Consider the following 138754-nt stretch of genomic DNA (forward strand, 5'->3'; position numbering starts at 1 on the left):
AGGGGGAGGAGGGGGTTGGTCTTTGGATAAGAATGACATCATCAAGCATATTTTAAAAGAAAATCAACAATCTAATTAACTCCCTTTCTAGAAACTGCTCAGGCAAAGAGATGAAGAAAACAGAGAAAGAGCAAGGAGAGCTCTGAGCAGAATGGGGGTGGTTGTTGTAATGATTTTTTTTCCTCTAGAGAAGAAAGGGAAATGTGATTAATTTGGGAGCAAGCCTTGCTAATCAAAGTACCTGAGGGTTTATTCTTAAGAATCTCCTTACAGTATCATGTCTTGTCTTCAAGCAGTTTTGAATGTACAATAAATCTCTGAATTCTTCCCATTTTATTAGGTCTGGAAGCCATCATTGCTTCACATTAGGCTTGTCAAACATTTGCACACAAGCCCCTCTAACTTTGAATAGAGAGTTGTAACACATTGGCAGACTGCAAAAGAGAGCAGGGCTTTATCTTTCCAAGACCACCAGGTGACAAGGTAATAATTTCCCTCAAGGACAAGAGCAGTCGCTGGTGCTGAATAGCAAATCAGACAGTGTTCAGCTCATTATCTTGCTCGGGCACAGTTCTGGTGCAAGGCTGGTGTCTGAATCCAATGCTGTCCTCTTGTAGATCATACAACTTGCACAGGCACTCCCTCTTCAATACAGGTCTGTGAGCAAGTTCAGTAGGCACTCCGTCCATGCATCTTCAGCATCCGATGCCAGGGGAACCCTTAGGGACTTGCACTGGCACATTTTCATACTAGAAGTCAGTGATGTCCCTACACACCCGGGCAGAGAACACTTGCATGCGATACAGGATCTGGTGCCTGGTGTGTGAATCTCAGTTCCTGAAGAAGACAGATGTCCTTTATGCCCCTTTCTCGGCTGTGGAAATTGAGATGCAGAGAGGATGCGAGAGCTGTAGAAATACGTCGATAGCCCCACGGGTACACCACCTTCATTCCAGTTCACACTGGTGAGTTTTCTATCACAGATGTGCCAGGCTAAGGCCATCTGCATACACAAACGTCATGATTCAGCCAACGGAGATCACTTGCCAGTCTGCTGTGGCTCAAACACCTGCTGTGCCTCACATGCTATATCCACAGGCTCACTCAAAGGCATGAGTACTGGCCTTCCTTCATGTTGCTGAGCCCAAGGAGGGACACAGAGTGCCAGGCCCAGGGTGACAGCCCAGGTCTCCATGAGTGTCTCTAGGGAGGGACTTTGGGTCTGAGCAGCCCTTGTGGAACCCAAGCACCCATCAGGGAGGCAGACACCCACACCTAGGAGCTCTCTTAAGCCTTGAGTCTGCTGCATGGGCTCCAGTCCTTCAGATCAAAGTCCTGACACTGTCTAGTTCAACCCAAACATCATGATGAGCCGGGGCTCAGGTCCTGACTGATGGCATCTCCTGACTGTCCTGTGTTCGTGCTCACAAGCTCATAGCTGTATGTTCACAGCCAGGCAGGCTGAGAGTGAAACTGATCAAAAGTAGTATGCTTTCCCTCCCACCCTTGTTTCCCCACTTCTCTGGGCCTGTGACCATCACCATCAGGGAGTGAAAGTGAACATCTCCTCCATCGCCTCCCACCTGTGGCCCCAGACATACCACAGGCAAGAGGGCCTGGAAATGCCTCAGCTTTCTAGCACTTTTATCCATGTTCTTCCTTAGTCTGCAGGGGTAGGGAATCCCTGAATTTGAACATTTTGTGTTTTCATGTGTATACTTGAAGTCTCCTGCTTTTATCAGGCAGATCTATCAGGACACTCTCTGTGGGACAGAAGTTGGAAGGGAAGAAACAGGAATATCACCTGCTGTGTAGGTGGGCTTAATGCTGCACAGCGTGGCTACTCCATTGTGGTTCCTGATCCCAGAACTTAAACTCCATTGCTTAAAAGGCTCTCCACTTAAACACGGTGATGGAGATTAGCCTGAGGGCAGTGTTTAGCCTACAGCAGCAATATCCCTAGGGATGCTGGAGAAGGGGGAAAAAACCCACCTCTTTAACATCTGCCCGAGGTTGCCATTTTGATACAAAGCAAAACCTCTTTTAGACTGGTAATGTGAACAAATTCAATAAAGAGATCACTAATAGACTAAACAGTGTTCCTCGTGGGGCCGTTTTTGCAGACTTTTTTCGGAGTAGAACCACAATTTAAGAGGAAAATAATGGCAGATGTAGAACAACATTGTAGTTTTGAGAAGTGCACTTATATGAATGGCAGGAAGTTCAATGTAAAGGTTATAGTTAAAACAACATTATTTGGAAAGTACCAAATATAACCTACAGAGCATCTAGAGATCTTCACAGCGTATCCTGTCAGAAAGCAAACTTTGGTGGCCATCAGGGCATCTCTGCTCTCATCCCCTCATGTCCTGCTGTCTCTGCACCCTTATCGTTGCTCTACTCCAGAGCACCATGGGGACAGGACACGGGGATGGATCTACGGACCCCTCCACTAAACTCGCCCCTGGTGAGCTGGGTGGTTTGTAAACCACAGGCAAAGCATCCCAGTAAGCCTGGGACTCCAGTCCCAGTTGAGAGCCAGCAGAGGGAAGAGATGTGCCTAGCCTAACCACAGCTGATGAATTGATGAATTGTGGGATAATCTGACACCATGCAATACTTTTGCACTTTACGCTTCTTCACTCTCTTTGTTCCCATGTTCACCTCCACCATTCTGTGGAGACTCTCTCTGCGGAGTGGACACGCAACTGAAAAAGGAAAGTTTCAGCAGCATTGCTCTTCTTTAATGAAAGCCGAGCAAGGAGGAAAAGATGAGCCTGTGCATAAGCACCTGCCACAGCCTTGACGATTTTTAAAACTTACATTACTCCTGAAACACCAGCCTGGCCCAAACAGGGCCTTTAACCAAACCTCCAACACCACACTTACCTGCTGCTTTAACACTGAACTACAACACTGACTAGTGAGTTCACTCATCTCAGTCACCATTATGGGGACAGGAAGGTAATCGCAAGAACACCTCGCATGTGTTGCTGATAATGTGGTTTTGTTTGGCTTGTCACATTACAAATGGCACCATTCCTAACTACGTCAGAGTACAAAAGTTAAAAAGTGCCACATTCTCAGTAGCACAACAACCTGGGCAATCAAGTCTGAAAACCATGCTGAAAGTGTATTTATCTGTAGCAGATGGGATCTGGACACCATCATGGTGTCACACCTGCGCAGAAAACCCTTTCTTACTTATGCCATGCAGTTGTTGCTTAGTACATTTTTAAACTGTTTCCAATGGAAATTAAACATGCTGAGGAGTCTGTGTCTCTACACATCAGTGTTTGGTTGTCTGTTAGCTGATCCATCAGATCATTCCCCCTCCCTCCATGATTTTAGGAAAGTCAATCTAAGCCAGTCACACTTGACAAAGTACTACTGGTAAGCAAAGGTGGCTGGACAGAGGGGAGCTGGGTCTCCGTTAGGACCCTCATTGGGAAAGTCTTTGATGTAACATCAGTCCTTACTAGATATCAAAAACTCTGCACGAGAATCTGTCACAGAGACCCAACTATAGAAAAAACAGTCTCCAATGAACTGGTTAATGAGATAAATCCTTGTTTTCAATGGCAGCGGCTACTTACCTTCTCTAGGGTCTAATCTACATGTTAAGTTTTCTTCTTACACTATTTCAGATACCACAGTGTACAGCCAACCTCATCTGATTCTTACACATTAAAAACAATAAGAAAAAAAAAAGAATCAGTGGGGTTTCTTTTTTCCTTTGATAAGCTGAACCATTTAAAAATGGGTGCTTTGTGCTCTTGCTTTCCCAAAGTGATCTCTGGTCTGAAGGAGGGCACAGATTTCTCAGTCTGAAGGACAAACAGGAAAAATGATGGTTAACATGAGTACTCCATTGCAGCTGCAGAGTTGGTACTAGTTACCAAGTTAGTTAGACCAAGAAGTTACTCACAGAGAACTTCACTGCTTCAGTCAAGGACTTCTGTGCCAGAATAAGCTGCATTCATTTTAAGAGTTCCTGGGAAAGGCGGGCTGTGGCCTGAGGATAATGCTATTACAGCTCCACCCTGGTGGGAGCCCCTAAGGTGCAACTACCACAGCCAATGATTACCAGAGCAGAAGAACATGCAAGCCCATCCCCTCTGCTGCTTCTCTTTCAGTGAGACTGGCTGGTCAGATTCCCCTGTTGCCCTCACAAAGGGTGGCCATAACAAGAGTCTTCAGATGACTAGCAAGAGCATCCAAGTGACAACTCTCAGACTCCTGGTCCATGTCATGCATGTTGAGGAAAGAGGTGTTGCACCCCAGACCGCTGGCTGAGTGCTTGATGCTGGATTAACTGCAATGGTCTCCCAGAAATGGCTGTGTGGATCCACTATTGCAACTTCCTTCAAAATGGTTCAGCCCATGCCTTCAAATCACTCTTTTGCTCTAACACTATTTCTTTTTGTGATCTAATATCTTCTGAGATCCAGACTGTGGGGTGGTCTGCCTGTGACTAAAAACTGATCCTCCTCCCACACCCTTTTTCCATTACCTGAAACCAAGATCCCTTTGTTGCTAAAGGAGGCCCTATCCTCCAGGTTTAATAAAGTTCTCATAAAGGAATTGCCTGCAGACTTGAGATTAGCTTCTGACAATATTTGGTCAGCAAAACCTGCTTGCTGGACCTGAGCTTGGGCCTTGAGTTGCTCTAGGGAAGAAAAGCAAGGAGCACAGGGCATGATGACCACCGTGTGTATAAAAGGAGATTCTCATCATCTGGCCCCACACCACTGGCCATCTTTGCGCCGTCCACACCAAACAGGAAACGTAATGTGCTGCACTTCAGAGAATTGTATTTGTGCATGGGAAAAGAGAGGTGAGCAGGGACCACATGCATATGTATGGCTATCTGTGAACAAGGCAGCCACTGGGCCGTGGATTTGCATTTGTGTGTCTGTCTTGTCTTGGGATGTGAAGACAAAGTGTTCTGGGGGAGACCTTTGTGGTGAAAGGATCTTCTAAAACTGAACATGCCCTGCAGGGCCTGTGAGGGGCTATCCATCTGTGGAGGTGATGGCACATGAAGCTTTGGAAGAAAGTGGACACCCCTGTATGGCCTGTTGAATGGACAAGTCATGCCAAAGAGGCACTGCAGCTACCGCAGGGCAGTGTTGCTTATCCAGACTAGCTGCAAGGCTCTGGTTGAAGCAGGTGATTCTTCCTCTGTGAAGCCAGTGGGGTGCTCAGCCGGGTAGGGAGGCCGTGGGACACGTGTTCTTGTGGTGTCACACCATCTGCAAGTGTGAAGGCTGTGCCTCAAGCTTGCTCACACTCAGCACTGCCCTCGTTCCGCTCCTGCTCTGACCCAGGATGGATCCTCTGAAACTGGGGCAGTGATGTGGAGGCTGGTTTCATTCTGGTGTTGCTTAGGTCAATGACTCAAGTTATTTTCCACAAAGTGGTCCACGGTATTTCTACTGCAGTTTGACTCCTACCCCTGGTTTCAAAGTGATCTGTGCACGTGTGCAGACCCTGAGAGTGATATGAGTTTTCTGTTTGGGTTATTGAAAGAGGAAGCGATGGGTCTCTTGCCAGTGCCCCAAGAGGACAGGTCCTTCTCTCTCTCTCTTTTGCTTCCCAGCAATAGTTACAAACTGGTCCCCGTATATCTGAGCACTGTAAGCTAACACCTGATCCCTCCACCCTTGTTTCTGCACCTATTGCTTTACCAGCAGGAAGTAGGACGTGGTTTGGGGCTTTTTATTCTCGGCCTCACTAGCCCTTTCGATACTTCAGGGCCTCGTCTCAGTCTGACAAGGCAAGCAAGCAGCAGCTTCCTGTGCAAAGGTGAGAGGGAGAAGACAGAGACCACGCACGTACGAGAGGAACGGCTCTGCAGCAGAACTGCTGGGCTGGAAGCACCTCTCCTCTCATGCCAGCAGCGCTGGCTGACACCTGGACATGCATTGAACTAGGATATCCACCTCCCTCCCTGTTGCTTTTCCCCCTCCCTGTTCCCCTCTCTGTTTGGCGTCCAGCACCTGCTTCCATCCAACCCCACAACCTGGTCCTTGGGGACTCCCTTCATCTGGATCGCCGGGTGCCTGGAGCTGGAAGGTAAAGGGGGCGATGCCAGCTCTCTCCTACATGGGGGTGGCTGATCTGAAAAGCGTCTTGGAAGGAGTTTCAGTCTGACAAACTGAATCTCACCATTGGGGAGGGCTGAGCACGTATTTATCTGTCTCTCCACAGTCCTCTCAAATCATACCCCACATCTCACAACCATGCCGCCTGCTTTCTTTCTCTCTCTTTCTCTCCCCTTTGTCTGTTAATGTGTTGTCATCATGTTTTTTTTTCCTCTGAACCTAATCTTTTATCACAAGGGGAATCAGTAATATGCCTCATGCCAGATCTTTATAAACCCTCTTTTCCCACTCCCCTGGCAGTCCCAGCAGAGTCCAGCAGGACTCTGTCTTGTTTGCTCAGCTCTGCAGGGGCTGTGGGCTTGCTGAGAGGTGAGGATGATCCCTTCTCCTCTGGGAAGAGGCAGACCTTGAGGTATGGATGTCCAGGTGGGTGGGGAGAGGGGGAGGCTTGGATGAGAAGCCCATAAGCTCAGTCTGTCTGATATGGAGCATGGTTGTACAGGCTTTGTTAGACAAGGAGTCTCCCTGGGTACCACAGATGGATGAGAGATGCTGCAGAGTTTCCTAATTGCAAAGCTCAACTTTTCTGCTACACCTAAAAGCACAGCTCCTTCCAAGGCAGTGCAAGGTCTACTTGGCAAGGATGGTGCACGGTTTGTGTATGACTATGTAATACTTTGTGATACGGTAAAGCCTTGACTTTCCAGAACCTGGTAAACTCCTTCTTCTCCCTATTTCCCCTCCTCTCCCAAACAAGCCATTCAAAATGTACCTCCTAAGCCATGAGCTCTGCACCTAACTTTTGTCAGTTACAGCTAGAGACTTCTCTTACTCAGCAAGCACCTAGTTATTTCAGACCTAGGGCTTACCAAAAAAAGAAGCTCTTCGAAGCACAAGCTGTATTCAACCGAGGCAGCACTCTCTACCTGAGTCAGCAAGCAGCCTGAAACAACACATGTGGACTGCTGTGCACTCACACACACATTTCCAGAAGGCATTACTCCTGTGCTGCACTGCAAATGGCTTCAGTGTTGAGCAAAGCAACCAAGGCAGGAAAACAATGAGGTGCTGAGGAAAAAGCACAGACTCCAGAGTGGCAGAAGTGTAAGCTTCTGGCTCTGGAAGATTGGCCCTGGCATTGAGCCCTGCCCTAGGACAGTGGATGCCTCCTACGAGATGACTTCTTCCTAATTTGCATTGCTGAGCTATGCTGGGGGGCGTCTTCTCTCTTTCAGCGTGTCACCAGTACAGATGAAGCCCTCTCTGCTGCTTCTGTGTTACCTCTGGCTGTTCAGCTTCATGCCTCCCTCATGGACATCAGACTCAGCACAAGGTGAGAAGTGATTCCTTTCACCCAAGCCAGCTGGGCAAGCAGGGAGAGGGGTGACCCAGAGGGGGGGTGCGCCACAACGTGTTGCTGCACAATGCTAGTGTTGTAACACACAGCCAGAGGAGGCTGCAATAGTTACAGGTCTCCTATGAGTACATCAACCTCCAATGACATAGAGAAGCAAGTGGCTCTGCTTTTCTTTCTTGGAGACAGCTATCCAGCAGAGGAGTCTGTAGTTTGGGATGGGACAGAATTGTCTGGGGTGATGGTTAATGCCAAACATCATTACTAATCCAGCCACATTGCTGTCCATCTCTTCTCTGCTGACAGGCACCTCCAGCCTAACTTGCTGGTATGACTCACGAGCAGCTCTCTTTTGTGACTGGAACCCAGGCAGGGACCTGGTTGAAGCACCATGCCAGCTGGAGATTTTATCAAAGTTAGCTTTTTGTGACAGGTGGGTGACTGGAGTGGCTGAGGAAAGCCAATGTTTTGAATGAAAAGTCTCCCGGGAAGTTTATCACTTAACAAAATCGTAGGGTCCCCATCCCCAGGCCAAGTATAGTGGAGTCACAGAACCAAGGGGCTTTGTCTTGAACTTAGCCTCCAACCCCATGTGGGCTTCTCACAGGTGCTGGCCACCATGCAGTGTTTGTCATCTGGTGGTCACCAACTGTCTAGCACAGCCCACCTTCCATCTCCATAGCTCTGCCTGTGCTTCGTTTTCCAAAAAGTCCCTTTTCCTTGGTAGCCAGCCTCTGGACTGAAAGGCATCTTCAATGGAAAAGGAGGATGTATAGAGATGGGGGAAGAGGAGGGTGGAATTAAAGTTATACAGAGGCCATTTGCTCATTGCCAGGATGAACTGGGATGTTGCACCCTGAGTAGCAAGAAACGGAGGAAAATATTGTTCCACTTTTCTCCCCTGGCCCTTTCATCTCTCCCAGTTCATGATGTTTTCCTCTCCACATGTCTCCCAGCAGAGGGGTAGGTGTGTGGCCAGTACTGCAGTGGAGGCTGGCTGAGTCTCTGTGGTCTCCCAGGATGACATCTCCAGCCTACCCCAGGGCCTTACTGGGTTCCTGTCATAAGGAGAGGCTCGGTGTGATTCTGGCAGCGGGTGGGTTGCTCCTGACTGTCACAGAGACACCTTCAATGCGGTGAGATGGGTAAATATATTCTGGGGCCTGGTGCATGGATCTAGAAACCCAAAAGGTTTGTGTTGCTCCATGCATGTGAATCACAGAGACTGGGGCTGGAATCTGGGCTGGGTTTGGATCTGTGCTATTTCTTGGCCAGGGCTCTAGGACACCACCTCTCCCCAGCATCAGCAAGTCCCAGGCTTGATCTGACCTTACAGCTGGAGCAGGCAGCTCAGTCTGATACCCCTTAAGCTGCAACCCCATGGATGTTCTCCCACCCTGTCACCCCCTGTGCCATAGCTCAGCTTAGACTGTCTAGCCATACTTGTCAGAGGAGAAAAGAAGTCATGGCGTAGCGCTGCCAAATGTGACATATGGTCCTGGCTGACTGGGATGTGATCTGGCTCAGAGGATACATCTCACTCAGTACTTGAGATCCTACAGGACTGACAGTGGCTAGAAGGAGACCTGTAAACCCTAATGGGGCTGAAACAGGCACCTGTCTTCTAGGGCTACATTGGCACAGTTGCAGGCAGCAGGTGTGTTTGGGCTTTGCATGCCCTCTGATATCAACAGGAAGCAGAGGAGGTAGTTTTGTGAAGACTTGGAAACTGGAAACCTGCTGTTATCTTTGGCTTGAAATAACTGGGATGCATTGAGACATTGATGCATTATGTGCCAGTACGTAAAAATTGTCTGAGTGATGCAGTGGGGAGAGAAAGTGGGATTACATCATTGCTGTAACCTGTGCAGCAAATATGGTAGGATGCAAAATGTTTTGAAAGGCCTTTAGTGTTACATATAGTTTGACTAAATACAAAACAGGATCCCCATCTCACGGAAGTTCTCCTGCTTAAAACCCAGGTTATTTCCCTTTCCTGAAAAATTCAAGGAGCACTGTGAATTGCCCAAGGCAGAACACATGACAGGACTGAGGAGATGCATCAAGACCTTCGGCAAAAACAGTAATGTGAGTAATTAATCTGCAACGTCCGCACTAATGACCAGGAGGAAAGAATTTGTATGTGAATTTGGGGTGTATGAATGTGTGACATCGAGAAGCAATGTAAAAAGCCCAAACCTAGTCCCTGACTCCAGTTCTGGAGTTGGACTTGATGTGTGCTGTCAATAGGCATTGCCCCTGTGGGTTCCTCTGTGGGAGGGTTTGGCTTCATTGGAACTAGGGAAATAATGGTCCCCCTGGTTTGGGCCCCTACAAAGGAAGACATTGAGATGCTGGAGCATGTCCAAAAAAGGGCAACAAAGCTGATGAAGGGTCTGGAGCACAAGTCTTATGAGGAGTGGCTGAGGGAACTGGCATTGTTTAGTCTGGAGAAAAGGAGACTCAGGGTACCTTATTGCTCTTAACACCTATCTGAAAGGAGGTTTTAGACAGGTGGCAGTAGGTCTCTTCTCCCATGTAACAAGCGATAGGACAAAAGGAAACAGCCTGAAGTTGCACCAGGGGAGGTTTAGATGGGATATTAGGAAAAAATTCTTCACTGGAAGGGTGGTCAAGCATTGGAACATGCTGCCCAGGAAAGTGGTAGAATCACTATCCCTGGAAGCTTTCAAAAAACATATGGATATGGTGCTTAGAGGCATGGTTTACTGGTGAACTTGTCAGTCCTGGGTTGATGATCTTAAAGGTCTTTTCCAACCTAAATGATTCTATGCTTCTATGATTCTATGCTTCTATGATTCTATGATTCTGTGACTGTGAGCTGGCCCAGGCTGTTCTGACATGTGCAGAAGAGGTGCAGGACACACAGATCACATGCACTGTCCCATGTCTCAGTTACCTGGGTTTGGCCCTAATCCCTTCCTCTGAGGAGGGATGGACACCATCAGCTCTGAGGTCACCTCTTGACCTCATTTTCCTTTAAGAGGTCAGTACTGTTTTCCTGATCATTAACTACTGTGAAGTCTGGTTAGATGTGTCAAATGCAAGGTGCAACAGCAACACATCACTGGAGAAAATGGTGATGCAAACCCTCTAGCTATTATTCTTTATTTAAATCATTCCTTTCTTAGATTCATTATGTACTTCTTTCAGTCATACCCAGAGTTACTGTAGTCCTTGTGTTTTCAAAAAAAGCCCCACCCAAATATGAGCTAATTCTCCTTACTGATAAAGTCACAACCAGTTCTAACAGTTCTAACAACAGACAAGCCTTCTTACATTTTGCTTATCATGTGCAAAGACAAATTGAAGGGTTCGTAAACTTCTCCAAAATCTTTTCTTTCTAATCAAGCTAATTTCCCTATTGCTTATTTAATACTATATGATGTATGTGGCCCTCTGGTATCATTGCATTTCAAGAGTAATATTTAATACTGATGTCATCTCAGTCTCACCAATGAACACAAAATGTTTTAGTATAAATATATTTTCTTAATAAATAACACTCATAGAAAGTAATTTTTCCTGCTTAGTCAGCATATATAGCAATACTAGCAAACTAGCATATCATCGTATTTTGTGCCCTTCTCCCCAATGAACAAAAAACCATCCAACCACATGAAGTATAAATCTTTGGTTCCTCAGTCACCACTGAGGATTATGCCTTTCAGCCACAAATATTGTCCATGTTTATTGTCAGTATTCCTAAACCTCTTATACATAGGCAATGCTTAGAAATATGAATGCTTAGTGATGAACTTCGGTGTCACTAATGGTAAATTTTCCTTGCAGTCTCAGTGCTTCACCACTGCAGATCGTCTTACCATGTCTGTCCATTGCCAGATTGGAGAGAATAGGTCTATGCCTGCGCAAATAGAAGATTTCAATCCGCTTGCAAATAGTGAGTACTCCTCTGTCTTGCAGCCTCTGAAGCTTCCCCACAAAATAATAGCTAATTTCTCTTCCTCATCCACCCCTGTGCAACACCCACAGCTGATTTTAGACTTGTGTCTTTTCCTTGTCCCCTCTACAACTAAGACTGATGAACCATATTGACTCCTGACACTTGCACCTCTAAAATGCAGTGTCATGCCAACCAATTCCCATCCTGTCCTGTACCTGGGACACTGTTAAATAAGAGTACTTTGCTAGGAGTCTTCAAACAGGCAATGACAGTTCATCTGACCTCCTGAAAAATGCATGCTGCAAGGAGGGAAAGTCTTGCTGCTTTTCCCCTGCCCCTCCTACCAGGTATGTGCTTCCACCCTCCTTTAAGCCAGCTTTGGTATGCATCAGTCTTTGCTGAAAGGGTTCAATCACTAATCCAGCAGAAAAACATCTGCTTGAGTAATTTTTTTGCTGGATGTGTGAGTTTACCTGGCTCAAGAAGACATCTGATAGAGCTGCTGCAAGGCATAACAAGGCATAGCTGGAGTCAGGGATTGGGAAGGATCAGCCTAGACAGTCTGTGTTAACTCCATCCCCTGTGGCTGCAGCTCTCTGAAAGAGCAGGCGGGAAGCAGCTGTCTGCCCAGCCGTGCTCCATTCCTGCCCACACAGTTGCCTTGTGGGTCACCCCTACAAGGTAGGATGCATGGCCATGTGGGATTGATTGCCCTGACCGCAGGGGCCACTCTCACAGGCTCACAGGAGGAGCTGACTGTAACATAGCCCAGAGACAACAGACCTTTTGTCATCTGACAGTGGGGAAGAAGGGGGAACAGAGCTCACTACACATTTCACGTGGCTGTGACTGGCTGGAATCTGTAAGCCCAGCCAAGACGCCAACCCTGCTGCAGTGGGGTTTGTCATAGAGTCCTGTTACGGACAGATAGTGTGGAGGTATCAGCCCTGCTCCTTCTTTCTTTCCAGTAAAGCTGAGGCCTCCAGGAAATCTTCAGCTGGTTAACAAAACTGAAAACATGTACAACTTAACGTGGAGCCTGGATATTTCCTCTCACTATTTGGATGGGGAGCGGGAATACCAAGTGCGGTATCGAACCACGAGTCAGTCCTGGGAGGTGAGTTCAGAGGGGGTACTGGGAGCTGTCACTGTGCAAATCCTGGTCTTCTTTATGTCACCCAGGATTTGCTCCTGAGCCTCCCCTCAGGATGAAACCAGCTTTGGTGAAGCTGGAGAGCAGATGACACCCCCGAACCCTTTTATCTGTGTCACCTGATGCCAGTGTTTGGTGATGACATGGAGGCAGATGGGAATCCTATTTTACTTAGTGATGTCAAAAAGAAATCCAGACAGTTCCAGGACAGACCTGAAAGGGAAAAAAAAAGCAAAGCAGAGAAGAATTTTCCTCCAGGCTGAACAAGCAGCACACAAGGTGTAGGGACCTGAGACAGGTCCTCTCTGAGGAAGAGATGGGGATGTAAGGCTGTAAGACAGGATGTTGATGATGTTCTAATTTTGCCCTACTCCCAGGAGGCCAGGAACTTCACCATTGTGCAGGACCAGATGTGGGTGGTGTTTGAGAGCCTCTCACCCAACTTGAAATATGAGGCAGCTGTGCGTGCAAGGCCAAGTGCTTCAAGTACCTACAAAGGCGTGTGGAGCGACTGGAGCAAGACAATACTGTGGAGGACACATGCTGACCGTAAGGATCAGAGTCAGGCAGTCTGACTTGGAGGGGAAAATAGGGACTCAGGGGAAACAAAGAGAAGGGCCAAAGCAGGCTGAGAAACTGGAAGAAGATGAGTAGGGAGGATTGTGTTGACTGAAGAGCAATAGAAAGGTTGGAAACAATCTGTCCCTCCTAATCTGTTAGGTCACACTGGCTCAACAGGGCTTAAAAGCAAAGACTCCCTCACCCCAGCAGAACCCCTCTGACTTCCAGAAGCCAGGCAAAATCCACAAGATTTAAATCAGGGACTGCTTCCCCAGAGCAGTAAGGCCAGATGTCTGACCTGCAGAAGCAGTGCCCATGTTTCCCTTCTGCTGGGACTGGCATTTCCCAGGTGCTAATGTGGCCTGAGAACATAAATCAGGCTTTATAAAATGGCCCAGTTCATTGGAGCCATTGATCAGTGAAACACAGTGAAGGAGAGCGCTGAGCTCCTGAACACCTGAGCCTAGGAAGCAAAGTCGTGGGGAGAATGGAAGAGACATACACACATGTGAAGTCTCTTCCAAAAATGCCCACTGAGACTCACATCAGTCATTGCCATGAACCACAGCATGGAGGACACCTCCAGCACTGACAGACAGTGCCCTGAGCCAGTCTCTTCGGTGAGTCATTGGCTGCGGTCTCTGTCATTTCTTTTCCAAAAAATAAGCAGTTAGAGGTTATTCCTTCTCATGTCGCCCCCACTCTGGCTCCGCTCAGCCCCTCCCTGTTGTGCCTGGTGCTGGTATAAACACAAGAGCTATGTTTAGAAAGGGCAGTGTGTTGCCGTGGCGATCAAATTTTGACAGTGTGTGATGTCAGTGAATAGGATACAGCCGCAACCAGTTGTCATAGCAACCAAGACCCAAAGATAACCAGTGTACCAGAGGCAGAGGAGACAAAGTGATCTGAGTAGCATCTCAAGGACAGGCAAAGAAAGTATGTCCTAAAAATGTCTCCTCCTCCTTTTATTTTTTCTCTGCTCCCTCACGACTACTCCAGAGATGCTGTGCAGGCCCAGACTAAGGGACATTAGGGGTGGAGGGAGATGAGGCAGCAGGCAGAGGAGACAGGCACCAGAATAGTAAGACCAAGCTAAGGTGCACTGGGAGATGTGTGTGAAAGAGACAGATTAAGAAAAGTTTGAGATGATGCCAGACAAGACTGATGAATGCTGGCAGCGCTGGCAATATGGGAACTCAGTCTCTTTCTCTTAATCCTACAAACCAAATAGTAAAATACGGTGGAAAGCTGTAACCTTCTTAGCTTCCTAAATCTTTCCTACACCTCTCCAGAGAAAGAAGCCCGCCCCTTGACCCCTAACCTTCTCCATCCTTGGTCCTCCTGCCTTCTCAAAGACCCATGAACCCCATGACTCTGTCTCCCCCTCTGACTCATAATGCTGTTTCAAGTCTCCAAACCCACTTAATCTGCTTTTAGGACTCCCTGATTTCCTTTGCAATGAGACAGACAGATTGATGGACACTTCAAACAGCAGGCTGTGGCACCTCATCTGTGGCAACCCCCAGCTGTGGTGCCATTATGCACAGGGATTTCAAGCTGTTCAGCACAAGCTATCTATTAAGCAATGCCAAGCGGACTCTGAAACTCCTATCAGCTCAAAGGCATCCTACATGAGACAGCAGAACTCATTTTCCTGACCTGTATATTATAATTTTCTATAATATTATAATATTTAGAAAATTATAATAAAGGCTTTGTGTATTATAATTGTATATAATTGTATAATATTGTTTAAAATTATAATAAATGCCCACTTTTATCATCTTGAACAGCCATGGAAGGGCTGCAACTCCTGCCTCCAGAATCCTGGTTAAATTTTCACTGCAACTCCCTTGCTCTCTCTCATCTTGCAGAAACATCCCAGCCTTTCCTGCCAGCAATTATAGTGAGCACTTGCATCTTCGTGATCATTGGGACTGCCTGCCTTATTAACTTACGGACCCTGAAATGGTAAACGAGAATCAAGTTTTCCTCTCTGTTCCTCTCCTGTATCTTGTGTGCCTTCTCAAAACCTGAGTTATTTTTCACTTGGCATTAGTAGGATAGAGACTGACTTAAAAATATGGTTTATAGCCCAACCTTTTGAGGCTGACATCTGTCTGGGTATATGTATCACCACCCAAGATGATGTGGTTTCACCACTATCATAGTATTGTGCTGTGCTTCTGTGACCTGGTGCCATGCCCTGGCTGAATTAAAAGCAGCCACCTCAGCGCTTCTGTTGCTCAGGGTTACAGTGGTGTTCCCTGGAAGAGATGCACCAAAATTGCCTCTTAAAAAGCAGGCCACTGGGTTGAGCACTCCATCAGCAGAGAGGACCAAGCAAGCCCAGGTACTGCTGCCTTCTCATTTAAACATTCCAGTGAGAGCTCAGGCAGGACGTGGTGACATTTGGTCTGTGAGCAAAATTCCTGAGTAAGGAGTATAATTCTTCTTTTCCCTGGTCTGTGCAGTCCCGAAGTGTCTTATCACATGCTGGTAAACATCTACATGATGCTTTAAAGATCTCTTTGCTAGCATTCCTACCCAGACACTGCGTTTATTCAGGACTGAAAGCATCTCACAAGGTGACCCCATGCAATAATACAGAGTGACTTGTCAGCACAGTGAGGTTAGAAATGGCCACAGGTTCTCTCATCTCAGGACAGGAGTAAAGAAGCAGGGTTCATGGCAGGGAGCAAGGAGATGTTCATTCTTAGGGATGAGGCAGCAGAGACTGGATCAGCTCTGTAAGGAAAGAAGGAGAAGCATGTTGAAGCAAGATGGATACTGAGAAAGTCACTGGTCACTGTGTTTCACCTTGAGTCATAACACAAAGGTGAGAAAGTGCTAGCTATATAGCACAGAGAGAGATAAAAAGGCCTGCTTTCTCCACAGAGTATAATTAACCCGGGGGAACTGGATGGAGGATAATGCTGAGGTAAGATCCAAGGAAGGATTAGACATGCATGAATAAAAATAGCATCTGCAGTGATGTAAGGTAGTTTATATGCAAGAACTAGCAAATTCTGGTGCTTTAGAGAGTACATTGATTGCCTCCAGAACTCAGGAGGGTCTTTCCTCAGAGCACTCTACAGCAAAGCTTCAGCAAAGAGCCGACAAGGTCAGCCAACCTCTCTGAGGGACTGAGAAGATTAGATCACTTCAGGGTGCCTCAGGATGACAACACACTGATTCCAGTGAAGTAGAGGCCTCCAGGCTGATGCAAGGTGTACTCAGATGGCTTGCACAGCCAGTGTATCATAGCTATACCATGCAGCATCCTGCTAAGAGGGCAGAGCTGTGGCACAGCTTTGCCAGTGATGGTCCCGCTCAGGCCATGTGGTCCTCTGAGTCACTGTGTTGGCAGCAAAGCAAAGAGGGGGCAGCTCACAGCAGCTGAAGCCCAAGAGGGAACAGCGGAGACCTGCCCAGCTTGTCAGCATAACAGGGGCTAAGGGGCAGGTGGAGAAGTTAAGGTGACTGGCCGAGGCAGGGAAGAAACCATTGAACTCTTGGTTGGGCTTCCCCAGGGAAAAGGCTGAGGGCAGTGTGTTTTCCAATGCCAGGTTTAACTACCTCATCTCTGTATGTCTCATTCCTCACCTACTGTATTTCAGGCCACTCAAGTGCAAGGAGACCCCTCAGGCTTGTTTTTATTCTACCTGTCCTCCACACCAGTGTTGTACCCATGAGCTACAATGCTCTCTCCTACCCCCACCACAGTGCCAGATGGGTCAGGATCAGTCCCTGCTTCATTCCTTCTTCTCATTCTCTTTTGTCAAGGTTTAAGAAAGTCCTGAAGATTCACATCCCAGACCCTGAGAAGTTCTTTCCCCCACTTGTTTCAGTTCACGGAGGTGACATTCAGGTATGGGACTGGGGATGAAGCCATGTGGTTATGAGGGAGAAATGAGGGAAAGGAGGGTGCAGCAGCACATGCCCAGGACAGATAGCCAGTTGTCAGACCTACATGTGCACACATGACACGTGCCTGTAGCACCAGCTGCTGGGTTCTGCGCTTGAGTTTTATTTTCTGACCTAAAACCTGACATTCGACTGAGGCATGTCTAATTACAGAACCGAGAAACAGCAAACCACACAAACCTCAGCACCCTGCTCCCCTAACGGGGAGCCTGAAAGAAAACAAGGGACCTATGGGAGGGATCTTGGCCTCTCAGATCCCCTTCCACCCCACTTTGGTCCCATCCTACCTGCCCTAGTCTGCCCAGCTCTTCCCCTGATTTCTTGCTGTGTTCCCCTCCTCCTGGCTGCGAGCCTTTCCTCTGCTCCTAATGTGAATTGCCATCACGCTGGATGGCACTTAGCTGTTTTCTCTGTTCTTGTTGTCTCTTTTCCTTCTTTCTCCACCTCCACTTTCTCCCTTCCCCTAATCTCTCTGTGAGCATGGGCAGCTGCAAGAAGACAATTACCATTCAATGCAGTATTAAAGGGAGCATCAGATGCAAGACGTGGGAGGTGATCTCAAGGGGCATCCGGCTTCAAGAAGGATGGAAACAAACTGCAGAGGGTCCAGAGGACAGCAGAGCTTGCGAAAAAGCCTAAATGTAAAAAACCTTAGAAAGCTTAAACTACAGGAGGAGAGGGGTGTGCAGCAGGCACTGAAGACACTTTCTCAGTGCAGAAGGAACTAGAAAAACTGGTTTACTGGCCATAAAGGCAATGAAGTTAGATGTTATTAAAATAAGTTAATTTTTAAGGATAATGATGCACTGAAGGATGTCACTCATGGTGAGTGTGGAAATCTAGGCACAAAGGACCTGGAAGAGCACTTTAGACAGGAAATCTGCATAGGGCCATGTAGATATCACAAACTGGGTAGCACCTAGGAATAGATTGCATGAGACACATCTCAGTATTGCTTTTCATATTTCCACCTTCATATCATCTTATGGTCTTGTATTTTATTTTTCTTCCTTTCTCTTTAATCCTCCATCTTCCATTCCCCACTCCAGAAATCTCAAAGCATAGGCTTCCAAGATCCACTCTTGATTTCAAATGACAGAAATGTATACTCTTCCTGAAAATCCTGCAGATGAGACATCATGAATGTGAATTTCCCTACCCACCATCTCCAGCTGCTCTTGCTTGGACAGTGAAAAGGTCACTTGATTGCTGCAGGCACTCAGGAGAAGAAAGCTTTGGTTCCTCACTGAGTGTATACTATGGGCATAACAGTCTCTCTCCTGTGTTTTTTTCCTCACCAGAAATGGCTCTCCTCCCCATTCTCCACATCTTCCTACTGTGTGAACAGCATAACCCCAGACATCTCCATGCTTGAGGTGATGCAGAAGAATGACCAGGATTCCCAGTCTCTACTTTCCAAGGGCACCCTGACTCCTGACCCTCCCTTAGAAACCAGTGGGCACTCTGTATCCAGCTGCTTCACCAACCAAGGCTACTTCTTCTTCCACCTTCCCAACTCCTTTGAGATTGAACCCTGTCAGGTCTACTTCACCTATGAGCCTTTCACCCAAGAGGGCAGTGGCACTGAGGACAGTGAGTCTTACCATGGTCTCCCCTCCCCAGACCTCTGCACACTGGCAGAGAACATGCCTATGTTGTCACACAACTTCTTTCACTGCATCAAGGAAGCTTGGGGCTTCCAAAACAGCTCCTTTGTGGGAGAGGCAGAAGGTGAAGCTCAGCATGCCATGGCTATTTCTGGGGCACTCCAGTCAAGTGAAGGCACCTCACCACCAACGGTTCTGAAAAAGGATGAGAAGATGATGGACAAGGTAGCTTTACAACCTGCTGAGGCTCTGTGCCAGCTGGAGACTGAATTTCCTGACCCACTGGACCTGCTTGACAGCAATACTACCGATGTAACAGAGGGGAGTGGGAAGGCAGGCCCTCCAACTGATCCCTGTACGCCAGCAGCACACGCTACCTCTTCTTTCTCTCAGCCTCCACCTCTAAGGCAAAGCCAGGATGAGGATCCATGCAGAACAGCTTTCTCCAACCAAGTCCCAAACACTGGTGCCTACCTTTCTCTGAGGGACCTCCAAAGCCAGTACAGCCATTGCTCTGTCTAGGATCTGCCTGGAGGAAACCCACAGGTGGGAAAGGTCTTCTCTGCAGGGAAGGCTAGACGGACCGTTTTTCTGTTCAGGACACGAATGTGACTTCAGCATCAAACCCATTGGGACTGTTCTTTAATGAGGCTGGAGACCACAGTTACCCTAGAGAGCTGCAAAACCAGAAAAGGGATAGGATAGACAAGGTGGAAATTCATGGATGGCTACACAGATAGCACTAGTTCCCAAGGTAAGGCATTAGTGAAACAGATCACTGGAAATGAGAGGGCATTTTGCATGGAGAATTGGGCTAGTGGACAGTAAAGCAACACAGATAGACACATTAAAGCTGTTCAGTGGCCACACAGCTAATGGAGATGTAGAAGCCTGATTCTTTGCTGTACAGGCCAACAGGGACTCACCTTCATAACTGAACCTGTTTCTCTGCTATTACTGGATCCTATGGCACAGAAACCCCTTCCCACAGTGCTCAAGTGCCATCCCAAACCTCACCAGCTTGTTTTTTCCTTCCCAGTTCCTAGTGGATGCTGTGCCAGCACTTTCATGCTCTGCATCTTGGTGTAAAGTAGCACTCAGCTTTAAGGCCGAGCAGGGAGATGGTCTGTTTGCCTCATCCCAGCTTAAAAACCTCTAATGGGAGAGAGTCCTGAAGAGGTAGACATGAGATTTTGTGCAGGGGACAGTAGCACTGCCAGTCAGTGCTGCGGCTGGTGATGAAATAGATGAAGACATCTCCTCCTGATTGACCAAGGGTGTTTTTTCCTGTGATGTCCCCACTTCAGGTTTTAATCAGAGATTACATTCTGAGCTACTCAGTCCAGCTTCAGACTCGAGTCTGTAAGGTCAGCTCAGAGCTACAACTGTCAGCTGTCTAAGCAGTGCAGTGTAAAAAGAAATCCCCATTACTGGGTTAAAAATAGTGGGGAAATCCCCTCCCTCCCCCTTCTTTCCCCCAGGTCTGATGATGGCAGTAAAAAGAACGCACACAATTTCCCATTCTTGCTGCAATATTTTTCATGAAATTGAAAACCTGTCTGCCCTACTGGCAAAATAGTTATTTGACTATGGTAACCTATTGCAGAATAGTTCATCCCACATCCTGTATTAGTGGAAAACATCGCAACGGTGCTGCCTATTCCTTCCATTGCTCAAGGGAAACCATTGCCTAATTAGCAGCAAAGATGTGGTGAATGAGCCCAGAAAACTAACCCACGAATCAGCACTCTTGATGAAAAGAAAATCTCAATCCCCTCACAAAGAATGGGGATAGTAAAGACTACTTCCCCTCCCCCCCCCCCCCCCTCCATTTGCCAATCTGGGTTGAGAAAAAGCAGCACATCTCAGAAGAAAAGTGGCAAGGCAAAGGAAGACAAGCTGTTCTGGTTACATCCATCCCTGCATTTGACATTTGTACTGTCTGTCTGCTTTCCTGCCATATTTCGGGACTATTCAGATGTGGGAAAATACCAGCCCTGTGCTAAAGATTTTTCTTCTAAGGGTTTTTATATCAAAAAGGTCAAGGATGTTGACCTTGTTGGTACTTCTGTCATCCCTGTGAGTATCACCCAGAACTAATTCTTCCCTGCCGCTGTCTGTACAAGTGTCAGACTTCCCCTTTGTCCTGGTCCCACACTGTTACCTGACCTTGCATTGCGCAGCCTGAATGCCATTATGAATCCCAGCTATGGGGTCACCCTCTGGCTTGTATTTCACCTCAAAAAAGCTGCTGAAAGTAGTTGAGCCTGCCTGAAGCTGAGAGGGCTGGGGGAGCTATACCTCTCCTCTCATCAGCTTCTTCACCACCTGCATCAAGATGTGGACTGCTCCATTGTCTCCAGGAGTCCACAGGTGAAGACCCTACAGCTTCCCAGATAAGGAAGCACAAGGCTTGCCCAGCTGTTTATTATATTTTGAGAATCTTCCCAGATGGACTTAAAAAAGAGACACTGAATCCCTGATGGGCAATTTGCTATCTTACACAGGCCAAGGATCCTTGTTGTACTGATGGTTATCCTGTCCCAGTGTAGATCTTCATGAGCTTTTCAATTATCCTTGCTGCTAACATGAATACAAAAGAAAAACTTTGCCTCTTTGTAAATAAAAGACATATTAAGGAATGTACGGTGGTTTTATGTCCTTTGGAGTGGGGGAAAGGGATTAACAGCGTTTCTAAATAGGGTCCTAGGGAAAGTTTTGCTTGGACCAATGTACCTTTGGCCCTTGTTCCTACTCCCTTCCCCAAACGACTCAGGTACCTAAAACAGAAAGCCGAGTTGGAGGTGATCCTGCTGCAGGACCCTGAGGACCATCCTGGTGGGTCAGTATTTTTCCACTCCCTTGTGAAAATGATGACAGCTTTCAAGCTGTCAAGCTGCTAGCACTCAGCCATGCTGGGCGTGAATGTGTGACACACTGCGGCAGGAAGTGCTCAACATCAGATCTGTCGATAACCGGACCTTTCTTCCAGGAAGACAAGGTCATGTGGCCTTGTATGTGAGTAACTCAGGTTGTGACTACCAAAGGCATAACACTCTCAGAGATATGGGGCCCTTTCTCCACTAGGTCCCCCAAGAGCTCTTTGGAAATGTCACATGTGGAGCGGTCCCCTCTCAAGCTAACATGAACGCACAGTGTGTAGTTCGCAAAACGACAAAAAGATGCTATGATGGTGTCCATCGGTACCAGAGGCAAACCAAAGCTGAATGCCAGCACTGTGTGGAAAATATTAACAGCCACAGCCACAGGTCCTCTCTTTATCTTAAGCCCCGAGACAGCAAAGATAGCTGTCATTTCTCATCTCCCTCTTTCCAAAATACCTTCTTCTTAAATAGACAGCATCACTCTCAGCCCCCTCCCACATCCCTTCGTTTCTTTTCTGTGGAGAAGCAGAAAGTAAAGGGTACTTGCAGTAAAGGAATTCCTCTGAAGTCAGATCTGATCAAGGTTTTTGGTCCTTGTTTGATTCAAAAGTCTGCACTGATAGATGTGGTATGCTTGCCTAGATCAATCAGATTGAGATTCTATATTTTTTGTTCTGCTGAAAACACCAGAGAATGAAGATGCTTCTTTCCAGGAAATTTGGATACAAAAAAGTAAGGTCTCTGATACTGGGAAATACCCTCAGCTGGTTTCTGACCCACTGTGGCAAGCCTTCATATGTAACCTTGGGAATGCTATGTATGAATACAGATATGCCTAAAGATGCAGCTAGTCCTCAGTTATCTGGGGAAATTTTGGCTCAACGTAACTTCTAAAATCAAAATCTGCTGTCTTAAATCTCTTGAGCCTTTCTGGAAGCATTTCTTACATTGCATGCCTCAGTTTCCCATACATACAGCAATGAATTAAGATAAGCACACTGCCACATTCCCAGTCAAACACTGCAGCTTTTCATCCACATTTAATGTTTATCTACTAAAATCCATCATGAGGCAACTACATCAATGGCTTTTGCTCTTTATGCAGTCCCAGACTAAACCTGAACCAGTGGCAAAGCTGGAAACAGCTATCCCTGCCCAGCTGCCAAAATGAGCCCAAATGAGCTCAGCCCCAGGTCAATGCCACTGGCTGGAGCTCAGCCCCAGGTCAAGAGTCGTCCATGTTCCCATCTCCTCCACCCATTTGTTGACAGAATAACTCTATTTACTCTTCTCTAGTTGGAGTGCGGTTGTTTTTCATGAAAAACAAAGGGGCACGTACAGAGCTGCAGGGCTGTAAGCAGAAGGTAGTGCAGGCAAGGTAGGTGAGGAGGACCTGGGGCTAGAAGAAAAGCAGATGTTGCAGGGAGGAGGGAGCAGCAGTGCAACAGCGTGCAGGGAGCCCAGCGTCAGGAGACTGGGCAGCAAGAAGTGCAAGAAGACCAGAGGCAGTCTTGTTGGTGGGGATTGAGAGACATCGTGCTGTGCTTTCATCTGCAAGACCACTGTGATAACTGGACCCGCTGGCTACTCCTGTCTTCCCTCCTTCAAGTGTTCTACACCTGCCAGCCAGCATCTGCTTCATCTTTGTGCTAGGAAGCACACACCCTGCATTTTGCCTCTCCCTCCAATGGGACCAAGGAGGATAGCTAAGAAATACAGCAGTTGCTCAGCAACTCCCTGTCCCCCAAGGAGGACAACATAAGCTATCCGCACCAGCCTTCTGGGTTGCTTGTCTCTGCACAGCTGGAGGTGCTCCTGCTCTACCCTGACATTCTTCAGGCTTGACCTGCTCAGACTGCAGATCTTCTTGCCCTGCAAGCCTCCAAAAACTCCATTTTGGAAAAGAAAAAAACATTGTACAGGGTGCACTGACCCATCGTGGCAGGACGGTGCAGGACAAAGGCCGAGCTGAAGGGACATGGCATCAGGTTATTGATCGCTGAGGAGACCTTGAGCTTGGGTAAATAGATGTCCTCCTTTCTCCCCCATTCCATGTGTGTGTAAGCTGTCTTGCATAGGGGTATGGGCCAGGCCTCACAGGCAGTAGCAGGCTTCAAAGGTAGGTCTGCAGCTCTGGGGAAACCCCGGTGCCTATCACCAAATCTAACAAAGTGGTTCTGCTGCTGTTGCTTCCTGCCCTCCTCCCCCCCACCCCTCCATCTGTGGTTCTTTGCTTGTGCCCGCTGTTTCTGAAGGGATACTGTGATAGCAGAGAATTGCCCTTGCTCTCCTGCTCCACCCAGCTTGGTTCGCTGAGGAGGAGATCCTCACCAGGGCTTGCCCAGAAAGGTGACCCATGAGAAGCAAGGGAGGGCAGCCTTTGCTGGGCCTGTTTGTACCATGTACCTCTCTGGAAGGGTGTATTAGAGGAAGCAGATGTGCAGCTGATTGTCCGAGTGCTGATGTTCACCAAGCTGGGTTTAAAGTGAGTTATTTGGTGCTTACGTTCCACAAGTGTGTTCCCATGTTGGAAGGCAGCCTAGAGGGCTTGGCACTCAGTAACTAGGGGAAAGCAAGGAGACGAAGAAGCCCACTCATCCTTATCGTGGGAACATTCCATGGCATCCGTGCAGGCTAAAATGTGCGTGAGGCCAACCATCTCTTCTCACATCTGCAGCAAGTCCCTCCCATGCACTCATGCCCCCACGCTCATACGCACCACGGGGCACAAAGACAACTCACAGACACGTAGACAGGGCACTGGCATTCCCCAAGACCTCTGTGCCCTCCCACACGAATGCATTCACATCCCTTGCCAGCCGCAGAAACACAGGAAGCCTTTGGGGGCGATAGCAGAGGAAAGGAGAAGGAAGGCAGGTGAGATAATGAAGATTAACATGGTTCTCTTGGGCGATGGCATTTCTTACCCTCAGAGTCTGGGGCTGACGGAAGGGGAGAAAGAAAAAGAAGCAGCCTGAGGGAGATGAGGGGCAAAGGAAGACAGAAGGTGTCTCCTGGCACAAGCAGAATGTGGTGGAGGGCTGGGTGTTACTCAGGTGCTCTTTCCTCGCTAGCTCAGCTGGTGAGTCAGTGTCAGCATGGGCTTAGCCCTGAGACAGCCTGGTGAGAATGGCAAGGTTGGCTCACTTTTAGGGACTGAGAGCAAAATGGCACAGCAAGCAAAGTGCAGCTTCAGGCTTCCAGGCTGTGACTGGTTTGTGCAACTTCTGTGTGCATTTGAGGGCACGAATTTCCTTTTGCATTGATTTCTAGGTCAATAAAATACCAGGTTTTAAATAATTCTCAGCGGGGGAGGACCACACATTTGTCTCCAGAGAAATTCGTTATTGTACTCATTGGTGGTTTTGGCAGAAGCAAAACCCAGCAAATACCTTTGAAAATTAAGGGATTACCAGGAGGCACGGACAGGACACTGTCCTGGAGGCCTGCCTCCCACCGAATTAGGAGTTTTACTCACATTCACACTGAGCAAAGTCTTTGATAGTCAGCACACAGATCTGTTGAGACTATAGATCTCATGGCATAGCACCCCCGGAGAAGATGTAAAGGGAAGCAGAAAACCCAGCCTGACCATGGTGTGCTGTGTCACTAGATATACCTGATGGAGACTGAGGAACAGGAGGAAGATGCCAGCTCCCTCTCAAAGGACAAATCAGAGATTAACTCACGTGACTGCCTTCGCTATGTGCCCCTTGGGATAGCCTTTCTTTTGCTGGCTGGAGCTGCTGCAGCAACCTGGTATTTCCTAGGTAAAAATTCAACACGTTTTGTCCCCATGCAGGAGGTGGGTGGGGTGTAGTCAAGGCAATGCTGAGCGTAAAGCATAGTAGTGACTCTGGGTGATCTTTACAGACTCATATATACGGGTAAACCCCTCTCTCCTACCCCTATCTCTACCTTATCAGCAAGATAATCCAGTAGTGTCTTCTGTTGGCAGACTACAGACCATGGCACCTGGAACCGGCCATCCTGCAGTTCTACTGTGGCAGCCTCCAGGTTCTCAACCGCCAATACTCCCCGGACCTTGGGCAGGTGGAGTCCAGAGCCTTTTGGTTGGAGTCAGCTAAGCTCCAGAAGATGGTGAGGGCAATTTCATGACCAGAGCTGGCCTTGAGGGAGTTCAGTGAGTAGAAAGAGGAAGGGGTCCGGTACCCTCCTCCAAGAGACAGTCTTGGTGGGTCTGTACAGCTAGAAGGGTGAAACACAGAGTTGGCCTTAGTTCCTTTGCCACTGTAACATTGCACAATAGTTATCAGACAACATTCTCATTGCAGCTGAAGGAACTGATTCGTGCCACAGAGCTGGGTCGATATTACAACTCGAGCACAGTGTATGCCTTTGGGTGAGTAGCACCCACAGCACATTTGCTTGTTTGTGTGTGAAAGCTTCCAGTCGATTGTACTCTGGTTTCACTGAATTCTGGCCATGACAAACTGCTGCAGTCCCCACCATGAGTTCTAGGCTGGGCTGGGCAGTCCAGATCCAGAATGGTTCCAGCATGACAGGGCTGGGGCTATTTTGATGTTCATGTTCATCTGAAGTCATAATAAATAACCAAAACGGAGAAATTTTCAGAGGCAAAAGTTCAAGAGAAAAAAAATCACTAGGAAGATCTGAAAAAAACCCACCCCTGGGCTTGGCATTCCCAGCAGAAACTAAGCATCTGGAAATTAATTTGTCTAATTCAATAAAGTGATTTTATGGCCTGATCCTAGGCACCAAAAGGGAGAGGCCAGAAAAGGTATTCCAGCCAAGAAGTATGGTCCACCTGGGAATAGGGTAACAGTGAAATGGGAAGATGTGGGACTACAGCTTTTCAGGTCATCACAGTAGATCAGGAAAGCAGGAATAACTTCCAAACTGATATATAAATTTGCTTCTGATTTTTTTTCCATGGAAAACTACACCTCTAAATTTTTCCTTCAACTAAGCAAAATTCCAATTGTGATGTAACTCGATTTTCAACTGGGAAAAGAAAAGTTTCACTTGCAATTCTTCCTCTAGCCTTTTACTGAACAAAGGTTTGTTTCAACATCTCTTCCCCCTCCCCCAGCCAATTTTCTCTGCCAGCTGGTTGAACAGAGCTTTCCCAGTCACAGCCTCCTGCAGCTTGAGCCTGCCCAGCATTAATGGCTTGTGGTAAGGTACTGAGTCATAAATCATCCACTTGTCACCACTGGGAGGTGAGACAATGAAGTCTTGAGTGTTTCTTTTTAACCCCTGGTCAGTAGTAACCAAAGGTCATTTCTACCTGAAATGAGACTACTCATTAGACCAGCCTTGATTAATTATCACAGTAATTTGACCACCTATGGTCATTACTAAAGACAGATGGCGTAAAATGTCTTCCTCTCCCAAAGGACAGAACGTTAAGCAGCACCATGGACATAGCAGCTCTCCTGCCCCACTCAGAGTGGTTCTTCTGGGTCACAGCAGCAAGCTGGGAAGCCTGCACAGATATGTCTGATTTGTGGAAAAACAGGGGGAGGTTAATCTCTGGGCTTTGTCTCTCCAGTGATTCTGGAGAAGAAGAGAGAGGATATTTAACATGCTATTTCTCTGTTAGGGAGGGTGCTCTGACCTTCTTCTTCTGGTTTGCCCTCCAAATCCCTGAGAGTCAGCAGAAGGAGGTGACTGCTGAAAGGGTAAACACAACGCTCCATCAAGAGCTCTCCACCAGCTTCAACAGCTCGGGCAGCCTGTCCTACCAGATGGAGTACAGGGTCAACCCAGACTCACTGGTTCTGCTGGGTAAGTACCAGCTGCTCAGCTGTGTCATGAGCAGTCAGAAATGCTCCAAGATTTATAAGTTGCTGAAAGGAGGTTAGGAGAAAAAACCAGAAGTCACTACTGAAGAGGATAAAGGAAACCTGAAGAGGATAGGGGGAAAGTGAGGATCAGGAGATACATGTATTTCTTCCTGATAAAGGACAACTGAAATCTGACAAAAAAAGCATCCTTCCTTTGAAGGATTAAAGATTATTGGAGATACAGCTGACCATGACCAGCTAGGTAATTTTTTTTTTCTCACATCAGTTTTGGCCTCTGTGGAGTAAGATCTTACACAGGTCATGACTTTGATCAGCTCAGCTCAAAAATAACAAGCAATTAGGCCTACTTTCCTTTGGGAGATTATTCCAGGCTACTTGATTGAGAGAAGACCAAAGGCAATGTAGCTGAGTCACCACTCATCTTTCTCTGACACAAAGCACTGTTGCCACTTTGGTTCTTGACATATAATTTTAAGGTTTATTTATTGTTGCCCACAGTGAAGATCACAGCCTGTTTAAAAAGCCATCCCTACAGGACTTCTTTAAAATAGGTGTTAGATAAAGAACTAGGGACCTGACTATATTAAATTCATCCAAGTCCAATGGAATTTGTGTTTGGTGTTTGCAATGGGACTTAACTTCTTAGCCTGAGCTGATCCCTCTTACAGAGCCCCAAACCTCAGAGGTTTTAAAATACGTTGTGTTTCTTCTCTCCCTTTGGGACTCTCATTTCCAAGTTTCTTCTTCCCACAAAATGTTACATTCCCAAGCCTTTTTCCCCAGATTTGTTGTCTTGCATTTATCTAAGGTGAATCTTACGTTAATATATCCCATCCATATTTTAATTTTTCCCTCCACTTCTTAATTGTTTTGTTTTGGGTGTCATATTTTGATGTCCCCAAAGAAAATTTGATTCCCTCAAAATTATTTTTTCTCCTTTATCTAGACCACCATGTTAGGATCTTGTTCCTAAGCTGCGTTAGCATCTCATAAAGACATCTCCTCCTCCAGTTACCATCAGTCACTTCTACTTACAACTTTTTTCCAGCAGACCAGACCTTATGCTCAGTCAGTTTAAATAAACTTAAGAAAGATACCATAAGATAATATGCTGAATGCTTCCAAGTCAGCCCATCTAGCATTTCCCCTTTCTTTACTCACTTCATAATGTAACTCATAAACACAAGTGATGGTGCTATTCTTTTGGCTGCTCCCAGTTACTTCTTATTCCCTTCACATCTGTTTCACTGTTTTATTCATTTCAGCAGACCACACTTCTATTTTGGCATTAACACACCCTCTGTAGTTTCTCCAGCTCCTTCTGATTTCCCTAGTCCTTTCTGCCTCCCTCTCCGGTCAGAAGCACAGTTTAGCAACTGAGCCAGAAACCTCTTCTACTGCTCGGCCAGGGTGACCTCAAGCCAGTGGCTTAACCTCTGCCTTCATTTGCTCTGTAAAACTGGAGGGAAAAAATAGATAGCTAATAGCAAGTCATTAGCACATCATTGCTTTCTGACAGACTCATTTGCTGACCTGCTTAGCTCTAAACACTAAGTCTGGCTGCAGCCTGCCTTAAGACACAGAGCTGCAAACCATGGACCAGCACAGGAACCTCTCCAGCCTCTCCAGTGCTTTGTTTTTACTAACTGCTACACTCAGCCCAGGACACTGGCTCCCCCTTTCCCCCAGCGAGTTTCAGGGATTCCTCCTCCTCACAGAAAGTCAGTTTTATTACCTTCAGATAAAAGAGTACTTAACACCAGCTCAGCACACATCCTTCCCTACAGCACATGAGCTTCTCTAGGAGCCTGCCTTATGCCTACAGGATTGTCTTTCCACAACATCTGTTTTTCCTATGACAAAACTGCTCCACTCTCCCCACAGAATTGCAAACTCTGCTTAGGACCTACAGAAGACCAAAAGCCTTGACCTAGGCAAGCCCCCAATAACAATTCTCACACCCAACTGACCTCATGGTGTCTTTTATTTTGGCAATTACTCCCAGCAGCACCTGATCTCTGACCAGTTCCAGTTCAGCTGGGAGGCTGGAGCAAAGCCCAGCTCTCCTAAAAGTGTTGTGCACCCTGTGACTCTCTTTTCCACAGATTTATGGTCTTTGCTGGTGGTTTTCTCCATATCTCCCTTCTCCAGAGGTGGACTCTAAGTATGCTGAGTAGCTCATCAAACAGTGATCATCAAAAGACCTCTTTCCCCACCCTCAGTAACTCCCAAACTTTGCAGTGAGGGAGTGAGGATTATATCTATATATGTGTGTGTGTGTGTGTGTGTGTGTGTGTATGTATAAAACTGGGAGAACAGGGAAAGGGTCAGCAGGTGGTGAAGGCACTGGGAAGTAGGATTGGCTGGCAGAGGAAGGGAATGGCTGCCTGAAGCAATGCCCAGCCCTCCTGGGAAGGGGAAGAGGCACATGAAAACAGGCAAAGAAAAAAGGCAGAGAAGCCCATGGTGGGCTGGAAAGCACGAATTGGGGCTGTTGGATTCGGAGCAAAGGCTAGAGAGATTTCCCAGAGAGATGAGGTGGGGAAGGCATGACTGAAACAAGTCCCTGAGAGCAGACAGAGAAGTGCCTGGAGGATGTCCCATGCCAAAATTGTGAGTCACTTACATATGAAGGGAGGGAGCCCTCACCTGCCATGCTAGCATTCAGACACTACCAGTTTATCTTTTTGTTTATCTTCCTTTATATATTTTCTTTCTAACAGAATCCAGTGTGAAAGACATAGTAGTGCTGAAATCCACTCTGGGTAGGCTATCTTTTCCTTTCTTTTTGAGTTTGTGACTTTATGGGAGGGATTTTTACAGGGGACGGAAAGCTTGTTGGCTTCCTGGAGTTGTAAGTCCTGGGAAGGGGAGATGAGAACAGTAGCAAGGGAGCATCAGTGCTGCTGCTTGGCCAGATCCAAACTACATGATGCAGCTATGTGTTGAATGGCTCCGAGCATTCTGACACCTCTGCCCCAGTAGCACAACACTGTGCAGAGACACCAGCTCCCAGGGGCAGCGCAGCCACCTTAGTCTTGTCCCTGTCCTAATGAGTCCTGTCAAATAGCTTGGTGTACTGGTACAACAGTGCTATTTCCAGGCCCCATGAAACTGCTGAGTGGGGTGGGTGGGTTCCTACATGGCTCTGCACAGGATGTGCTGTCCGTCATTTTGGACTCTGTTGTCTTAGTGTTGTTTGAAGATGCTTCTAGTAATTTCAGGCAGTGTTGTAAGTGCTGTGGCTGGCAGCTTGCATTAGATATGCTATTAGAAACTTACCTTTAAACTGACTTTTACTCAAAAATCCTGGTCTGGAAGCCTGCTGAAACCTGGAAATCAGATGAGGGGGATGTAAAGCTGGGAAGAATATGAGGATGAGAGGAGAAAGAGGTGAAAAAGAAAATAAAGCCAGAGGAAGATAACTGTGCTGTGCTGATATTTAAAGCCTGAGGTAACACTAGCTTAACCAAGGAAGAGGCTTTCTTATAGAAAGAAACTGGGGCAACAGTATGAGGGGACCAGTGCCACCACAACATATGTAAAAGTAAACTGAGATCACTGGGATGAGTCAGCCTTACCCTGAAATAGAGCTCACACTATTTCCCTTACAACCACCCCTAAGTCCCCCTTTGCATCCATTCACATCACCCTGAGGTTTAAAGCCCTCTATCTTTCCCTCGGATCCAGGTTGCTACAGGTACAGCTACGTCCAAGAGGATGATGTTCTAAGGCTGGAGGGCCCTGACTACCTGGCCTCCAGTTGTCTCTGGCACCTCCACGGCCTCAAGGGCTATATGATCAAGCTACGCCTGGAGTGGACTCTCCCAGACTGCAGGGACCGCCTGGCCATGTATGACGCAGCTGGGCCACTAGAGAAACACCTCATCACCTCGTAGGTAGCTCCTGAGCAGGGCACGCACCACAGGGAAGCCGTGCAGGATGGCACAACACACCACAGCAGGGGAAGGTGTTAGACTACATCAGAGGAAATTCTCTTTGATGCAGAACCTGCCTCTTGCTGATCATCTAAAGTCACTGATGTGGGATATCACAAAGCCAGCCATGCAGCCTGAGAGATTACAGCAGCATGAGCTGTCTCTCTGCTGGTCTTTTATTTGATTGAGTTAGTGCCTCACAGCAGGCATGTGCTGAGGATAACACAGACCTCCATTGTCTCTTTCTCGTTCTTCTCTTCCATTAGTTTGTTGCTTGCTTCACTCCCATCTTTTTATCTTTTTCCTCTGAGGATCTATGGCTGCAGCCGGCAGGAGCCCGTCGTGGAAATCCTTTCATCTGGCCCTGTCATGTCCGTTGTGTGGAAGAAAGCCATGTACAGCTACTATGACCCCTTTATCCTCTCAGTGCAGGCAGTGCCCCTTGAAGGTGAGAAAGGCTAGAGGAGGGTGGCCATAGATACAGGAAGGACACAGGTTATCTCCTACAACATCACAACTTCTAGAGGTACTCCATCCCCATTAGGGGCAGAATTCACTCTAGATTGCAAGGGTAGAGGTGATCAGTAAAAAGCAGGTTAGATGTTGCTCTCTCACCTGGACTCATACATCAGCATCTGGCTCGAGTCTTTACAGCCCTGGCTCTGGCAAGCAGAATGAGTGATTGTGATACTTTAAGAGAAGGCCAAGCTCTCATGCATGGACAGACCAGGTTTGGCCTGGACATCGTGTCCAGATGCACTTGCAGATAAATGTCAATTCAACATAAGAATCTAAGACAGCAATATACGTTACCATTACCCTTCTCTGGACAAGAGGAGGAGGCTAAAAGTCTTGCCAAGTAGAAATGGCCCCTTGAAGGGGAATGGTGGAATGTCCTAGTCACCTTTAGCATCAGGTCTTGAAGCCCCATTTCTGCCTTCTTGCAATGGGATGAGTAAATGGCATGAGTCCAATGGGTTCGGCTGCCAGGTAGCAGAGCTTTGAACATCTGTATTTACAGCCTGCGAAGTGAATATAACTCTGCAGGAGGGCCTGGAGCTGCAGGGAAAGATTGGCACCCCACACTACCCCAGTTACTACTCACCCAACACGCAGTGCACTTGGCACATGACGGTAAGCCAGCTCTCACAAGAGCATCCACCCCATCCCTGAAACCCGTGCGGCACTCCCCGCATTAGGCGGGGAATACAACCAGTGCTCTGGCCTGCAATGTGTGAATCAGCGTCTCTCCCCTTCACACCTGCCCTGCTCATTTCTGTCATATGAGTGGGCTGCAGCATTCATAGGATCCATCTACAGTCTGCTCTGGACCCCCTTGCCTGCAGGTCCCATCTCTTGACTATGGGGTCACCCTGTGGTTCGATGCCTACGCACTCAGCAGACAGACGCACGACCTGCCCTGTACCCAAGGCCAGTGGATAATTCAGAACAGAAGGTGTGTGCTGGGGTCCTGATTTCTCTTACTAAACACTTGGGATTAAACTGGGATTGAATCTCTGTATGTTCCCTGCTCACTTCAGCCACCGGGTCTGAGGAAGGAGAGCCTATCACCACACTCAGTGGCCACAGTTTGTGCTGGTGCCTCTTGTTTTTCTACTTTTTTAACTTCTCTTATTCACAGGCTTCTCAATGAGCACATTTCTTACAAATTTGCTTTGAGCCACCAGCCTGCCTTCTCTGTCTTGCTGTTTGCATCAGGCTTCCTAGTTTTCTCTTGTCTGTGTAACCTTGGTGTCCTCCCACGTCTCCTGTGTTTGCAAATCTGCCTGTCACCACCTCTGCAATATTATCTGTGTGTGCCATTGCCTTGCATCCACCTCCATACAGATCTTCCGCCTAGCTCCATATCCTCCTGCTTTGACTACAGCCACTTCCCCCTGCAAGACTTCTCAAAATTAGCATCCATACACAGCTGGGGCTGCAGCCCACCCCTCCCCAGGCACAAAGGACTGGGAGATGCTGGGCTCCCACCTCCTCAAAGCAGGCTCTGAGATGGTTAGACCTATGGCTTTTGTTTTTCTCCCACTTACTGCAAAATTGCCCCTTTCCATCCAAGACTTCCCCCAGCCCATCTCATTAACTTTCTCTCCACTGCTCCTGTGGGGGGTAACTTCTTCTCCTCTGGAGTATCTGATCCAGAAGCTCTGTTCCCCTTGCTTAGGATTTCCACTTCTCCTCTCCCTGACATCCTCTCTTAAACTGTCAGCACCGCAGTTTCTACGACATGGAAGATAAACGTAAGAATGGAATTGCTTTGTGCCCTTGCCCAGAAAGTGGGAAATGTCCAAAGATAGTAGGGTCACTCTGAACTCTGGGTCTCATGCCATGTTGAAGGTATTTTGCCTTCCTGGCTTCCCCCCACACCCAGTCTGTGTGTCCCCCTTCCCACAGAGACCCCTTGCCCCACTTTGTTGTCTTCTCCTTCCTCCCTGCCCAAGACACCCCACCTGTGTTTGCTCCTCAGATTGTGTGGCCTGCGGACCCTGCAAGCCTACGCTGAGCGGATCCCAGTCACGTCCTCTGTTGACATTACCATCACCTTCACCTCACAGATCTCCTTAACCGGCCCTGGCGTACAGGCAGCTTACAGCCTGTACAACCAATCTGACTGTAAGTTCAGGCTCCTCCCTGCTCCTTAGTAGCTGGGTAGCAGCCCCTGTGCACTTGGCTTGTATTAGAAGAAACACATGACATGTCCCGTGAGCCCTAGGTGCCATCTGCCTATCAGGCACGTGTTCACAAATCAGTGATGCACACACCACTGATGTCTCAAAAAGAAGAGGCATTTACATGTAAAGCTGCTTCTGCACATGTGGCCACATGTTGCCAGAGCATCCATGCACCAAAACACCAGGTCAGAGAGTTGTCTACAGTCCCACCCCAATGCCCACATCATGGACTGCTCTTGAGAATTCAATGAGATACCACCTCCAGCTTGAAGTGACTTTTATTTCAATTACAAGAGCTCTTAGAGCTGTTTCCTGCTCACCTTGGAATCCATGCAAGCGAGAGACAAATGAAAACATACATAAATACACATATGCACATATGCACATATGCAAATGCACACCCACAGTCTGTCTTTCCAAGGTTTCTCCATCTCACTCCTAAAGGCGCCTGTAACGCACACCAACCCCTGAATACACGCACCTGCCAACACGTGTCTAACACCAACCTTTCAAGGCCCCAACCAAGTTTTAATAATAATTCCAAAGAACCTGTTTCAGCTTTCCTGCAGCATTAGGAGTCCTGAAACACTGTTAAACCAGACATACAGCATACCAGGCGGTGGTTGTCCTGGCTCTTGCCCATTGGTACAATGGGAAGCGGGGAAAAGCCCTCCTTTCTCTGGTGCATAGGCTGGCTCCATTTGCCCTTGTTCAGAGCAGATGACGTGGCAGGTTTTGGGGAGCACAGCAAGTGCCACAGCACACTGCTGCAGCACATATGCAGTCAGGAAGGTGTGCAGCTCCACACTCCATTTTCAAACCACAGGGCTCTGGTGCAAGAACATTTCCAGTCACTGGTGACTAACTACTCTTTGGTGGTTTCACAGCCTGTCCTGGGGAGTTCTTGTGTTTGGTGAACGGCTTGTGCGTCCCAGCCTGCGATGGGATCAAAGATTGCCCCAACGGGCTGGATGAGAGAAATTGTGGTGAGTGATTTCTTCTCCCTGCTGGTCCCTGGTCTCAGCAGCACGCAGCCCCTTGCTCCTTCAAGGGAAGACAGAGATGGTACGGATTCAGTTAGCCTAGGTACAGCCTCGTACCTCCCTCTAGAAGCTTAAAAGCCTCATCCCCACTGCTGTATGGCTTAAGCCTACTCGGGAAGGAACAGCAAGACTTCTTGCTCCTGTGCACAGCACAGCCTTCCTGGGACAACACCCTAGTACCCATGCACCGAGGGCTCCAGGCAGCCTGCAAGAAGCCCCCTGCCCAGGCTGTCCCCCATCTTGCCCTGCTTTGCCCCTACCCAGGCACGACAATCCGGCTCAGCCCTGGGCCACAGCCCCCTCTGCTGTCATACCTCTCAGCATCCTCCTCCAACCCTCCCACCCTGCCCACACCTCCCCAAACCCACCCGCTGCCCTGCTCTCTCCCTTTCCCCCCCAGGCCATTTGTGACACTTGATCTGTAGAGAGCCTTACCCATATATTTCGACCCATTTTGGGAGCATCCAAGTCCTAGATCAGCCATCGTGCCAACAGCAGTTAGTGCTGATGCGGACACCATCCCCAGCATCCCAGGACTCCTGCAAAGCCCCATTCTCATAGAAACAGCTATTCAGGCTCAGGCATGACACCTAATTCATCCATTCTCCCATCTCTGGTGGGGGGTGGGGGGCTCATCACATCGCTGCCACCACTAATTCTTCATTAGTTGTCCCCTACAGCTGTTTTTTCACAGACAGAAAGTTCCCTGAACCACTGGAGACAGTGGCCAATTCTGAAAGATTTAAAGGCAGTTATAGAAAAGCAGAAGGAAGGAAGGAAGGAAGGAAGGAAGGAAGGAAGGAAGGAAGGAAGGAAGGGAGGGAGGAAGGAAGGAAGGAAGGAAGGAAGGAAGGAAGGAAGGAAGGAAGGAAGGAAGGAAGGAAGGAAGGAAGGAAGGAAGGAAGGAAGGGAGGGAGGGAGGGAGGGAGGGAGGGGGGGAGGAAGGAGAAATCTTTCTCAAGGAAGTTTTAACTCAGTTCTGGAAATGTGAGAGCTCTCACAGCATTGCCAGTGTTGGGTTTTGTATTGACTGCAGTCTTGCCGACAGTGCACTCTGTCCAATCATCCAGCTGTCTGACATCAGGGCTTGCTTGCTTCCCTCATGTAGACACGGATACATATGCATCCTTATGAATAACTAATTCTTTCTTGAATCTTGTTATCATCTTGACCCCAGGGATATCGTGTATCACTCAGTTCCACAGGTTAACACAGACCACAGTGAACAAAATGCATTTTTGTTCCTCAGTGTTTTCCAACATCCCTTTATTTTTGAAAAAGAAAATAGAAACTTTGTGATTTCTTTCCTTTCTTGCACTCTTGCCGCTGTTGCATCTCTGCTTATTTCTCCGTGTCTGTATGCAACAGTCCCTGTCTTTAAAATCAGTGTTCACATTGCCTCAGACCTTCATCTGCCTTTAGCTATCTGGAAGCCTCATGCTAATTACTGAAAAAATTACAGCCATTGCAGTAAGAAAATGCCTGGGAGGTACTGGCCCATCATGTTTGGTACTGTACATAGATACACACAAACACAGAACAAGTTCCTGCTATGAAAATGTATAATCAGAAGTCAGACTCCATGATGGGTAGGCACCTTAGGCCCATCTCCATCCTGAGCAGCTATCAGAGCTCATGGACACTGAAGAATCCATTATTGTCCAGGACTCACCTACCCACGAGCAAGGAGAGCAGCTGCTCTGTAAGGGAAGGTGATCCATGAGCTGAAGGTGACGTCAGGGCAGGAAGAACAGTGACCTTACCAGAGAGAATGCAGTCCTACAGAACCTGAACAAGGCAAGCAGATCAGGTCTGCTGATGGCAATCTGGGGTCAACCAAGAGTCCAGTGACATCAAGGCAAGTCCATGGTGATGAGGCAGGTCTGAGGCCAAGCCAAGAAATCCAGGAAAGTTAAGCCAGCATCAGCAAAGTGTAAGACAGGGTGCAGGCAAAGACTCACAGCTCACTAGACTGCAGCTGGCCTTAAGAACACCTCATGAGGTCAGGGAAGAGGTTGCAGAGCTTACTGGTGCAGTTGGGAGCCTGATCTCACACCTGATGTCTTGTCTTTTGTGCCCAATTCCTGGGCGCTTCCCTCCCACACAGTGTGTCCTGCAAAGTTCCAGTGCCACGAGGACAGCACTTGCATCGAGTTCAGCAGGGTGTGCGACCAGCAGCTGGACTGCACCAACGGGAGCGATGAGGAGCAGTGCAGTGAAGGTAGGGAGGGGACAATGCTGGGCTGACAAATACCTTCCCCTACACTCGAGCCAGGGCTGTCAGTAGCATACTTCCCTCTCGTGAGCTAAGGGCACCAGCTAGGGGTCAATGTGCCCAACCTGTCCACATTTGCTCTGTTTGTAGCTAACCAAGCATGCTCAGGAAATTCCCCGTCATCATTTATGGAGCTCCCCCAAGCTCTCTGTTGCCTTTTTCCCTCCACTCAAAGGACTTCAGGCTGCATCTACAACCTCAGCCTCTACATCCCTCAGCCTTGGCTCCCCTTCCTCTTTGCAGGGGTCCCCTGCGGTCCTTTCACCTATCGCTGTGAAGATGGGACCTGTGTGAAGAAACCCAACCCCCTGTGTGACACCACTGCAGACTGCAATGACCTCTCCGATGAGAAGCGTTGTGGTGAGGAACACTCAGTCACACATCATCCAGGCAGGTTCAGGATGCCACGTAGCTGCAAGTCATCCCTTTTTCCCCCCACCACCCCAGCATAAGCACCCACCCTCCATCGTTCCATCACCTTCTCCCTACCCCAGCCCCACAGCAGCAGTGGCAGCAGCAATGAGCCAGCTCTGTGCTGAGCTGTAAGCAGGCGCTTACTCTTTGGACAGCTGCTCCCCATCTCCTTCAGGCCAGGTAGACATGTCTCACAGGCCAGGTCCTAACCCCAGGCTGCCTGTTGGACCACTATGCTGGTGTGTGTGAAGTAACGCTATCCTACAAAGCTCCAGTGAAATCACCCATGACTGCATGATCACAGGCAGGGAGAGAGCTTGTGTTCTGATTTCCCTGCTTGTTTTTTCTGGACCCTTGGTGGGGAGTGAAAGGAAATGACTGCAAGGGTTCCCCAGCAGCACAGCAGGTAGCACAGACAGCGTGCTGCTCCAAAGCATCCCCAGGCTGCAGCCGGAGGTGGGCTGAGGCTGTGCAGGCATCAGCGGGGGCACCACTGGGAGGGAGCGCGCACTAGACCTGTCCTGGACAGTAAATGAAGCATCTGCTGGCTGGGTTAGGCAAGGGATTAGAAGTCAAACTCTTCAGTCAATTAAGTAGGAAATGAAGGGCAGGCACAGCATATTATGCTCCCTTCCTCCCCTGAAGTACCTGCTGTGTCTCCTTCTCCTCAGACTGTGGGCTGCAAGCCCCTCTCAGCAGGATTGTGGGTGGTGTGAATTCTGTGGAAGGGGAATGGCCGTGGCAGGCCAGCCTGCAAGTTCGGGGACGCCACATTTGTGGGGGAACACTCGTTGCTGATCGCTGGGTGGTCTCAGCTGCGCACTGCTTCCAGGATGAGAGGTAAATGGAGAGGGGAGGGTACCTGACAGGAGGATTTGCATTGTTTTCCATGTCATGCATGATGGGAGGATCATGCAGCTTGTGAAGATGACATGGGGCAGCTGCACCTCTCATCTGGCACCTGTGCCATGCTTGTCTGTGGCTTGGAGCTGGAGAAAGGGGTATGGATACACACACTAGTATTTGGGTGTGCGTGCAGGGAAAAAGGGGCAGTGCTGAGATTCACAGAGCAGCTTTGGGAGGGCAATGGTAGTGGAAGACATTTCACACCTCCACCTTTGCTTTGGCTCTGGCTTGTCCCCATGCTGTGAAAACCTTGGAGGTGTCAGCATGTGCTAGGATGGAGCCAGGATAACATTACCTATGGGGGATGCTGTTTGGGTCTCATGCTGCCCACCCTTGGGGCGTGCTCTTTCAGGGGAAGCACAGTCTCTCCCCTAGTTCCTTCCACCAGTGTACATACCACAACAGCAGCAGTAACATACCAATCGGCGGTTCACTCACTCTTTCAAGCTAGGAAGAAGTGAGGGGGAGGAAGGTCCACAGCTCTGCTAGGTGACAGGGCTGGGCGGGGAAGGAATGTGCACCCTGAGACCCAGTCTCCACCTCCTCCAAACTCCACTTTTTCTCTACCAGTGAGCCAGTGGGGGTCCCCCACCTCCCAAGCTACTACTGCTGGACTTCCCCAGCTGCCCTTCCCTCCTGATGCTATGGAGCTTGGGGAGGAGGAGCTGCTGGTCATCCTCGGTATGGTGACACTAGCCTTGGTAGGACTGAGGTTGCTTTGCAGTTGCGCTTCTCACCTCACCTTGCTCCTGCCGTGCTCCTCCTACCTGTGTCCTACAACCCTGCAAGGAAGCCCCCCAGTACTGGAAGCAGGCCTTTCAAGTGGTCCATGTGGGCTGGATTTGGCCATTCCGGAGTGTCCCAGTGCAGGATGGATGGAGCCAGCACAGCCCTGTTAAATGGCATGTGTGTGCACCTGCCAGGGAGAGAAACTAAGTGGTGTGAGAGATAAGAAGTAAGGGAAAAGAGGAGCAGAAGAACAGCAGCAGCCTGGGGTGGACTGTGCTATGGGCATCTGCCTGTGCACACAATAGGCTAGAGATTGGTCCTGAAGGGGAGTTTGGAGCAAGAGAGATGGTCAAACCAGCCCAGGGAGTTCTTTGTACCCAGAGGCGCAGTGTGGGAGAAAACAGCATGTGTAAGGCAAAGGGTAGGCAGGACTCGGAGCCTAAAATCAGACATCTTCCTGCTTCCTCCTGATCTGGCCTAGGGTGAGCTCCTCTCTGCTCCTCAACCTCCTGCTGGGGACAGGGTCTCCCCTGGCTGTTAGCTCTTAGCTGTTCTCTTCTCAGAGGTGTCACCTTGTTAGGCCGTCCCCAGCTTTAGCCCCTGTTTCTGTAAAGGGCTGTCATGCCTTTTAATGCCTTCACTTCTGAGCTGCTTTTCTCACTTCACTCCCTCTTAGAAATTTCTCAGAGCTTGCACCTCCATGTCTCCTCCTTGCAGCTTTGCTTCACCAGCTCAGCTCTTGCTCTCTGTCCTGTCATAGTCACTTGCACATGACCAGCCCCACTTGCTTGCCTCATCTACATACACTTTTTAGCCTGCTTTGCTAAGGATAAGAAGCAAATATGAGCGAGTTGCCTGGGTGTATGAGTGTCTGCCCAAAGTTAGTCCCACTGTACACGTGTTCAAGGCATCAAAGAGATGTCCCACCTAGTCTGTTGAAATCAGTAGCCAAATAAAAAAAGACACCCCACTGAAGGAGTTGATCATCCATATCGGACTCCTCAAAAGACTGCAACAGAAACAGTCAGGTTCCACCCATCCTTTTCCGTTCGTGTGATGAGTTATCTTCTCTGCTGTGTCCTACAGACTGGCCTCTGCCTCCATCTGGACTGTTTACTTGGGCAAATATTTGCAAAATGCCACCAGTCACACAGAGGTGTCCTTCAAGGTGATCCGCCTCTTCCTCCACCCTTATTACGAGGAGGACAGCCATGATTATGATGTGGCCCTGCTCCAGCTGGACCATCCTGTGATCATCTCACCCTTAATCCAGCCCATCTGCTTGCCTGCTCCTTCTCACCTCTTTGAGCCTGGTCGTCATTGCTGGATCACTGGCTGGGGAGCCCTCAAGGAAGGTGGTAGGTGCAAGGTCTTTGCTGGTGGCCTATTGTAGCAGAGCCAAGGTGGAAACATAGGTTCAGATGTGGGGTAGGCTGACTAGGCTTCTGTTCACCTCAAAGCGTTATTATGCTTTTTGAATTTTTTTTATTATCACCTTCACACCCTTTGATTTTGGGTCACAGGTTGGCCAAAGTTACCTGTTGAGTGCTTTGAAACCTCATTTGGAGAGGCAGGCATGAAAGTCTGGTAATCTGTATGAGGACAGCATGTGTTCCTTCATCCAAAAACTAGAATAGCCCTTCAGGAATTAGGGGTCTGTCTAGTCGTTGTTGAACCATGGTCACAGCATGGAGCAGCCTCAGTCTCAAAGCTCAACCCTATGCTTACATAGACATGTGGGATCCTGTTGGGTCATTCCCCAGAGACAGTGCCCGAATGGAAAGAGCTGAGATAGAAACACTGCTCTTCATCAAACTGGGACTGGATCTCATGGGGACACCCATTTGTGGCCCCTGCAGCAACATTTTCCCAATGTAAAAGACTCTAGGACCTGGGTCCCCCCAGCAACACCAGTATATTCAATGGGAGCAGTGCAGGGTCCCCTGAGGATCACACTGTGTAATTATTAGTATGCACCCTGGGACCATTTGACCATTTTGACCACATAGGACCCACACACTACTAGGGGACAGCATGGGCCAAGACCTGTTCCCATGGTGTGGTATGGATGAATCCCTTCTGTTTTGTCAGGAAGAGTTTAGCTGCATAGGTATGGAACCTTCATGTTCCCTCCCCACAGGACCAGCAAAACAAGCCATTTTCTAGTAGTGCATGGCACAGGAATATAGATGTGTTCACCCAGGTCAGCTGGGTGCCTTCACTCACTCACACACTTGCTCCAGCTGCTTCCTAAATGTATCTATCCAGAACTGGACACTCCTGGGTTGCACACTTAACTGGAAGGACTTAACATCCATGTCAATGAGAATCAAACCCAAAATTCTGACATCCCAGAGGTTTCCCCAAACCAGAATCCCCCTTGTCCCAAAAAGCTGAAGTGCTCACACTATGTTCCTGTAGGAAAAGGGACTGAAGGGGAATGTTACTTGTTCCATGCAGATGAAGTGCTCTGCTAGCAAAGTCAGAGACTGTGAGGCCAGTGGAGAGCAGAACAGAATTCAGATGGCAGCTTTCAGCATGCAGTGAGATGGGCATGGGCTGGGGGATCATGGTAAACGGTGGGAAGCTCCACCATTGCTTACCTGCACTACTTTTGGTGCTCTACCCCTCAGGGCACATCAGCAATGTTCTGCAGAAGGTGGACGTGCAGCTCATCCAGCAGGACATCTGCAGTGAGGCCTATCACTACATGATTTCTCCCAGGATGCTGTGTGCTGGGTACCACAAGGGCAAGAAAGATGCCTGCCAGGTGACTGAGGAGTTGTGGGATCAGGGTTGACTACCAGAGGTGGGGTGTGTCCCTAGTCTCCATAAATTAAAATGAGTGTGAAAAGACTTTAAAATGCCTGAATCCCCCAACACTTCCTCTGATCTAAGTGGCCAACCACAGCCCTCAGGACCACTTCTTCCCAGCACCTTTGCCTTAGGAAGGATCCAAAAACATTTAAGCTTCTTTTCTCATTTCAGCCCATTGTCCACTCTTTACCTCCCACTTTCAAGTCACATGTCTACATAAGCGTCTTACCCCATCAGCCTATTCAGCATCCGTCACACACAGTAACCTGTCTGTTCCTTCATTACTATCAATCTCAAGGAATTCCTCTGTCTCTCATCCTTCCGGGTATCCACTTAAATTCCACCAGCTTCCTTGCACTCCACACGTTTAGAAATGCCACACAGAGCATAAAGAAAAATAGAGCAGTCAGCTTCTTGGGACCCGGCTAGAGGGGAGGAATTTGCATGATGAAGGAATGCAACAATGGGTCAGATGTTTGCACTAGAGACTGGTTTTGACATCTGCTTAAGATACAAGAAGTGTTGCAGATGTCCCAGGCATGAGTTGAGGGGATACAGGAACCTGCATACAGAGGGACTCAGAGCTGGTATAATCGTTCAGCAGGAGAAGCTGGTTGATCACCATCACCCCATTGTTCTTTCCTTTTCTCTAGGGTGATTCTGGAGGTCCACTGGCCTGCAAGGAACCCAGTGGCAGGTGGTTTCTGGCTGGTTTGGTCAGCTGGGGAATGGGATGCGCACGTCCAAATCACTATGGAGTATACACCAGGATCACTCAAGTGCTGGGCTGGATGAACCAAACCATGAGCTGAGAAAAGTGCATCTCTGCCTTCTCCCCATCAGACCTACACTCACGTGGCACTTATTTCTAATCCTACTTGCCTGTCAGAGAAAGAGAGTTTCTGTGTGGGATGTTGTCAGACCCAGGATGGTCTTCTGAGCAGGGTAAAAAAAGCCTGCCGTGGGGATTGTAGAGAAAGGCAGGCAGACCCTCTTCCCTGTCAGTGCTTCCCAGGGAGATCCCGAGATGTTTTTAGGCCATCCATCCAAAACATCTGGGGGCAGGGGTAACATGACACACGGCAATGGTCCCATATTGCTCATTTCTGAGGAAAGGAACAAGGGGAGTTGAACTTTCCATGAACCATGTGATTCAGCCACACTCTTATGCTGGAACATTTGCTGAAAGAAAATGTGACTGATGTAGTTAGATTTCAGTAACCGTGAAATCAATCTGCTTCCCTCTTCCTTCCTGCTGCTTATCCTTCTTCCCCCTTCCCCTCCCATCACTCCTCCTCTTCCATCTCCCTAATTGCTTCTTTTCTTAGCTGGCATGTGCTGTTCAGGGTTGTTCAGCTCAGCCAGGCAACTCTTCACGTCTCACTGACTCCCAGGCATGAGACCAGCATCACACCCCCCAGGCGCGTGTCCTGCCTCCCTGCTGGCGCAGCACCCAGCCTCCGCTGCTGCACTTTCCTCAGGGACTGGCCCTGGCCCTCAGTGTAAAAACACTGGAGCAGCCTCCCATCCCGTCCCTCAGCCCTTCCAAATACCTTTAACATGAGGGTGTCTCAGCTGCTTCCATCTCCTAACTCAGATAATCCAGGAGGTGAAGGAGAAGGCTTCAGGGCACAGTGCTTAAACAGTGACTGCTATGGGTTTGGGTTTTTTACTAAAAATAGATATATATGTGTGTGTATGTGTGTGTGTGTGTGTATAAAATGGGCCACTCTCTGGAATTAGAAATAAAATTAATTTGAAGCCTTTTTTGGCTCTAGTTTGCCTTACTCTGTTAAAAATTATCTTGGGGTTTGTATCTTTTCGACCAAACTCCAATACTGAAACTGGCAATGGGAAAAGTTTCCACACCCCTGCCTCCCGCTCAGCTGTCCCCCAGGCACAGTGGGGTCAATATGCTAGCCAGATAGGTGGTCCTTGCCTGCTGTTATGACTTAGATACAGTGAGCAAACCTGCTCTGTAGTCCACCTGCCTACAGAGGGGATGCAGCAAGATGCAGTGGGAAGTACTTCCAGCCCCCAGAAAACAGGTGCAGGACAAGCAGCTTCTGGTGGCTCCAGGTGATGAATCTGAACTCTTCCAGCTCCCACCCCCTTCTTCCAGCACCAAATTTATGCCACTTGAAATGAGAGGCAGCAAGGAGGAACAGACTGTGAATTTTATTCAGGAGTTACAACGTGGTGTCCTCAGACACAGCAGTGAAGCAAATGCCTCACTCCCTGAGACAGGGAGATCCCGGTGCTAGCTGGAACGACATCAGGTGCCAGCATGCCCCCGGTACCTGGGCAGCACGGCTGCCTCCTCCTCACCCTGCCGACACAGGGGGGACAGGGAGGGAGGCACCAAGGAGCGTGAGACCCAGCACAGGGGCACCCCACGAGCAGTGCAGGTGGCCCAGAAAAGGGCAGTGGCTCTGCATTTTCCCTCTGGCCGCAAGCCCAGACCAGTTGCCTGGAACAGTGACAGGGCAAGCACCGGTCCTTCCGCAGGTGCCACCACCGCCGGGGCGCCAGTCGCATCCAGGAAGGGACCGCAGCCTGCAGCGGCTGATCACTGATGTCCCCAGCAGGGGACACTATGACATTAAGGAAACCCAGCCTGCCAGGCACGAGAGGGGGCCGTGGGCTCCAGCCCTACGGCAGCCCAGGGGCTCCGTGAAGCATCTGTCCTACTCCTCTAGGGCAGGAGGCTCAGGCCTCTGAGGCGAGTTTGTGAAAAGAATTGCTGCATGTGAAGAGTGAAGGGGGCTGGGGGGTGTCACTGGGAGGAAGGGGCCATCATCCACTGCAGTACAAAAGCAAAGATATGAACAAGAAATAAAAAGGCTGGAGTAGAGTGTTGGGATCACATCCTCAGACCTCTGGCTTGTAACAGCTAGAGAAGAAGGGAGAAAGAGAGAAAAAAATCAACGGCAAGAAAAAAACATGAGTACGGAAGGGAGAGTGAGAAACAGGAAAAGGGAAATGAGAACAGAAGAAAGAGATGAGGATTGAGGGCGGGAGAACAGAGAAAAAGAAAGGAAAAGTCCACGTGATTAACATGCACTGCCTTTTAAGAGAATAACACTCAGGTCCCACAGCCATGGACAAGGAGGCTTTCAAAGCGAGGGAGTGAGAAATGTCAGCCAGCTGTCCACCAGGATGGAGAGTGGCACTGAGCACCTCCAGTTTAACAAGTCCCACAGTCTTCCAGTATCAGAGAGGAATCCTCCTCGTAAAGCTTTCTGTACCCAGCCCCATGCACGCCTTCCTGAGCAGGAGGCAGAGCACAGAGGCTCATTTCACATACAGCTGTGAGAACATCTGGATCCGGGACTGGCCGCTTCCGCTCTGCCTTCGCCACCCTCTCCCACTGCACTCTCACCCTGGCAGAGGTGGTGGGGGAAAAGCCCAGGGAAGCGAGAGCAGGGAGGGGAAAATAACAGGCTGCCTTCTGCAAACTGCTCTCGGGCTGGCAGGCAAAGGAGCTGCAGATGGCAGTCTGGAGAAGCGATCTGGCACGTGTGTCAGGCAGACACGTGGCAGACTTCCCCCCCCCCCTCCCCGTGCCACCCCTGCCTCCTTTCCATTCATTTCCACCCCTCTTCATTTCTCACAGCTGTGCTCTCCTTTCTGCTGCCAGAGCCTCTGGTCCAGAGCCGTAGGGGCTGCTTGGCAAGTAAAGGCACACACAGGATGAGAATCGGAAAAGCCACCTTAGGGATGAGTCAACCTCCCCTCCCTCCTTCCCCTCCCCAAGCACTACAAACCAGGGCCGTACCCACAAGAGGGAAGTGAGTCACTCATGCAGAGCTCAGGCTGGCGGGAGCTGAGAGTGCAGACAGGTAACATACCTGCAGAGGAGGAAAAGTGAGGAGCAGAGAGAGACAGAGTCCCTGGGCAGGGACCACTCAGCCCTGGGGGGCGAAGAAGGCAGAAGGAAGGATGCTGGAGAGTGGGGCAGGGTGGGAGGTAGGTGACAGGGCTGGGATGGACATGGAAGGGAGCGGGAGAGAGGGTCCGGAGGAAGGGTGAGTTTAGTGCAATCCCAAATAGATGGACAGTCTTCAAATAAAAAATATAACCAGAAATAAACCAAAGAGTTTAAAACGCAAAGCAGCAGCCACAGTAACAGCTCTCCCCTTGTCAGCTTTATCTCCAGAGAGACTCCTGCCCCTGGAGAGGACTGTCCCCACACCCCACACCTGCCCTAGTCCTACCCTGCTGCTAGCTGTGAGCTCTCACCAGAAAGGTGGACGGGTCTATACTTGGGGGGTTATTTTTATCATTTTCCTCAAGGAGTTGCTGCACCTTTCTCCTCTGCTTCTGCTTCTGCCTCTGCCTCCTCCTCCACATCCTGCTCTTCCTCCTCCAGGTCCTCCTCTGTGCTCTGTGGCCCAGCATGCAGGACAAAGGGAAGAAAGAGTGGAGATACTTGCAAGATGAGCCATGGCAGTTCTTTCTGACACACAAGGGAATAAAGCAAAGGTCACGACTCTGCAATAAAAAGGGACGTCTCCCCATGGCCAAGGCAGTTCTGTGTCAGGGAGCAAAGAGACTTGTCTTCTTCTGGAGCATCATGTCAGGGCTAACCAACCAACTTAAAAGTGCTGTGATCCCAACTGCCCAACAACTGCCATCAGTTGCTAGTGCTCCTTCCTGTACCCTACAGGATGTCATGCACTGCCACCCATTTCTGTCCTTCCTTCAAAAGCGGAGCAGGTTATCTCCTGCCCCTTAGGCTGGGACTCAGCAAAAGGAAAGAGAATGCTGCAAAACCTTCAGGGAAATCACACCTTAAAGGCAGAGCACCACACAGAGCATGGTCATGAGGAGGCATGAGGGGGATGTTAGAGTGGCAAGGGAAGTGCCAGGGGTCACTTGCTAAAGCCATTTGCCACTCACAGCCAGACACCACCACTCAACACACGCACTCCTCCTTTTGGGCGAGGGGTATAATGCCATGGTGCTGAATACCAGGACAAGTCCCTGCATTTCACCACTGAGGTGACCCACAGTCACAATGGAGAGAGGAAAGAAAGAGGGAGTGAACAAGAGCAAAGGATCTCATAGGCAATGGGAGGAGGGCCGTAGCAAAGCTGGACTCACCTTGGCTTTGTGGCTGGGCTCAGAGCTCAGGCCACTGGGGGAGTTGTACAGCTCTTTGGAGACCACGCACAGGAACTCTGTTTGATCCTCATTCCCATAGTTATAGGATGAGCCAATGTTCACAAGCTAGAAAAGACGAGAGCAAGAATCACAAGCAAGTTACTGGAAACATCCATTCCACCTGGGGAGCAGGGTAGAAAGCCCACCACGCAGCATGAAGTCTAATCCATTCCCCCAAAAGAAAGGCCCCATAACTAAGCTGAGGAGGCAGCACAGAGAACCAGGAGAGGAGTCAGCCAGGATGCAAAACAGCTTAACCCCACATAGTGATGTCTAAACCTCTAGAGAAGGGGTAAGAGAGAGCCAGTGTGATAGCACCATCAATGACTGGCCCAATATTCTCAGACAGGGAAGGTGCCTTGCCTGCAGACTGTATGGTATCCACGATTTTTTCCTCAAAAGCTAACTCCTTCCCACCTTCTTCTACCTTCTCCATACCTGCTCAAAGCACCATCCATCTGACATAGTGGAAACCATCTGAGTGAGCTCCTCTTCCTGGCACTGCAGCACACGGTAGACATGCTTAGGAGGCACCTGACAGCAAAATTGCAGAGCATGTTGACAATGGTCAGATGCTAAAAGCTGTTGCCCTCCTGCAGAATGAAGCAGTAGTACCCTGCCTTGACAGACCTGTCCGCTTCCCCATGTCCTAGGTTAAAGGGGAGTGGAAACCACAACCCAACTTTCTTATATGCTGTCGTGGGTAGCAAGAACAACGGTACCTCTCCTGAAGAGGAGGGACTGAGCTGAGTGCTTCCTACCTTGTCCCCAGATGATGCTGGGCTCTTTTGATGGGGAGTTTGCTTTTGCTGTTACAAAGTCATTTATGCAAACACCACAAATGTTGATGGGACTTTGCCAGCGCAAAGTGACTGTGTTGCTGGAGGTTTACAACCTGAGGCAGACATGATGAAAACTGAGATATCAGTCAACACTCCCCAAAGACAGATTTTAAAAGGTTATTGGGCAAGACAAGGTGTGGTTGTTTCACAGGATGGATTCCTTGTGCCTCGCATTTAACTCTTCCACAGACTTTTCTTCACCTGTTCCCTCCAGGTTTCTCTATAGATAGCCCCATGCTCTTCACTGTGATTACACTCCCAGGACTCCCCACAGCAGAGCCCTCCTCCCCATGACCTTCACTCTCCTCACAAACACTGCCATATCCCACAGCAACCAGCTGCCTTCCCCCAAAAGCTGGAGGAGCTGATTTGGTTTCAGGGGCTACATCCAGCATTACTTCTGGGGATGCAAAACCAGTCTGTAACTTGTTTATTGTAACTAAAATGGTGGTAGCCTGTCCCTTGCAAGATGTTGCTATGTAGACATCAGCACATAAACTCTAATTAGTTGCTTCTTTCCATTCCTTGCTGCTTCTCCCAAGTCTGCTCTCCCTCTAGATTCACCTCTCCCTTTCCACATTCCCTCCTTCACCCACCCCTCTCTATCTTTCCTAGTCATTTCTCTCCATACCTGAGTTACTGTGTAGTCCTTCTCCTCCAGTCGATCCTTGATTATTCGGATTAAAGGACCAATGTTATAGAACTCAGCTTCTTCTAGGACCCCTAAGAAAGAAAGACAGGAGGACAACAAAGACAGAAAGTTAACAGCTCATCTTTGTTTTTTAACTTGCAAAAGATCAATTCTGAGCTTCCCAAGGTCCATAGGGAGAAATGATGCTGCAGCCTCACTTTTTAACAGGTTTCTGTTCCTTGAAACTCTTACTGCAGAGAACTGAACCCTGGCACTCTGCATTGCGTTTCTAATGCTCACCCCAATCACCTTATGTCGCCACAGAAACAGGCACTGCCAATGAAGGCTTGTGTCGAGCACTGCTAATACCTTTCCCAGATAACTGGCCAGGGAGAATAAACGCAGGCTCCAGCCTCTCTCAATAACCACTAGTTATCACCTTGTTTTGTTCAGGTCCTCTTCTTAAGGCAGAGAACCGCAATTTCTTCTGACCTTATCACCGAAAGACCCTAGAAAATCCCAACTTTCCTCCTGGGCCAGTTGGAATTGCACCCACCTTGCAGCCCCATATGAGTTCACATGATCTCTGGCTCTCTCCCTCATGCTTCACCTCAAAGCAGGTAAACAGAGAAGTGTTTTATTTTTTCTTCTCTGTGGTGTCTGCATCCATTGCCTCTCCTAGGACTCACCTGTTTGCTAACAGGCCTTCAGGGAAAGGCAGGTGGTTTCCCAGAGGGCAGGTGAGGGAAAGGAAGGAAAGGCAGTTAGAAGCCAACACTCACATGTCCCCAGGACGGTACACAGACAGTGCAGGTGTGGAGTTTGATCCTTCACTGCCTGACACACTCAGACCTGTTTTGGGTCCCACAGTCAGCCATGAATCATCTAATGTACCGGTTCTATGCCAGCCTGAGTGTCTCCAGCAGAAACAAAAGGCAATTTTAAGCTATGAATGGGACTCCTGTTCATGCTTCAGATTTGATGTTAAAACCTGCAGATGAACTCCATCTGACCTCAGGATTACAAGAAATGTCAAGTAGGAAACACCTCAGAAATGTTTTCATTATAATTCTGTACCACTGCTTAGATGTATTTTTTTTAATTCTAACTCATAAGACCATTCTGAAGAAAATTTTGCTTGTGTTAGGTAAAAATACGTAATAGAGAAGGAAGACAACTAATGAACATGCAGAAACTGAGCTTGGCAAGGGCTGGACAGAACGGCCTGCCTTTGGAATTGGCTCCTTGTTAAACTCTAGCATCCAAAAAATAATGAGGTATTTGGGACTGCTGGCTGGTAACACTGTGACATTACTGAGTTATGCTATTGGACCCCCTGTCAACCTCAAATGAGGGACTGGTTCATCTGGCTTGCTCCACTGGCATTGCTGCAGTCCACAAGCCATCAGATCACTAGCAGCACACACTGCATGTCAATGATTAATGATGGTCTTTTTTACAGTCAGTAAAAGAGATGAGCTTGATTTTGTTTGGTCTTCTGGGTTTTCATTCCTAATTAGAAGCACTCAATCATTAACAGAAAACTCAGTCACAGAGCCTGGTTAGAAGTGGATCAGGAACAAGTAAAAAACAGTTTATTGAGGCTGAGAGATCATCCCTACTTCCATCTTGGTGACATCTCTCCTAAATGAACTGTTGTGAAGCCACAACACCTGTAGGATGCCTTCCTCACCTACTCTGAACCTCTTTAGTAAAGGAAACACCAGAATGCTTTCCAAGAGCTGCAAAGAAAGCCCTCTCAAATCCCCTCACATCAACCTCCAGGAGAACCAGACAACAAGGTAGACAACAGGTCCTACGGCATCCAGGCTACAGCAGCCATGTCAAGTGGGAAGTTTCTGAGCTCCAAAACTCACCCTCTTCAGCCATATCTTTATCCAGGACCAGTTTCCCATGACGGAGGAAATTCAGGATGGGTCCAAAGTAAGTGGGGTCCCGGTCTATTAGGTATGCACCAGTCTCATCCTAGCAACAGAGACAGACCACAAGGAGAAAAACCCCATGGAACCAACCCTCAAATGCTCCAGACTATAAGAAAATACAAACCTAAGCAAAAATGTCCACTATTTCTAAGACTCCTTGGAAACCATGGGCCTCTGAGAGTCCCTAGCCAAGGCAGCCCAGCTTGGATTTTAACTCGTGCATTAGTATGCTCAGCATGCATGGACCAATCCAGCTGAGAAAGCAAAAAAAAATAGGCCTGTCTCCTTCTGCAACTGTGCACACAGGCCTGGTGTGAGAGAGCAGAGAGCCCCCTTACAGGGACAAGGCTGAGTCAGGCAGATACAGCTGGGAGGTAGAACCAAGGGATGTGGGGTGATGGAGAGGCAAGAGAGCAGGGGTGGAGGCGAGAGGGTCTCTCTTTTTCCCAGCTTGGGAAGACGGGTGCCAGGCTATGGCACAGCAAGGCGAGATCGGGCAAGGGAAGATCCTTCCTGGGATAGGGAGAAGGAGCAGACATTTTTCAATTACTCCTGCAGCTGTCAGGGTCTGGCTCTACCCCTGCATCCCTCCAGCCCTCCCCATGCTCGGTGGGGCACAGTGCGGGAGGCAACCCAGCTGCCTTACCCGGTCCGACTGCAGCTCCTCGCCCTGGCACAAGCGACACAGGAAAGATTTCTGCTCCCGACACAGGGTCTGCCTGGTGGTGAGGAAGACGGTGCCCCCCACATTGAGCCTCACCCACTTGGCCTGGGTGCCAGTAGGTGGTGGAATGTCCCAGGTACAGTCTAGCCCTACAGCACCCTGCTTCTCCTCTCCGACCTCCATCCTCATCTTCACCCTCCAGGGACTGCCGCAGGTGCTGCCTGCCAGAGAATGCTGGGATCTGTAGTTTATCTGCCTCTCCCTCCGCAGCAGCGGAGTCCTCCTTGTGACCGCCGAGCAAGTCCGGAGAGGACGAAAGATGCTCTGTGCTGGAGGATATCGCTGTGGCTATTAGCGGTGGGCAAAACCACAGCTCCACAGTGCTGATGCTCTCTGGCTTTTCCCCTGTTCCCGTTTCCACTAACCAAGGGCCAGCCAGCACTTCGGCGGTGGTGCAGGCTGTTATGCAAAAATCGTCCGCATTTCTTTGCATAGACAGACTCTCTGGCTCGTTAAAAGGTTCTGGGAATTGTAGTTTGCAGGGACATGCACAAAAGGGTGCTGGGAACTGTAGTTTCCCCAGCCCGCAGTCCCTGCAATGAGGATGCTGTAATGGAGGGGGGACTGCGCTGTACTACACGACCCCAGCCCTGCGGCTGGTAGTTTGCCTGCTTCCAGTCCGGAGCTCGCCTGCAAGCTCCCTCGGAGTCAGGAAGAACAACCTGCTCCCTGGCAGTCAGCAGATTAAGCCTGTCAGCGCTGTACTCCACAGCTTTCCCTTCAGGAAATCCATTACTCCAGGGTCACAGCTCCGTGCTGCATCAGTTGCCGTGCTGTTCTCGCTGCAAAACGTGCGGACAGTTGTATTCCTGCTAACATATGTAGGGACACTTCTGGGAACTGTAACCTGGATCTGCATGAAGTGCTGGCAGCGGGCAGGAATAGCTTGGAAGAGTCGCTGAGTCAGCAGACTCCCCCCTGTGCTGCCCTACCAGCACAAAGCACGCCAGACAGAGAGACCCCCTGTGCTCCTGCCATCCCTGTTTGTGCCTGGGCAACTGAGAGCAAAGATTTTAACTTAGCTCTGTGTGGAGTTTTACCTCTGCCCCAGGCACATACCACCCGCCGAGGCCAATGTGCCAATCCTGCTGCACCGAATCTAACCCTGCTTCTGTCACTTGCTCCTGCCAGGCCTAGCCTGGAGCTCAGCAATCCATGCCCCGTGGGATTCTGTTCAAATGCACTCCTTGGCACAGACACAACCTGAACGAGCTCTCCCTCCAGCAGCTCTGCTTTTCCCACTCCCATCTTAAGCACAGCCATGCTTGCCAACAGCTCGAGCGTATTAGGAATGGAAAGGAAAGGCTGATGTTTCACCTGAATGTGGCCCAAAGCCTTCCTTCACCTAAGCAACTTTCTGGCTCTTCCTTGCCAGGGCAATGCAGCACTGCAGAGCCACCATGGTACCTTGCAGACACTTCACTGTGCTTGCACCTAGATCCTTGTGGTTTTTGAGGTAGGGGTTTATTGGCAGAAGAGGGTGAATAAAGAGAAACATTATGTTTTACTCATATTCCTTTTCTTCTCATCCTTCCCTCTTCTTCTACTTAAAATCACTCCCTTTTATCATTACAGGATGTGAAGACAGTGTCACCCTTCCCCCAGATCACCCAGGACTTCCTTCAAAAAGACTGTCTAAGTGTGTACTTTGCTCCATCGTGGAGGACTGCAAAGGGAAGGAGGGGATGACAGGGTAATGGAAAGGTTTCAAGATTGCTGACCCCCAGCTAATTTATAAGCACAGGACCAATTCAGCTGCTGCAGGGTGTAAATTCAAGGAACTCTGGATCTCCTTGAAGTTATATCACGAGCTAGCCAGCACTAGAGTGACCAGTAACAGGGAGGATGAAAAATTATTTTTGCCTGCCTATATGAAGCAGACTTTGGCCCAAATGCCCAGCCCTTGGGCCAGTCTCCACCAAACAGTGGTGTGCACGGAAGATGCTCAGCCCAACTGACCCAAGTTGAAGCATCACAGTGCAACACAACTCTGGGCTGTGGGACTGTTGCCCTCCTACTTCTGGCTCTGAATCAAACCATGGCAAATCTGAGAGCTGTACTCTGCACTCCGGTATGCAAGGGATGCAGGACCCTGTCTGTGCTGGCTGCAGCTCCAGCAGAGCATTAGGGTGAGGACTGTGGCTCTCTGATACGAATACAGTAGTTGGGTGGCTGCCTATAGTCCCTTATCTCCCTCTCCAAGAAATTTGCCCTGCCTTAGTTTTCTTCTTTCTTCTATCAAGTGCACACTCTGTCTCCCTTTTCTCACAGCCCCTCAACCTCTTACTCCTTTTTGGGTCTGTTTCTTGTTCTCAATGCCTTCTTCCCCAACCTCTCCCATGCCAATGATGCTTACAGGTCAGGGATGGTCTGTATTCAGAGCACACCTTCCATCAGCACCAGCCTCTGTCTATGGCCAGCACTTAAAGTCTTGCTCACCCCAGGGCCGTGGTGTGAAATGTCAGTTGGTAAATCTAAAGAGGTGGATTATGAGCAAGGGAAGAGGTCAAAGTACACCACTCCCAGAGACTTCTTTTCTGCTTCATACAGCACACAAAATTTATTGGAAATTCCCCAAGCCAGGGCGTTCCCCATAGTACATGAAAATCCTTTTTAGGAAGAAGTCAGCCCAGGGTGAGTTACCAACTTAAATGCTCTGACGACTCAGTGGTGTGGGCTAAATACAGGCCTGATTTGCACACCATCACCAGACATAGTTCTAAGATGCAACTGGCATGCCCTTGATAAGCTCCCTTAAAACCAAGCAATAGAACAGAGGATAAAAAAACTTAAATAATCCAATGGCTGTTCCTCCTACTTAGATGATAACTACATATAAACCACATGCACAGAAACAGAGACAAGAGCAAGCAAGGGCTTTACACAAGGCAGTGTGATGGTGCAAAGCCATACAGCTCTGCTGAGTACCTAGTTAAATCCCAGGGACAATTGCACAGGCAGGAAAAACTGGATAGGCACTGGGTAGATAGGTGATGGGACTGAACAAGAGTTGAGGAAAACAGCAGGAAGTAAACTGAGAGTTTCTTAGTTCAGCAGCCAGCAGGCTTGCAGTGCAAACCTGCAGAAAGCTACACACGCTGCAGTGCTCTGTACATACGTTGCAGCCTGACAAGTCAGCTGGGTACGTGACATACAATGCACCACTGACATTGCAGAGCTGCTCTTAGGGAATCGTTGCATTGTGGAGTGGCAGTGGAAGCAGCAATCACCATGTGTTGGCACAGACAGTGCGACCACTCTGGCAGGCTGAGAACATGTCTGGGATTAAACCTATGCAATCATTTAGTTAATGAACACATTGTGGCAAGAGGCACCACAGAAGAAACCGTCTCCTCTCCCTTCCCTATAGGAAGTGGGGAGGGGAGGACAAGTAATGCTCTGACGTTTTGCCATTAATCCAACAGTGAACCGGGCAAAGAAACTCCTTGCGCTGGACTTGGGGGTGAGAAGACGACAGTTCTCTTGTAGCCAGCAGAGGCCCCAGCTTGACTGCCAGCTGAGCCAGCCATACTGGAGTAGTAAGAGAAAGGCCCCATGGCATGCAAGTGAGCTAATCTCTCTCCAGCTCTTTGTGCTTCATGTGGTCCATAGGCAATGTACTTGCATTCACAATAGTGTGTAAAGTCTGTGTGTGTACGTGCTTCACTCCGGATCTCTGCTGGATGAATGCTGGGAGGAGAGAGAACAGTCACGTAGCATTCAGTTGTAAGCTGGAACCAGGCCAGATGAGAGGCACAAGAAAAGCCCCTGTGGGTAACAGCAATTACCATTGCTCATGCAGTGGTCATCAATGCAAAGGGGCAGTGGTGCTGGCAGAAGAAAGGCTGCTTTAGTATTTGGGAAAGTTTGCAGGGGAACAAAAAGTTTGCTGGGAAGTGTGAGATAGTGCAACCTGACTGCTAGGCAGCAGTAGGGAAGGAAGAAGGCGGCAGGGGACAAAGAAGACATGTGAGGAACAAGGGACTGTGGCATTACTTTTGGAGAAACACTGACCACACCGTTTTCACGGAGTCCAAAACTGTTTCAGGACCCAAGTATTGTAGATGGTGAAGTATACCAGTAAAGAGTTTACATGCTGGCCTGAGATTCTCAAATTTTTATAGAGAGCTGTAAAAGCTCCAGTCTCAAGTTAGCCACAGGTCAATGTGACCCTCTTCCTACATCAGGGCTGGTTTTTAGACTAATTTTTGGCCACCGTGAGCCCTATCCCACCAAAGATATGTTATTCCCCTTTCCCTATGGCAAATTTTTCACAGGAGTCATGAACATTTGCATTCATATCCACTTCTCCCCTTCCCAGTTTCCAGTTCCCATAGAAAACCCACCCACTGAGTCAGGGACATAAAGATCTGCAGAACATTTATAGACCTTGTGCAGGTCTCCTCAGTTGTTCCATATGTCCAGCATCTGTTATGACTCAAAATAGGTCTTTGCAGTCTCCAGGCTTTGAAAACATTGTCTCAGTCTCCACAATGTTCCCAGTGCTTTGCCTGCAGTGTAATAACAGATCTCAACTAAAAGGAGGAAGAATATCAGAAGACACTCTTGGACAGATTTTTGATATGTGATGTAACAGGGCATACCCCAGAAAGACAAAGTATCTTGTCATGGGGAGGAAGTTCTCAGTTTCTCCTCTGCAGAGAAATCAAGGCAAAGCTAAGCATCTGGTAAAATATTTGCCAAAAGCTGGGAAAATGAAGAACCACTGAGATTTTGTGGTTTAAAACCTGACCAGGAGCAGGGCAGTTGAGTACTGCCAACCTTGGCACACATACCGGAGGGAGGAAAGGGCCCTGCTAGGTGTCATCGGGCCACATAGTCAAAATGTAGAGCAAGGGGAGAGTTTCATGTAGTTTGCGATCTCCAGGTGGATGGCTGGGCTGCACCAGAACCTCCCTGCGACATGCAAGTCAGAGAAAAGCAGCTTAGTCTCAAGAGGAAGCAGATTCCCACTGACCCCAGGGACTGCTGGGGTCAGTGGGAAAAAAGAAACACAGGACTTTAAGCTGCATTGCCTAATGTTGTGGAAGAACAAGAGCAAAAGCCAGCCCCCTGCATTCATTGAAAATTATTTACAAAGTCTGAAAGAAATGAAAGAAAATGTCCATTTTCTCTAATAACTAAATTTTCCTGGAGAAATAGAGCAGGCACAGCACTCCTGTTTGTACACAGGGGCCTCACCACACGCTCACAAAATCAGCCTCACCTCCCAGACACACCCAGAGCACTAAACCTTAATGACCCATCAGGTGAAAGCCTCTTAGCTTGGCTGATGTTGGGAGAAGCTAGAAATCTTGAACTGAAAAGATGTCACAAGCCAGATCCTGCTATAAGATCCCATACTACACAACACTGTTCATGCAAGTATCTTCCTTAAGTGTCTTAAAAAGCAGCAACCATGTCGCTCAGATTGGGAAGCCCCTCCACAGAGAGTTTAGCAGCACTTGCTGTTCCTAGCCAGTCACCTGAGCCAGTGCTTATCCTTTTGTTTTCAGGTCACCACCATACTTCAGCTTAGAAAGTTTGTTTTAAAGTGCTCTCACTTAAAATTGCAATCAAATGTCCTACATGACATGCTGTCTAGTTCTTCCCTTTCCCCTGCAGGAAGCAGTTGCTAGAAAGCTACGTCGCTTAGGATAAAGCGAGGTGTTGCTACCAGCCTCTAAAAGCACAGTGATTACCTGGGTGGGGAAATTCATAAAGCACAGGAGTAGAAAAAAAAACTTCACTAGCAGGAAAAAGAAAATTAATTGAACTGCCAGTTAGATCTAGAACTGAAAGTCTTAAAAATTTTCAGGGCATGCTGTAACCTGCAAAGGAAGCCCTTTTGGGAAGTCTAAGCCCAAAGAACTAAATAGAAACTGGCAAATATAAAGGCTTATTTTTTATTTTTTATCCAGATCTGTGTCTTGCACTGCATACTAAAGTACCAATCATTTCAGACCCCTGCACACTCTGTACACTCAGCACTTGCTGTATCACCAGCCCCAAGTCCCTCAAGAACTAGGGTGTTAGACTGGATCTAAGTAGAGAAATTGAGTGCTTTCAGTCACTGGACATGGGTGACAATAAGGGTCATGCTGTATGCGTGAGTCGGGAGGACAGAGAAAAAAAATCATGTGGACAGTGAAACTAGCTCCACGGGAGGTGCACAGAAATGGAGCTTGGGTGCATGCAAGCCAAGCCCAGGAATGAGCCAGGGCTGCAGCCAACAGAGGCCAAAGGAAATGCAAAGAATAAACACTCCCCAACGGGAAAGGATCCAGCCCTTGCATTCCGTGGCTAGGAGGGGACCCTGCAAATCCGCAACCATAAGCATCCATAGCATCCCCTAGAAAGGATGACCCTCAGATGTCCACAGGTACCTGCAAGCCTAAGAGCAGAAACTGCCTCATTAACTTTCTAAGTTACCGCGAGCCAGAACATTTCCATGTATACCCAGGGGGTATTTCAGCCTCCAGATACAGGACAACAGTCTTGGGGAAAAGTGTGTACCATTGTGGGCTATTCCTCTGTAGGCCTCGGTTCCCCTAAGTTTTTTAAGGTTACACGCTAAGTCTCATGGAAAGAATGGAAACACCCATACAGTCCAATTTTCACCATGTGAGCTGACATCCAGTCTTTGATGGACAGAGCTGTGACTGATCAACATGGAGCTTTAGGTCAAAAAGCAAAGGGACAAGGACCAAAAGGAGGAAGATTGTGAAAAGTCCCAAGAGAGAGGCATGCCATTTTCTTTCCTGGGCCAAATAGCTTGTTGAGGGTAAGAGACATAGTTCTACTCATGGAGAAAAGGAAACATCTCATTTGAATCATCAAGACAAAGGGATCCCATAAAAACAGAGTTCCTGAAAAGGAACTACCCACGCAACACTCATATAAGTTTGATTCAGCAGAAAGACCTTGAAACACATGTTTATTTACCCTTTTTTAATCCCAGAATCTTCTCTTTTTCTCAAGAGGAATTTTGGACTACGGGGGTACAAAACTGGCTAAGTACACACTTCAGGTAAGAGTCCAAGTGCAAGAAGAAATCCAAACCAAGTCTCTAACCCAAGTGCCAACCTGGAAACCATATTTGCTCCTTTAACAGCTATGTCTTTCCCCAAAGTTTTACACTCAAAATGTCCATAAAGTGCACGGATGGCTTGTAGGACAGAGGCAGAGAGCAGGATCATGAGGCACAGTTGTACAAGTACGACCATCCTATGAGTGAACATGGTGAAATGTCTCAAGTCATGAGCTTGGCTTGGTTCAACTACTTCCCCATGCTGCCACCAGCACTCTCTCCCATCTGATTTCATAAAAAGGCCACAGAATCATAGAATGGCTGAGGTTGGAAGCAACCTTGGGAGGATATCTGGTTCACGCCACTTGCTCAAGCAAGGTCACCTAGAGCTGGCTGCCCAGGTCATCTTTATGCTCCTAAGCAGGAGCAGTAGGGTAAGGAAAAAGTGTCAAAGCACCACGTGCCCACACTTGTTACCCAACCCCTTGACCTCAAGACACTTAACCAGGAATGCTAAACCCATCTTTTCCAAATCCTGTTTCAAGGCAAATTATCTGCACAATGGGAGACGAAGCAGCTCATTACACTGTCTTCCCCTTTCCCTCAGAAATAATATTTTCAGGCTGTGCCCGCATGTACCATTCCACCCAGGCCCCATCATACACAGCAACATCTGGTTTGCCACAGAGGTATGCCCCCAGAGCCACGTGGCAGGCAGTGACCCCAGAGCCACATGTGGCTACCACCGGCTTTAAGAGGTCCACCTTCTTCTCCTGGAACAGACTGCGGATCTGTTCAGGGGTCTTCTCTAAGCCAGCCTCTGTGAGAAAATCGGAGAAGGGGATATTCATCGACCCAGGGACATGACCAGGCTCGATTCCTGGAGGAAAAGCAATACAGATAGGAATTAACCTCTGCTGTCTAGGACAAATCTATTTCAAAACCCGTTCTCTGTTTCACTGGGAAGAATATTTATTGTTTAGTGTATTTTTTAAAAACAAATATATTTATTTTTGTTAAACTTTGCTTTACTAGGTTATTGATTACTCAGGAATGATGGCTCTAACCTTCAGGTTACCACATGGACACCATGCTGTCAAGTTCTGTTCTTCCTCCCAGTTCCCTCCATGCTGCCCATATGTGAGCAACCCTCTCTGATGAGGCACTGACTGAAGCACCTCCACAGGCCCTTCTGAGGAGGAGGGTAGCACCAGTACACGAAGAGACCAATGACTATCTTTGAGGTGTATGAAAGCTATGCTTCTCAACCCAGCTCCTCACAAGAGCAAAAAATACACAGCTGCCCCACTCCTGAATTTTCAAAGAGCAGCACTTGCTAGTCAAAAGGAGGGGAGGACAGGTGGATACACTGCCTCTGGTCCCATCCCATAAAGGACAACCATATTTCCCTTCATCACCTCTACTGAAGTCAAACTGATCGGCACCTTAAATGAAGCACATTACCATCTCGGGGCTCTGGCTCTACTCCCCGGAACCGTCCTGCAGCGCGCGCATCCACTAGCTGGAAGCGGTGGGAATCCAAGTTATCTAAGACATCTTCGTATGTTTTCACCAGGGACTTGTCCAGGGAGGCGTGGAACTCTGAGGGAGATATCTGGCTTTTCCCAGAGCTCACTGCATTCCCTTCTCGCTGCCAGTTCTTCAGGCCACCATCCAGAAGGGAGACGGCTTCATGTCCGAAGGCCCGGAACATCCACCACACCCGGGGTGCTGAGAAGAGACCTTGGTCGCTGCCATCATACACCACAACATGGGAATCATTCCCCACACCCAGCTTCCCCACATACTCAGCAAAGTCATCAGCCTTGGGCAGCATGTGATCGTAAGGTGAAGTACGATCACTGCACTGATCGATGTCGAAGAAAACTGCTCCAGGGATATGGCGCTCCTCAAATTCCCGCTTTGGGTCACGCTTCATCTTTGGCAAATACCATGATGCATCCACGATTCTCAAGGCGAGACCAGCCTGCTGGGACTTGATGGCTTCCGAAAGCCATTTGGCAGACACAAGCGCACGGTAGAGGAGTTGTTGTGACATTGTTCCCGAGTCCTGGATGAAATTACCCGATTCCTGGGATCTGCCTGAATCCACCTGACTGCAAAAGGAAGAAAGTCACAAAATACGAGACCAGCTTACAAAAAGCAAATGGATGAAGATGCATTTTAGGACCAAAGACCTGCGTCTGCACTGAGGTGCTGGCTAAGCCTACACTGAGGGGGCTGAAATGCTCCAGCCCTGGAAACGGTTTCAGAGAGCTCAGCCCAAACCCTGCCCCGGGCGGGACAGCCACGGCACGGCCCTGCCCTGCGCCCAGACTCCCGAAGGCCACCCGGTCTCCGCACCTCCAGCGACCACCGGCCACGCTGACAGCAGCGGGCGGGCAGCGGGGCTGCCCCGGGGACCCTGCGCTGCGGGGACCGAGCGCCCGCGGCCAGGCACGGCCCCGCGACGAGGGGGGCTCTGCCCCACCGCTCTCACCGCCCCGGAGCACGTCTCCAGCCGAGGCCTCACCGGGGCCCTGGCGCCCCTTACGCAGCCTGAGCCCCCGCCGCCTCCCGCTGCGACCCCTCCCGCCCCGGACGCCCCCAGCCCCGGCGGGGCCGCGGCTCCCTCCGCGCAGCAGCGGGGGGAGGAGCGGGGCCGTCCTGCCGCGACGCCCCGTACCTCCGTGCCGGGCCTCAGCCGAGCAGCACCCGCCCTCGGTCCCCGCCAGCCATGGCCGCCGCCGGGGGGCGGGAACCGGGGTCCTCCCAGGGGGCCGGTCCCGGGCGGTGCGACCCGGCCCCGCGCCGCCCCCTCGGGCCGCCCCCCGGCCAGCGGCCGCCCGCCGCCGCCATTTTGTGTGTGTGTGTCCGTGTCCCCGGCGGCGGCGGCGCCCCCTCCCGGCCTCGGCCCTCCGGGATGGCGCGGCAGGTGCTGAGCAGGCCGCTGGTCACCGCCAAATGGCTCTCGGAGGCCGTGCGGGCCGGGCGGGTGGGACCGGGCCTGCGGGTTCTGGACGCCTCCTGGTACCCGCCACAGGAGCGGAATGCCCGGCAGGAGTTCAAGGAGAGGCACATCCCCGGCGCGTCCTTCTTCGACATCGAGGAGTGCCGGGACCAGGCCTCCCCCTACGACTTCATGCTGCCCAGCGAGTCCCACTTCGCCGACTATGTGGGGCGCCTGGGGGTCAGCAACGACACCCACGTGGTGGTGTACGACGGGGACGAGCTGGGCACCTTCTACGCGCCCCGCGCCTGGTGGATGTTCCGGGCCTTCGGGCACAAGGAGGTCTCTGTGCTGAACGGTGGCTTCAAGAACTGGGTGAAGGAGGGCCACCCTGTCACGGCGGAGGTCAGCCAGCCCGCCCCAGCTGTCTTTAAGGCCAAGCTGAACATGGCTCTGCTGAAGACCTTCGAGGAGATGATCCAGAATGTGGTATCCCTGCAGTTCCAGGTGGTGGATTCCCGCCCCGAGGGCCGGTTCCAGGGCACAGAGCTGGACCAAGGTAATGGAGGTGGGAATGGCACCTGCCCCCCTGCACCAGAGCGGGATGAGTGTTGATATGGCTCTGGGCGAAACAACTCCTCCCCACCAGCAAACATTTTCCTTATGCCCAGGCGTGCCTCTGCCTAACTCGGCAATTTACCTTAAAGGATCCACAGTTGAGCATTTGGATCCCGGTGCCCTCACAGAATGATTTTTTTGTAGTTGGTTGTAAAGCTGCAGGAGGAAATAGCAGGAAAGGTCTGCAGTCAGTTGGTTCCAGGATCCCCCATCCCACACTCTGCAGAAGTTAATCAGACAGAATGCAAACGCAGGAGGTAAGAACTCCCAGTGGTTTGCTCACGGTCCTATCTAACACTAGCAGACACGCACAAACTATCAGTATTCATACAGGCAACCCTCACCATAATGAATGCACGAGCAAAAGCCCAGGTTTTAGGCAGCACAGTAACCCGAGAGACATTTTCCTTCTCACTCTGGTTTCCAGCAAATAGAGAACTTGCTTAACCTGATCTTTGTCCTTCGTAAGAAAAGCCCCAAACCCTTCGTGAATGTATTGGCTGTCAGCTTCTCTCTTTTGGATGCCCCAAGTAATAGGAACAAAAATTAATTTTGTTACCTCAGTCAAATACTGGACGTGCAATCAGCAGGGGTGGAAGAAGTCCTGTGCAGTAGGGACAGCTAGTAGCGCAATGTGCCTGGAATGAAATTTAAGGTGGTTGGTAGAGGTGGCCCTTACTGTGTAATTTAAGCCTTGGTGTATCCCAGAATAACCTCTTCTCTGAAAGGGAATCACAGAAGTGATTTAGAAAGAATTGCAGAGTTTCAAAAAAGCAAACAAAAGCTCAGCAACAGTTTTTGGGTCTGAGTTGAGCTCCACACTGCAGGAGCGGGTGTGCAGCCAGCCTCTGTGGTCCTGAGGCAAGTACTGCGCTGCTGCTTTGCAGGTCAGTTGTCATTCTGTTCTGGCTGTTTTCATACGCTGCTGTACGGTCATTGTGTGTAACTCCTGAAAGAAATTACCACGTCCAAACCTCAGTAGCGTTTGGCTGTAGCACGTGGTTTGCCTAAGTGTCTGCAGTGGGCACCCCCCATCAAACACACTTGACCTGTGCAAGACAATGCAGAAGGCGAGAAAGGTAACGGGAGCGACAGAGGCGACTGTTGCAGAGAGAGAGGGGCAGTTAGGCTTATCGCTTTTTCTGTTCCTTCACCTACTGCAGCCCTACTGCACTTTGACATTGACAGTTGAATTTTAACCTCAAGATGTGAATAAAACACTCCTTGCTGGGAGCTGGTGGATTTTGTGTTCTCTTTCCCAAAGTGGGAGTTGTTACCAGGTGACAAATGCCACAACCCCTGACAGTGTTTTAAAACCAGATTTTTTCTTTTGAAATGAGTCAGCATGGAACAGTTTATTTGTGGTGGTCCAGTTTTGCTTCCCACAGCAGATCCAGCAGGGTAAGCACTCCAGCTGCAGCTGCTCGTTCCGCAGGAGCTTGACAGCCTTCTGAACCAGGCTAGCCAGTAGCTGTACCCAGCAGTGGGTAAAAGGCAACACTTACACCTAAAAGAGCAATTTGAAATCAATGCTGATTAATTACAGAGGTGATCCAATCAGGGAGGAGAAATGTTGCCTGCAATTTAGAGAAGAAGAATGATCTTGAGGTTAAGGAACTTGCTGCATTCTCAGGTGATTTCAGTTTAATTATTGCCTCAGCTCTTGACTTCCTAATTAAGTCAATTAATCTCTCCAGTTCCATGAACTCCATCTCTAGAAGAAGCTAATTTCAGCTCCCTCTTTTGCCTCTTTAGTTTTTCAGTTCCTTGTGGTAAGAATTAGCTGTCCCTGTTTTATTTTAATGCAGCAGCTACCTTGCTGGGATTTAGACCTGTGAAGTGTTTAAGATAAGCCATAATATGTGGTTAATTTTTAGTTGCTGGGAGAGGTTTACCCAGGTTGCCAGGGTGGAGAAAAAAGGATGGTGTTTCTATAAGCCAGGTCTCGTAGGTCTTAAATGCAGGTATTGCTTTGGATGAACAAGATTGGATGTTCATGTGTGATGTGCAGCATAAGCCTGTCAGATGTGCAGCTCTGAACTATGCACCGAGTGTTTAAAGGTGTCCCTGCACAGTGCTGTGTTTCTGGAGGAGCTAGTACCTCAGGCCTGCTGACTAGCTGTGATTCAGCAATGGCCCAGCTAGGTTCTGAATGGGCCTGCTTACTCAGGTGCTGTAGGGTGCAGGTCTATGCAACCAGCCTGAACTGAGACAATCCCAGGCAATCCAGGGGCAGATGATAAAAATAATTGCATGATGGTTATCAGTGCTGACGAGTACTGGGCACTGAAAACTGAGGAACAAGAATTACAGCTGAACAAATGCATACAGAAAAGTTGCAATTGCTGAATTATTTTGCAGACACCTGAGAAAAGAGGGGAAAGTTGCCAGACAACAAACCCATCATCTAAAAAATAAAGCAAATCCAAAGTAATTTCTTGAACTTCCAGTTATTTTTCTTCTTCTCAGCCCTTGGGTAGTCCTTGTCTCCCTTGTGCATTAACAACTCTTCAGGTTTTGCCTGTTTTCCCAGCTTTCAGTCCTCCCTGCCCCAAACATAAAGCTTTTGTTCGGCTTGAATGTTCAGTGGCAATGAAAGTGAGAATGAAAAGAAGCTGCTGCTTCTCTCTCTTGTCCAAGTGGAGTCTGCAGCTGGGAGTAGGCTGGCTCTATTTTGACCAGGAAGTCATATTCAAGGTACAACATAGTGAGAGACTGTATCATTTCAGCCCACAGGAACCTACAGTCCAAAGCTGTCCGTTCCTGTGACAAAGCTGATAAACATCAGCTGCCAGAATTAGGGCTGCGGCCCTTCTGATTCTTAGAATTGACTCTTCTGGCTGACACACACACAGTATTTTGACATTGGTGGGAAAGACCTATTGATCTGACTGCGAGGACTCGCAGGGAGGTGGCCAGGACCAATCTTGAAAGTGTTCCTTCCAGTGAGTTCGTGGTACATTAGGTGAGATCACTAATGGTCCCTTCCAAGGCATACAATTTGAATGGAAGAGAGAGATAAAAAAGGAGGCAACAGAGGAGGCATTTGGAAAGGAAAAGCTATCTGCAGCCAGCCAACTCCAAGACCGGGGGAGTTAAATGTGGGCAAGGCACATCTTTTATCTTTTTGACTTTAAGAAATTCCATCTGGAGGTTTCATCGCAAAGGGAAAGGTTAGAGAGAAGGGGCTAGGTAAATAGCCGACAAAATATATACATATTTAAGCAGAGAATCTTAACAGATGTGGAAAAGAGGATTAAGCAGTGAAGAAGTTAACATACCACAGGTTACAAATTGTGAGGGAGAATTGCCAGATGCCAAGCTGAGTGAGACCTGGCAAAAGGAATTAAAACAAATAACAAAAACTGCTGGAGCAAAGTGAATAAAAAGAGAACAAGGAGCGAAAGAGTAAATAGGGTTGCTATGCAGTTAGCAGGGGTTCCAAATGAAAGATTATTTGTGTACAGCCTCAGAATTATACTGAGTCTGTGCTGCTGTGTGTGTTTTTTCCTCCCCCCTGAGGCTAAGTCTGCAGAGTAGGGGGAGGGGTAGCAAGAAGAAGGGGAAAGAAGTGGAAAACGAACATTTCTAGAGAGGGAGTATAACCAAAAGAGATGTGTGAAGCAGGCGATCTTCACCCCAAATACGTGTTGAAAATCAGTCATGTGACATTGCAACTCCATGAGGCAAGAATTTAATAAATTTAATCAGAGCATGGTTCCATGGGACAGAAACACTAGCAAAGTTTGTATTTAGCACGGGAGGTACAGCACAATACAACAACTGTTGATCCATTATAACATGGATAGACTGGGAAGGCTTTCAAAAAACTCTTCAAGAAAAGTTATCTGAAGTGAAGGCAAAATTACATAAAATACCTTGGCAAATTTGCACTGCAGCCAAAGGCTCTATTTCCTTGCCAACAGAATTGATTTGCCAGATAAGGGAAATGGGAACCTGCATGCCTGGAAGTTATGTCTGATCTGTTCTTCCATCACTGGAAGCACCTATGAGGTAGACTTGTTCCATTTGGACTTCATTAATACTTTGGACATAATATTAGAGGGGCAATCATTAGTTCATCACGAGAAGGGGGCAAATAGCACAAGTACTGTTAGATTCCTAAAAAAATGACTGAAAGGGAGATAAGGAAAATAACAGTAGCTTGTGCTGAAAGCAGATCTGTGGGGCTGGAAGCTGCCAGCACGGTCCCATCGTTATACTTCTATGTTCTATTTAATATTTTTCTGAATTATTGAGCCACTGAAAATAGGTAGTTTTTACTGAAATGTGTTGCTGGCACAGTCTTGGGAAGGTTTAAATGATCATGTAGGGAGTATTATGTGAGGTACCGCCTGCAGTGATAGAGTGACAGGAGGTATAAGGCTAGAGAGAGCGGGGTTGGATGCTTAGTAGCCCAAAACACTTAATTGCTTGTAGTTTCTCTTACAAGCTGAAGACACACATTTGGAAGCAATAGAAGAGTGTAAGACTTGAGTGAATTAGTTGGGTGCAAGAACCTCAGATGCAGTTTAGCCTTGAAAACAGCAATTATTAACCTCCTGTGTACCAGTCGAGATGCTAGGAAATGCCACTTCCTTACCTAGAAGCCTGGTGGTCACTTAGAACTGTTCCTAGATGGCCAAGACAGTGAAAAGTGTATCTAAAGAGCTCTTACTAGGTTTAGGCTAAGGCCATGAGGCTGTTAGGAATGCTGAATGCTCACCCTCAGTATGTCGGAGCAATAGCAGAAAAGGAGAAAAACTATTTCAGCCGCAGGGCAATGTTAGCTCAGGGATAAATGCTGTATGGACTGACTGTGACAAGTTTAACATTGGAAATGAAATTCCTCCATGAGCAAGGAGGTGTTTCAGCAGGAAGTTTTGTGGCAGGAATCCAAACTGGTTCTGAGATGGATGCTTTTATGAGAGAGACCCTATAAAGAAATCTCTGTAGTAGCTGGCAGCTAGGCTTTGTAATCCTAGGGTTCCTTCCTGGACTTTCTAAGGGTGACTGCATGAATCTGGCGTGGAGTATGCTCAGTGTCATACGAGGCAGGAGCAGATGTATCCTCTCCCCATTTCAGATCCCAGCTGTGTCCAGCCTCGCCTTCCAGTCCTGTGTTTCTCTGCTCTTGTCCTAGCAGACAGAGACATGATAAAACATCCTCAGTCACTCAAGAGCGCTTCTTAGGCAGTCCAAGGGATTGTGGTTGTGCAATGTCAGCTCTTTCTTTCAGCTGAACACCCACATGCATCAGTAAATGCAGTTTTTACAGGTTTCCCCATCTTTTACTCACAGAGTGCAAGCACTGGTCTCCGACTCCAACAGACTCTTGAATCTCTGGATCAAGAAAGTCTCCCGACAGATCAAAGTAAAAAATGCTCTAAAATGAGACTGTTCTCTTCAGACCCGCTCAGCTCCTAACTGAAGAGTTATTTAAGGGTGGTGAGTGTATGTCATGCCAGTCTCCATAAGACTGGGGTACAAACCTCTACCTATTTTAAGATGTGTGAACAGTCTAGAAAAGTGATCAATAAGAATTGAATCAGTGGCCCAGCAAGCTTTTTTGAGCAAGACCTGGCCCTTCTAGTTCAGCTCCCAGGACTTCTTGATCTCAGTACACTTCCCAGTGCCCTAGGATGGTGTGACAGCGCTGTTCTGCAGCTCACAGACTTGCCTGGTGATCACCAGTACTGCAGCAGAGCCTTGCAGAAATCGCTTGCCAAAGGACAGGGTCAGGACCATTCACTCTGTGGAAAAGCAGCAGCCTAACCCAGGCATGTAACTCTCCAGTAAGAAGCTCTGCAGTCTGAGAACTACAAGCAAGGTTTTCTCACACTCATTTTTTGTATTGTTTTTATTTCCTCTCTGTCATACAGACACTATATTAATAAGCATGGGGTTTGCAGTTCTCTGTACTGAAGCGATGAACTGTTGTTTTCTGGAACTGGAAAAAATGTGGTGAAAGCAACAGTCCAAAATACTGTCTTTTTTTGTTTGGTTGGTTTTGTTGTTTGTTTTTTTGTTTTTTTTTTTAAATATTGGTTCCTCCAGAAGTCAGCAGTTATTCTCCTGACTTCTCCCTGTAATGCTAAACACTTCTGAAGGATTCATGAGGTGATTGGTAGACAACAGTGCCAGATTACTAAGGCACTCTGGGGGTGCTGACAAAGAGGGTCCATCTGGAACAGGGAGAGATCTTGTGAAGCTGGCTCAGCAATTTTGGTTGTCTTTAGGCTCTCAGTCTTTGCCCAGCAGAGAAAAAATCCCCTCCTCAGTACCTCACCAAAACCCTGTTTTCCCCTTATGACATATGTCATGACATCACTCTGCATGAGTGATGAAACTGCAGTGTCATTATAATGTGTGATGTCAGTCTCTGACTAGATATAATTTAATCATTTGACTGTAACAGAGGTTCCCCACCCCAATCTGTCCCATCTCCTGAGATCAGTTACCCTGATAACTTAGGCAGGTGGACAGCTGTCAGTGAAACATTACTATTCATGTGACTTTCCCAGGGCTGTCCCATTAGAAGTCCAGACCTAGCAAGGAACCATTCCCTGAAATGCATTTCTAACATAATATGTAATGTTTCCTGCTCCAATAAGGCTCAATCAAAAGCCTCTTGAAGTCAGTGGAAAAGCTTCCACGGAGTGTAATGGACTTTGCTAAGCCTATAGTGACAGAGTTTGAATTTCAAGAGCGCAATGAAAACTCTCTAAAGACCTTGTACTTGAGATGCAACTTTCAACTTCCCTGAAGTGGTTGTTTATACCAGTAAAAAAACCAGAACCCATGCTGATTTCATCCATGGAGCAGATAAAAAGTGATACAAAATCTAAATTCTTACTTCTCTGACCCCATTGTCTCAGGATAGCTACCTCAACAGTAATGTGGCTGACTTTGAGGTTGCTTTACTTTCCTGAAATATGATTTCAAGGTGACAGAAGAATAAACTGTGAACATAACTTTTCACAAATTCCACATACAAGTCACACTTCTGCTTCTGAAAGCTGTGTCATTGCACGCTGCTGGCATACTTGGGGGAGGTCAGAAATGCACTGCTGCATTCCTCTTTACACAGATCCCCTTAATGTCTTTGTTACAATCTTTTCTGTGGTAGTTGATTATTGTCATGTCTAGGGCTTCTTCAGATTTCTATCTCTTACTGCTTTCAGGAGGGGAAAGAGTTTGCTAAAAATTCAGGAATTTTTGACCAGCAAAGTTGAATAATCTTTGTCCTCCTCTTTTTAGCCTCATACTGCTTTGCATCTTCATTATCATCTGAAACAAATTAGCATCTTGGAGACAGTGGGAGTATTTGCAGTGATGTCTCTTTAATGTCTCTTTTGCAGGTGTCTTTCATCACCTAGGTTAATGTCTCCTTGCTCAAGTTTCTTTCTGTTGTTCACTCTTGCAGGGCTGGAATCTGGTCACATCCCTGGTGCCGTGAACATACCCTTCCGCTCATTCCTAACAGAAACTGGCCATGAGAAGAGTATTGAGGAGATACAACAAATATTCCGGGAGAAGAAAGTGGATCTCTCAAAGCCGCTGACAGCCACGTGCCGCAAAGGTGTCACAGCATGTCACATTGCCTTGGCAGCCTACCTGTGTGGCAAGCGTGATGTGGCTGTTTATGATGGTTCCTGGTCAGAGTGGTTCCACCGTGCCCCACCTCGCTACAAGGTCTCTGAGTTGAAGCGCAACAAGGCCTAGGAGAGTTTCTCTTGGGCAATGAGATCTAGCAGCTGTCTCCAGTCCAGGATACAGGGAAAGGGAGCAGGTGAAAATAAAGCAAGAGCATGCTGATTTATATTTTGCCAGTTTTTCTAAGAATGATCAGCAGATTCCTATTGATCTTTCAGTTTCTCACAATGAATAAAATCTACTTCTAAGAGATTTATCTGTGAATATTTCTAATTCTTCTCTGTTGCCTGTGACCTGCTTGTGCTGGGTGGGAAAAACAGCTTTGCAACATGAAGGAGAGTTGTGGTCTTCCCTCGAGACTTGCAGAAATTCCAGTGGCCTGGTGAGAGCTCAGGTCCCTGGCAGAGCAGAATGGATGAAAACCCTGGGGCTAAATTACAGCACTGGGTGCTGAACAGAGGAGGGCCAAGCTGTGGTTCTGTCATTGACTCAACGTAAGACCTTTTGCCTGCCCACCATCTCCCCTTTTCCAGCGTGGAAAATGGGGGCATCTTCCCCCTCCTCTCTGATGGGGGTCAGTGAGTTCATGTGAAACATTCAGGGGTGACAGGAGATCCAGTTCTGCTGCAATACGGTCTTGTTGATTATCACAACTGTGTTAATGAGTCTCCAAGAAATCCTGTGTATGTGATGAGAACTTCTGGGCACAGGTGATTGATGAGATACGAGCCTTTTACTCTCCTCCTTATTTGTTTTTTCAATCAGTAAGGATGACCCTGATCTCGGCCATGTTTCTTCTGGTTCCCATGGAGACCACAGCTCATAAAGGGAGGGATGTTCCCTAGCAACCATATCTGCTCTTCAGCCTTCATTCCACCTCCATAGCTGGACTTCAGCCGGACCTGCCTGCTTTGTACTAACCACTGTAGCACCATGTCAGGGATCATGGACCAGGTGAGAGAGGTAGTTATAGAAGAGGCTTTGCCTCTTGTTAAATTCTGGATCTTTTTTTTAAAACAAAAAGACAAAAAAAAAAAAACCCAAACCAAAAAAACGCACCAAAACCAAAAAAAGATCCAATGTCAGTTTAATGCCTGTGGGGTTTCTCAGGTCTGGAAGGTCACCAAAATCTTGTATTTTGGAGGCCTGGCTGTATTTTGGAGGCAGGCATATGAGACCATTCTTGACCACATCTGGTGGCTGGTGAGAATGGTGTACCAATTCCTACACCTGCCTGAGGAGGTTAATATTCTGCCTGGGAAAGACAGTTCCATCTTTCCTCGACAGCTGCATGTCAGGAAAGCCAGAGTGTTAGGCTATGCTAAATGTACATTTTTGGGACTTTTTTAATTCAGAAAGAAAGATCAAGTTTAATCATTTTTAGCTCTTTGATCAAAATATGTCTTCTCTGGTATGTCATCTGTTGTCCCTCACAGAATTGGCCTAGCAGAGGAATAAGTAGGCATAGGTCTGTGTCTTCTGTTATCCAGGAGGATGGTAGAAGGGCTTAAAGTCTTTCTTGGCATCAAGGTGTAAGAGTCTCAGAGTGGTGCTTTGACTTTGGACCTTCAGGCTTAGAAGTAAAATGAAAATAAGGAATAACAATAACATCATATACTGTTACAAACTAGAATAGTAATAGTTGGCTTCAGTGTAATAGGCTTCGGTGTCATTTTGTCCAGGAGGAACTGGGGAAATGAAAGTTATCAATGAATGGGATTTGGGAAATGAGCACATTGCCTCATTACACAGAAATTCTGTTTCTTTGGAAGAAATAGGAGAGGAGGAGCTTTTACACAACAGACTGGAAAGTTCTTTCCGCTGAATATAGTAATAATAACAAACAGACATGGTTTTGTTTTAAGTAGGAGGTGGGAGGTAACACAGGAGTTTATTTAGCAACACAGATTCCTGCAGTTTGATCATGTGTAAATGTTTGGCTCTTCTTTAAAAAGAATGAAAAGCGATACAGAAAAGAAGCAGCTTGTGCCCTGTGAGCCAGGACTAGCTTCCTCTCGTCATCTCTTGTGGCCGCCCTGTTCTTTTTGTGGGAGAGGTTCTGTCTCAATACATTTGCAGAGTGCACAGCACTGATTCCTGGGGTCTGATTGATACAGTAACTTCAGCTTCAAGATCCCAATGTTGTACTAGACGTGCTGCTGCAAAGTACTGGCATAGTATAAAACAGAAGCTGCTGGTTCAAGTCAGCCCTGGTGAGTTGACTTTGAACTGGTAGGCTTCCTACACGTGGTGTCTTCATTCCAATAACTAGCTCAGGAGCAGAAGGTAAGCATATATGTCATGTCATGAGCTAATTTGACAAATGCAGCCATATATCCCTACCTGATCCAGATCCCATTTGTACTGATGCTAGTGCCAGCAGGCTCACAATTACCATATTCACCACTGTGGGCCATGGCTTCAGTTGTAACCTGTCACAGGTTGCACATGGGCTAAGCCTCTAGGATCCTGCTGAGATGAGAAACAGACCATCAGCAGGACATGACTGAGGGGTTCACAGACATTCCCTCTGCAGGAAAGGCATGAGCTTCCTCCTATTGCAGGAGGCAGTTTGCAAAGGCTGGGAGTTGGATCAATCACATCAGCAGGACTAGCAAACAAACGGGATGGTCTGTGCCAGAATCAGGGAAGAAACCCTGTCTCCAGCCTGTCTCTCTTCCTTTGCATAGACAGCATTGCACAGGCATTTTATATTTATCACCTCCTCTCCCCATTTTTTGTGGCCTTTGATACACTAAGAGAAGGAACTGTTGTAATTGTACAGTACATGACAGATCTGACAACTCTGGGTGCTATAGAATAAAAAAAATATCACATTTTCACTGAGTTTATTTCCATTTTGGCTTCTATCTGCACGACTGCATGCGAAAACTTTAGCAGCTCAGTATTCCCCAGAAGCACTGGTTGGCCGTGTCCTAGGCAGGCTGTCCCATGAGTTGTTAATGTGAAATCCTGCAGGACTTCTGTGCTTGTTTAACCTGAGAGGATTGTGGGTTGTAGGAACAACCGTGCAGGCAGGGACAGCTCTGTCTTGATCTAGGATGGTGTATAATACATTTGTGTGAGAATAACCTAGGTCATCTAAAGATAAGCAGGACGACTGTCCCTTTCCTTCCTGTCTCTGAGCCTGACACAGCCTTTGTTTCTGTTCCAAGGGTGTGCTAGAAGTTCCAACTTCCCCTACACCTGATGTGGCAGAAAGTGACTTTTTGCTGGCCAACAGTAGTTTAGGTAAGCAGGATGGCAGAGAAGCTCTCCCTCCTTCAGAGCTTGCTTTGCAGTACAGCTTGTGAGGCTGTGTTTCATTCCCTCCCTCTCTTCATGCCATTCAGATTTACATGTACCTCTGTGGGTGAAAACTTCTCAAACAGGGATCCTGTTGATCCAGGCTGATGGGTTAAAATCCACTTGCCCCAAGTGTGTCTTCCTTCACTGGTGGATTTGTCTCACTGTCTTGTTGCACAAGGACAGTAAGCCACTGATGTACTGTAAACTCATCAGCAAATACCCATGAGCCACAGAGACTGTAAGAGCGTGTTCGTGTTCATGAGAGTGATCCTGTCTTGGAGCGGCCTTTACACATAAAAAAACACAGACCTTTGTGTGCATGTTTGACCACAAGATTTTTACTTCCACAATTCTGTGAATGTTCATCTCTCAAGAGCATTTAAGACTCCTCAGGAGCCTTCACCTGGTTCAGCAGGAAGATTGGTATAATGCTGCTAGGTTGTTGGGTTTTTTCTCTTTTCTCTCCCTGTTTGGGATCTTTAATGTTTCTGGTTTTGTCTGACAATGACACCATGACATGTCCAGTTGTTTCGAGCTCCATTTATGGCACCATCTGTCATTAAAACAATATCAAATTCACTGAGTTAATGTTTTTGTCTTTAAGTGGAACCTGAGAAAGGGAAAAAGGAGCATCTTCCAGAAAGTTTAGGTCCCAGCAGAGAGAGAATGTCCCAAAGGAGCTCCAGCAGAGCCTCCTGGAAGATCTCCAAGGGCCCAGTGGCTCAGGGAACAGCACAGAATTCCACATCTGTTAAATCCCAGGCATCTCCTTTTGCAAAGTGCATTCAGACTGAAAAAGGGAGCAAACAGAGTCTGCAGGCCAAAACTCCCCCCACACAGAGTGCTCATTCAAGAAGCCTTGAAGACAAAAGAGAAGATAGTTCTGCCACTGAAGACCTAATAGTGGGGCATAAGCCAAGAGAGAGGAGCAGCACTTACCACCTGTCTGCAACGTCCAGGCAGCGGGAAGCAAAAGACACCAAATCTGTCTCAAATGCCAAAGAACCAGTAGCAGGCCAGCAGCAAACACTGAGGTCTAGAGGGCCTGGATCTTCCCAGAAGACCATCACAGCCAAGAAGATCTGCAGCAGATTAAGTGCCAAAGAGTCCTTAGCATCATTAAAGCCAGATATGAAAGCAGAATGGAAGCTCCTGGAGAACAGAAGCAGTTTAATCCGTGCTAATAACAAATATAAATTTGCCAGTGCAGCTGAACTTACCAGCAATGACGAGGTATTGGAGGAAGCCATTTCATGTATCCTTTGTGGCAGGTTGAAGGCTGGTTTTATGGTGTAGCAGGGTGCTGAGCAGGTGGGATATTAGCAGTATGTTAAAGCAGTTTTCTAGAAGACATGTAAAGGGATGGGTTTGGGCTTCACACTACAGGGTAGCGACACGTTCTGCAGACAGCCTGTCTCATGTCTTTTTTAATTTTGTTTTTCCATCCCGCTTTCATTTATAAGGTTGCTGCAGCCATACAGAGTCCCAACCCAGCAAGGCAAAACAGTGTGGTACCAGGACCCAGTCCAGGGCCCAACACCACCATGCCTTTCTAATTCCCCTGCTTTTTACCAGTCCTACTTGTCCCATGCAGTTTCAGTGCCTACAGAAGCCACTGAGGGAGACTCGAGGACAGACCCGGGTATGCAGGGGTGGAGATGCCAGGAGTTTGCTGCACTTAAGGAGTGTAGACTGACAGTGGCTCCTTGTTCTTCCTGTTTTCAGGAACAGGGAGCTCTGTGCAAGGCAGCATTGATCGTGGGACAGAAGAGAATCAGTGAGCGTACTGAAATGCTAAAAAACTCCTTGAACTCTACATCTTCTGCTGATTACAACCAGCTGGGTTTTAACCTGAGGTCAAATATTTTCCAAGGTGAGGGGACACGCTTAGATATGCCTGACCTTCAAAGCTGTTTCTGTCTACACTTTGCCAGGGCTCAGGTCAGCCACACTACTTTGGGTAGGGATCTGACTGTTGGTGACCCTTACTTTCTCCTCTTATCCCTTCTGTCCTTAGTCACTGCTTTTCCAGGCTGCAGTGCTTGAGGAAATGAAAGCTAGAGCCTCCCTTTCTATATATTCTAGCCCTCTCTTCTCTCATCTTTCACCCTTTTTTTTTTTCAAGGTGTGAAAAATGAAGGTGGATCATGACCACTGTTCTCCATGTTCAGAGATGTCCAAATGGGCACTATTTGCCATTCAATGTCCCCTGTCATCTCCAGTCCCAAGTTACCTCTGATTCCAATACTGACATTATTTCAAGACCTTTAGAGATGTGGGGCTCTGAAATGTCTTCACCAAAGCTCTGTTTCCAAGGTCCCCAGGCATCCCTCCAACTAAACACATATTGGGAATTAAGCATTCATCTCATTCTTGTTACCATCATGTCCAAGATACTCCAGAATAATTGTCTCTGATTCCAGTTTCTCATGTACCAGCATGAGACATTCACTTCCCTTATACAGTACATTCCATTACGAGACCTTGTGGGATATTGAAAACTGCATTGTCCTGGGTTTGTGCAGTCACACAGAAAGGAAGAACATCTTTCCCCAGGGAGCTCAAAATCATTATTATCAAAGAAAGAGTACAATAAAAAGGAAGATGATGAGGAAAGGATAAGAGATTAAAATAAAGCCCCCTCAAATGGCTAAAAGTCAAGAGGGGATAAAAGAAGTCACAGTTGGGAGCTATTTGTTACATATTATGGCAGAAAAAAAGCTCAGGAAGGCCTGGAGTGGTAAGATGGTGCTTTTCATGGAGCTGTGCTGCTGAATAGGAAGTTACTCGAATGAATGAGTGGGTTCAACAGGAGGTAAGTGGCACTTGACTAAAGAAAGGGCACTGGGATACGGATAAAAATGATACCTTGTGGCACCCTCTGTGTTGTGTCCCATACTTGAGGATGAAAAGCTGGTAAATTGACAAACACAAACTCCCCCCGGGACATTCTGAAGCTAGCACCTAGCCACACACCTGATCAGAGGTACTGCAGTCAACACATGCCTTTTCTTGAGCCCTTGGAACTGCTGGTGTTGCTCCCCTGCTCAGTTCAAGGACTGCAGTAGGGTGGTTTCTGTGTACAGTTCCTTATTTGCTGTTCCTTGTAGGTGGCCCACTGGAGAGCCGAAGCTTGATGAAAGATTCCTACACCCCTGATATAATTCAGAAGGCAATCAGGGATCCCAAGAATTGGCACGGAAGGAGGACTGATGAGCTAGGTATGGCTTCTGCCAGGAAAAATAGATCGCTGACTTCCTGAGATGGGTGCTGCTTCTGCCAAGGACAATGGATGGGTTTGGACAAAGGTGCAGGGGGACTAGAAAATGCCATTTTCACAAGAGAGGAGCTCTACAGCTAGAAGAATCCTTGACGGATGATAGCATTAGAACAGAGGCTGTAACTGTACTACGATTTGCCTTTACAGGAAAATGGCATCAGAAAAATGCCCTAAATCTCAACATGCAGAAAACATTGGAGGACAAATACGGGAAGAAAAAAAGGCAAGCCTAAGAAGATGGAGGTTGAGGATTGGAGTGCATTCAGCAAGAGATCTTTTTCCTCAGCCATCTAATAAACCTCCACCTAAAGCACGAACCCATTGCTTGCTAGTTGTCTGTGTTGCCATTGCTCTCTTCCCCTCTCAGTTAGGGTGTCTTTGGGGAGAGTAATGCAAGATAAATCTGAATGTGAATGCAAAACAAATCCCTTTCTTGGTCACTGTAAGGCGGGGCTGATCAGTGTGTGAGGCACACACCCTCACAGAGGGATGTGCTGGTGAAAGGAGGCCGTATAGAAATTCATCTGCTAAGCACGTAAGGTGGAGCAGGACCTGTGAGCAGTGTAAAAGGGTGATGGCGGGAGGTGGAAGGAGGTGTGCGGGTGCGTGTGTATGTGCAAACTCATGTTTGCCAGAAGGTTCACAGTACTTTGACAGCTGCCCCAGCAGTCCAGAGAGAAGTACAGAGGATGCACTGGGAATGAACCAGGCTTGCCCAAGGACCTGAATGCTGCCTCTCTCTCCCCACACTGAAGGCTGTGAAACTCCCACACATGGAAGCTTCAGGGCTGTATATGGATAGCAGCTAGACACACCAAGCACAGGACCAGCTCCCTATTGGTGTTTCCAAGGTGAATTCATGGACTCTTGCCAGAAAGGCACAAACCAGCATCCACGCAATAACCTGGGCACAACTCTGTATGATTGGTACCAGATGTCCACATGGGGTAGGAAAGGAAGGTTCTCTGCCCACCACTCTAGTTTTGTTGTTTTATCTGCCACATGGAGGATTTCAGGGAAAGCTCTTACCCTGGCAGGGAGCAGCACAAATGGGCAAAACCAAGTGGAACCTCACCTGAGGAGGCATCAGGGTATTCACTAAAGCCCGCACTATTTGTAGGTCAAGCCAATGCAAAAAAACACAGCTTATCCCACCTAAAGGGAACAGGAAAGCTACAAGAAGCCCCAGGACTTCTCCAATTTGCAAATCGCCCCACAATGTGAATGGACCCTTACCAAAGCTCTCATAAGCCCTTTCCCTTGGTCAAAGGTAAATAAATGTCTTTCAGAGAGAAGCATGTGCTTCCAGCACACAGTCTGCACAATCTGAAGTTCAGGGACTGTACCTGGACAGTAAGCAAGGACCGCCCAAGGGCTTGAATGATGCAAGACACGTAGGGTCTTCAGGGCTTCCTGATGTGTTTTTCTTACAGTATTTAATGGGCCTTATTGCAGGATCCTGCCTTCCATCTCCAAAGCACAGCAGTTTGGAGCAGCAATCACAAAGTACATGTCTGGGAATGGTGGTGCCCTGATCTTTCCTGTCTGGTCCCAAGCTTTCAGTATTTTAAAAGATTGTTGCCTGCTCCCTCATATGAACTGTTTTGGGGCAGAATTGGGGTTGTTACTTCACTCTTCATCAGCTGGGGATTAGATAACAATATGCTGACTTCATAAAATAGTGAAGGAAGTTAAAATGTAACTAATGATAATCATTTTCCACCACCAATAATTAACTGTTTGGAATTCAGATGTTTCTGGGCACATGTCCAAGTCATTCAGATTAATGAGACCGGCCAAATGGCAGCTTGTAGAATCTTCCCTGTGGGTTTTCCTTGTACATCAGCACCAAGTGGCTCCTGCCTGACCACACATCACTCTAGCTTCAGCTGAACAGCACAGCTCTGTAGGAACACCCTGTTCCCAGTGTTGCATCCAGCAGTGATGACCAGCATGACTCCAAGTACATAATAAATGCTGTCTTCAGAGACTGCAGCAGCTCCTAGTCCAGAAAACATAGAACTGAACAGAAATCTACTGACATTGTTTGGCATTCTGAAAGCGAGCAGTTCAGGGCACAGTTAGCTAATACACAAAACATAATGTGGGCTGAATCAGCACATAGATTTACAGGTCTATTTCTAATAGACATTAGGGCAGGCAGGCTGCAGGATTATGGTACAGCTTGCAGCAAATGCCCTTTGCTATCCATGAAAGGCTTATTAAGAGGCTACATCAGAAGGGAAACAGACTGAAAGGGCTTGTTGGTGCATCACTACACTTTGCCACAAACTGTGTTGTTTGCCTCCTGCAGTGGAGCAGAGTCACTTTGTACACTTTTTACAAATCAAAATATTTTCATAAGCACTTCAGTGGTACAAAACAGTTGGCATTGTCTAATGCACTCAAGTGGGTGACAGCTGTTTGATGCTAAATGAACATACATGTGGCAATCCCCCTTCATCTTCTTTGCTTTGCCAAATGTTACAGCTCAGCCAGGGGCAAAGACTTTCTGATAGGTGACACACAGAAAGCTGTGGAGATCACTGAGGTGATAGCTTTCAGTGAGGCAGTGAAGCTCCTGGGAAGAATCAATACCTGAACTCTCTGCGTGCTGAACGGGCTAGCCAGCACCTTGGCAAGGAGCATTACCCTGCGTGGCCCTCTGTTGGCTACAGTGCTTTGGGTATCCAAACATGCGTATTTAAAGCCAGCTTTGGAATCTTCGTAGCATGTCAGATGCAGTTAGACAAGAACAGGGCTGAAAGAAACACTTGCTGCAGCTGAAACCTCCCTTCTACCCATTCCTCTGGTCTCAGCAGTTCATTCCTTCTTGCTTGTTTTGTGCTGGTGCTGACACTTCCCTGCCCAACTCTGAACTGACTCAACTTGAAAAACCAGCAGAAAAATCAATACAGAAAAGCAAAGTTTAACAGGTTAACAAATTAAATTTTCTAAGCAAGCGATCTTGTTGCAGGCAAGGCAATGAGTGATGGGGTATGCAGATGTTGAGGAAGAGGAGTGGAAAGGGAGTGGAGGGGGAAATGGCCTTTCACTGCCTTTTTCACGCAGTGAGAAATCAGTTGGCCTCCGCTGTATTGTCTCACAGAACTCAGCAACACAGGTAGCCTGTATTTAAGTGATTTTACAAGGTCTGGTCATTGGGTGGCAGCTCTGAGCCAATGTTTTTACCTGACAGGACAGAACTTGGAAAAAAAATGGGTTCTTCTCTGGTTTAGCTAAACCGTTCACCGAAATAGCTGTGTAAGGACTGTTTCAGTCATCTATAAACAGTCAATGCACTTGAAATAAAGATAATCATTAGCATTTTGAAATAAAAGAGACCAATTACATCCAAGCTTCTGCAGCACTCTCCTCATACCTTCTGGTTATCCTTGCAGTAATGGGTATTTCCCAGCTGAGGCTTACACATCCCTGCAGTTGAGGCACAGATCATTTTGCAGGATATCAGTTTTACTAAAGATTTCCTGTTCTCTAGCCAATCTTTTCTTTTTTTTTTTTCTTTTCATTTAACCCTCTGACTTCTGCCTGTCATCTCATGCTGTCCTGAATGATTCCAACCTTTGGTATCACCACTACAAATGATTTTGAATGGTTCATTAAAGAAATAGAAATAGTAACAACTGCAAGAACAGGAGGTAGTCACTGCAAAAACCTTTTCCAGAGTCTTCAGCCTGCTGTTAAATTCAATCCTTTATGCTGTAAAGCTTACACTGAAATAAAACTTAAATTGAGAGCTACATTTATCCTGAAGTAAGCCCAGTACTCCTAAAATAATGGAGTACTTGCAGCAGTAAGTATCCTGCCTGTAATGGGATAAAAGAGAATTCCAGCCTGCTTGGAGTAGCTAGAGATCACAACAAAGAGGGAACAAGTGAACTGACCAGGGGATTTCACTCTTGGGCACTAGGGTTGAAATACAATTGTGTCTTAAGTTTAAAGGTATTTAAAACCCTTATCCATCAAGAGAGAATAGTGTTCTGAGGGGTAGGAATTACCTGTGGTGTGTTCCCCTTGACAGCGATAGAGCAAAAGAGCCCTGGAGCAAGAAAGTAAAAAACCTAAAAACCAAACCAAAACCCAAATGACATGTTCCCCAGGGTTCCCTTTGGGTTGTGTTTGTCACAGACTCCCCTCCAACAGCACCAAGGCTTCGTGGGCTGGAGCTGCCAAGAGCAGCGACCCCGTATCAGAGCTGGGATCATGCACTTGGAAACAGCAGGAGAGGTTTCAGAGCAACATCTCCTTACAGATGGGCAATGGCCTCTCTCAGCTCTGGGCAAAACTGGCATGGGCTCCATTACCAAGAAGCTTTCAAGTTCTATGGCCGATTTTAGTCAACAGACCTACCAGTGTTTATCTGAGTTGCCATTTTATCCCTTTTAATAAAATTCCTTTTCTTTTAAACCATTGGATTCATTGCTCTTGAGCAGAAAAACTGATTATCCAAGCTCATTAAGTGCCCAAGAAAAAATAATTCTCTTTTCCTATAACCTCAGAGGCTTGAACTGAAATTGATTACCTATTTTTAGAAAGGAGCCCTAGCTAAATCTGGCTTCTTACTCTGCCAATCATACCTATCAGGGGAATGCGAAGCAAATCTATCTAAATGCAGGTACATGGGAATTATGGCCTGTCCCTTTTACCAAATACATTAATGTAACTAAGAAAGGGGAAGTGTTGCTTGAGGTCTTTTGCCATGTTGGACTAGAGGCTGGAGAGGAGAGGTAGCCTTTGCAGAAAGAAAATGGGATTATAAGGGTGTCATTTTTCAAATTTTTGTCTAAGACCCCTACAACTACAGCAGGCTTTTCTGAATCTCAAAGCCGGCTTCTTTCCTTTCCACAACAGCTTTCTTTAGTAGTCCGAAGATCTGAATGACCTCAATGTTCTGTGCATTGTCTTGCTTGCCACCGATGGGTCCATCATCATGTGCAGACTATCTGATCATTTTAATGGATCTCCAAAACTTATTTACTTGGTGGGGGGGGGTTGAGCTTGTCTCGCTGCCAGGTGCCCACCAAGCTGCTATATCACTCCCCATCCTGGACACAGCCTAATCTGGTACAGTCATGTCCATGCTGCCCACTGGGAATGGTTGCTACCCTGTGCTATCTCCCAAACTGTGCCAGGTTGTTATTTTGGAGAGCACTAGTTGGCACAGGCCAAACCATGGAAGGGACAGTGCGGACAACAAAGCAGTGCAAGCAGTTACAAGGCAGTGCTTGCTACTACAGCTTGGCCCTAATTTATTTAGCAGTATAGACTCAGGCAACGTGACTGCTAGCATCAGCATTTGTGCAGCTCTTGAGCTTTCAGTGATATTTTGCAGTTAGGTCTTCAAAGAGCGCCTGTCTCTTATAAGCACTGAATGTGAAGCTAGACAAAGGGAGAAAACAAAGATTTCAAAGAAGTAACAAACATCTTTCCTTCACATGTCTTACAAAAGTGTATATTAGAGCTGATCCTCTCTCTAAGAGGCAGGTAATTATCATGAAACCCAAGAGTCAATTTAATTTGTGTCAGCCTTCTCATCTGGTCTGCAACCTAGGATAGTTTCCTAACAGAACACTATGGTCACCTGCTCACTCTGAAGACCTGACACAAATTTGAGGTTGTATGGACAGTTTGGAGCTATTTCTGATCAGCTGCACTCTGGCCAGGACCACTGCAGCTCTTCTTTGTTCTCATTCTGTTTTCAAAGTCGGACTTTGCTTCAAGGAGCAGGAGTATGTAACTTCCAGCGGATGAAGAGGTAAGGGAGTATGTGTATGTTCATGAGTCAGGTGGGCTGGGAGGAATTCAGCCAACAAGATTTCCACCCGGTTAGGCCAATGCCTTTTTCCAAAGGAAATACAGAGGAAGAAAGGAAGCAGGTTTCTATCCTCAGATTTCCAGCCGGTAAAGTCAAGATCTGCAGCTGCAGCGATTAATTACGATTTCCATAGATGCTTGGAAGGTATACACAGATTTAGGAGATACACAGGTGAAAATGCTTTGTTCCTCCCCATCGCAATGGGTGATATCCATTCACAGCCTGCTCTTACCCCGTGGTTAGTAAGGAATCTTTCCAGAGAAGAGTAGGGAGTGGGCTGCTTGCTGACCCATCCAGCACATGAAAGCAGCTAACTGCTCCACCTCCTCAGAAGTGTTCTGCCCAGTGAAGCCTACCTGGCTGCCCAGCCACGGTCTGACAGCTTCCTGAAGAGAGAGAATAGAGATTGTAACACTTCTGAGAAAAGGGAGATCACGTTAAAGCCAGGAAGAACCAGGAGCCATGGGCACAAGAACACTAGTAGCACATTTTGTGATAGATGCTTAGGACAAGAATGAGCTTCCAGACATTCCATTGTATAATTAGTTTTACCACTTTATCAACCTGTATTTTAGAAGTAATCTTTTCTAAATAACTTTTATCCAAATAACCTTGCTGTTCTTATTTTTAGGGCCATGCTGTTTCCCTACATAGACACAGTAGAAACATTGCTACAGGCAATGTTTAATAGATTGATGCAGGTTAAAAAACTGTCAATCTTCAAGTATTCCTGGCAGCTTCATACCTTTGGTTTACTCTAACATTTTCAATCATCTTTTCTCTCCTTTGTCCTTGCTCCTCTTCACATTTCAATACTTCACATTCTCTAGTCAGAACAAGTTGAGATCCTTTTTGATCTTCACGAGCATTGCTGCTGTGCTGCAAGGGTGCAGGTGGGACAGCTACCTTGTTAGGTGACCCCAGCTAGCTCGTGGCTGGACCTAACTTCAACCCAGCTAGAGAACATATCTTTCTACAGAGGCATTTCAGCCATTAACAGTCCGCAAAACCCTACAGAAGGAGCCTGCATGAAAAGTACCATTCTCAGTCTCCCAGGTGAACTCCTCACTCCATTCACTCCAAGGCCCCTTATAATCCAGAGGCGTATTCACCCTTGCACGCATTTTCCCCCTATATGCTGTAGATGATGCCAGCATCTGCAGGGTGAGGATGAAGGGAGGTTCATCATTGCTGATAATTAACTTCTGGGGAGCCTGGGGAGAAGAAAGAAGCACAAACGATGAAGGTGAGAGGAACCATCTCTCCCATTTGCCCAGCAAAGAGAAATCCAGGACTGCTGCACTTTCTTAGAGTCACCTTGTCATATTGGTTGCTTTTCCAGTACTCAACTTCGTATCTCTGTTTTATGAAGCCATATCGCAACTTGTGTTTTATCCACCTCAGTTCGTACTCCCCGTTCTCCGTCACTGTTACTGACACATTTGTAGGCGGCAGCACCTTGACTGGAACACACGGAATGTCTCAGAGCACTTATCAACACACTGGCCCAGCACTCCCTTCCACCACCGGGGATAGCTTCCAGGGAATGAAAACAACATTGTTTTATGCAATGTAAGAAGTCTCAGCTTTTTAACACTTTTTAATTCTCTGCATCTTCATTTTCTAGTCAAATACAATAAACCACTAGACCATTAAGTAACAGAAAATCCATATCCATTAATATTGACGGCACTCCCTGTGTACAGACAAGCACTACAGCAATATTTGAAACATCTCTACCGCTCCAACACATTTCCAGAGATTTTCAGCTCTCTTGGAGCTACCACCTGATATTTTCACCCACTGCAGGAGTTCTCCCAGCTGTGCTTTGGGCAAAGCAGCACCAGTACCTCCAGATACACACAGATGGAGATGTTTCACCTGGAGCACCTCACTCAGCAGAAGAGTCCTACCTCAGCCGGTGCTCCAAGGGCCGCTGCACAAACCCACATGTGCTCCACTGGTGTTGATGGCAACGCTTGGTGGTGGAGAGCAAGAGCGAGGCAGCCTTCTGTTGTTGGAGGAAAGGAGGGAGAGCAGGGAGGGAGGAAACTGGGGAGTTTGGAATATGCACACTTAAACATTTTATTTCAAAATAAGTGTATCCTCCTGGAAGGGGAAGCAGCTTCAAATCTATTTTGCCCTTTTCCCACAGGCTCCCGTGAGAACGTGATTCATTTGGGAGGGATTCAGGGCAAAATCAATTCCAACTCAAAACCCAAGCGCAGCGCTTTCTGTTCATTGAAGAATAAATCTTTGCATTCCATTTCGCACAAATGATATTTCACTGGGCAAGTCACTTGCAAACAGAAAGAGACCCACTTCTGCCTCACCCAAAACAACATTTGTTGCACCTCCTCATAGCACCCGAGAAGGGAAAGGCCGTTCATTTGCACAACCTTTACCACAGGCTTTACACATTCATTTGCACAACCAATCCAGGGCAGCTCAGCCCCTCTGCTCTTACCTCCCAGGACTCCCACTCCCGCTTGTAAGTGACTTCATAGTCCAGTGCCTTTCCCAGCCCTTGGATTCCATCAGCTGCTCTCCAGGTCAACAAGAAGCCTCTTGATCTCGTCAAGCTGACTGAGAGGTTTTGAGGTGGGAGGGTCTGAACTGAAAGGTGAAGGCACAACCCAGTAGATGAGATAGTGAGGACAGGGACGTGAAGAGGGGAAGAAAATTCCTAGCTGATGTTCTCTGACTGAAAGAATCTGGATATTTAACAATTTTCCTGACTTGTTACAAATAACCCATGGGGTTTTTGACCACAAAGTGCAAACTCTACAAGGCCTAGGATGAACAGAAGGTGAAAGTAGAGAAAGTGGTGATGTTGTGCAGCTTTATAGCAGCTTTGTGAAAGAATATGCTGTAATGCATGCAAAGCATGTTGCTGAAACAGAAAGGTTTTTTGATGTCTTCACCCAATCCCAATTAAGACACTAGTTAGCTGGCAGGTCTACCCCATTTTTTTCTATTGTAGTCACTGAAGGTGGACTCAATGCAGGTTTTGAATGTGGTAGTATGTCCTTAAAGCCATTTAACTTCATTCTTACTTATGCTTCAGGTTTCGGGGCTGACCCTAGATATTCAATACACTAATCTAAGAAACAAATACTCAAAAATAGAGACAAGACTTAGTGGTTTGTCTCCACCATTCTGAAACAAGTAGAGATTTAGCTTTACCTGCAGTGTGAAGTCAAATCTGAAGTTGTAGTTTTCTTGATCATGTGCATGGATGTGACACATCCAGTGCATCATGAAGTTCTGGCAGTGAGCGTGGTTTCCAGCTTTGTGGGACCTGCAGGTCATTTCTTTGTTCCTGGTTACACAGAAAAAAAGCATGACTATCTGAATAGGGTGTTGCTAGATGGCCCAAAGAATGGTTTGTGAAACCCTCCCTACATGCTATTTTATTCTGTTTCTAAAGCAGTTTACCACTGTGTTATGTCAGTATACTCCTGTATTTCATTAAATGACATGAATAAGTTCTCTAATACCAAGCACATCTGCTTTATTTTCTGTTCCTTTTCTCAAAGGAAGATGCACTCACCGTAACTGTCTTTGATTGGTAGGTATCTGGGCCCTGAGCACAACCTCTCTCACACACACCCTGCAAGGGGTTTGGTTACCCATGCTCAAGGCTGTCTAAGCCAGAATCAGCCTGACTTGGGGCCTCCCCACCTTCGCTCAGAAGCTGCTTTTAATTTTAGGCTCTTGCCTTTGGTCCTTGCCTGTGCTATGATGCTGCCGTGTCTGTGCCTGGTGATACACGTTGCTGATTGTGATCCATGGAACTGACTTCCTAGCTTGACCTTAAATCTGCCAAGTGAACAGAGACTTCCTTGGTGATCTGGATGGGTCCTGATCCTGGTCACTCTCACTGTTCTGCTTTTCTTGTTACTGTGGGATTACACCATTGCCAATGAGGTCAATGCCTTGCTGTCACCCTCAGCTTCTAGCTCACCTTCCCTCAGCAAGCAAAGTTTGTCACTTCCATAACAGTAGGGTTGGCAGTGTACATGTGTACATATGTCTGTTATGCTGTGCTTACACTAGAGAAGTCAAAGAAGGCAAACCAAAGAAACAACTAAGAGTTGGGACAGAAGTTTTGTGAGGACTGTGGAACTGCAGTCCTCTTACAAAAAAAAAAAAATTCCATGCAGATGCTGTGCAGTCCTTTGTGTCACAGGAACACTTCTGTGGTTTGTAGACTTCAATCCACAGCAAACTGCTGTAGAGGAATGAAGGCAGTGTGTTGATTAACATTGATAATATGCAGCTGTGGCCTAGCTACGAAGGCAGTGGGTTGGTTGACATGGATGATGTGCAGCTGTAGTTCGTTCCTGCTACATGGTTAAATAGCTCTGAGGGGTGTGGGAGAGAGGGTTGGATGGAGGAGGGGTCTGGACTTAGAGACAAGAAGCAGTGTGGTCTGGCCTCTGGAGGATGGAGAAACAGCCTGGACAATAGAATGTGACCTGCAGTAAAGCCTTGTTGCAGCTTGCTAGTTTTGCTTGTGCTGTAACAATTGGTGCCCTGTGTGAGGAAAACTGATCTGGACTCTAGCTGTGACAAACTGCTAACATTTGGTATGTGATTCAGTACTATAGGGATTGTAAGGATCACCTTCTCTTTTGATTTCAACAGCTGTCAGGTTAACTCATGAATGAATCCTACAGCTCTTTCTGAAAAATAAAACCAAGATAACTTCTTCCTATTTTCATGTGTTTTTTTTCTCTCCCTCCAATCTCTTTGCTGTTTCCCACTTCATTTCCTGCTTCTATTATTCTTTTTCTCCTTCCCCTCTCTCTTCCTCCTTCTCTGTCCCTTCCTCTCCTTCATACTCTGCAGTTTGACTGTTCTGTTTTCTTCTGAAAGGAAGCAGAAGCAACAAAAAGATAGTGCAAGATGTAGCCTAGTATCTCTGAGAGGAAACCCACCAACTTCTGTTTTCTCACAGTTTGTTTTGCAGAAATTATTTCACCATAGCTATGCTTTTACCAGCATGAAGAAGAAGCAGTTGTCTTTGCCATTCTGATTAGTAGCTATCACTGCTGCAGCTAGTGCAACACATCCTTCTCCACTCTGGTCCAACAATTAACATGTCCTGGCACATTTTTGTGTGTGTGTGCTTTCACAGCAAAAGCAGGGGAAAGTGATTGAAAAGATAATGAAAACAAGCATGCCCTGCGTCCTGTTCTTCCTCGTCCTGTACAGATCCAACTTTCTGCTTAGTCTGGACATAACACTGGTGTTTGCAAGCTGTACTCTATGCTGGCTGCAAGCCCAGTCTTCTGTCCTGTTGCTTGGCTCCATCTCTTATGTTCAGCAGCCAACCCCCTTTAGACCCTTCACAGAACACCAGCCAGGCTTTTAGTTTTCACAGTAGTTGTTAGTCACGTTAATAAATTTATGAGCCTTTGAATATTTCATCTATGTGCAAGTTGTAGGAGATACATAGTCATTATAACACTGTAGGGTCTGCATTCGGATGCTCTCTGAAAAGAGGAAATAATCAGAAGATGGATGTGGATGAAGGAGATAGTGGGAAATAGTAAAATGAACACAAGCTCTGCTACTGTATTGGAGAAGACAGAGAAGTGAGAAGCTGGGTGATGAGATCTGCTGGGAATATCCCTGGTGTAGTTCAGCTCATACTATGTGGATTTCACAAATAAAATTTGGCTCTTCATAGGAGAGCCTGAAAGCAAGAAGTCTCCAACAGCAGCTGCTGCTCTTAGTGTAGGCTGGGTCATCATTATTTTGCCATTTATCAGAATTTTATCATGAGTCTTAGGACTGAGAAAGCCTCAACTTTATCACTCTGCTTGTTTGCACATCAAAATGACATGCAAGGAAAGGGAGATTCTGGCCTACGGCCTGTGAAGAAAAGCTGGAATTGTTTTGTAATAGGTAAAATTAACTTTGAAGAAATATTCTGATTCAAAAAAAGAGTTAAGCTTGGTGATTTTAAGCCTCATTGGACTTCATGCCTTTGAAGCAAAAGGGCCTCATCACATTGGCTTAAACCTCAAATACATCTTCTCCTCTCTGTTCCTCACTCATCCCCAGACAGGAATCACAGCCATTCTGATACAGTGAACTATGATCTAAAACTTGTTATTGTCCCTCTGTTTCTCTTCCTGAACTGCAGAGGCCTGATGGTCCATGAAACTCTGAAACAGATGGAAAGCTGGTAAAGCAAGTGTGAGTACAACACAGAAAGCCTAAAGGAGCAGCTGTCCCCAGTGAGAAACCTGTCTCCTATGAATGACCTTTTGATATTCCCAGTAGTGGGAAATGAGAGTACCAAGACCAGCTAGGCAGTGCTGAATAGGCATTTATTTAGCTGACCACTCACATCAGCATCAGAGTCCTAGGATCAGCATAATTCTGAGTCCTGGTAAATCTCTGCAAAGTTTTGCAATAAACAAGGGTCCAAGCTGAACGGGAGGACCCCAGGACCTAGGCAGTGTAGTGCTGACTTTTGTACTCCTTAACAACAGAAAGATTCTGGGAGACATGTAGAAAAACAACTTCTAAGAACATAATTATAGATTTTTAAAAAGCCAAACAAATGCTTTCACCAATTCACTGCTCTTCTAGCAGTCAAGAGATGTCTCAGTAGAAAGGCAGTAAGTGCAAGATATGAATGATTTATAGTTTCAAGGAAAAAACCAGATGCCTCATTAAGCAGGACATTTAGTTTTGCCTTTGTGGGTTGTTGTGGTGGTGAATACATTCACGTGCCCACTGAACAAGTCCACTTGCCTTAGCAAGAGTCAAGCCCCTAGGAAATCACATGCAAAAGTGAGGGGCACCCACTACTCTGCTTAGCTATGGTGGCATTAAAGACACAGAAAGGAGAAAGCTTCCAGACAAGGATAACTTGTTTCAGAAATCTAGCAGCTGAAAAATTTGTGTCCCTCTGTCAGTTAACAAACATACCTCATAGGTGGATTTGCAGAGAACCTGGTTTTCCTTTTTCTTTTGTGAAAAAGCTCTGTGCAAGAAGGAGCAGTCTCTGTGTTGAGGAAGGGCCATTGTTAACCTGCCACCCTTCCCTGAGATTTCAAACTCCAAGAACAGGGGCTGGAGTTGTCTCTGCTATGATGAGAACTACTGATGTAGGATCAGCTTGGTTGATAGTTCTTTTCAGAAACAGCAGTCAAGAGATGGTGAGGAATCATTTTGCCATTCTTAGAAACCCTAAGGCAGCTGATGCCTAATTCTGCAAGAAACACCTGTGCCCAAGCCAAGTCACTTTCAGGTCCATAAAGTGAAATATGATGCAAAGACAAGGTTGTTTCAGTCATTGTAGGTGACCAACTGACCAAAGGGATATTCCATACTATATGGCATCATGCTCAGTGTATAAAACTGGGGGAAGAAGGGAAGCCCTGTTTGGCAGTGCCTGTTTGGCATAGCTCTGGTAACTACGTGTGTGTACCCTCACAGTCTCCTCTTTCTGTCACCAAGGTGAAAGAATAAAATAAAGGGAGGATGGAGAAATATCAGGCTAAAAGAAAAGGTACAATAACAGAAAAGAAAGGAGGAAAAAAAGAGAGGCAAATAGTCTGAAACTCACCTTGAATAGTTCCAACTCCCAAAACCAAGCATGGAGTCAGAAGAAGACTGATGAGCTCTCTCATCTTCAAACCTTTGCAACAAGCATGATCTTATGTCAGGCAACAACTCCCTGCACCACTGGCTGTTCTTCCTCAAATGCATATATGTAGATAGATATATATAGATATAAAGCGCCTATCACCATATTGTTAAATATGGTTTGACAGCCACTATTTTTCCTTCTTTGTCACCAGTTGTAGCTGAAATCAAAACTCATGTGGTTAGCTGGAAAAGTCTTGGGCCTTCTGTTAGCCCCAAACTGCCTTTTCATCAACACTGACATGATCTCTCAGAGTAGCTTCATATGAAGGTAATTTGTTAATGGGAAAACGTTCTGCCTCTTCACCAGAGGACAAGGACAAAGCTTGCTGTTTAGAACTAATGATAGGATTTTCCACTTCCTTCCTTCACAATGAGAGTAAGAATAGCCCCTAAGTTATGAGAAGGAATTAGTTATTTGTGTTGATCACCCATCTGATCCATACAAAGTACACTCGCTGTTCCAGTGAATCATGAACTGCTCCAAAAAGAAACATCTCCTTCCATTTCTTATCACTCCTACTCACAAAAATGTACTTCTGGTGGATTGGGAGATCCAATCCTCCTATTTCTTCACTTTAAGACCCGATTCACAGGGCTTTTAAGTCCTTGTTTGTCTGAGGAGAGAGGGCTCCTTTGCCAATTCTTTCCCCACAGTCACAACACTTTAGCCTCACCTGAACACCGAGTGGTCTTCCAGGTGCTTCACAGCAGGCGGTTATTTGACTTTCTCATTGATCACTCACATGGAGTCTGTGCAAATGCAACTGCCAGCGGGACACCCACAGCCCTACCCCTTCAAATGAGCCTGTGCTGTGTTTCCCCCTCAGTGGTGCTGTGGTAGTCATCAGCACCACAGGCATGTTTAATTTGTTCTCTCTGACCTTCCCATTTACAGCATAGGTCCAACAGCTATGTATGACATCAAATGTCATACAATTAAGGAGAAGAGGGAAGGAAGTACTTGTCATTATTATATTTTGTTAAACAGTTTCCAAGAAATGTGACTAGTTTTTCTGCAAGATGTGATGATCTCTTAACAGAGGCTGAGCTTTGCTGTTTGCTCTTTTTTCTGTTGATCTGCACTCAAAACCTGTCCTTTAAGTCATCGTCCTCCTTGTCTGCAATGTTCTCTGAAAGGGAAATTAATTGCCATAAACGGTCATTAGATAAAACATTAGTTTACATTGTGGATGTTGTCTTAAAGACACATTGCTGTTGCTAAGCCTTACCTGTATAAAACCATCTCCATCCAAATAGTAGCACTAGAATTGTGGATTCTGCTTAAACCAAATCCACAGTTAAGGGATTAAAATTCAAGCCACACTCTGATTACATATTGTAGTTTAAAGTGATAATATGACTCTGCATCAGTAGAAGTGAGGAAAATACACTCAAATGGAGACAGTGTAATTAACATATATTTAGATCTTGTTTTTAATGTTAGGAGAAAAAGGAACGGGAGTGGTGGCATCTGAAGAAGTGAGAGGTGGCAAAGTTTCTTACTGCTTTTTCTAATGTAGACTGCCATCTCTGTGAAGAGATTACTCTAGTTTTGGGCAGTACCTTTATCAGTTGAAAGTCCCAGAGTTCAGGCAACTTTGGATTACATCCTCCACAGCACACACAATTTCTTATGAATCAGTGGCAGCTGGAAGTGCATTAGAAAAAAAAAAAATTAAAAGCTGACAGAAAAGCAAAGTAAACCAAAGAGAGGAAGAAGAAGTGAAAACTACTTGGCAATGATTTCAGGACATGATGTAGAAGTGAACTTTGCATACTCACATGGACATGAGTTTGATGATGGAGTCTTTGTGTCTTCACAGTCCCCAAAGGGCACACATGCACTCTCCATGCTTCTTTCACAGATAAGAAGGAGGTGTAACCTTATCTTTTCAGTTTCTTCTCAACAGGCATAAGAATTATCCTACTTACTTGCAGAGACCTCAGTGGAGAAAAATGAGGATTGGTAGTGAATACCCATGCACTATGTCTCTTCAAACTTCAGTCATTCATAAGTAATTGCTTTTTCTTCTTTTCGTGCTTGTTAAGCACACTCACACTCTGTGTGATTCCAAGCAATACTCTGTTTCTCCTCTCACTTAATTTACTCCAATTAGGTTTTGGCATCCCTAGACAAAAAGAAACTACCTATCAGTCAGGAGTGCTTCTTCAACAGGGCAATGCTTGGTGAAGGTGAGATTAAAGTTCCCTTGGATGGAACTGGGGCATGCCTCTTCAGCAAAGCTGCTACAGTAGCTTGAGCTTGCGTGGGGTGTGACTTGATCAGCGACAGCAAATTCACTATGCTAGTCTCATAGCAGAGTCTGACACCATCAGTTACCTTGTTAGGTTGCACAGAAATCACTGTGCTATGAAGGCCTGAAGAGCTTTAGCTTCGAAAAGCTGAAAGGCAACTTCCTTCATATCATCAGGTTATGAAGTGATTGCCTTTCTTTTTAAAGACCTCACAAAGGGAGTTAACTGGCACATTAAATCCCTATCTCAAGTGAAATCCAGTAACAACCTTTAGCAGCAACCTAGGGTAGAGATTCAAGAACTTTTCTGACACAACAACCACATAGGAGGGGTGAGTCTAAATCCCTGGATTTCTCCTGCTGAGCTGTGGTGAAAGAAGTTTTCGTGGGTATATATAAAAAGTCATGAGTAGATTGCCATAAATTTGTGGTAATCTCTTCAGGACTTCTGGGATGGGCTCTTTGGCCAGAAAGGCTTTAATTAATCCTTTCAGAAAACACAGAATCATGAATTGACAAGACATCAAAAGGCCATTTGTTAGTGGAAATCTTTTACCCCAAAGTGAGATATAACTTGACTGAATGGGTGGACAAGTCAAGACTTTCAGGTCCAAAACAGTACATGAGGATGAAGCCAAATCATCCTTTGGACACTGTGGGTATTGTCATATCTGTACAGGCCACCCATAGCCTCTCTTGCACTCAGTGGAAGTTCTGTCTGGCATGTGATGTCACAGATTGATATCACAATAGCCAAATATCCCTGGGTGGACCGGGTGGACCTCATCTGCTGGACCTGGTCTTCACCACCAGGAGGAGGTCAACTCCCAGAAAGTGATCCTTGGTGACAGGGATGCTAGTCAACACTGTGCCATGAGTTATTCAACAGGTACCATGCGCACCAAAGACTAATAGATGTCTTAAGTAGGACGGGCTCCCTTCAGGAGCAGAAAAAAGGAGAATAAGTAGGATGGACTCCCTTCAGGAGCAGAAAAAGGAGAATATCTCCTTCATTTCTAAAAAAAAATAAGATCATGACCAAGTAAATAAAACCATGGACATTTTATGAGAAAAGATGCGTGCAGTTGAAAAGATGTCACATACCACGAGGAATCTAGATATTCTTTTAGTAAGTGCTAAGAAAGACACAGTGGTTATGGCCCATATGCACACTGCCAATAACGAAACAGCAGGCGAGAGGTCCTGAAAGCAAGTTTGAACCAGGAGGCTATAAATGCAGCCCTACATAGTAGCATTCTTCAGTGGTCCTGGATTTATACACTGTGTCAGATAACAGAGGCTCAGTGCATGATTGATTAAATGGTGTAGGGGAAAGGGGATTATATTTGTCGGTATCAGGTAAATTTTTGAGGCAGATTAAGTTTATATAAGATGAGTTCCACCTAATCAAAACAGAATCACTGTTGCTGACATTTAAGATTAAAAATGCTATGAGGCAATTTTAAAATGAAAACCAAAGGAATTCATGCCAGATATGGAAAGTAAATTGTTCAGATTGATCTGTGTGGTCTGAAATCACAGAAAGCCTATATCCATATTTAAAAAATAGATAGAATAGAAGGTAAGAAAAAAACCAAAGAAAAACAATAACGCAGGTAAGCAGGATATGTAAAACTATTCAACCAAATCAAGACCAATGCTCAAATATGTCTATACAAATACTTCCCTTTTAAAATATGGTTTTAATGCCAGACTCATTGGCAAATGTCTTTTAAAAACAAAACAAAACAAAAACCCCAAAAAACCAACAAATGCAATAGGCATTATGGAAATTTGGTGAAAAGAAGATATTCAGTGAAACACCAACACCTAAATACACATTTTTTTAAAGAAGAATAATTTGCATTTATACATTAATGCTAAAGAAAGTGTAGTGTGAATATGTGTCAACAGTTGTGTTGCGCTATAGAATTTCAATGGCTGCAGAATTTCATTCCACGCTAAAGGTAATGGTATGCTGTTAGGGCTGTGCTACCAATCACCCGACCAAAAGGAAGGGAGTGAGATGCTGGAGATGACCAGAGATCCTGAAGGGCAGACGAACAGTAACAGTGGGACAGCCCAGTCACGCTAGCCTAGGCAAACATCACACTGACCCACGGTGAGGCTGTGTCTGCACTGGCAGACTGAACCAGGACAAGGCAAAGGTCTGAGCTCTGGAATGAGATCATAGACTCCACTCAAATGTTAGCGAATGCTTTGGTGTGGGTTTTGTCTGTGTCAGTGACCCAGCTGGGGACACTTTCCAATATGCAGTGTGGAAGAGGCCACCTTCTGCTGTCAGAGAAATTGCTTGGATACATGAATCTTTCACGGCTGCATGATGTCAGTTGCTTTTACAGCCAGAAGTGGACCTTGGTTTGGTTTATTTCCAGATCTAGTCACAGATTCTACTTTTTAGCCACTATAAATGATTGCTTCTTGGAGCTATTTGTGAGAGCATTTACAAGAAAAGAAACAAACTGATTTATCCTGAATAATATACAAGACCCAGAACAAGTGGAAACAGCAAGAGGCACAAGTTTACTGCAATAATGTTTTAAGGGCATACATAAAAATAACAAGACTGGCAAAAATAAGCCCAAGAAGCTGTTAAAAGGGTCAAATGTTTGCAGTGCCAAAGGGGCTGTTTAAAGAATCATTTAAAAACTCAGAAGTGAACTTAGGCCCTTTGTAAGTCTATCCACACTATAAAGGTAGGGTTACTGCAGCCTGAACATTCTGAAAAAGTAAATGAGGGAAGACATATAGAGAAAAATGATAACTTATAACAGGGGTCCTCAAACTTTTTAAACAGGGGGCTGGCACACAGATGAAGTGGCAGGCAGTCATCTGCGGCTGCTTGGTTTCCCCCCCCAACCCCTGGCGGGGGCGGGGGGGGCAGCAGGGGGTGTCTGTAAATACCGGGGGGTGGATTGAGGACCCTGGGGGGCCATATCCAGCCCACAGGCCGTAGTTTGAGGACCCCTGACTTATAATGATCTTTTCCAACTAAATCTTTCTTTACAAACCTTGCCTAACCTACCTTCTTACTCCATTGCTTTCTTGTATATAAAATCTGTAAAGGAACTTAAAAATTCAGTTGATGAACAAGTAATTGTGGTTGTCGTGGTTTAACCCCGGCTGGCAACCAGTCGCACACAGCCGCTTGCTTGCTCCCCCTGAAGTGGGGTGGGGGAAAGAATTGGAAGGGTAAAAGTGAGAAAACTCATGAGCTGAGCTAAAGGCAGTTTAGTAAGTAAAGCAAAAGCTGCTCACACAAGCAAGTCAAAACAAGGAATTCATTCACTACTTTGCATCGGCAGGGAGGTGAGCAGGGCTCCATCATGCATCATGGTTACCTGGGAAGACAAATGCCGTAACTCTGAATGCACCCTGCTTCTTTCTTCTCCCCCCAGCTTTATACGCTGAGCATGATGTCATATGGCACGGAATATCCCTTTGGTCAGTTGGGGTCACCTGTCCTGAGCCATGTTCCCTCCCAACTTTCTGTGCCCCCCCAGCCTGCTGGCTGGTGGGGTGGGGTGAGGGGCAGAAAAGGCCTTGGCTCTGTGTGAGCCCAGCTCAGCAGTAACAAGAACATCCCTGTGTATCAATGCTGTTCCCAGTACAAATCCAAAACATAGCCCCATACTAGCTACTATGAAGAAAATTAACCCTATTCCAGCCAAAACCGGTACAGTAATAAATAATCAAAGGCTCTCAGTATCAGAGAAAAAGAAATACCAAATGCAAGTTTTTGAGGAGTACTCAGGAGAAGAATCCAGGGAACTAGTGACCAATCAGGCTGGCTTTTGTACAGCATAGTTGGTACAAACTATAATGAAAAACAGAAATAGTAGAGAGAAATGTTCTGGGGAAGAGTTAACACAACTTTTGTAGATAGTCGTCGTGCCTCGTAAAACTAGTAGATTTCTTGGAAGAACTCCAGAAGCAAACAGATACAAGGTTATCCATTCAACCTATTACACCTAGATGTCTAAAAAGATTGATGAAGTACCTCAAAAATGCCATTCCAATAAACTAATAGATAAAAGAAAGGTTCTCATGTAGATTATAGTCAGTTTAAGACAGAAAACAAAGAAATAAATTAATGGTTAATTTTCATATTGGAGGAAAGCTTTGAGTTCACCCAGGAATTTATAATCTTCAACACAGTAATAAATGATCTGGAAGACTGAGTGATGAGAGGGCTGGGTGACTGAGAAAGACAAAATTTTATCTTGGGTACTTCAGTCTAGGGATGATGGAGAAAACACTAAGTTATTAGATATAAATGGGGTATGAAATTAGAATCATTGATGCATAGAATGGTTCGGGTTGGAAGGGTCCAAACCCCTGCCATGGGCAAGACACCTTTCACCAGTTCAGCTTGCCCAAAGCCCTCTCCAACCTGACTTTGAACACTCCCAACGATAGGTCATCCACAACTTCTCTGGGCAACCAGTTTCCATGTCTCACCAGACTCACTGTTAAAAATGTATTCGTTATATTCAATCTAAATCTATCCTCTTTCAGTTTAAAACCATTGTCCCTTGTCCTGTTACTACAGGCTTTGGTAAAAAGTCATTCTCTGTCTTTCTTGTAAGCCCCCTTTATATATTGAAAACCTGCTATAAGGTCTCCCTGCAGCCTTCTCTTCTCCGAGCTGAACAACCACAACTCTCTCAGCCTGTCTTCACAGTAGAGGTGTTCCAGCCCTCTGACTGTTTTTATGGACCTCCTCTGGACCCAGTCTAACAGGTCCATGTCTTTCTTGTACTGAGGACCCCAAAGCTGGATGACAGACAAACAATGAGGACCATATGCTCCTCTAACAACAAACTGGGAAGGACACAATGAATCCACTACAAAGCCTTTAATCTAAAGCCGACCCATGTTGAGCAAGTTTGCAGGGGAGCCTGGGTCCACCCACCGAATGCCACGGTGAAATATCCATCATGTAATATAAGGAGTTATTAGGATCAAGGCTGGGGCATATGGAAACCTGGCAGCCACTTGGAAGGATTTAAAAAGGGACAAAACAGGCATGAAGTCATTGCACTATTTATTCTCCACGTACAAAACATGACATGCGAGGTTTCTTTTCATGAAAATTTCAGCTCTGTAGCAAGAGCAGAGGGGGCACGTAGGGCATGAGAAGAGAGAGATCCTTCATGGGAGTTGTAAGGGAACAAGACTGTGTGTACAAATGTGTTTGACTGAATCAACACAAAACTACACAGGGACTGGCAGGATGGGTTGGGTTTGTTTTCCATTACCCTGCAGAGATTCAGTATTCTCAGAAATTCTCCAGCTACTGTTCCCCGAGGTCTCAGGGGTCTTTCCAATGCAGGCGTCCTTTTCTAGCAAAATCATTCGGCTTTGTTTTCCTTCTTTACATAAAAGACAACCCCCAGGCTAGCACAGACAGTTCAGCATAGATCTTAATTAGAATTATTGAGGTCACAATATACTTACTACCCTAATCTCATGCAAATTCAGGTAATATGTTTCTGGTTGAGGAAGATTATGATAAGAGAATAACAAACTGATTACCTCAGAGCAACGAAGAGAAAAATGCCTGCTGTTAAAACATAGGCAGAATCTTTGATGTTTGAGCATACAGTAAGGAATGGGTTGCAATGATTTCATAACTGTATATTCAATTTAAATTGAAAGCTGTAAAATGTGATTTACAGCATTAATTGAGATGTGTACCTCTCCTTTTTTGACCATATATGGAACAATGGTGAATCATTACTCAAAAATACAGCCTGAGGGCCTGGAACTACTTAGTGAGAAGCACTACAGAAAGGGGCATGTCATAGTTGGCTCCCAAATCATCAGAATGATGATTCCTCTCCGGTATATGAGTACCTAGCACTGGGGAAGGTAGCAGCACTCTCCTTTCACACAGTATCTTTGTGGGTCAAGCTAATGATCAGGAAATTGAAGACCTGTGACTCACAACAGCTCCTTGAATCACCAGGCTACAGGATTGTAAAATGATTTTTACCACCCCTACTGCAGCTGGACCTCATGCGGAAGAGAATGGAAGATTCACAGGATCAGCAACAGATGAAGTTTATGGAAGTTTTGATTCTGTAACCCTGTAAGAAGTGGATTCCTCTGGTGAAGCGGAGCTGTATGTTGTGACCCTTGCTTCCAGTGTTCACTACATTATTTTATTTAATGATGCTTATGTGGATATTGAACAAGTACCTAGAGCAGAAACTCATTCTGCCCTAAAACAGTCATTATCATTGCAGAAGAAAACCACTGCCCAGCTCCCCTAGCCTGACAATGGCATGTTACTCTGTAAGTTCCAGGCTCCTGAAGTGATCTTCAGATCATAGTATCTGCTCTGTGGGGTCATATCAAATGTTCTTTTATTTATAAACCCCATCTCTAAAGCAGGCTCTTCCAATGCCCCATGAAGTGCAGAAGGACAGGAGGAACAGGTAGTTGTTAAAGTACCAATCACAATGCAAATGGGCTTCATCCAAAAGCCACTGAGCTGAATAAAAGTTCCCCCACTCACTGTTCTTTTTGATTATTAAAACCACAGCAATGCAAGGCCCAGCAAAGTGATGCATATCTAAGATATGAATCCAGATACTGAATTTGGTCATGAATTTGGACATCTCATTTTAGAACATGCCTAGATAGAGCACGATCATACATGGAATTGTTTGTACTATGCATAAATGGCCAAAGAAGTGACTAACAAAAAACCCCATTGATTAGGAAAGGACTAAATTGAAAATCCCTTAGAATGTTCATCAATATTCTTTTTCAGAGGCTACAACTGCCTGCCTTTCACTGTCAAGAACACCAAACACCATTTGCACACCTTTCAGATTTAAAACAGGGTTTATAATGATTTAAATTCTGAAAAAAACCCCAATGCATTTCACTACAATTTCTAAATCAGCGCTGTCCCATTAACCCAGCAGGAGGAAACAGCTGGCACAACCAGAAAACTCCTTCCTATTATCGCTATTAAATAATATTGCAAAGTCAGGAGAAAACATCCCACCTCACAGGTGACATAGCAGAACCTACAGAATTTTTTGAGACCTGATCATATGAACTAATAGTAAAGTTATTGTAATCACAATGCTCTTAACATATAAAAGGAAAGGTTTACAGGAAGAAATATTTTTTTATTAGTACAAATTTTATATTTGAAAAAAGAAACGTGTTGGTTTGGAAGAGAAGCCCACCTTCAGGTCTGACACCAAAGCCTTTTACTGATCTTAAAGCGGCAGCTCTGAACAAATGCTCTTACATTACACCACTTTCTTCAGCAGAACTGGGAAAAAAAATGGCCCCTCTTTCTCAACACAGCTTATTACTCAGGAAAAAAAAAAAGAATTAATTATATAGTTAAGAGTAATTATATCATGCATAAACAGCCAATGAACTTAAAAGAAAATCATGTAGTACTTTAACACTTAGAAACAGAAAAACTCCATCACATACAGGCTTATGCACCCTCACAACATTTCTTGCCCATCATTTTCTGTTACCTGCCCCACTCCCTCCCTCTCACTGCACCTTAAGAGTCCTTGGGTTTTCTTTCAGTGATGTATAATCCCTCCTTGCGGGTCTCCTTCTTACCCTTAGAATGAACTGCAATACACTGCACCTTGACACTAAGAAAGGTTTCCTGGACTTCAGCAATTTTTTCTCATTTTTTATTTACCCTCCTATTACTGTCTGGGTGGGTTTTTTCCACCTTAGATATCTATTTCATGCCAGTAGGAGAAAGGTAGAGATATGAAAGGTCCTTGGTGACTCTCAGATCTATTTTAAACACACACAAAAGTTCAACAAAATTGCTCTTAAGAATGCAAGTTCTCTTTCCAAGGCTTCCAAGCCTGTCTATTTCTGATAGCTATTCATGCTGTTAAGTCTGCATTTCCTGCCACGAGTTTTACCGCAGGCAAGCTGGTATTACTGAAAGATGACTGTGGTCTGTCACAGGATCATGAGGAAGATAAACTGTTCATTGTGGATAAGCCAAAAGTTTGAAAAACACCAAGAGGGAATATTTGGATTGTCTTTCATGCCAAATCTGTGAAGGCCATTAAGAAGGATATTGAGCTAACTCAAGTCTTTCAACATGTTGGATTGGAAGCTGGGAAAAGGAATTTTAGTTGCTTTATATGGCACTTATTTGTTCCTAGGTTAGAGGGTTCATTTTCATCAGATAGTTGCAACTTCTTCCAGTTACCTGTAGCTGTGGCATTCATTAATATTTGCCCATTTAACAGATTTCTGTGATCCTCAAAGATTGCTGCCAGGAAAAGTAATCATCTGATTTCAGGTTTTTGAATAGCTGAATAGCCTGCATTTTTGATACATCCTTCTCCTTGCCATTGATGGATTTATCATCAGATACAGGCTTCCCAGGTGTTGTCTTGCCTTCAGAAAGTTTCTTGACTTGGTGGTCGTCCTGGCTAACATCCATCTTCACATCGGATTTTAGGCTCTGGAAACAATAGTCACCAACCTGACAAAGGAAAACTGGCTCAGTGCTGTCAGGGTTTAACACCACCAAATTACCCTCTGGCAAAAACTGCTTCCTAGGAAGATCGTTTCCCTTCTCTAAGACAGGCAAAATAACCTTTGTGGGTTTTGAATGTCCATGGAGACCTAAAGGGACAGTAAGATAGTCTCCAAATGTATCCAGGGGCAATTCAGGAGAAGGGATGGGTGCTTGACCTGAATCTGGGACCACAACACCAGTTTGCCCAGGAAAAAGCTCACGGCCAGAGTGGTCACTGGAGGGCTGGGGCTCCTGCAAGTCACAAGGTAGCTCCCCAGCAGTGACAAGTGGCAGATGGCTGGAGTCGCTGGCTGATGGTGGTGACAGGCTGTCTGTGGTGATGTACTCCAAGGGACACTGCTGAGGAGACACGATACAGCTAAGAGCCTTTGGAGATTTCTGCTCTTCTATTCGCATGTTCATGCTATCCCCACAGGCTGGTGGGGCCAGTGAGGCTTCATTCTCATCCTCAAGGTGCAGCTTCTTTTCCTTCTGTTGTGGGAGCAGGAAGTGCTGTGGAGCACCTTCTCCTGGCTGCTTTTGCCTTTGTGGAGCCTGGGGACAGTCTTCCTTTGGGAGGGTCACATACTGAAGGGAAACTGATTTCTTACAGTCTCCCGCTGGGTCTGCTTCCAGGATCTGATGCATATTGGGCTGGGAGGACATCATTGGGCTATACAAGTATGGACCATTGAAAGCAAAGCAAGGGATTGCTGTCTGGGAAGCAATACTTGCATCAGCACTGTTTCTCCTTGAAACAGGAAAGGAATGACCAGCAATCTGTCTTGGGCAGACAACTGGGGCATGCTCTGGCTCATTTAGAGCATGGTATGAGTTCTGTAGGTCCAGTGTGACAGGAGAAACATCTGTCTTTTTAGGCTGCCCTTCAGGGGACTCTTCCAAAGTCTTCATCTGCCTGAATGCAGGAAAGTTAAAAGCTGCTCATGAGAAATGTTATTGTGGCAAACATTAAATATAAAACAAGCTTAGTTGAAACTACAAATAGAAAAACACTTTCTTAGTAAAGCAGGCTAACCTAGATAGACAAAAAAATTATCCTTTCCTCAAAAGCAACTTGTATAGGCTTTTTAGTGACAGAACATTTGATTATAACCTGCCGTGACTTAGGGAGCTCTTTGAAATTATCATCGACAGTGCTACTATAATGTGCTGTTCGCTCACCTGTCCACAACTTGAAGGAAGCTAGCCTGATCCATCTTGTCTGAAAAGCTGTATTTGTTGAAATCCAGCTGGCTGCTTGTTGGCCAGTTTCCTAAATGTACTTTCTGAAAATTAAAAAGCAGACATGACAAAAGAGCAGTGTCTTGCTGGCAGTGGAATCAAGAACCATACATTCCTCGTGGACAAAGAAAAGAAAATAGGAGAGACTACAGCATCTGGCAATAGGAATACAACTTCCTTAACATGACTAGAAGGTGTGTTCTGTTCTGCAGAAGATGGTTACTTCAGTCCCATGTTGCCTTACCACTGACGTAAGTACAAGTACTCAGTGAGCCAACTAGCAAACATGCCCTCCTAGACTTGTTATTTGTGAATAGGGAAGGACTCATGGGAGATGCGATGGTAGGGGCTGTCTTGGCCACAGTGATCATGACATGACTGAATTTAAAATTTTCAGGGTAATGAGAAAAAAGGGCAGTAGAGTTGCTACCCTGGGTTTTGAAAGAGCAAACTTTCAGGGAGCTACTTAAGAGTGTCCCCTGGGAATTCGGTCTAGAGGGCTTGGGAGTCCACAAATGCTGGTCAGTTTTTAAGAACCACCTTTTAAAAGCACAGGAGCAGGCAATTCCAGTGTATTGTAAGTCAAGTTAAGTGTGGCAGATGACCAGCCTGGCTGAATAGGGAATGAAGAAGGGCAAAAAGAAGCCAAACTTGCTCAAGAGCAAAAAGAAATTGTATGATTCTGGAAGCAAGGTCAGGCTTTATATGAAGACTGCAGAACTGGGGTTCATATGTGCAGGGAGAAGACAAAAAAGGCCAAAGCTCAATTAGAGTTGAAGCTGTCCAGTGTTGTATCAGACAACAAGAAGGGCTTTTTTAAGTACATTAATAGCAAGAGGAGGTCTAAAGAAAACATTAGACCAATACTTGCTGATGATGGGAACCTGATGAATAGGGATGAATAAAAAGCAGAGGCATTCAGTGTGGTTTTTACCTCAGTCTTTAATAATACTGATAAGACCTTGGGCTGCCCAGGCCTCTGAGTTGGAGGACCATGAGTGAGAGAACGATTTTCTGTTTGTGGACACTGAAGTTGTAAGGGAACAGCTGTATCAGCTAAATGTTCATGAGTCCATGGGGCCTGATGGGATTCATCCCAGAGTACCGAAGGAGCTGGTGGGTGTTACAGCAGGACCCCTCTTGATCACCTACCAAAATTCTTGGGAGGCTGGGGAGGTCCCTGCTGCCTGGAAGCTAGACAATGTTATTCCAGTTTACAAGAAGGGCATGAGGGAAGGCTCAAGAAAATACAGACCTATTAGTCTGACCTCAGTTCATGGGAAACTTATGAAGAAGATCCTACTGGCTGCTATCAAAAGGCATTTAAAGAGCAACACAATCATCAGGCACAGTCAACATGGGTTCACAAAGGGAAGTCCTTCTGCACCAGGGAAACAGAATTACTGAGATGTCTACAAAACTTGGAGTAAGGTAATTCAGTGCAGGGACTGAAACTTTCAAAACCATGAAACTAAGGCAGTGAGTGCTTGTGGATGGAGAAACAGCTAAGGAATAGGACATAAAGCTATTAAAGTGCTTCTTAGAGTGGGAAAAAATTTCCAGTTTTGACTGTAGAGATCAGGCAAAATAAACTAACTTGAGACTTTACTATAAGAATAAACCAGTTTGTCTTCTGGCACAACAGAACCCATGCCTTTGCTATCTATTTGAAAATTATGTATTAAACCAGGTCATTACAATGAAGGTCCATTTTACAGCAATGTAACAAATGTGCAGTGGTTAACAAACGTGTTAACTCCTTCACTCACACACAAATGTAGATACTGTAACTGCGTACTCACCTCACACAAAGGCCATGTTGTAAATTATACTCATTGGCTTTCCATGTATCTATAATTACTGTAACCCATCCTTTATGAACATAGAACAGAATCAACTATTATACAAAAATATGTCTATCTGTGTGTATGTGTTTATTGTAGTGGGTGAATTATTGAATTAGATATTCTTGCAAGATATATAGATATAAATATATTTTACCACAAAAATCTAGAGATGCCTCTACTACCCTTCCAGATGCTGGGGGGTTTTGGAAGGGAGGAAGAAGGGAGGGAGGTTCTACCTACACCGCTTTAACCAAATGCTGCCTTAGCATGTTCCTTGATTTCCAATAAGGAATGCTTGTCCTGGTAACATACAGGCATGTGGAAACATTTATACCAGAAAATCAGGCTCCTTAAAATAAAATTTTCTTTAATACAGCTACCACCCCATTCTAAAAAGCTCTGAATTAGTGTTGATTACTATTTGGAGATGAATGAAAGCACCAGCTGATGAAGTTTGCTAATGACACTAGCTAATGATTTCAGTCAGTTAATGACGCTAATTATTTCAGTCACTTAAAATGTTAAAGTACTGAAAATTTTCTACCTTGATTTTATAGCACAGCAATGCTGACAAACACAACACTAAAGAAGTCTCTAGTATAAATATAAGAACGCAGTTATGTTGAATATGACCAGAACTACTACTAAAAATAAGGCATAGACAAATAAAGATATTTGTTCATTGTGGACTAGGAAACAAGAAGAGCTCTTAAGATCATTTGAAGTCCTGAAAAAGAGAGAGAAATAATGAACACATCAAGGTACAGCTCCCTCTTACCCCCAGGTAGCTCTGGATCAGGAGACTCTTGCTGGGGTTTGGAATCTTTTCCTCCCACATTTTCTTCTTCCTGCAACAACACCACGGAGTTTTCAAGATTTGTTTCTCAGCGTGGCCGCAACCACAAAAGACTGCACCCTGCACACTGTGCTGCCCTGCACAGTGAGGCACCACGAAGGCCCTGACATGTCACCACCCAGTTCCCACCCTTGCACAGACACGCACAAGGCTGCCCGTTGCACACCAAGGGTTATCTCCACCCAGGGAAGATGGGGGACAAGAAGTGCCTCAGCCTTTTTGCCACCCACAGGGCCAACATGCTGCTAAATCTAGTCACAAGACAAGCCTACCTGAGGAAATACTTATAGCTGCAATAAGCAACTATTAGCAAAGTGATGATGAGAGCTGGGAGCATCACTGGGAGAACCACCGGTGGAAGAACTGAAACAGAGAAGAGGTTTTTCATTCTGGTCACTCTTCATGCAAGCAGATCAGGAAAATGTAGGTGGCGTGTCAACGGATAGGACCATGAGGCTTTCAAACTGTTGGGATACCCTCCAAAATAGGACAGATCAAACATGGCATGAACAGCTTACTGTCAGAAGGAGCTCCTCATCTCCTTTACTGATCCTTTTTTTATTTTTTACTGACATCAGAGCAAGCAGTTTATGCTAATAGAAAGACAGCTAGGTACCATGCTCCACCATGTAGAAGAGGCAGGTGTTCAGGCATCTTAGGTCTGCCCTACTTTGTACAGTCCGCAAGAGACAGGGTCTCAGAGATTCTTCGAAAAGATTTCCTCTGCTAATAGCCATAATGGATCATCAACAACATACCAATTTCTTCCTGAGACACTCATCAAAATTTACTTACTGTCTTACCACTAGAAGCTTCCTGAGGACAAATCATGTAAGATCATATCACTTTGGGCACAAGACCATATGATAGCAGACTTTCTGCCCCTAAAGGCCAGAAACAGCTGTATCTTTAAAGCAACCATATAGCCACTCATCAAATATAAAAGTCTGATGGCTTATATTCTGTCTTCTTGCAGTCTCAGGCTCTTCTGTCACTAATAGAAGAATGGAATACTAGAATCAGGAAACAAGAATGATCTTCTGGGCAGGATCTTTGCTTGATTATCCATGTGGAAAACTTCATGGCTGGTTGTACTCACCTTGTGAAAGGAAGTAGGAAAGAAGCTTAAAAGGTCATTTCTGCTCACTCCCTTCACGAGCATTGCTGCTGTGCTGCAAGGGTGCAGGTGGGACAGCTACCTTGTTAGGTGACCCCAGCTAGCTCGTGGCTGGACCTAACTTCAACCCAGCTAGAGAACGTATCTTTCTACAGAGGCATTTCAGCCATTAACAGTCTGCAAAACCCTACAGAAGGAGCCTGCATGAAAAGTACCATTCTCAGTCTCCCAGGTGAACTCCTCACTCCATTCACTCCAAGGCCCCTTATAATCCAGAGGCGTATTCACCCTTGCACGCATTTTCCCCCTATATGCTGTAGATGATGCCAGCATCTGCAGGGTGAGGATGAAGGGAGGTTCATCATTGCTGATAATTAACTTCTGGGGAGCCTGGGGAGAAGAAAGAAGCACAAACGATGAAGGTGAGAGGAACCATCTCTCCCATTTGCCCAGCAAAGAGAAATCCAGGACTGCTGCACTTTCTTAGAGTCACCTTGTCATATTGGTTGCTTTTCCAGTACTCAACTTCGTATCTCTGTTTTATGAAGCCATATCGCAACTTGTGTTTTATCCACCTCAGTTCGTACTCCCCGTTCTCCGTCACTGTTACTGACACATTTGTAGGCGGCAGCACCTTGACTGGAACACATGGAATGTCTCAGAGCACTTATCAACACACTGGCCCAGCACTCCCTTCCACCACCGTGGATAGCTTCCAGGGAATGAAAACAACATTGTTTTATGCAATGTAAGAAGTCTCAGCTTTTTAACACTTTTTAATTCTCTGCATCTTCATTTTCTAGTCAAATACAATAAACCACTAGACCATTAAGTAACAGAAAATCCATATCCATTAATATTGACGGCACTCCCTGTGTACAGACAAGCACTACAGCAATATTTGAAACATCTCTACCGCTCCAACACATTTCCAGAGATTTTCAGCTCTCTTGGAGCTACCACCTGATATTTTCACCCACTGCAGGAGTTCTCCCAGCTGTGCTTTGGGCAAAGCAGCACCAGTACCTCCAGATACACACAGATGGAGATGTTTCACCTGGAGCACCTCACTCAGCAGAAGAGTCCTACCTCAGCCGGTGCTCCAAGGGCCGCTGCACAAACAAAAGCTTCACTGGCTTCTTGAGAAATCACGTAGTGGCACACTCACCACAAACACCTCTCACCACTCCTCCCTGTCAGCAGGGACACCCATGAAGGTCAATCACAGAGAAGACAGCAGTGTGACCATTGCTCAGCAAGAAGCTCTGGGTCACAGCCCACATTTCTGCACAGCCGTTTCCACCGATGCCACCTTCCCCGCAGTAACGAGAGCCACCAAGGAGCTCCACACCTATGAGCCACTGCTCCCAGAGCTCTGACCTGACACAGCATCCAGTTCCTTTCTTCATCAGTCCCAGTCTCTCCCCCTTCCCACTCACTTTTCCTCACCACCGCTGTCCTCAGCCCCACTTGCCCAAACAGGCATCTCACTGAGAAGTGACCAGGAGAAGCAAGAAACAACACAGCAACTCACTGTTCTTGTAGCTTTCAATCAATTTCTCCTCCGTCTTGGCCCGAACAGACACATAGTACTGGCTCAGACCACTGGAGTTGCTAACAGGGATCTCACAGCTCTGTACCACATAGGGGACGTGGGGCAAAGCCTTCTCATCCACAGGAGAGCACTCCTCTTCTCTGAGGGGGGAAAAAGTGGTTGAGCTGAGATCAGAGGAATGGAACAGAGAAGAAACTCCACAGGAGAGGTGCAGGCACGCTGCCATGGGCAGAGCACATACACTGATGCTGGAGTGGCCCTGAAGAACAAGCCAAAGAGGACAGAAGTGGTCATCACTTTCTTCACTTCCCAGCTGCACGTCAGACGATCTGCACCGTTGAAGAGGCAGAAAAGGTTCCTGGGCTGAATGCCACCTTCGGAGAAGATGAGAGCAAGCTGAGCATCAGGAAAGGTCTTGCTTCTCAGCCAGTGCTTCCATCCTTGCACAGCCTCACTGCACCCCACGCTACCTTCAGGGGTCTCCCATGACACCTCCGTGCTCCAGTCGCTGAACTGCCCAGAGAAGCCACTGCCTCGCCCCGGTCTGGCTCGCACACGGGCAACATAGCTGCTTCCTGGGACAAGGTCCTCACGGCTGAGATGGCAACGCGTGGTGGTGGAGAGCAAGAGCGAGGCAGCCTTCTGTTGTTGGAGGAAAGGAGGGAGAGCAGGGAGGGAGGAAACTGGGGAGTTTGGAATATGCACACTTAAACATTTTATTTCAAAATAAGTGTATCCTCCTGGAAGGGGAAGCAGCTTCAAATCTATTTTGCCCTTTTCCCACAGGCTCCCGTGAGAACGTGATTCATTTGGGAGGGATTCAGGGCAAAATCAATTCCAACTCAAAACCCAAGCGCAGCGCTTTCTGTTCATTGAAGAATAAATCTTTGCATTCCATTTCGCACAAATGGTATTTCACTGGGCAAGTCACTTGCAAACAGAAAGAGACCCACTTCTGCCTCACCCAAAACAACATTTGTTGCACCTCCTCATAGCACCCGAGAAGGGAAAGGCCGTTCATTTGCACAACCTTTACCACAGGCTTTACACATTCATTTGCACAACCAATCCAGGGCAGCTCAGCCCCTCTGCTCTTACCTCCCAGGACTCCCACTCCCGCTTGTAAGTGACTTCATAGTCCAGTGCCTTTCCCAGCCTTTGGATTCCATCAGCTGCTCTCCAGGTCAACAAGAAGCCTCCTGATCTCGTCAAGCTGACTGAGAGGTTTTGAGGTGGGAGGGTCTGAACTGAAAGGTGAAGGCACAACCCAGTAGATGAGATAGTGAGGACAGGGACGTGAAGAGGGGAAGAAAACAACTAGGTAAGCTTCCCAATTTCCAGAGTATTTTATCCTTGCCACACCAAGTCGCTCCTGCTTGAGTACCCCTTCCAGGTCCAGCTACTGCCAGAGACTTGCCCTCTCCCCTCCCTGTCCCATCCTCTCGGTGACAGTTTTCACAGTGGAAGTGGAATTCACTTCCTGACTGAACAACAAACACATTCTCAGAGATGCCTAATATTCATTGGAAAAGGAGAATCTGGTATGTAATCCTTACCATTTTGGAAAAGATCAACATTTAGTTCTGCTTGTAGCATCTTGTTAGGTTTGAAGCTGTAAATATTCTTTACCCCTATTGCCAAAATTTGTGTGGTGTTGCGACAAACCCAGTGCACATAGGAGTCTGGAGCTTCATGTACATCATTTTCTGCCTGGCGTTTGCAAAACATTTCCTGGTTTTCCCTGTGTATAGAGAAACGGATCTGTAAAGATCTGATTTGGAGACCTACAGTTAATGCAAATTTAAACTCCTGAAAACTATTCTATCCCATTCTGTTGTTATAATTTACTCAGGGACTTGTATCCTCTTCTCACTGTACCTACTAGTCCTGCTTTGCATCAGTTAATATGACAAACATTTCTAAGACCAGGATTTTTGTCAAATATCTTCCCATTTCAAAGTTGTGCAGCAGAGTGTTATATTTTGGTATTAGTCTATTTTTGTTAGTTTTTAGCCTAACTCTATGTAATTGCATATTTTTTATTATCGATTATTATGATGAAAAATAATGTCATGGAAATGCACTTTTTACTCAGAGCAAAAGGCAGTAAAGTTTCTGATGATTCTTAGCTTCTTCAAGACATTAATTTTGCAGTCCCAGAAAGACACTTAAAAAAATATATATCCATCTAAAATGTACTTCTGTATCCTTAGTAGTTCTTTTCTGCCAAGGGACCTTACGTATTCATTAAAGATTTCATCCAGAACGTTAATCATCCTTTTAGATAGCCTTTCTCCAAGCCAAGGAGCATCATGAAAATTAGAAACTATATTTTAAACTAGACAGGAGAAGATAAGCTTTGTGTGCTTGCAGTAGCATCCTGGGCTGCTAGAGAGATGTGTTGCTTCTTTCTGTATTTTGTTTGTGCTTATGGCTTCATGCCCAATATATTTTATTGTTCCAATTCAGATGAGAAATATCAAGTTGTGAATACCTAAGGCCAAATATTGTCTTCCAGGATAGGGTGGAGTCCCCTGGCCAACTACATGCCAGCAAGCATTATCCAGTATTATTGCTATTTTTAAAAATTGGGTGTTAGTAACGAAATCGGGCATATTCCTGAAGTATGGGTGGGTCTGACCATATATCAAAAGTCAGCTCAGGAGCTGTGAAGTCCTGAAGATATTGCTGTCCACTCACCAGCATTACCTTTTGGGTACCGTTTGGGATGTAGTCAACTATTCATCTGTGAGCTGGCCTTGTTTAGTCACTGGCCATTTTGATTTCAGCAGTGTAACTGTCCACACTTAATACCTGCTTGTCTAATTAGTTCCTTTCAGCCATGTTTCCTGGGTGATCCACACACTCCATCATGTAACAATGTGCCAGAGAACCCTCCAAAGATCCAAGTAGTTTTAGATCATCTTTTCCCAGAAGTATTAGCTCCAAGGTCCTGTTTCAAAGACCTTTCACTGATTTTGGCTGCTTTTACGTCTATTAATTCTCCCTTCTTTACAATAAAATGAGGAGTTCTTTCTCTTTCTTTTCTTTCCTGTATCCCCGGACTAATTAATTTTTTTCTCAGCTTTCCATCTTTGTCTTCCTCTCTTCCATGACTATTCCTCCTTCTCTGTCCTTTCTTATCCTCACAATCAATCCAGTCTGGTGATTCAGTTCCCTTTTCATAAGGAAACAGATGTAACAGAGAGATACTGTTATAAACAGACCAGTATCTCTGGGAGGAAAAGTGGTAGCACAGATGAACTTACCAGTCTTCTCTATCTCACAAACACACAGTCTACACATGTTTCTCAGGAGTGATAAAAACGATACTGTCAGTGGTGCTCCTTAATGGGCAAAATAACGGGGGGAATGTATCATCCCTTTGAGATTATAAACAACAGTCAGGCTCACACTTGTTCTGACAACACTTTCTCCATCCCATTAGCAGCAACCTATATGCCCCATTTTATTTCATATCTATGATTCCACAACAAAATAACAGGAAAATAAATGTAAACGTGATAAAAATAACTCCACTAGCACACTCTATTAATTCTTCCCTTCCTACAAGAGACCTCAGAAGCAGGCACAACTTTTACTTTAACCCAGTGGCAGAACGAGGTGGCCGTGCTTTCTGAACACCTGACTGCTGGTCCCTGGGATTCCAAGTTGTGGCCAATTTCCCTTTGGACTTTTATCCAGCACAGCACATATCAGGTACTTACATCATAATGTCATCCCTTTGATAAAGAGTCATACCAACGAGCGCATGAGCCTCTGAATGCTCCATCCATGTGCAGGTCACCTGTGAGTTGTAGTCATTGTAGCAGCTCAAGCTTTTCATAGGGATACTCTCTGAGAAAGGAATTCAAGCAAAAAACCACATAGTGATTAGAAATAGTGAGATATATCAGGAGGTACAGTGATTCTGCCAGCAGAACAGGGAAGGCACTGTTAACAATGTTCTCCTCATGGCACCAGAAAATTACTTTTCTTGAAAATATGTAGTTATGGCCCTCCTGTGCATTTCCACGATACACAAGTGCCCAAACCAAGCTACAACAATGAAGTGAGACTTTTGTGCCTGCAAGGCACATAATTCTAGCCAAGGTATCAATTCTCAAGCACTGATAGTTTCCAGGGATTAGTAGATACCTTGGTCAGCAGGCATATGGTGATCATCTCACCTTTGTGTGCTGCTGTATGGGACTTCTTTGCCACTAACCTCCTAGTAAAGGTTATGACAGTGGAAAGGTATATTTAGGAGTGAGATGCTCTGGGAAGAATCTTGTTATGACTCAGAAGAATGCCCGAACTAATTTGTTGGAATTAGATTTATGACCCAGAAATGGCCAGACCTCTCATCAGGGACAACTTTTTTTTTTTTTTAACCTCACAACTGTGACGTGGGAAAATACATGCTGATCCTGGTACATACACTACAAAGCAAGTTGCTTCCTTCTCTTTTTTCATTTTCTCTGAAGGTAATATCTGTGCTGCAGGATTGGGATATGACCTTCAGACGACAGAGATGACTGTGCAAACATGAGTGTGCTCTCTCTAATTTTTCTTGATGAGCACTACTATCAGCTTGTTTGAGGGGGCTTTTCACAGGTAAAAAACACCAGAAAATTATCATGGTGCCTTAGCTAGCAAATATAACAGGGACCTTACTTTGATCTTCTACTGGAAAATCAGCGCAAAGTCAGTTCTACAGAGTTCCTTGCATAACCAGAAAATAGAGCATCCTGCATAGAAAGGGATGGTCTGAAGGTAAGCTAAGGCTCAAAATGTGAAGAGATCAGTCCGACCTACACTGTAATACATTTTCCTGCAGAGATCTCAAAGCAAGATGTCCTGCAGCTGACACTGGGCCAGGCAGCATAACTGCCCCAGCTACCACAGACATCAGGCATTGGCATCTGTCTTGGAAAAGGTAGATGTCCGTGAGGCACACCTTCTGACAGCTCTCTTACTGTGGTATGTTTAGGATGGCTACAGGAGCTACTTGTCTCTGCTCCTGTCCACTACCATCTGCATCATGTCTTGATGCAGACATGCTGCACTGGGTGATCCAAGGAGATACTTCCCATTCCCAGCTCTAATAAATCAAATTAGGGGGAGGGGAGGGGAGGGGAGGAAGGGAAGGGAAGGGAAGGGAAGGGAAGGGAAGGGAAGGGAAGGGAAGGGAAGGGAAGGGAAGGGAAGGGAAGGGAAGGGAAGGGAAGGGAAGGGAAGGGAAGGGAAGGGAAGGGAAGGGAAGGGAAGGGAAGGGAAGGGAAGGGAAGGGAAGGGAAGGGAAGGGAAGGGAAGGGAAGGGAAGGGAAGGGAAGGGAAGGGAAGGGAAGGGAAGAAAGAAAAGGAGCTGTCATTGCATCAGAAGAGGAAAGAGATTAAACTCAGAAACACAAGCAATGGATATGGCAGAGGGTCTTTTTTATCTGTCAGCAATTCCACAAGAGGAAAATCAGGGCATTTGGAAGCTGTTGTTGGTAGCCCCCCCCTCCTTGTGTCTGTCCACTTGTCTCTGCTCCTGTCCACTACCGTCTGCATCATGCAGCCTGTCATTTTCCTGTTTCTACTAACTATCACGCCCTATTCCTCCTTCCTATTCACTCATTAACCAGTCAGCTTGTTCTTCTCATCCATTTGTCCAGTATTTCACTTGTCCATACCACCAACATACAACTGATTCGTCTGCACATGCTTCTGCTACACACTGATTGTGATCAAGATGTCTGTTCTCCTACAGCATAGAAGATGGTGGCAGAAGGAAGCAGAAAAGCAAGCAGAAAATGAGGAAGAGCATTAGCTGAAAGAAGATGACAGACACAAAAAGAAAGGCAATAACGGAAGGATAAAAGAGAACATAGATTTGAAACTCACCTCGAATGGCTTGGACACTGAAGACCAAATACAGATTCAGCAGAAGGGTTAAAATCTCTTTCATGTTCATACAGTTCTTTGCACGCAAGCTTGATTCTAATTCAGACAACAATTGTTTTCATTGCCCACTGGCTACTCTCTTGCTCTGCTTAGGTGGAGCTTCTCGTTTTCATTTCCTATAAAAAGAAGTAAAACTGATTTAGGGAACTTCTTTAGGCTTTGTGTTGGCCTGCTATTCAGAAAGAACATCTACCAAATATTTATTGTAGGACAAAATCCATGTCTTCTTATTGTGTGAGCTTGCGATATGAGCAAAGAATGAAGAAGTAAACGCACATTTCCAAGGGAGTGCAGGGATTCTTCCAGCTGAGTAGCAACAAGAAACAATCCTAATCTGTGAAGATAACTCAGCCTTCAAATTCATTCAACCTTCTGCTCTTCATGCTCAAAGCCTTCCTAATGAATGGCAATAGTGTTCTGTTTTCACCTTTCCTTAAAACTATGATCTCCAACCCAGCAGCTCCTGGGAGCTACAGGCGTTGAATTTCTATATTCATTCACTTTCAGATTTCTCTTCAATGTGCTGCTTCACCAGATGCTCCCCAAACAAGTTGCAAATTGTAGAAATAATACTAGAGAAACTATTTCTTTTTGTGTGTGTGTGATTGCTGAAAATGAGAGTAGATTGAGTGGTTCAAAGACCATGGACCACATTGTTCAATACTGGTATTCAAGTCCTTTTGACCATCTCTCATTGCCCTCTCAAAAGTATAAAAAATTCACCTACTCAAGTATGTTACAGAGCTGAGACTCTTTTCTACTTTAGGGGAGCATGGAAAAAACTTTTCAATTCCTACTGACTTTCAGATTTCTGAACACTTCCTTATACCAGAAAGAGCTGGCTGAGCCCCTGAATAAACATTTCAGTTAAGGAACACCTTAATGACTCACAAACCTTTGTATGAAGGCAGACTGTGCCATTTTGTTTTCCCCAAAGAGAAAGAAGTTTCCTTACCTGGATCCAGAGCTGTCTGTGAGGCAAATGACTTCAACTTGATGGGTGACCCTCCCTGTCCAGCCTCCCCCCACAGCATCAGAAACCACTGATACAAAACCCAGCAAAACCACACTTCCCTAGAGCTGGAGACAGAAGATATAAAACAAACACAGGATTTTCTTGGAGAGTAAGTCTTCAGAATAACTGCTATATCTTTTATGCACCCCAAATGGCACTTTCAAAGATGATAACCGCGCCCTTTCAAGGAAAGTCTGTGTAATTGCCTGTGAAATAGGAAGTCTGTACTTCCTATATTAGCCTCCAAAGCACCCACTTAGATGGGACTGGTTAACTGGGAAGACAGGAAAGAAGTTTGTCATTGCCAGTCTGCAGTGTTAACAATTACCAGATCATGCGACTAATGTATTTTCAGAAAAAAGAGGACTGACTGCAGCAGAAGTGAGAAAGACTAAGACAGACTTCTGTTTTTCACTCCAGTGATGTTTCTTGATTTACTCTAGGCTAGGCAATCTTCAAGGCAGGGATCATTTTGTACTTTATGTTTATTTGCACATATATGGGGGGCGGGGACAGACACAGGGGATGGGGGACAGACAGCGGGAGAACTACCTTTACCTGTGTAATCCTTTCAGTGGTATTCTAAAAAGTAAGTTTTATCTATTCAACAACAATTAATAATACATTATGAGTATTATAGTACATAGAGGGGGAAAAAAAGAAAACTGGTGGGAAGAGTTGATCTGAAATTATCCTACATCCAAGGCAGGTCACTGTTTTAAATCCAGCTTTAAAGCTTAACACAGTAGCCATCATTAGTAAGATCTATAGGAAAGTTAAGTAGCCATAAGGGAAAGACAAATTCAAGGTCTGCAGTCTCAGGAGTAAACTACAGGGGACTAAGATGAGTCCCCAGATACAGAATGTAACTGCCAGAGTCTGTCTGTCCTACACTGCTACTACACCTTCTCTAAATCCCTATAGTACTGACCTAAACCACAGGTAGCACAGTTGGGCTCTTACAAGAACCGCATCAATATACAAGGAACAAAATGTAGCTTATGAATAAGGGAAATGTGGAGAGCAAGCAGGAGAATATGAAAGTATCTGAAGAAATTGTGTGGGACAAATCATTGGGACTATCAGGAGGTGTGCATATCAAGCCTGCAGATGAGGGCAATATGCAGCTTTGCTGGATGGTCAGAATTTACTTTGCATTAAAGTATATGGGCAGAAAAGAATTCTCCTGCTTTGATTTCCAGAGGGCAGTAAGTTTATGTATCTTTTCCCCCTACCCTTAGAAAAGAGGTTTCTTGTTTCCCAGCAGACATTTTCCCTCCCTTGCTCACGCAAACAGCTCCTCCATCTTCAGACCGGCTGAGCTGCTGGTTACATACCTCATGGGATCTGGCAGTCAGCGAAAATCTTCAGATGTTATTTGCTCAGCTGAACTCCAGGAACAGGTAACGAGTAATCCTGCACACCAGGATCCTGCACACCAGAAGCTTTGCAGGCCGTGCATGCCACTTTTAGGTTTCAAATTTACAATGCACTCTCTAACATAGGACAAGGGGTCAGAATACCAACATTATCATTGCATATTGCTTCATCTCCTTCCCAAACTGCATTGCTACAATGACTTAGAAGTGGGAAGTTACATTTTGTAACATTTTAGTAAAACGACATCAACTAAAACCTTCCATAGTTGCGAAAAAGGAACACATAAAGTGTGTCTCTTCTGAATAAATGTTATCTACCTCTGCAATGTAATATGCATGGATTCTTCAGGTACCTGGACAGCAGATATGGCCTGTAGCACATCTTACAACTCTTTGGAGAGTGCATTTTTTCATACAAGTCTGCACAGGACTGGTATACTGCTAGAACTATGCACTTGAAGTGTCAAGGAAGAAATGATTTATGCATCCCAATATAGCAAACTATATGCTTATCTCTAAATATAAACCCTTTCCTTTATTTCCAATATACTTCTATGCATAAATGCAGGGCTACAAATAATAGAATATTATAGCTTATCTATATAAATAAGTTTATGTATACATAGCAGGAAGAAAAAAAAGTTTAAAGGGTAAGTCACCTTAAAAACTTTTGTTGCTGTTGAAGATCTTGTTACCTGACAGCATTACAGGTAACATCTAGGAAAAAGAGAAAACATTATTTTGCCAGTTTTGGGAGGGGCAGGTTAGTTATTCTTGTTAGTTAACTGTTTATTAGTACCTTCAGATGCTTGCTAATCTTCCCTTTTGCCTGTACAAATTTTAGCAGCAGGTCAAGGACAAAGATTTTTTTGAATGAGGAATTGTAGTTTAATGCCACAGAGACTAACAGCTGAATCCAAAGCATGATGTCTGAAAACTCTTCTAATTTTTTTTTTTTCTGGTTACATTTATACTTGGTGGCATCTTTTTAACACCATAACCACATGGTGGTTTTAAAATACAGTATTTTAGATATCAAACAATTTATGTAAAATATACATAACTGGTAATTTCTACAAGCTGCAGTAAATTTGTTCAAGAAGAAAATATTTTAATTGCATGATCATTAAATAAACTATTGCAAGACATGCTTTTCTTCAATAATGAATTCCGCCTTAAGGAAAGCTGAATAGGTAATATTCAAACTCTTCTTCAAAATTATCTCACTTTCACAAAAAAAAAAAAAGAAAAGCACAGAATTATTTCATTCTCCCCCCCCCGAAAAACCTTTTGAATAGAAACTGATAAAATAAACTCATTTGCAACTTTATTTCTTGAAGAATATGATACAGTAATTTTTTATTAGTTCTATCTTGCAATGAGGTATCAGAAAGCAGAAGATAGAGAAGAAATTGCTGTTTGAATAGGCATCATACACATTTTCCTAGAACGCAGAAATAAGTAGTCTGTACAACTACAAAAATATCTATGAGGAACACCATAGGTGTACTAGGTTCAATTCACAGAATTCAAAATATTGGTCAGTGAAAAGAAGAAAGCAAAGGTGGCCTGCAATTTCTTCATGGAAACATGAAAAAGTTTTCTTGCTGCTTCCAGAACAAACTCTGAATGCCCAGCCAGATGCAAATGTGACAGAAATAATTACGCATTCATAAGCACTGGCACACAAGCCTTCATATCAGCAAGTGACAAGAAAATTATGGCAGTCTAGGACAAAAGCTTATGAAGACAAATAATTAGCTCTGGGAGTAAGAATAGAGATTAGAGCAGGTCTTGGGGCTCAGGGCACTAAACCTCTACTGCAGGCTAACACTGACTTACTTTGTGAATATGGACAGTAATTTTATTTCTCTGTTCTTCACTTTCTCTGGTCTCTGTGTACATTTCTATTACAGAGCAATGCCAAAATGCTGAAGAAGCTAACTAAGTACAGATTTTACATTGAAAAGTAATATATTACTAAAAATTACTCTTTTCAAGCTTACTTCAAAGGCTTGTTCAAGGAAACTGTCTGCAGAGAGGGATTACGGAAGGACTGTATAGCTACCTATGGGAACATCTCTATACAGCACTTATGTTGCTCCTACTGTTTGCGTAGCACCTATTGCTGGACTAGTGCTGTAGACACCCAAGTCATCTTTGTGAGTGATGTGCAACTTCCAAGGGAAGAAACGCTGCTCAGAGGGCCTTCTCCTGCTCTGAGACACCATCAGTTCAACATCCTGATCAGAGAGCAACCGGATCAGATCACCGTCAAGGTCCCGGTAATTCAAAACAATGTCATCTTGGTCAAACTCACGCCTGTTAGAAAAGAAATTGATTGATCCCCAGAAATCAAGGAATGCCTAGGATGTTCTGCATTCTGAACAATATACTGGCAATATAATTCACTCTGCTAAAAGCCACACAAAGCCTTGGCTGTCCTGGCATTCTTGATACCACTAGTACTAGAAATCATACAGCCTCATTCATGCTTTGTTGTGTCTAAGCTAAGAAATCTGTCAGAACCAAGAACCACTTCCAGTGACATCACATGCATGGCACAGTTAATCTGTGAGTTTGATAAAATTCCCATACAGAGGAGCTGACAGTTGTTACTACCCACTTTTGGCTGTTTATGGCTGCTATTTTGAGGGGAGGACAGGTTAAGGAATGGAAGAATATTAGCACAGGTGTTCTGTTACTAATATTTGATATTCTAATGTTTTGGTGTTCAACACTAGATTAATCTCATTTAAGACTGCTTTAACAGGTATTAGAAGGCAATGTCCTGCATCCTGAAGAAGTATATTAGACAAAAGATCCTTGTATGGGAGTATGGCTCTGAACTTAGAACAAGAAATGGAAACTTTTACCCAGCATAATCAAAGTGTGTGGCATTCCATACTTACTGACAACCCCAAGACAAACTAGTATCTGCACAGGTGGCCCTGTGACAAGTCAAAGTACAACTTCTTCAGGACACTTGAAAAGTATTTCCCAAGTAGAATGTGGAAAATCTAGGACTGAAAGGAACTTGACAAATCTTTAAATGATATATAACTACTTGCATTGTACCTCATCAATTCCATGAGATCTTTGAATGGTGGAATGCTGCTTAGATCCTCTTCCACTGAGATATCCCTGTAACAAGAACAAATCTTACCATTACATATCATGAAAAGAGAATTGTCAGCATTTCTTCAGTAGTAAACTGGAAGACTGTATTATTACCTGATAGTGGTCACAGTCTCATCATGGTAATAACAGCGAACTTTATTAACTGTGTCTTCCTGCTGTGGTAAATCTTTTATGATCTTCACAAAAGCACATGGGAAAATCCCAGTGGCATCATCAGCTGTTCCCTGGAATGACAGGAAGTGTTAGAATGAAGGATATCATGCCTTTTTGGCCACATACGGTAAGTTCTGGAATTCAATTAATTTCCATGGAATCAACAGTAAGAATTTTTCTACTATGATCAAGAAAAGAAAGGCTATGGAAGCGACCTGATGGCATCCCTACAAAAAGATTGTACAATTGCGTAGTCAAATACAAGTTGGGGGAGTGAAACTGTGTGTAAAAAATACAGTCAGATGGTTACCAAGGAAGGCTGTGGTGTTTGAGCAAGCAGAGATATCGTATCAGCAAATACACAGTATGTTCTCCTCATCCTTTTTCAGAAATATCCTTGCTGCATTGCCTGAATTCTCTTTAATCAGGCTGACCTGTGTTGTGGTATGAAGCAACTCACCCTGAGGCAAGAAACCAATTAAATGCTGAAACGGAGTTTCCATCTCCATTCTGTGGTCTTTTTGTGTTCTAATCTCTTCCAAAGAATTTTGAAACATTTCAGCAGAAGCAATTGCAAATGAAAACTGAAGTCTAGAGGGCATCAAATTTGTAAGCTAAAAACCATCAAGGAAAGAAACAATTTCAAACTTGGAGTCAAGGATTTATTCTCAACAGTAAGACCTGATTATGATACAGTTTCTCCTTGAAAGGAGGAGACAGGTCCCAAGGACTAGGAAAACCCTTTATGCTAATGCATTTCAGGGTATGCTAATAATTCAGTACTGCTATTGCAGTCTTACCTCCAACCAGTCTTTGTTTACCCTGCTGAGTAGATAGATCAAGTCTCCCTTCTTGAAGCTGAGTTCCAGTTTATTGGTTCCAGAAAAATCAAACAGTGCCTACGGAAAGTAATAACACTGAAATTATTAATTCACAGAATTATGAAAGTGGATCTTTCCTTCTGTTCTGTTCTTGAGGTGAGAGCATATATCAGCACAATAGTATGCACTTTGTCATCACAGATGTATTTCTGGAGTAAGGTCATATATATGACTGTAGTCTGCAGCTCTCACAATTTCTTCTACTCAGCACACACTAAAATGCTTTGAAGAAGTACTGAAAGCACTGGGATAAACTTGGCTCTCAGAAAGATACATGCTAGGATTCTTAAGTGACGGTACACTGAGCACCAGCGAAATAAAGAAGTTGAAAACACTTAAGAGCAAGTAAGTCAACAGAGCAGAAGACACTTGACAGCTTGAAAACTTGAAATCCTGAGAACTGAAAAGATATGTATTATTTCTGATTGTAGCTTTACAGCTTTCAGATTTGCTGCAAAGTATCACAGCCTCTAAAAACTGCAGAAGTAGTGTGTCCTAATTTGAGGGTAACTGTCACTTTCACATCTAGCTTTCAGGCCTGTATGCTGAACTGAGAGATTTGGGGAAGTCTGGGAAATTGATTTGTAGTTAAAATGCGACCTAGATGCCCCCTTCAGGTGAACAAAAAAGGAGGTAAGCACATGCTACCACCCTAACAAGCTGCTCTTGAATAACTGAAGTGGCCTAGTTATCAAAAATGTACAACTCCCTCATTGTCCTTAGAGAACACGGTAGCCATTTAAATGCTCTCAGAGGACCACAAATGAAAAGGTGTTCTTTATTCTGTGTTGCGATGGTTCTTCTGGTCTTGTTAATGCCAAGTTCTCCTAATAAAAAATAAAGACAATGACTACTGATGTGCTAGTAGTTCATATGTCTACTTAACAGTTTTTTCAAAGGCCTTTTTTCATCTATTGAAGTTTTCATAATTATATTCAATATTAATAAATTAATAGATAAAACCCAAGAGATATGACTGATCTAAGACCTGCCATACTTAGTGTAAAAAATAAAAACAAAAAACCTCAAAACTTGCTTTATTTTTTAATCTTACATGGCAAAGTCACATGTTCCAGGAAGCAAGACCATGCTCAGACAAGCAGTTCCATGTGCTTAATACCAAAACAATGCACAGCAAAAGACAAGAGTATAGGCACTTTTCAGTAGAACGCTTACGTTACAGAAAATAGTAAGATGCCTTACCTGCAAAGCTTTAAAACATATTCTGAAGTCAATGACATTGAAGCTTGTACTTGTTTTAAATTTAATCTATGGGTATCACTATGTAAATGTGGACCATTTGGCAGTAAGCTGCACATGTCTCTCAGTTTTGAACCTCCTTCCATTCTGAGTTCACAATGGACCTTCTTATTACTCAAGAAAGGAGGAACAGAACACTTCTTTCCATCCTTTGTTTCATTCCCTGTTGTGAAAATCAACTGCTTTCCCATGCCAGTTTTGCTTTTCCTCCTTTCCCCAAGCTCTAACTGGAAAAGATGACCTGATCAATGAGATACCAAAGTAAAACAGTCTTTAATCTCCTGTCCTATGACAGCTTGTGCAGAGTACTCACCTCTGCCCGTGGAGTTGCTGTGCGGTCAAAAATAGGCACTTGAGGTGAAATGCTTTTACTGCAAAGAAAGGAGACAACAGGGAGGACAATATGTCCTTCTAGTCATCAAAAATACTACATGATCAGTAGTACAATGTCTGCATTTTCATTACTTAAGAGGCAGGCAAGCCATAGATCACTGAAGAAACTGCATGAGAATCTGTGTTCAACCCTGAAGTAAATAAATATGGATGTTACAACATTGCCCTAGTCCTCTCAGTTTCAGTGCAGAGCAGCAGCCATCTGATGATGTCTGCTGCTGAGAACAGATGGAATTTTCAATACAGACAGTATTCTGGACCTCTCTTCCACAGCACTGCTCAGCTCCCCCACTCTGCCTTCTGGGCATCCCTGTTTCTAGCATTTATGGCGTTCAGTTCAAACTCTGCCATCATACACACATCCAGGAATGCACACACACATGCAGCTTTTGCACTGTTTGAGGTAAGTGAAAAGGAGGCAGGTCCATCTTTGCTCTGTTGAAAGGAGAATTAATTTGTCTGAAGGGTAATGAAGTATGGTGTCTATTTAGTAGTTTTCCAAAGGGGTGTCAATGCTACTGTGTAGGACAGGTCCCTGTTTAGACAAAGAACAGGAACAAATGAAGTATTCAGTTTCATTTAGTGTCTGAACCAGTTCTCACTGAATTCAGTGCCAGAACTCACATTGATCTCAGTGGTGCAAGCCTATGTCCTTAAGCTTGGCCTGTATATTCTGCGCATGATAACAGATACTACCATTAAAGAATTATCAACAGATACATCTGAGCAGCATTTTTCTAAAAGCAAGCTATACTCTTATTTTGGAATTTTCCTTTACTGTGAGTATCACATTCACTTTAAAAATTTGTGATTACTGAAGAAATACCCTCTGTTCACTCTGTGACAAAGATCCTCATATTAGGACTTCATGGATTCACTTGGGAAACACAGCGGTGATCCTCATCTCTCTCTCCCCCCAAATCTGGACAGCATCTCTTACATCCAGCAATGCTGAAAAAACATGTCAATCACTCACACTCGGCGTGTCCGTGGGCGAAGACGTCTCAGTCTGTGAGGTACCTGTTCACTGTCAAAGGTTGAGTGGTAGAAGAACAGCCGTACCTCTTCATCCATCAACACCCAAATGGGTAGGCAGAGCAGGTTCTGTGCCAAAAGCAAGCAGGAAGCAGAGCAGAACAGTGGGAGAGACCAATTGTCTATTTATTTACATGTAACCAATATGCATCTCTGACCTACAGGATCATGAAAGATATTCATCACTGCCAGAAATCTCCCTCCTCTCCCTTCTCGCTCAGCAGGACACAGCTGAACAGTTCTCTTGTTTACTCCTGGAACTGGCCAATGTATTGCTTCACTCTTTTTGGGCCTGATTTACTGCAGAATGAGTAAATTGTTCTTTTTGTTTCACTTCAGAACATGAATGACTGTAGAAAAAAGACAAGCTTAAGTATTGGAAGTCTTGGCCAGTGCTTCAGAGTTTTACTGATTTAAAGTTAGGTCTTCGGTTAACCTGCACACAAAGAATTTCTCTCCTTGATGTTACTGGCTGTGTCTTCACTGCAGAGCAAGTATACCCAGAAGCCCACCCCACTCTCCTAGTCCCTTAAGTGCAAGTACCAACTCCACATTCACACAACACCTGGAGATTCACCATTTCCTCATGCATCTTGGGTTGGTGTTTTTTTAAAGATATCTATCTATATATGAAGGCAAAGAGTAAGCCTTTATGAACTGTGTACTCCAGCAGATCCTACAGTCTGAACGATCTGGACTGCAGGTTGTCCCACAGTGTGGAAACTGCGTCTTTCAGAAAAAGAATACAGAGAGAAGCAGATACCTAAGACTTCAACAGTACGGTCTCTCTTAGCTGATTTCAAGGGGTAAGTATCTGCAGTGCTCAGTGCAATCTCTACCTTAAAATTAACTTTTACCTTCATGTAGACATTTAGGATAGGAATCCTGTTCTCAGCAATTTCCTTTTTGGCCCCAACATAAACTTTTCCTGGAAAATATAAAAATTGTGACAGTTACTGAAGAAAAAAAAAAAAAAAAAGGCTGTCAGAGAAATCAAGCAGTCCGGAAAAAGTAAGATCTCCAAGAAAATACATATTTCCTAAAGGATTTTAGGTTTCTAAATGAACATTACCACAAGTGGAGGGATTGCCAATGGAACTTGACTTCTCCAGCATCCACAGCTGGGAACTAGTTCCTTGTCACAACTGCATCCCTATGATGCACGCCTTAGGACAGCCTGAGGCTGAGAAAACTGCTAACCATGCACAGATTTGGTACTGACAGCTTACCTGGCAATATGGGGAGTGTGCAGGTAAAAGGGCTATTTTTGCTCTCTGCCCCATATCTCTCCTCTAGTTTGGCATGCAGGGCATAGAACTGACGATAGCGTCGGAAAATCAGGTATCTGCCACCACCTTTAACCTTTACTTCAATGACAAACATCTGAAACAGAGAAGGGGGATTCAGGCTGATGTTCATACTTATAAACACCTACCAAATGAAAGTGACACATACAATAGGAACATAAGATCAGTGCTCTGGTAGTGGGAATATTGTCTTAGGGGCAGAGTGGAAAGAAGGCCTTCAGTTAAGCATCTGCAGACTCGGGTACTAGAAAACAAGTTAGCACAAGACAGTGTCGGTCCAGCCTTCCCATGCGTCATGTCCTGTGGCTGCTTTATATTTCATAATCTTAAAAGGAAACCTGAAATGACTAGATGCTACTTTATGCTTACACAACATCCCTCAGTGAAAAAAAAAAAAAACCACCATACTAGCGAGGTAAATGCAAATATTTCACAGTAGGATGCTTTGGACATCTAAATCTATAGACAGACACCTAAATGAATTGCTTTTCAGAGTTGAAGGCATTCATACTTCTTTTTGACTTTAAAGTACAGACTTTCAGAAATTACGGCCTGACCTCTTCCAACCACTATCTTATTTCTTGTTTCTTCCCAAAATTGCTTTGCTCTAAAGGAGCCCACAATTTCCATGCACTGACCTCTGAGTCACATTGCAGCCAGATCTTTCAGCAAACATAAAGACAGAGCAACCAAACATCACTATACTCCAGAGTATCCCAGCTTCATCTGGGATAGAGTTAATGTTCTTCCTAGTAGCTGGTACAGCGCTGTGTTTTGGATTTAGTATGAGAATAATGTCAATAACAAGCTGATGGTTTAGTTGTTACTAAGCAGGGCTTACCCTAAGACAAGGACTTTTCACTTCCCCATGCTCTGACAGTGAGGAGGTGCACAAGAAACTGGGAGGGAGTAGAGCCAGGACAGCAGACCTGAGCTAGCCAAAGGGATATTCCATACCACAGAATGCCAAGCTGAGTATATAAACTGGGGACAGTTGGCCAGGAGTCACCATGTGCTGCTCAGGGACTGGCTGGGCATCGATCAGCGGGTGGTGAGCGATTGTATTGTGCATCACTTGAGTTTTATTCCTCTCTCTCTCTGTTACCTCCCGTTTCATTACTATTATTAGTAGCAGTGGTAGTAATAGTGGTATATGTTACTCTATTTCAATTACTAAACTGTTCTTATCTCAACCTACAAGTTTTACCTTTCTCTGATTCTTCTTCCCATCCTACAGGGCGGCAGGGGGGAGTACGTGAGCAAGCTGCTGTGTGGTACTTCGTTGCTGGTTGGGGTCAAACCACAACAGAGTAAAACCTGCATACTGCAGTGGGAAGGTTTTATAAGCAATGTCTCCAGCAAAAGCAGCATACTGAGTCAGACTGAGCTGGTCGTATCCAAAACCACTCTTCAGAAAACCTCATACTGCTTTTCCCTACTCTTCTATTCCTGTGTGCTCTTTCATGACTTATTAATATGCTACCTTCTGTGGAGATGGAGATGCTAACTTGCCAGTACCATGGAATAAGGAAGACAAGATCCTGCCCTTCTACCTTCTTTGCATTCCTTTCCCACTATCTTCACCAAAGGTACAGCACTTAACAGGAAATAGATCAGAAATCAGCTAAGAATTTAGAAAAGAAGCAATGTTAGAGGATACCTCTGTCACATTTCACCCAGACAGTACATTTTTAGACTAAATCTGTGATAGACTAACCACCATTCCAGAAAAAGGAAGCACTGGAAAGTTCTCCACGCAGAATTCTTCATGCCAAAAAGCAGCTACCCAAGATTAACTGCATTTTGTTTCCCAAAACCAAACTAATCAAAGATAAAGGCATATAGAGACAGGATAGATCTCGCTTCTTACATAATAATTAGTAAAGCCTTTCTTCTCTTCAATATCTGCAATGTTTGCTGAAACAGGTACATCATCTGGAAGCTGGTCAAAATCACTGTGAAGCAAGAACAAAAGGTTTAGGTTACTCATACCAGCATTAGCCTTTGGAGGTCTCTATGCCATACAGAACAAAGACAGTTAGGCAAATCACATCATCTACTGTCAAAACTAAAAAGTTAGAAACTCGTGATGTCGTTCTTTTCCTCCAGATGTCTGATCTTGAGATGTCAAGTTTCTAGAAGTTCAGCACAAGTCAGTGACCTTTGTGAAGATTCAGCAAGCCTGAAAAACATCCCTATCATTCCCAGGCTTGTGAGAGTGGCAGGACTACAAAAGAAACAATTGAGCTAGTAAGCTTTCCCTGAGAAATGTGATCAACTCTGGGTGCATTCTTAATCCTTCCTAAAGCATCTGGTAGACTTACAATAATAACTCTATAGCAGCATCTCTTATTCAAAGGAGATCATTATATATCATGATTTATGCTGCTATTATTACTGCATTACTGTAGAGAATAAGAAACAGTTCTAAGAAAAGAGCTTGTGCTAGGTGCTGTAGAAACTGACAGCACAAAGTTAATTCCTAAAAACCTTACACTGTATGTGTAAGATGCATACTAAGTCCTTTACATTAAGATAAACCAACAGAAGAATAAGCACAAACAGAAAAAAAGGAAAGAAACAAAGACATAGTATTGTTCTATATCATGACTAGTGGTGCCACCACTTTTTTGTAAACATCACAGTAAAGCAGACTTTTAAAGAGGCTTTGAAAAAAGAATGAGTAGCCTAGCAAATATTTACAGAGAGACCTCCCAGTCAGATAACCTGAAGCAAGCACAAAGGTACTTGTTTGAAAATGTCAAAAATGTGTGAAGGAACACACAATAGTGGTCAAGGTTAGAATAAGCTTTGCAGATCCTAGAAAGTATCAGATTGGAAGAAAGAGAGAAGGAAGGACCCCTGTGGAACACCTAAAGAGCATCCATATGACCACACTCTCATGTTTCTTGTCTATATTGTCCACACAACAAAACAGCATGAATTGGCAGGTGCTTTTTCTTCTGGGACCTTCTCCTTGGTATAACATCTTTGACAAACAGAAGGCAAATTCACCTTTATGTCAATCTTAGAACTCGGTGTTGTTAGAGTGGTATTCATACTAACACTTAAGCAAAAAAAAGATCAATAGTGAGGAAAAAAGGATAACAAATGAGGTAGAGAAAAACTTAAAAAAGGATCATCTAAGAAATGCCAAGCTGATGTAATGTTAAATATTCTGACAATACAAAAAATATGGCAGTTGGCTCAGTTTATTCAGCTAGGAGAATATCCCAAGCAGGGACCACCACAATGCGTAGCCCATCTGGAAAGCTGAAGTAATGATGCAAAGACTTGCAATAGCTTCCTGTATGAGGAGAATGACATGAATCAGCACCACCCACAACACTGTCAATACTACCACTTACAGTGAAGAGGGATGTGGTTATGGAGATCAAAAGATATCATTATTCACATCACAAACATTCATATCACAAATCCCAGTAAAAAGGAAACTGTTTACAGCTGTAAAGAGGACAATGACCCACTATTGTCCTAAGTGCTGAATATTCCCCACAAAAAGAAAGTCCACTCCAATTTAAGAAATGCTCTGCTCCACACTGAGCAACCTAATAGCTCTGATAACAAGAAGCCTTTTAGAATCTTCAAAGAAGCTTGCATCCAAAGCAAAATAACAGGTCGTTGCAGTTACATGGAGGCTTGTGGGGAGGCAGGGGGAGGGACAGACACATTACCTCTTTTCTCGCAGCTGTCGGGGAAGAGACATGGTTTTCAGCCTCTTAAATCCAGATGGCTGAGCTCTATTCCTCCACTTCTTGTGCAGTTCCTGGTTGAATATGATGAATACAGTCAAAGCAATTCTCCGTGTGTGAACCAAGACTCCTTTGCAAGGCCTCAAAGATCTTTTTTTTAATGTTTCAGTGTCCGACAATTTCTTCTGTACCTCCCCACCCCCATGAGATTGAGGAAGTGCTAGAGAAAAAACAGTCATAAAGACTGTTCTGTGTTGTCTGTCATGTATCGAAACTGCCACAGTTGAGAAACCAAAAGCCGAACAAAAAGCAGAAACTATAAACCACATATTCCATTTGTCCACCTCTTCACCAAAAAATCTGCCTCTATGGGAAGCCAGTATGAGTGGTCTCAAAAAATTCTGTTTCGCCCCAGCTAGAATGTCCCCATATACACCTCTACGCTAACATTTGTAAACTAGGGTGAATACTGCTGATCCCTTCTTGAGGCTCTGCGATTCCTGAGAATCCTCCTTGCCATGGACCAAGAGCCAGGAGGTGGAGCTAAAGAATAAATTTTCAAGTGGAAGCAGAAAATATTGTCAGGATATTCAACCTTGTGAAACATAGAGGTGCCAGGGTATCAGGCACAGGAGATTAGGAAATGAGCTTTGAAGGATGGATCAATGCAAGTAAGACATGAGTCCTTGAAAGAGCAGAGATCTTTTCAGCTTTATGTGCTCAAAAAAAATCCACATTTGTCACCTACAAAGACAAGGTAATGGCTCACCCAAAGATAATCCTGTCTGTCCTGCCTTGTACACAAAGGAGGGTGACATAGTGTTTGTGTAACATCAGTTGACAATCTTTCAAGAAGAAAATAAAATTAAGAAAGTCACAAGGAAACTGTCATTTCCTAACACTGCAGATAAGTTGCAGCATAGCTTCTCTGCCTTCGTTAAAAGCTGTTATGTGTAGTATTTTTGCCTCCCTGTTTCAGTCTTTGACTCTTTCATTTTCATCTTCAGTATATATTTGGTTCCTTCTCCTCCTGCTGTCAAGCGTAACATTTCTTAACCAAATAGAGCAAAAGTCGACCAGCATCCTTCAAAATAAAACTCTGTTTACAACTGTAATCATCAGCCTTGAGAGTAAACTGCATTTTACTGCATATTAATGAAGCAAATTTTTCACCCATCTATTTCCTGGGGATAATTGAAGGCACCACTATAGGAGAGGGGATACAGTGTCTCTTGCTCAAAAGGGACAGGAGAAGCTACAAAATTCTGAACTGTATCTTCTGAGTGATCTGCTACACTGTGCTGCCCGTGAAGATTTAGAAGAGTATTTTTAAGTGGCAATGTCGGATGTAAGTATTTCCCCAGACCTTCACATTCTGCTGTGTATTCCATTTTCTTGATTAGTCCTGCTAAGTGTACAGTCCTCATGTAACCTGAAATCAGGCTCATTATTCTCTTCCCTTTGCCTTGAGTGAGAGACAATTATCAAGTTTTCTAACTGCAATCCTTTTGCTTTCTCCTGACATTCAGAAGGAAGTAGAAACAAATCACCTTGACTAGAACTCTTAATCACAATATCAATGTACATGAACTCATGAAAATTCAGAGGACCCTTCCTGACACGTGCAAAAAGATTGTGGAAAGCACAAGAACTGTGCAAACTTTTAACGGAAGCGAAACAGAAAGGCTGGAGGGGTGTTTTTAAGCTAACTGCTTATATTTGATGCATATAATAGTTTTAACAAGAAATTCATAAAAATAATATTCTAATCTTTTCAGGTCTCTTGGAAGATAAACTAGATACAATGTAGGTACATCTTTTAAGAGTCAGAGGATATGATACAATGCTAAAATACTTGTTCATTGTTTACCTGGAGACATGGCGTTTACAAGAACAAGTCGACAGGCAACATCACAGACAAATTCTCTATGCAACTGCTTTGCTGTAAGATGAGTAAAACAAGGTGAGAGCAGCTCCTCAACTCCACTACTCTCTACAAGAGATTATAGCCAGTAATAATACCAATCTGATGGAATAATGCTAAACCTGCTAAGAAAGTTTCTGATTCTGCAATAGTTTCTTGTTCTGAACTAAACCAAAATCAAGACCTTCTTTTCTGATGGATAGGCATATTCCTGCCTCAGAGGAGTGGATAGCTGATTGGTCAGAGGGCTCACCCAGGTTGTGAGATACTAAGATTTGAAACACTGCTTTGCCATGTTCTTCTGTGCCAAATCAGTGCCTCAACTACCAGGTGTTTTCTCTCAACTTCTCCTACTGTACTATAACAGTAAAAATAGCAATTGCTAATATTTGGGCTGAGGAAATGGACTGAATCTAGTCAAACCCACATTCTCTCTCTGCTCAAAAGATTGCTTTATTATTGATGAATGAATTAAATGTCCATTGCAAAACTGATACCATAATGACATACCCATGTCAAGAGATATGTCTGTACTAGGAAAGTATGCAATTTCATCAGCTGACATGGTCAGCTCTCAGTTTTGAGAAAACTCACCCATATGCCATGGGCCACACGGTCATTAAGGTGCTATGCACTGACTTTTGTTCATGTGCAAGAAATACTAATAAATCAATTCAAGGAGACTGCTAAGAAAATCCTCAGATGACTGAATCATGACCATGAGCTGACACCATTACATACCTTTTCGAGTTCACCATCTACTGTATTATTTTGGCCATGTACGCCTGTGAGCTGTGAAATTGTGGCCTTCTGTTTAATGCACATCTTGTTAGAAAATACTTGTATAAGGATACATAGCACCTTGGAAATCTGAGAGTATCAGCTATAACCAAACAGCCAGAGCAAGCATGAAAATTCAATGAAAAATGGGAATGTAATCCCAAATCACTAAAGAAACATGAACCACTAACAAAAGTTAAATCAAAGGAACACAGCAAAAATACTCAGTTAAGTCAATTCTGATGACACTCCTACATATGTGTAGTGTCTACCTACTGTCATGTCTACTATGGTGGCAGCTGCTACTGGATCATTTTGGCTGTGCATGTCTGTATGCTCTAGAATAACAGCTTCTCTCTGATGGACTTGATGTTGGAAAGTGCTGCATAGTTACGTTCAATCACCAACCATAGAATAAATTTAAGTGACAGAATAAAGTGAAGAATAATATTCTTAAAAGATGTCTTGTCTCATCACACATTAATCTGTAAAGGAAATAACATTTTAACAATCACTGCAAAGAAACTAAATATCCAATAGAAAAACATACAGCAGATCTGGCTTGCAAGATTGCTTCATTCAACCTATTGTTTGCAAAGAATACATGGAATACTTGTTTCTGTAGCATACACATCATTCCAGTTGAGTGCCTTTTCTCCTCTGACTGCTTGAGACTGAGCTGCAAGTAGTAACACTGATTTTGGAAAAGTGATTTGGGGCTATATTCCATTTTACATTCATATTACATACTTATACAGATTTTGCTTTTACGGTTACTATCAGCTTTACAGACTGCTTTAATACACTTTTATAATATTTATTTTCAAATACATTAATGTCTAAACTCCTTATCATTATTACAATAGCACATGAATAATGAATTACAGCTTTGCAAAATTTTTTGACAGAAATTACGTAAGATAAGCTACTCACATCTGCCTTGTAACTTTCAGTGCTCTTTTGCAGGTAGTGCTACAAAATCCTTAGAAGGCAGTTGGTCCAATGGTAAATGATGAGACCCTCAATACCTGCTTCAGGACAACTGAAAATGAAAACAAAGCACTCAAAAAAAAAGTTGTTGAAGTTGTCCTATCTTTCTGAATTTCTTGGAAAAAAAACAAAGAGGAGGTAAGTTGAGCTGATTGGGTTTATATTCTTCATTAGATAATGGCTCTATTCATATTGGCTGAGTGCATGGATATTCTTCTGTCACACATTGTGTTGGGAGGAAAAAAAGGCGCAGGAGTATGAACAAATATACCTTTGGAAATTTGCTTTGATTTAAATCTGGACACAGTTTCCATGACTGCTTTCTTAGGGTGAAAGTAGTAGGCATTTGCAGAAAAAGACTATGATCATGCCCTGCTGATATAAACACAACTAAACAATCCATCATCAACTGAAGAAATTTAAAGGTCAGCATCTACCACTGTTCCTGACAATGAATTTGATGGTGTCATTGCTAGAATAAATTACCACTCAACATGACAGGGCATTACTGAGCCAAATATTAAAGAAACATCAGCCTAAACTAAAATCCCATAACCGAACCTTGGCTTTTGCACCTCAATTGCTTGAGCAAAACAAGAAATAAGTATTGCAGGAAAAAATTCCCCCCAAAGTGAGCTTTTTCTTTAGTCATTTTCAGCTGTTTTGGAAAGATGCATTCAACAGTATCGTTCTAGGTTTTGTTAGCTCATGTTGCCATAGCCAGATCTTACCAGCTTTTCTTATGCAGAGCAATACCAGAAGCAGTATTATGATGTCCCTCTCTGTGGAAAACAATTCTTCCTTTATCATAAAACTTCTGCCTTTAAAATCTTTTAACAAGACAACAGGATTTCTCTCTGATATGGTAGGATCACTTAAGATTGGAAGAGTTGGAAGAATTCTTACCAGAACAGTAGTAACTTCCCCTTGATGAGCAATAGGGCTTTTTGTTCTTGCAGAGGTTAGATGGGTATTGATGCCCAAGAGTAGGCTCAGCGAGAAAAATGGAAACTCGGAAACAGCAAGAGAACCTTTCTTCATCCAGATAGCATATCACTTCCAGAATAAAAGAGGCAAATAAGGAAGAAGTAGGGCAGTGCTTGCCACTGCTACTATGTATGACAGATGTGGGCTGGAGGTGGACCTGTATGCTCCAGTCAACACCAGTGTCAAAATCTGGTAACTGGCCATTGTAGACAAAGTAGGATAGCTCCATCCAAGAATTCCTGAGAGACCTATGGCTACAACCATTCCTCCAGAAGCTTAAAATCTAGTTTTAAGTGCATGACAGCAGTGAGCCTTTGTGGCAGGAGAGTGTTTTAGTCTCCTCATCATCTTGAGAATCAAAAATATGTCAGAGTTATTGCTACTCAAGACAAAGAAAAATCTGCTTCATCTGGTTAACAAGTTGAAAAGACCTGTCAAAATTACTCAAAATCAAATTTTCACTGAATTTTCCCAAATCTCAAAATAGGGTTGGGATTTGCTAAAATTTGTGCAGTGCTGCATTCAAACCATCCTGCGCTGCCCCTAACAGTTTAATTTCCCCATCCATTTGATGAAATTCTGTGACCAAATTCCTTTTACTTCATTTAGAAACTTTAGACAGGCATCTTTAGATAGATGGAAGTTGTCTGAACAGACAGTGAAAAGAGACAGGCACCACTGGCCAATAAATCGGACCTCAATTGGGCCAACTCCCCCTCTGAAGGTTTTCTCTGTCTCCTTGGAATATACATGAATTATCAAGTAACTATATTCCCAATTTTGTCACCTCAGGTTCCTAAAGTTAAGGAAACAAATCTGTGCCTTACTGTGGACCTAGTTATTACTGGCATAAAGATACCTTCGCATTCGGGACTCAGTTATATTTGGAAATGCACTTTTACGCTGGTATAATTGTCTTTACCCTAGGGGAGATGTACTACTTAAGCTACACTGGTATCATCAAAAAAGCACAATTTTCTGGTGCAGACACATCCAGTCTGCTCATTATAGAGTGTTTATGGCTCATTTTCTAATGGTTCATAAATTGGGACAATGTTCCTTAGTAAAACTGAGTGGCAAGGGGGCTAGAGATTACAATAGGCAGGCAAGTGGCAAATATAAAGTCAGTAAGTATCAAGATCCCGTAATTTTCAAAGTTCTGTTTTGTCAGTATTCCTCACGGTGTATACTTACAGCCTGTCTCACCTGCTGCCTCACCTACTGGCTGTTTGTCACTTAAGCCTTTATTCCTTGGAAGATAAACTTGTGGAATAAGCCCACCAATTACCGTATCAATAAGCCACCTGATCCCAAGACAGCTGCCAATCTGTCCATGTCAAGTGCAGAAGGCTGGAGTTTGTGTCTCCCATACCTCCGTAGACCGAGGCTGCCTCGTTACACAAAGCCGGGTCTAAATAAGAGACCTCTCAATTAACTGCATTCAGCTCAGCCAGTGGCTCGCATTGTGATTATTTATGCCTTTGCCATCTGTAAAATGGGGTTGGCAGTAATACTTTTCTCATGGGGGGAGAATGAGGAGTAAAAGTGCTCAACAGAGGTGTAATTCTTTGGGAAACAGGTGACAAGTGAGGAACCACAACCATTATCCTCAGCAACCCACCTGCACTCACAATCACCTACAGTGCAAGTTGAAAACAATATAAAAATGTGCTGGTAATGTTCTGATGCCAGGCCTTAGAACTGATTCCCAAACCCTTAGAAAAGAATGTAGTTGCTAAACTATCACATATGTTAAACAGCAATAGCCAGTGGGCCAGCCCTACTACGGACCGTAACAAGGAAATGAAACTGGGGCTCTCTAATCCAGGAATACACCGTCCTGCTTGCACATCGCTTCAGTAATCTGAGCCAGGCCAAGGTAATGGCAGGCTCTGAAGTTGTGGTTTCAAGAAATGAGTGTACGGCAATGGTATCAGCTCAGGAAATTCCCTGTCCTCACCTGCTCTTGCCTTTTCCTGCCCCACAGGATGGCACATCCAAAGCTGTGCTGCAAAATATGTGCGCTCCCTAACCCAGCTGTAGAAACACTTTGTTAAGCCACGGATCAATTTCCCAGCCCAGCTCACAGCACAGGCATCAATATGGAGAACAAATGGGGAAGAATAAATTAAACCAGTGTTGCTGCTCGATAACTTTGTCTTACAAGAACATTCTGACAACACACTGAATGTATATGTGTACCATGTACACACCCAAACAATTCAGGCAACTGTACATTTATGTCTTTTGGCACTCCATCTCAGCATACAGATGCTAATGCAGCCTCTCTCATGTGTATGCTTTAGAGTGATCTAACACTGGTGTGGCAAGGACTTTACTGCTTTTATGGTGTAAGGAAGAAGTGATAACACACCCTCAAACCATGACCTTTTCTGCAACAGTTTTTCTGAATGAGATAGCTGCTACTGAGATAGTATCTGAAGAATCCAGTCCTTGAATAGCTGCCTTAATGCCTTTGACCTGTCTGCCAGCAGTTTATTTTGTTTTCCAGATTTCACTACAAACAACTTGTATAAACTGTTGCACAAGCTGAATGTAGTGCCATTACAGTGGGTTTCTCACCAGCAATCAGGCCCCAGGAAGGTGGAAAGAAGGGCAGAAAACTGTATGTCTATAGCACTTCTTCAGGAGTTAAAAGTGATTTCCTTGTGAAAATATAAAAAGTAAGAAATCTTCAGAATAAAGGAAAAAGAGCAAGTGAAGGTGGGGCGGGGGGGGGGGGGGGGGGCGAGGGGAAGAAAAATCAAACATATCTGTTACTAAGACATGTTAAAAAATCTATAAATTACCCAAATAATCTTTGCTCCAAGCCAGCTGGCTATGACACTCAGATGTGTCTACTGCAAAACAGCAAAAGGTAGAGGGACTGATGTCCCGTTCCAGTTCTTTCTGTTCCACCTCTCGCCTCTGAGTTCTGCTGAATGTGACATTTTTCCCTGGCACCTAATACACAGAACTCTGCTGCTAATTTTATGCACAGAGTTCTCATGCTGTGTAATTTGAGGCCAGAGACTCCTCCAACAGCCTGCCAGACAGAGTACGCACCCTTCAACACTGCTTCTGCCGCAGAGAAATGGGGGAAGGGAGAAGGAAATGAGCCAAACAAGAAACACGAAACAGCTTCCAAACTTGTCCAAGATGTTTGGCTGATTTCTGGCTCTCAGGTTTACCAGGGATCTGTCTCCAGCCCTCCCCATCCTGTTTGTCAACAAACCAGCCCAGTGGATTTGCCAGCAATTACAAGGGCTCAGTCACTTTAAGGTTTCACCTTTTTTTCCCATATTAGGTTCTATCTGGCTGCTCTAATACTACATTAGGCTGTTGGCCAAAAAGCTCTTTTAATACTACCCTGAGACAGAATAAAAAGTGATTTTTGCAAGGTTATAATCAAGGATTTAAAAGAGAAACTGGTGACTTTTTTCCCACCTTGGTTAACATCTCTGCATCTTACAGAGACAGTTTACTAAAATGAGAATGGACAAGTAACCCTCAAAACCTGGCCTGATCATACTCAAAAGGGGATTGAACCACATGTATGTATCCCCATTAACTCACTAGAAAAGCCTTTGTGTCAGACACCCCTCTTTGCTTCCAGCTAACGACCGATTTTTGCTGAAGCCTTTTAGAGGAATCATCACTCTCCACAGTAAAAAAAGTATGGAATCAGACCCATTTTTGATACTACTGACTTCTGCCCTGGTGCTGATAATGCCAAAAGGGGTACACTCTATACCACTCTCCTCTCTCAGTGCCAACTTTTCTTTCTCTTGAATGTATGAACCAATAGACAGTGAGGGAACTACAGGTTAAAAATTAAAAAAAAAAAGAACTTTGATAACAGAATTATATCAATAAAGTCTCCTACTGCAAACACTTCATGCCAGAAGAAAATAAATTGCACTGCCTAAAGACTTCTTTGGTTGGTACAGCATCCACCTCACTAATGCTTTTTCTCTTATAATTATGTTGACCAGCAGTATTAAGTAAAGACCTGGTCTTAAAAAAAAATGGATCCCAGGCCTTGCTGTACAGCAAGTGCTATTATAGCCCACAGACTTATCTAAGAACAAATAAAATCTTTCTTGAGAATTTGAGAAGAGCTGGGACTTCTGCTGTTGTTCAGCTGCAACAGCATCACAAGCTTTGACATCCAGAGAACTTTCTTTGCAGTTCCTTTCATCATGAAGTAAGTGCCTACACAGAGAGAACAAGGAAGGAAAGACTGGGAAGAGGAACATAGTCCTTTATTCCTTATCTGGGGTGTGGGGTAGAAAAAAGATTAAGCATAAAAGTCAGGTAAGTTCATATACTGATCTGGTACAGCCATCAACATGCTCCACTGGAGAAAAAGAAGAGAATGAGAGGAAAAATAGGGACAATGGACAGCTGACAAGAAGAGGAATATAAAAGGAAATAATAGGGTTGTGTGGAAACAATCAAATGTAAAAAAAGGATTGGGAAGAACCCATCCTTCCTCTAAAGACATGCATCGCATTTCCAAACTTGACCCACATGTGTCTAGCTATCTAATTTATGACAGACGTGAAGCTGACCAGCCAGCAGGCTGGCCATAAATTATCTGTCTTAGATAAGCCAAGATGATTTACATTAGTGTCCTGGTTCCATCTGGGATAGAGTTAATGTTCTTCCTAGTAGCTGGTACAGCGCTGTGTTTTGGATTTAGTATGAGAATAATGTCAATAACAAGCTGATGGTTTAGTTGTTACTAAGCAGGGCTTACCCTAAGACAAGGACTTTTCACTTTCCCATGCTCTGACAGTGAGGAGGTGCACAAGAAACTGGGAGGGAGTAGAGCCAGGACAGCAGACCTGAGCTAGCCAAAGGGATATTCCATACCACAGAATGCCAAGCTGAGTATATAAACTGGGGACAGTTGGCCAGGAGTCACCATGTGCTGCTCAGGGACTGGCTGGGCATCGATCAGCGGGTGGTGAGCGATTGTATTGTGCATCACTTGTCTTTCTTGTGGTTTATTTCTCTCTTTCTTTTTGTTGTCTCCCTTGTCATTACTACTACTATTACTATTATTGTATTTTATTTCAATTAATAAGCTGTTCTTACCTCAACCTCCTCAATCCACAGGTTCTACTGTTTTTCTGATTCTCGTTCCCATCCCACAGAGAGGTGGGGGGGTATGTGAGCAAGCTGCTGTGTGGTACAGTGTCAGCTGGAGTTAAACCACAACAATTAGGAGTGATTGAAAAAACAAGAATCTTGCCCTTGCCCTCCAGGGCACTGCCTGGGATATACTACTCTGTTGGCACCTAAAAATCTGCAGGTGTCCTGAGGTGGCAATGTTCCTTGCCAAGACACCTCCATTATAAAAGCTAATAGATCAGAACCTTGTTTCCACTGCCTGACAACACAATTGCCTAGCACAACTACACTTTCAGATCCATGATACTTGCGTGATACTTGCAATTTTGCTGACCGAGCTTTGCTCAAATCCTTGCTTTTTCCTCTTTTTTTCAAATACCTTCATTGTTTATCTCCTTTATTTATATATATATGCACTCCTTTTCTTTTTTCTTTTTTTTTTCATTAGCAAAACAGTAGCCAGAAAGTCAAGACAAATTATTTTTCTTCTTAATTAAATGCTTATAAGGCTGTAACTGGAATACTATCAGTACTCTTAAAGCAAGAGAAATATTGACAACCTGGATAGAGTTCAACAGAGGACAAATAAGACTGGAGCATAAGATATATGATGAAAGGCTGAAATAAATGGGTTTGTTTAGCTTAGAGAAGACTGGAAGGGCGATCAAATTGCTAATTGAACTGAACAAAGTGGGATTAAAGAGGAGACGTAGCTAGACTCTTCTCCTAGGTGGACAATGCAAGTACAGGAGACAAAAATCACAAGTTGCAACAAGGGAAAAATCTCCTTGGACATAAGAAAAAATATTACAATATGACACTGGAGCAAGGGACCAGAAAGGCTATGGGATCTCCACCTGGGGAGATTTGCACACTGTGACTAGACAAGCTTGATTTGTTATATTAGCCCAGCTTTCAGCAAGACATTGCATAGATGACATCCAGTGGCCCCTTCCAACCTTGTTCTATATTCAGATACCAGATGCTGTCCTCAGCTAACCAAAGTCTCCATCGGAGTTACTGGGCACCTTATGCAAGACAATCTGCTTGACCTAAATTAAAATCTTACATGTATTTGGCAACTGTGAGCGTTTCAGGCAGTTCATGGTACACTGGTACATAAAACAAAAGTTCCTGCATAAAAAGGGAAAAAAAACCAGGAATGGGAGGAAACAGATGGACTACCCAGTGGATAAGGAATTAGCTGGATGGTCACATTCAAGAAGTTGCTCTGCTTGATGTCCAAGTAGACACCAGTGACAAGTGGCGTTCCTCAGGAGCTGGTTACTGGGACCAGCACTGTTCAACATCTGTGTCAGTGACATGGACAGTGGGATCGAATGCACCCTCAGCAAGTTTGCCAATGACACTAATTTGTGTGGTGTGGTCAGTGTGCTGGAGGGAAGGGATGCAATCCAGAGGGACCTGGACAGGCCTGAAAGGTGGTCCTGTGCAAACTTCATGAAGTTCAACAAGACCAAGTGCAAGGTCCTGCAT

At 45.4% G+C, this 138754-nt stretch overlaps 8 protein-coding genes and 4 long non-coding RNA genes across 35 annotated transcripts in view; 6 read left to right on the forward strand and 6 right to left on the reverse strand.

The window, feature by feature from the left end:
* Nucleotides 1–5668: 5668 nt before the first annotated feature.
* On the forward strand, nt 5669–21276 carry IL2RB (interleukin 2 receptor subunit beta). Of its 2 annotated transcripts, none has more exons than XM_056341384.1 (10): nt 5669–6078; nt 7343–7440; nt 7768–7894; nt 9444–9549; nt 11275–11383; nt 12355–12503; nt 12917–13088; nt 14975–15071; nt 16887–16971; nt 18329–21276. In XM_056341384.1, exons 1-10 carry the CDS (start codon nt 5894–5896, stop codon nt 19154–19156), a joined length of 1956 nt encoding a protein of 651 aa, XP_056197359.1. In that variant the 5' UTR covers nt 5669–5893; the 3' UTR covers nt 19157–21276. The 2 variants fall into 2 exon arrangements, with proteins under 2 accessions (XP_056197359.1, XP_056197360.1); XM_056341385.1 differs by having other exon boundaries at nt 5752–5808.
* A 1548-nt stretch (nt 21277–22824) lies between these two features.
* Nucleotides 22825–43889, forward strand: TMPRSS6 (transmembrane serine protease 6). Of its 8 annotated transcripts, none has more exons than XM_056340989.1 (18): nt 22826–23539; nt 25133–25289; nt 25478–25620; nt 25815–25882; nt 27107–27291; nt 30035–30076; nt 31002–31206; nt 31561–31697; nt 32271–32383; nt 32596–32705; nt 33735–33880; nt 34827–34925; nt 37090–37203; nt 37501–37647; nt 38343–38511; nt 40393–40664; nt 41940–42076; nt 42777–43889. In XM_056340989.1, the coding sequence occupies exons 2-18, from the start codon at nt 25142–25144 to the stop codon at nt 42933–42935; spliced, it is 2394 nt and encodes a 797-aa protein (XP_056196964.1). In that variant the 5' UTR covers nt 22826–23539; nt 25133–25141; the 3' UTR covers nt 42936–43889. The 8 variants fall into 8 exon arrangements, with proteins under 8 accessions (XP_056196971.1, XP_056196964.1, XP_056196968.1 ...); XM_056340992.1 differs by having other exon boundaries at nt 22827–23539; nt 37501–37617; XM_056340991.1 differs by lacking the exon at nt 22826–23539 and adding an exon at nt 23569–23638.
* LOC130150256 (uncharacterized) lies at nt 32713–33519 on the forward strand. The gene is made up of 2 exons (XR_008822169.1): nt 32713–33376; nt 33410–33519. It is a non-coding gene; the product is annotated as an uncharacterized LOC130150256 (long non-coding RNA).
* A 393-nt stretch (nt 43890–44282) lies between the features above and the next one.
* On the reverse strand, nt 44283–57875 carry KCTD17 (potassium channel tetramerization domain containing 17). Of its 11 annotated transcripts, none has more exons than XM_056340346.1 (8): nt 51352–57875; nt 50640–50748; nt 48763–48854; nt 47728–47823; nt 47230–47355; nt 46432–46510; nt 45902–45974; nt 44852–45016 (listed from the first exon to the last, which is right to left on the reverse strand). In XM_056340346.1, exons 1-8 carry the CDS (start codon nt 51556–51558, stop codon nt 44995–44997), a joined length of 804 nt encoding a protein of 267 aa, XP_056196321.1. In that variant the 5' UTR covers nt 51559–57875; the 3' UTR covers nt 44852–44994. The 11 variants fall into 11 exon arrangements, 10 of the variants coding, with proteins under 10 accessions (XP_056196319.1, XP_056196318.1, XP_056196325.1 ...); XM_056340345.1 differs by having other exon boundaries at nt 46432–46582; XM_056340344.1 differs by lacking the exon at nt 45902–45974 and having other exon boundaries at nt 44283–45016.
* A 474-nt stretch (nt 57876–58349) lies between these two features.
* MPST (mercaptopyruvate sulfurtransferase) lies at nt 58350–61286 on the reverse strand. Its single transcript, XM_056340354.1, has 3 exons — nt 61146–61286; nt 59924–60576; nt 58350–59339 (listed from the first exon to the last, which is right to left on the reverse strand). Exons 2-3 carry the CDS (start codon nt 60516–60518, stop codon nt 59041–59043), a joined length of 894 nt encoding a protein of 297 aa, XP_056196329.1. The 5' UTR covers nt 60519–60576; nt 61146–61286; the 3' UTR covers nt 58350–59040.
* Nucleotides 61287–61303: 17 nt separating this feature from the next.
* On the forward strand, nt 61304–69933 carry LOC130149975 (thiosulfate sulfurtransferase). Its single transcript, XM_056340342.1, has 2 exons — nt 61304–61968; nt 69454–69933. Exons 1-2 carry the CDS (start codon nt 61383–61385, stop codon nt 69750–69752), a joined length of 885 nt encoding a protein of 294 aa, XP_056196317.1. The 5' UTR covers nt 61304–61382; the 3' UTR covers nt 69753–69933.
* A 4376-nt stretch (nt 69934–74309) lies between these two features.
* Nucleotides 74310–78206, forward strand: CIMIP4 (ciliary microtubule inner protein 4). Of its 2 annotated transcripts, XM_056340356.1 has the most exons (4): nt 74310–74634; nt 74718–74865; nt 76103–76213; nt 76420–78206. In XM_056340356.1, exons 1-4 carry the CDS (start codon nt 74581–74583, stop codon nt 76503–76505), a joined length of 399 nt encoding a protein of 132 aa, XP_056196331.1. In that variant the 5' UTR covers nt 74310–74580; the 3' UTR covers nt 76506–78206. The 2 variants fall into 2 exon arrangements, with proteins under 2 accessions (XP_056196331.1, XP_056196330.1); XM_056340355.1 differs by having other exon boundaries at nt 74310–74865.
* Nucleotides 78207–82922: 4716 nt separating this feature from the next.
* Nucleotides 82923–90555, reverse strand: LOC130150765 (uncharacterized). 3 transcript variants are annotated; one of them, XR_008822373.1, is made up of 5 exons: nt 90457–90555; nt 85295–85430; nt 84576–84724; nt 83426–84119; nt 82923–83322 (listed from the first exon to the last, which is right to left on the reverse strand). It is a non-coding gene; the product is annotated as an uncharacterized LOC130150765 (long non-coding RNA). The 3 variants fall into 3 exon arrangements; XR_008822372.1 differs by lacking the exon at nt 90457–90555 and having other exon boundaries at nt 82927–83322; nt 85295–85554; XR_008822371.1 differs by lacking the exons at nt 85295–85430; nt 90457–90555 and having other exon boundaries at nt 82931–83322; nt 84576–84783.
* Nucleotides 90556–97088: 6533 nt separating this feature from the next.
* CSF2RB (colony stimulating factor 2 receptor subunit beta) lies at nt 97089–116583 on the reverse strand. Of its 3 annotated transcripts, XM_056339854.1 has the most exons (15): nt 115513–116583; nt 114116–114240; nt 113101–113262; nt 110940–111069; nt 108768–108952; nt 108310–108458; nt 107682–107853; nt 107453–107585; nt 107191–107351; nt 106150–106295; nt 105872–106046; nt 104812–104902; nt 104462–104531; nt 101777–101880; nt 97089–101510 (listed from the first exon to the last, which is right to left on the reverse strand). In XM_056339854.1, the coding sequence occupies exons 3-15, from the start codon at nt 113168–113170 to the stop codon at nt 100313–100315; spliced, it is 2784 nt and encodes a 927-aa protein (XP_056195829.1). In that variant the 5' UTR covers nt 113171–113262; nt 114116–114240; nt 115513–116583; the 3' UTR covers nt 97089–100312. The 3 variants fall into 3 exon arrangements, with proteins under 3 accessions (XP_056195829.1, XP_056195831.1, XP_056195832.1); XM_056339856.1 differs by lacking the exon at nt 115513–116583 and having other exon boundaries at nt 113101–113259; nt 114116–115470; XM_056339857.1 differs by lacking the exons at nt 110940–111069; nt 113101–113262; nt 114116–114240; nt 115513–116583 and adding an exon at nt 110026–110933.
* A 151-nt stretch (nt 116584–116734) lies between these two features.
* NCF4 (neutrophil cytosolic factor 4) lies at nt 116735–127677 on the reverse strand. The gene is made up of 10 exons (XM_056339858.1): nt 127420–127677; nt 125595–125679; nt 123647–123800; nt 123275–123345; nt 122359–122486; nt 121303–121360; nt 119649–119747; nt 118789–118919; nt 118633–118698; nt 116735–117876 (listed from the first exon to the last, which is right to left on the reverse strand). Exons 1-10 carry the CDS (start codon nt 127674–127676, stop codon nt 117648–117650), a joined length of 1278 nt encoding a protein of 425 aa, XP_056195833.1. The 5' UTR covers nt 127677; the 3' UTR covers nt 116735–117647.
* Nucleotides 127678–128139: 462 nt separating this feature from the next.
* LOC130150652 (uncharacterized) overlaps nt 128140–138754 on the forward strand; it is a 17663-nt gene continuing 7048 nt past the window's right edge. Inside the window, exons 1-3 of the long non-coding RNA XR_008822318.1 lie at nt 128140–128785; nt 129216–129400; nt 131095–131269. This is a non-coding gene — a long non-coding RNA (uncharacterized LOC130150652). The remainder of the gene's footprint in view (nt 128786–129215; nt 129401–131094; nt 131270–138754) is intronic.
* The window catches only part of LOC130150653 (uncharacterized), a 16576-nt gene continuing 7128 nt past the window's right edge, over nt 129307–138754 (reverse strand). The window contains exons 2-3 of the long non-coding RNA XR_008822319.1: nt 131075–131183; nt 129307–129379 (exon numbers count right to left, since the gene is read on the reverse strand). This is a non-coding gene — a long non-coding RNA (uncharacterized LOC130150653). The remainder of the gene's footprint in view (nt 129380–131074; nt 131184–138754) is intronic.

This window comes from Falco biarmicus, chromosome 5 (assembly GCF_023638135.1).
Source record: "Falco biarmicus isolate bFalBia1 chromosome 5, bFalBia1.pri, whole genome shotgun sequence".
Classification (NCBI taxonomy): domain Eukaryota; kingdom Metazoa; phylum Chordata; class Aves; order Falconiformes; family Falconidae; genus Falco; species Falco biarmicus.

What these genes read in the sequence shown, in the direction of transcription:
- LOC130149975 (XM_056340342.1), top strand. Translation starts at nt 61,383, where the DNA reads ATGGCGCGGCAGGTGCTGAGCAGGCCGCTGGTCACCGCCAAATGGCTC. An exon ending in GGGCACAGAGCTGGACCAAG is followed by an intron (nt 61,969 to 69,453) that starts GTAATGGAGGTG and finishes TCACTCTTGCAG; the next exon opens with GGCTGGAATCTGGTCACATC.
- CSF2RB (XM_056339854.1), bottom strand. Translation starts at nt 113,170, where the DNA reads ATGAACATGAAAGAGATTTTAACCCTTCTGCTGAATCTGTATTTGGTC. An exon ending in AGGGCCACTCCAGCATCAGT is followed by an intron (nt 107,352 to 107,452) that starts GTATGTGCTCTG and finishes TTCCCCCCTCAG; the next exon opens with AGAAGAGGAGTGCTCTCCTG. An exon ending in TTCCTTCAAGTTGTGGACAG is followed by an intron (nt 101,511 to 101,776) that starts GTGAGCGAACAG and finishes TCCTGCATTCAG; the next exon opens with GCAGATGAAGACTTTGGAAG.
- KCTD17 (XM_056340343.1), bottom strand. Translation starts at nt 51,558, where the DNA reads ATGAGGATGGAGGTCGGAGAGGAGAAGCAGGGTGCTGTAGGGCTAGAC. An exon ending in TAAAGATATGGCTGAAGAGG is followed by an intron (nt 48,855 to 50,639) that starts GTGAGTTTTGGA and finishes TTTCTTTCTTAG; the next exon opens with GGGTCCTAGAAGAAGCTGAG. An exon ending in AGCAGAAGCAGAGGAGAAAG is followed by an intron (nt 45,017 to 46,431) that starts GTGCAGCAACTC and finishes CTTCTTCTCTAG; the next exon opens with CTGTTACAAGCCAGAGGTCT.
- IL2RB (XM_056341384.1), top strand. Translation starts at nt 5,894, where the DNA reads ATGCCAGCAGCGCTGGCTGACACCTGGACATGCATTGAACTAGGATAT. An exon ending in AAGTTAGCTTTTTGTGACAG is followed by an intron (nt 7,895 to 9,443) that starts GTGGGTGACTGG and finishes CTTAAAACCCAG; the next exon opens with GTTATTTCCCTTTCCTGAAA. An exon ending in CCTTCGGCAAAAACAGTAAT is followed by an intron (nt 9,550 to 11,274) that starts GTGAGTAATTAA and finishes TTTTCCTTGCAG; the next exon opens with TCTCAGTGCTTCACCACTGC.
- MPST (XM_056340354.1), bottom strand. Translation starts at nt 60,518, where the DNA reads ATGTCACAACAACTCCTCTACCGTGCGCTTGTGTCTGCCAAATGGCTT. An exon ending in AGAGCCAGAGCCCCGAGATG is followed by an intron (nt 59,340 to 59,923) that starts GTAATGTGCTTC and finishes CTTTTCCTCCAG; the next exon opens with GAATCGAGCCTGGTCATGTC.
- TMPRSS6 (XM_056340989.1), top strand. Translation starts at nt 25,142, where the DNA reads ATGGAGACTGAGGAACAGGAGGAAGATGCCAGCTCCCTCTCAAAGGAC. An exon ending in AGACTCACTGGTTCTGCTGG is followed by an intron (nt 27,292 to 30,034) that starts GTAAGTACCAGC and finishes TCTTTCTAACAG; the next exon opens with AATCCAGTGTGAAAGACATA. An exon ending in GGGAGCCCTCAAGGAAGGTG is followed by an intron (nt 40,665 to 41,939) that starts GTAGGTGCAAGG and finishes TCTACCCCTCAG; the next exon opens with GGCACATCAGCAATGTTCTG.
- CIMIP4 (XM_056340355.1), top strand. Translation starts at nt 74,637, where the DNA reads ATGCAGGGGTGGAGATGCCAGGAGTTTGCTGCACTTAAGGAGTGTAGA. An exon ending in GAGGTCAAATATTTTCCAAG is followed by an intron (nt 74,866 to 76,102) that starts GTGAGGGGACAC and finishes TGTTCCTTGTAG; the next exon opens with GTGGCCCACTGGAGAGCCGA. An exon ending in AAGGAGGACTGATGAGCTAG is followed by an intron (nt 76,214 to 76,419) that starts GTATGGCTTCTG and finishes TTGCCTTTACAG; the next exon opens with GAAAATGGCATCAGAAAAAT.
- NCF4 (XM_056339858.1), bottom strand. Translation starts at nt 127,676, where the DNA reads ATGACTGTTTTTTCTCTAGCACTTCCTCAATCTCATGGGGGTGGGGAG. An exon ending in CGACAGCTGCGAGAAAAGAG is followed by an intron (nt 125,680 to 127,419) that starts GTAATGTGTCTG and finishes CTTGCTTCACAG; the next exon opens with TGATTTTGACCAGCTTCCAG. An exon ending in CACACTCCCCATATTGCCAG is followed by an intron (nt 123,346 to 123,646) that starts GTAAGCTGTCAG and finishes TATATTTTCCAG; the next exon opens with GAAAAGTTTATGTTGGGGCC.